A 135,874-nucleotide genomic window follows, 5' to 3' on the forward strand; every position below is an offset into this window, starting at 1 on the left:
GCATTCACTGGGAAAGCCACCCTTTCTCTGGCCTGCCCAGGACTTCTGTAGAGCAGGGCATTGCTGGGTATCCCTATTTGCCATGTAGCATTTTGAAAGGGTTGTGTGGGTCTGAAGTGCATCTGAGGTCTTAGTTCCTATACATTTTTTAAGGGGTGTTTTACAATCCTCCTCAGTGAAACAGAGCCAAAAGGTGCATTTTACTGTTGCAGGTCCTCTCACTGTCCTCCTTTGTGGGTTTGTTCTGGTGTTTCCAGTGGAGCAGAGCATGGTGGCTGTTATGCTAGCTATGTGCCATCTAATACTGGATAACGTTGGTAGATCCAAAACTAAAAAGTGTGCAGAGATGCAAAAAGTACAAAAAATATGCAGACAGAGGAAATAAGGCACAGTTTAACCCCTTGGGCAGAGCAACCCCATTCCTCCTTCCTGGCACAGCTTCATCCCCCTGAGTCTCAAAAGACAGATAACTGTTGGGTTTTTACCACCCACTCTGTCTTTCCACGCTGAGTTTTAATCCTTGGATCCCTTCGAGATCTTACGCTGTTGCACTGCTATTACAGATCTTTTGCTTCTCTCTTCCTCCCCAGCCTTTTGGAGCTGCACATTGCTTTGCTTGAGAAAAAACACCTCAAATCATTCCCAGCCTCATTGAAGAAGCAGAGAAGAGAGCAGTTTGTCATGCTTATTTAATCTGATCTCTCTTAAAATACAGTCACCTGGTATCTGCCTTCATATCTTCCAGAGAATTAAAACCTTCTCTCCTATTGTGGGACAATACTCTCTTGCTTCTCTTTTTCCTCTAGTGCACCTGTGACCTTGGGTTATGAGCTGCTACCTGCATGGCTTAGCTTCTCACTGCAGTATAGGACACATTGATTCCTAAGGATGTGGCAGATGGGTGCCATAGATGGCAAAGGCCACATCAGACCTGCAAGTGTTACTTATCTGTTTGCTTGTATGTTTAAAGCTACTTAGTGCTTTGGGAAAAAACTAGTGCAATTGTACAGTCTATTGACATAGCTCAGTTGCATCTCACACCAGATGGAAGTCTATTGAGAGAGCTCTGATTATGATCAAAAAAGCATCTAGATCACCAACTTTGACATCCTTGAGGAATATGGATTCTAACTTAAAACAAATATGCTGTTTGGCTGTGATTTCATCTTAGTTTTCTCAAAAAAAGAAAAAAATTACTGTGAAGTGTCTCATGTTCTGTAACAGCCTTTGCCCCTATTCCCAGTGAAACCTGGCATTTTTTCTTCCAGCAAAGTTGGCTTGGAAAATTATTTTGCCAGAGTAGGGTCCATTCAAATGCAAACACACTACGGAGGAGCTGAGCAGGAAATGTTCCAGCAAGGTTCCTATCTATATGACCATTCTCTTCATAGACATGGAAAGCAGAGATGCTCAGCTTCCTAGGGCATAAATATCTCATGTTTAGCCCAGTCCAGTAGACCAAAGGAGACCTCAGTGTAATGTCCTTAATCACATTCTCTGTTCTTCTGATTCCACACTCTCCCTGCAATCAGAAATTCAGCTGTTACTATAGGAATTTGCATCAGCATCCCAACGCTCACGAACCACACTTGCTATTTTTACCTGTTCATTGGAGGGTGGGGGTTTTTTTAAGCAAAATGCTAAAGACAAGTGAAAGAAACAAGTCAATAAGCAAAACATTTAAATGAATGTGCAGCCATTATGACAGATACCAGGGCAAAGGAATGCAAACAGGCCAGTCCATGCTTGATGCCTTTAGCTCTTGCCCCTGTGTTTTGCTTTTTATGAGCACAGGAAGTGGGCAGAATATGACCACATGCTTACCAAAATGCTGGTTACACATCTTCCAAACAATGCTGTCATAGTAATTATATGTCAGGTACGTGTCACATTTTGTCATTGTGACACCAAATGTCCTTTTCCTGCTCTTCATCACCTGCAATAACGATTATTTCCAGTCAACTTCTGTATCCATTCTGAATAAATGGGAAGTGTAATTTCAGTGCCAGTGTAAATAAATTCTGAATAAATGGGAAGTGTAATTCAGTGCCAGTGGGAAATGCATACTCTGGAAAATTTATAAGGGTATGGCAGAGAAAATGTTAAGTATGTGTTTAAGCATCATTGATGTTGATCAAATTAAGTGTGCTTTTAAGCCCTAGGAACTATTGCCTCTTTCCAAGCACTGGTCTTAATGGAGGGTTCTGAAGGAATAGGAACTGATCTTTACATACAAGGCCCTGAAGATAGAATTTTACTTTGTGGGAAGGAACAACGAACAGAAGCTGATATTGCTGTGAATGTTACTTTGGTCACACCTTTTCATTGTGATCATAGAATCATAGAATCAAACAGGTTGGAAGAGACCTCCAAGATCATCCAGTCCAACATAAAAGGAGATCAGTTTGGTCAGGCAGGACCTGCATTTCCTAAACCCATGCTGGCTGGGCCTGATCCCTTGGCCATCCTCTAGGTGCTTTGTGATGGCACTCAAGACGACCTGTTCCATGACCTTGCTTGGCACTCAGGTCAGGCTGACAGGTCTGTAATTTTCCAATTCCTCCCTCTGGCCCTTCTTGTGGATGGGCATCACATTGTTCAGCTTCCAGTCTTTGGGGACCTCTCCAGTGATCTAAATGGTCTAAACATTCCTTCAATTTTTCAAGAGTCAGGATTTCTTTTGTGATTCGTTTTTCCTTATTTTTCTTGCCATGTAGTCACCTTTGCAGTTTTAACAAGGTAGTTAACACTACTTTGAGGCAGTGATATCTAGGCCAAAGAGGTTTGCACCTTGCTGGTGTGAGCAACCTCTTGTGATTTTTGGGGAAGTAAGCCTTGTGATGAGAATGTGGAGGAGCAGGGAATCCAGGCTCCTAGGTCCAGATTCAGTCTCTGTGGCTTTGCCTCCTGTGAGCCTTTGGCAAATAAGAGATGAATGCAGATTCCATATAACCATCTTTAAAGTAGATCTCCCTTGGGGAGAATATGGATTAATTAACATTTCAGAGGCACTCTGAGTTCCTTTGATAGGTGTTGCAGAAATGCAAAAGGGTCGTTGCTTTTTTTTTTTCTTTCTTCTAGACTGAAGCTGTCTAAAGAACAGATTTTAATGATGTTGGTTTACCTCTTAAGAGCTCTTTTTCAAATGGAAGACTGTTGAACTTACCTATGTACCAGTATGGTACTTTGGTGCCAAATTAAGCCAAACAAAATACACAATATCTGGACCAAGACTGGATTTGGTACCTACACATCATGAAAGCCCATGGTGATAATTTGCCAGTAGCCTCAGGGCTCTGATAGTAATTTGCCAGATGCTATACTGGACCTAATTTACATCAGTATTTACATAAATGGTTTAATTAAAATTATATGCACCAACCTGAGAAAGATGAGCAGCATTCCCTGCTAGTTGTTTACATTCCCTGACAACAAAACCCTGTTTTGGCTGCTTCTTGCCAATTGTACGACTTGACAAGGCTATTTGAGGTGCACACTGAAAACTTGACAAATTTCTAGCTAGGCTCTGCTGCAAAATGAGATATGTCCTTAAGCTTCCAGGACCAAATTCTGCCTTTATTTTAGCAGCAGAGGAGATTTGATCATCTTGATTCTAGGGGTCAAATTTGTTCTGTGGCTGCTCTAGATTTAGGGTGGTTTTGTGCAGTCAGGTTTTGTAGCTTTTTGCAGATGAGGTCGCACATGCAAAATGTGAAAACCCACTGAAGATGGTAGAAAAATAGTTTAAGTGCAGCTTCCATAAAAAAGCACATTCACATTTCTGAGCACTGTTCGTCTTTGAACATGGCACTACAGTGCTCCTTGAAGGGCAAAGTGCTCCAAATAAAAGGGATTTCAGGGCCCAAGTGGAGTCCTGATTGTTTCAGTGGGACATATGAGAGCTTATGGCCAAGTTTGACTTAAGGCAGTGGAGACTCTGGTTGAAGTGTCCTCTTAGGTTGCACATTTAATTTGGAAAACACAGGCATACAAACACAAATTAAAGCCAAGCTGTGCAGTTTGCCTTTGGACAATGGAAAATGTTCTGTGGATTCAGAAGTTGTCATAAAGTGTTGCAAGGGAAAGAAATAGAGTGGCAAAGTTACAAATTATTTCAGAGACAACTTTGAAGATAAGCAAAGGATAAGCTTGGCTGAAGAGCCATATCTACCCTGCTTGGATTTGGAGGGTTGCTGAGCTCTGTTTAAAGGTGTTTGCTTAACTCCAGCCCATCATCTGGTTGTCCCTGCTCAACTCTCCTTTTTGTCTCTGCCCTTCACACCTCTTAGCAAGGCCTGCCTGTGGGACAGCCTGGTCCCTGAGGAAGGAGCAAAATGGTGGCTGATGTGCAGGAGCCCTGGAAAGTTGAGGTTTGCAACTCCGGTTTGGTGCTGAAACAGCTCATAGAATCATAGAATCATAGAATCAACCAGGTTGGAAGAGACCACCAAGATCATCCAGTCCAACCTAGCACCCAGCCCTATCCAGTCATCTAGACCATGGCACTAAGTGCCTCATCCAGTCTTTTCTTGAACACCTCCAGGGACGGTGACTCCACCATCTCCCCGGGCAGCCCTGCTGCTCTGAACTGGGACTAACATCCAAGGTGTCATTATCTCTGTTGGTACCGTTTGGTACCACTTGGCAAGGCTCAGTGTGTTTGGATGTGGGAGGGGGATTCAGTCAGCAGCAGTGCATTTGAAGAAGGCTCCTTTCAAAAACCGTTGTGTCTGCCTGATTTTAAAATCCACCTGTAATAGCCTGAGCATAGCAAGCACTGTGTGCCAGCTTGCAGTCATCCTGTGAGTATTTTAAGGCTTGTGCCAACTGTTCCTGCCTCAGAGATACCTGGAGATTTGGGCGAGAGAAGCCTGGCCTAGTTTTCCAGGGCAGCTAGCAGTGTGGGTTTGTTTCCCTATTTAACGTGAGCTTCCCCACTCATATTTTCCCAGGCATTATCTTTGAAAGGCCTCAAAGCTCCGAGCAGCAGTTAATGCATGGGCAAGAGAGAGGTCAGGCTGGGATATATAGGTCATTCTTGCAATCAGGAGTGTATTAAGAACCGCACTTCAGCCGTGGATGGAGAATGGTATCACAGTATCATCAGGGTTGGAAGAGACCACACAGATCATCAAGTCCAACCCTTTACCACAGAGCTCAAGGCTAGACCATGGCACCAAGTGCCATGTCCAATCTTGCCTTGAACAGCCCCAGGGACGGCGACTCCACCACCTCCCTGGGCAGCCCATTCCAGTGTCCAATGACTCTCTCAGTGAAGAACTTTCTCCTCCTCCTGGTGTGGTGGAGTACTGGAAGGAGGGTCCTTCCTGGGCAAGGGGACCTCCAGCCTTGCTGCTGTGAGGACAGCTCACTTGTCTGTAGCTCTTTGGCTGTGGTTGTGCAGCACTGGAGGCAACATCCAGCAGCCTCATACAGGTCTGGCATGGTGTCCCTAAAGAAGGCAAGGTGAAATCACAGTGAGAAAAATGCCAGGACTTAATCATTTCCTTATCAGAAATCATTAAGCTGTTAGTCTGGGGGTTTTGTTTGTATTATACAACTGGTGTGGTGTAAACAATTACTCATCTTCTCATCCCAGCTCTCCAGACTGGGAAAATGGAATATAAAAATGGAATATAAGAAGGCTGAAGGATTCATCTTGTCAATCTTCTCAATATTAAGCATCCCAAAGCCAGGAAACAAATCCTCAGCTTAGTCGTCAAACCCCTTGAGCTCTGACTTGGAAGTACACATGCAAATGGCCCTACACACCATATGCCCAGGTCCCTGTGAAGTGAAGTCTTGCTGGAGTGGGCACACACTTGCTACTACTCAGGCTCTTGGGCAGTGTGTTGTTATTCTCAGCATGAGACCACCACCAAAAGGTGCATAAACATCTCTCAAAAGTAAGAAGACTTCATCCTGGGAAAATCACTTGAGAGCCAATTCGTTAGATATTTCACCATAAGTTAATTAGAATTCCCAATTACTTTATATATTTTTTTCCTGCTGTCATCTGGAGTTGCAAGCAAATTTTCTGAGTCTTTCGTACTACAAACCATCACCTGTTGGTAGGCACTCACCTAGAAGTGTCTTTTCTCCATTTCCTACATGTGGGTATAGATGAAGTCAATATGAGACCTTCAGGATGTCTGCAGCAAGCCACTTCTCCTAAAACAGGCTCCAGCCTGTTGTCACCTGAGGCCAGTTCTAATCATTTCTATTCTACAGCACTTCAGTGGAAAGATTGAGGTTGACAAAACAACCTAAATCAAAGCTGGGGGTTGTGCCAAGTAGTTCAGAAACGTGGAGGAAAACTTGACAGAGGGGCAAAGAAATAGAAGGCTGAATTAATGTTAAAACTTGTGTGTGAGTGTTTTCAATGTGTATGTCTCACATTAGCTCTCCTAGATGTTCTCAGCTCTCTTAAATTCTGTACCCCTCACAGCAAAGACATGAAATACTATTTAACAAAAACAGAAGCAGTGTGGCAAGAGGGAGGGCATTCACTGACTTTATAAATCAATCTAGATGCTCTTTCACTGCTATACTTTATTATAGAAAAAAAATCTTGCCTTTTTGATTTGGAGTCATCCAACAAAACTAATCCTCGTCTTGGATGTTTGACTTAAGTTCTGATGTTCTCTTTTTTTTCTTCTTTTTAAACTGGGAAAAAAAAAAAAGCCCTTAGCTTTAAAAAAAGTGGTCTGATATTTGCAGAATCAATAGAAAAGCTGACCCAGATAAAAGTGCACAAAAATTGGTTTCATGCCCTAGAACTTTTCCTGCATGCTTTTTGATGCAATATATCTGATCCTTCAAAAAGGAGGTAACATACAGTGATCTCTGCAGCTTTGAAGAATTGTTCTGGTAGAATAACAAGGAGCACTGGAGAAAGAGGTGTGCACGTGTACCTTTATTTTCCTCCTCATTAAATTGATTGTGAGACAGAAGAAATTAAGGTCATATTGCTGGTTACGTGGAAGGATAGGATAAATATTGTATGAAATCTGATTTTTGTCTGATTTTTAAAGAGTGAAAGTGCATTTCTCCTGAGCAGCTCATCACAGTGGCGTGTGAATTGCACTTTATCTTCCATGGGTCAAACCTGCAAAGTGGCAAAGGTGTATCCAAGTCATAGCAGGATTCACTCTTGGAAATGTGATTATGCTTTGGATCCTGAATCAGGTAAAAAGCTATAAAAAGTATCTGTTGCTACAGATGCATTCCAGTGTAAATAGAATCCAAATCTAAATTTTACTCAGTGTCCAAACCTGTCTTAGTTTTGCTTCCAAAAGCATCCCAGGCTGTTTAGGGCTGTGGACCCAGAGGCAGAACAAACCAGCACTCAGTGCAGGTGCTGCAGTAAAGGTGATAAACTGATTGTACAAATCTGTGGGACCAAGAGACTAGCAGGCTGCAAGGAGAACTTTTCATTCCATCCCTTTGTATCCGCTGTCTTTAAATAAATAAAGAAATAGTTAAAATCTTGCCAGAGGGAAAGGATGGACCCAAAGTTACTGGTTCTTAACAGAATAAGCAGAGTCAGTGCCCAGGCTGTGCTGGCTATCCCCAGGGTAGAGTGAAAAGGCCACAAAACAACAATTCCATGGGAATTTCCCCAAGCCCTGGGGTTGGACACTGGTTTTGAGTGCTCGGTGTATACAGACTTGCCCTTTTCAGCTTCATTTGTGTGAGCCATCAGTGCTGGAGCACAGTGGGGACTGAAATGCAAGCGCAGGGGTTGAGAGGCCAGGGAGAAGGTGCAGCAGACAGGCACATGTCCTGGCAGATGCTTGCCTCAAACGAGCTGCTCCAGGAGCTTGTAGTGAGGAGAGCAGCTGAAGCTCATCACTGAGCAGGACCATATAGCAACATGTAGGGCACTCTGGGCAACCTTTCCTGCCCTGTCTTTGTGGCTCCCTGATTACTGGTAGCTGAAAATAGGTCACCTGGCATGAGCATAAAGTCTACTGACCCAGGTGCATCTTGCTCAGATTTTCAGATTAGACAGATGGACACTCTTACTGAAAAGAGTAACACCTAGCTGTGCTAATTTGCACCAGTAAATGCAGCACAAACACCATTATTGAAAAGACCAAAGTGATTTCTTGCTTCATATTTGCACTTTGTACTGATTTCTTTTATTGTACCACTTTTGCACCCATAGCTGCTGTGTTTGGCAAGAATTTGCAAAGACACCAGTGCTTACAGACTGGGAATGGTCTAAACTGCTGGAGAAGGGAAACTCCTTCCTCTTGTGTTTATTTTTATAACAGAAAAAATATAGTTGCTGGCTGGCTGTGATCAGTTCTTTGGATTTTGGTTCTTTTTTTCCAAGTTGTGTGAGTTTGTTGGTTTTGGTTTTTTTTTTTCTTTTCAGCTTGAGGATTGAGAGAAACAAAAGAAGGAATAAATTAAGAGCAGGAGAAAAGAATGTCTGCTGTTGGGCTGTGTCATGTGGTGAAGAAATCAGGCTGAAACTGGAGAGACCAGGCCAAACCTAACAGCAGTACAGGGAAGCTTTAAACTGTGTCACTCTAACAGTGGATCTAAGCAGCAAACAGCCTATGGTGTTTCTGGCTGCAGTCTAGGTTAAATAGCATTATGCACACGTGCAATTGGGCTGATGGACTGCTGCTCACATCACTTGCCCTACCTGCCCCTGTTCTCTCCAAATTGGCACGTGCATTTAGACCATGGGAGCTGGTGTGGGTTAGCATGTGTTTGTGGTGTGTTTGCCTCAGTTCTCTCTCTGTTGGTCTTTTGCTCTACATGCTGCTGTTGTTACAAGCTTGGATATTTAGCAGGGAGAAGGAGGAGTGTGTGATTTTAGGGCATGTCCCCTGGGTACAGCATACACTGTGTCTCTTCAGCCAGCTTACCTGATGGCATCTGGATAAACCTGAACACAGGGACTGCAGTGCTGAAGGCTTGGGGGAAACTGGTTGGAAGCTGTCTGACAGAAAATGACCTGTAGATGTTGTTTCACAGACCTGAATATGAGCCAGGTGTGTGCCCAGGTGTCCCAGAAGGTCAGCAGCATCCTGTCTCGAATCAGAAATAGTGTGGCCAGCAGGACTAGAGAAGTGATTGTCCCCCTCTACTTGGCACTGGTGAAGCTGCACCTCAAATACAGTGTACAGTTTTGGCCTCCTTGCTACAAGACCTTAAGGTGCTGCAGTGGGTCCAAAGAAGGGCAATGAAGGTAATGAAGGCTTTAGAGAACAAGTTTAATGATGAGGAACTGAGGGAGCTGGAGTTGCTCAGCAAGGAGGAAAGGAGGCTCAAGGAAGACATTATTGATCTCTGCAACTACCAGAAAAGAGGTTGTAGCAAGGTGAGGGGTCAGTCTCTTCTCAAAAGTAGAAAGAGATAGAAGACAAAACAACTTCATGTTGTTCCAAAGGAGGTTTAGATTGGATATTAGGAAAAAATTCTTCCCCAAAAAGGTTGTCAAGCATTGGAAATGGCTGTCCTGGAAGTGATGGAGTCACCATCCTTGAAGTATTTAAAAGATGTAAATGTGGCACTTAGGACACAGTTTAGTGGTGGACTTCCTAGTATTAAGTTAATGACTGATCTCAATGATCCTAAAGGTACTTTCCAACATAAATTGTACTATGATTCTATGACTAGACATCCTATGGAGTTGAAAATTAATGGATGAGTGAGCAGTTCACAGCTTGGTTGCTTAAAAATAAAACAAAAGTGATTGCTGTACATACGTTGGGCAGCAGAAGTATCCTACCACAGTGCTTTTACAGCAACTGCTGGGTTGGAAAAGTTAGCAATCATGGTTCTGGCAGAGTAGGGTCTGACAGCTTTTTTCCAACATGTTTATTGCAGTAGGCAGGTAGGTAAATAACCTTTTTAAACCTGAAATGTAAGGCTGGAAAGGAATAATGTGAAATAGGATAACTTAACTAAAAGTCAAACAAATTGATGAACTTTCTGCTGGCCAGAACCCTACCGGACATTACACTCTCTCTCTGGTTGAATTTTCTTATGTGATCAAACGTTCTTCTTGCTTTAAAACCCCTGCTGCCAATATAAAATAGGGTATGACACAGATTTGTCACCCTTCAAGAAAACACTTTGATTTGTTGAAGGAAGCTAGGAACAGTTAAGGAGATAGGAAAGAAAGTAATATGCCTTCCTCTGTGCTGACACCTGCAGCTGGGGAGTGCGTTGGAATGTAAATATAATCCACTTTGAGCAGTGCTTTCCCATTCTCTTTCATTTCGGTTCAGTGCTGTGTTCCCCATGAGCAAGACTTAACGATGGAAAGCGAGGTGCACAAAGGCTGTGTATGACCTCAGCAGAGACACACAGGATCACCCCTCAGTGCTGAGCTCAGGAGGTTGATGTTGGTTGTTTGCATCATTTTAAAGAAAGCACTGATATGAGAAGCAGCAGAGAGTTGCTGTCTGTTTGTCTGTCCAGTGCCAAGGAAGCCAGGTCAGGGCTCTCACCAGTCCCTGCCTCACCCTCCAGCTGAGGCCAACTCCGGCTGCTGCTGGCAGACAAACCACATCATCTTACTGGCTTCAAGTAAAACTATGGCTAGGCATGCCTCAACCCCAGGCAGCCTTCCCCTGGGAGCAGCAAAGATGGCTTGGTGGCTGCCTGAGCTGCCTGGCTCAGCTGTCTGCTGGCTTAGGGCATCACTTTCATGCTTCTCCCTGGCAGGATGTAAGATCAGCTTCATCCTGATAGAGAGCATGCTCTCTGAAATCTTATAAAGCTCGAAGAGAGGGGGAATAGTTTCTGTGAGAGTGCTGCAGTAACAGTGGAAATCTGCCAAACTCTACAAAACTTCTCTTTTTATGGGTTTTTTTCCAAGACAGCTTATTTGATTTTTGCTCTTTTCCACTCTTTCTTTTCTGTTATTTGCACTTTGCTTATTATTCTGCTTCTGGGTATTCCTAAAAGCAGCTGGTAATGTTAAGAAGGCATCGCAAAGAGAGGTTTGTTCCCTGCCTGGGGCAGCAAATGCTGGAGACACAAGGTGTCGTGGTGTTGGAGTGGCACTGAACCAGCTTCTGCTCACGGGTACCTACCTGCTAATGGCACAGTGTGGATTGAGACCTTGTATGAGTAGTTGTCACACTGCTGAGGTGGAGAAGATGACCCTTGGCAGGAGCCTCCTAGTCTGTGTTTTCCAGGTTGCCGCTGGTGGTTTTCCCAGGGACTGCAAGCAGCAGCTGCTGCGGGGTGGAATTATCCATCTCCATTTCAGCTTTGTTCAAAAAGCTGCAGAAAGGCAGCTGAGTGCTGAGTGGGGCAAGGGTAAGACCATGGTGGGTGGAGGGGCATGAGAGATGTCCCTGAGCCTCTCTGAGCATCACTGTTAGCACAGGCTGTGTGTGCTTACACAGACCTCAAAGCACTTTGGACCTTTTTAATGGCTGGCTCTTTGACTGCCTATTTAGGTATTTGATGGAAACTGGGCATTTGTCTTGGGGATGGGGGCAGGGATGGGTTAATTTTACCAGCTTTATAAAAGGTGCCCAAGTGAATGAAGAAGGATGCCCATGAGCATGTTACTCCCTGTGCTGAAGTCAGCCAGGTTTGGTGAATGTTTAACGAGGACCAGTGCAGCAGCTGGGAGCTGCTTGAGCACTCAGGATCTGTCAGGATAGCTGAGATTTTCAGCGTGTGGAGACAGCCGACTTTTAGGCATGCTTGTATCTGCTAATCACCCTGTAATAACAGTTTGCAAGCCATGGCTGCAATCCCCCCACCCCCACTTCCAACACAGCTGTGCATATTTAATTCAATAGAAAGCATTTCTAGTCTGGTGTTAGAAGTAATTCAGATCATGAAGATGGTAATTTTGATCATGGTAGCTTTTAGGGAAATCTAAGTGTAAGCTAGACTGAAAAGTTAATAGAGACCTAGCATGATACAAATGCTGTGGGGTGATGAGTGGGACATCCTGTGGGGTGCCTGTGCCCCAGCCTCAGCATGTTCTGGCCTCACTGAGCCAGCGTCAGGGGAAAGCAGCATCCTGGGGCTCATTAGCTTGGTGGAGAAGTTCACAGAATCACAGAATGTCAGGGTCTGGAAGGGACCTGGAAAGATCATCCAGCCCAATCTCCCCGACAGAGCAGGACTGCCTGTACCAGACATTTGTCCTGCCCTATTGCCTGTGCCACTGAGTTTTAGCGTTTGGGCAGGTGAGCCGCGGGGCTGAGAAGGATGCACCAAAGCCTCTCAGAGCTGCAGAGGGTTGGCATGACCTGCTCCACAGGTTGACCCCGGGGTTTAAACCACCAAGCTGGTGTCTTTCAGCAAAACAGGTCAGGAGGAGTTTGGGGGATTATTTTACTTTGCCTTAAGTGCAGCTGGGGAAAACAAGTGTTTTCAGAGCTCCCGACTCCATTTCTGTCTGCAAAATGTTCTTTTGTAAAATTGATCATTTCTGTAGGTTGAGAGAGTCTCAAAGGAACTTTCCTGTCAAGCATCTAAAAGGTACCATTATTTCTCTTCCCTGCCCTAACAGCAGCTTGGGATTTACATTTTAGCACACTAAAGATACCGAGACAATCTGGGGTTTGTGAGAAATTTCATGGTGAACAAAGCAAACTAATCCCATTTCCAGGTGGTTAGTAGTGCTTGGGGTTGCAGAAACCATGTGGAGGGCTGGTGTTTTCTCTAGTTACATGCTTTTAAAAGACATTTAAAAAACCTTTTTGTTGATCTTGTTTTGTTTTGCCATGAGATGTGTTGTTTTTTAAAGCATGCAGCATAATGAAGCAGCTGGTGGCTGAATCTCCTGCTTGGTGTGTGAAGAGTGGATAGCTGGGGTGATTGGAGCTATACCCTCTGCAGGCTGCTTACACATACACAGAGACAAGTAGAATCATAGAATCAATCTGATAAACTAGGCAGTGTGTGGTAACTCATAAACCACCCTCACCTCATGTGTGCTCACTGGGACACCACTGTGCTGCAGTCAACAGATACAGATCTCCCCCAGCACTTCTCAGTGTGGGTGTTTATATGGCATGGCTTATGTGTGTGCACGAATGCCCTCCTCCTGAGTGGGGAGGTCTGGTCTGAATTCACTTGATCCTGGAGTTGTGATGCTAATCAAAGAAGTGGTGCTTGCATGCCAAGGAGAGATACTTCCCTTGCCTTGTGCTGGCTTGGAGTAAGCATGCCCCCACAGGAGGCTGCTCAAGAGCTGCCCACGCAGGGATGCTCAGGACAAACAAATGCGGGCAAGATTTTTCATCTTATTAGTAATTACCTACCTGTGTCTGTTTGAAATATCATTATGACACTCTTATTTTCACTGCTGTCTAAATCCCAGCTTTCAAAAGCAGTATCTGATCCCCCAGAACCATGGAAGATCTCAAATATGTATGCATATATATGTACATACACGTGTTACCAACTCGATTCTGAGTTGTTATGTCAAACTCAAATCCTATTCTCCTAGCCACAAGGGTTAGAAACTTTTTGCATACTTTCTGAAGAGAATTGTGTGGTACAACAGCAAGGGACTAGATTTAATAACTCTGGAGATTTCCTGCTGCTCAACGTGTCTGAAAGTGGGATACTTCACTAGCTGGGTCTTTAGGAAAAGCACCAAAAATTGTTAAGCTCCTTATAGAGTCCTAAGAAGTGACAGCACCATGCATATGTATTTATTTGAATTAACTTTCTAAGCAGAGGTTAGAGATCCGGGGAAAGTTTGGGCTGTGTTGCACTATAGACAATTCTGCTGTTCTTTTAAAGTGTTTTATTTATAGGGGTAGTTTTAGTCCCGTTGGCAAGGTGGAGGGGCAGGCACTGAAGAGGCAGGAGTTCATACAGCAGTTCTGTGTAAGGTAACTGGACTAAACTCATTAAACACAAAGACATTTGGCCTGAGGATGGAGGATTTGATCCCAAAGAGGGAGGAAGAGCAGCAGAACGTAGCCTGCTGAGTGCATAAGGGGGTGGAGGTGTAAACAGCATGAGCTCTGTAGCCAGCAGTTTAAACTAGCTAATTCGTTTGCCTTACTCTGAGATGGAATAAAACAAGAAGCAGCTTACATTTTATCTATGAGTAAACATGGAGATTTCTCTAGAATGAGAGGAAATGGCCTCAAGTTGCACCAGAGCAGGTTTAGACTGGATATTAGGAAAAATTTCTTCATTCTAAGAGGCTGCCCAGAGAGGTGGTGAAGTCATCATCCCTGGAGGTGCTCAGAAAATGGGTAAATGTAGTTCTTCAAGACATAGTTTACTGAACATGGTGGTGTTGGTTTAATGGTTGAACTTTATGGTCTTAGAGTTCTTTCCCAGCCTTATTTAACTCTATGATTCTATTCTAAGCTCTTAAAGAATGAATGTAGTTGTGTAACAGCTCCTGGATCCTCAAGTAGCCATTATACTCTTTCAGGAAATCTAGTCATATCTTCCTCTGAAGTGAGCCAAAAAATTATCTTCTTAATCTGCTGGGAAGGAGCCAAAGACTCAGTGATTTCTTTCAGGTTTGCCAGTTGACCTTCTTCTGGTCAGTTAACAAGAGCCTGAAGTTTCAGATAACTTCATCTTGAGCTGAAAATGCAGGTTGTGCTCTTGGTGCTGCTGAAGCAATCGATAAGTTTCTGCCTCTTTTCTTGAGGTACTAGCAGGGTGTTTTGCTCTGTGTGTTTCTTTCACTTGGAGTGGTCCCCTGACCATTTATTTTGTCTTTTCCTATTCTTTGCAGACCTGGAGGCATGATGTTTCTCAGGTGTTTATACAGCCACTGCCAAATGGGAAATTCTGTATATCAATTCTGCTGCAGCTGCTGAAAATAAACCTTCTTTAGGGAAAAAAAAGGAGGCAAAAGTTAGGAAAGCCCACCTTAGCTTTAGGATGCAGCAGGTGTTAGGAGAGCCCACCTTAGCTTTAGGATGCAGCAGGTGTTAGGAAAGCCCACCTTAGCTTTAGGATGCAGCAGGTGTTAGGAAAGCCCACCTTAGCTTTAGGATGCAGCAGGTGTTAGGAAAGCCCACCTTAGCTTTAGGATGCAGCAGGTGTTAGGAGAGCCCACCTTAGCTTTAGGATGCAGCAGGTGTTAGGAGAGCCCACCTTAGCTTTAGGATGCAGCAGGTGTTAGGAGAGCCCACCTTAGCTTTAGGATGCAGCAGGTGTTAGGAAAGCCCACCTTAGCTTTAGGATGCAGCAGGTGTTAGGAGAGCCCACCTTAGCTTTAGGATGCAGCAGGTGTTAGGAGAGCCCACCTTAGCTTTAGGATGCAGCAGGTGTTAGGAGAGCCCACCTTAGCTTTAGGATGCAGCAGGTGTTAGCAAAGCCCACCTTAGCTTTAGGATGCAGCAGGTGAGTGAGTCCCTTTAAGGAGGAGAAAGGCAATTTTGATGGCATTTTGTTGACATTCCCAGTAACCAGAGCTTGTTGTGGTACTTGTATGCTGCAGCAGATGTTTTGTGGGTATTTTCAGTCTGAACCACAGCAGCAGTATCTTAGGACATCAGTATTTGAGTGCTCTCCACTGTCTGCTTGGCCTAAGAAATGTGGATGTTTTTTTTCCCCAAGAGGCCCTCAACGTTCATTGTGTTACTGTAACAGGGCTGGAGGACCAAATCTTTTTAATTCTGCTTCTGTTAGTGGTCAGTGGGAAAGGCAATTGTTGCAATTCCTGTGTGCTAGCAAAAACACTATAAACTGTCAGAGATTGGAAGACATGGCAGCTATTTTCTCCCCTCCCCTTTTTTTCACCCCTGACTTACACAGCTTTTCCCTCTTTTGTAGGTATCAGTTCTGCTCACCTTCAGAGAGGCACAAGTAATGAGATCCCCAAGATGTGAGACATACAGTGCTGTGAGTAGCTTTTTTGAATTATCATTTATTCTGCTTTAAATGAGAACCCCACACTTGCTCCAACAGAAGGAATATTGTTGGTTTTTGAAAAGACACTTTGAGAACAACAAGCAAATCCAGGCTTTTGGGAGCAGTTGTGTGCCTTTGGCACCTCTTTGCAACCCACAACAAAAAAAAGTCAGCATTGTATTACAGCATAGACTGAACAATTATCTCACTGCAGATACAAACCACATGAATGCATTTAACTGAGAATATGGTCAGCAGGATGGACAACTAGCACCATCTGAAGCTCGTTTGTTGTGTCCAAGCTTTACCAGCCATTCAAAGACAAAATCTTGCTGGAGAGTTGAGGTGCTCCTCAGGGAGAAAGTCTGTGTCTTTTGAAAGGGGAGAAGAGCACAGACTGGTTGTGAGGTTGGTTTTGTGTGCGTGCATTGCACCCCAACTCCATCATCAGTACCCAACTCTTCCCTGACAGGATAAAGTAACTGGGGAGGAACTTTTATACTGTAAGAAACACCTCTGCGCTTGACTCCCTCCCTTGCTCCAAAGCAACTCAGACATAAGGGTTTGTTTTTTTAATATATACATATATTGGACAGGGCTGGGTGCTAGGTTGGACTGGATGATCTTGGAGGTCTCTTCCAACCTGGTTGATTCTATGATTTCAGGATCTGTTTTAAAATACATATATGAAAGTGTGTACTAAGGAGCAGCTGCACTATGGCCTTTTCCTATGCATTGTTACAAGGTCTGAGCTGTAATTTCCCAGCAGCTGTGGCTTGTTTGCAGCTTTCCAGGTGCACCAGCCAGGGCTTGCAAAGGTCAGCCCAGCGCGGTGAAGGCTGGAGCCCCTGGCCAGGTGCCTGGTGCAGTGTGGGCTCCTGTGGGCTTGTGCAAGGCTGGATAACAGAGCTAAAGTTTGGACTGTGGATGTGGACGCTGTTGCTCTAAGCTTTGCTGCTTTCTGTAAGTAAATGTTTATAGCAGGGGTGTTGATTGAGGGGGGTTTTGAGGGTTTTTTAAAAGTCAGCCCAGCTCCCACTTTCATCCTGTTTTGTGTTGATGGAAATCTGTGGTTACAGGGAAATTAGCAGAGTTTTGTCTCCGTTTTTGTGTGAGTGGCTTACAGCCTTTTATCTTTTGCAGCACCACAAATCTATTTTGTTATCAGGAGGGAAACTGAGTCCCTCAGGGTTTGGTAAAGATGAGGTCAAAAATCCTTAAGAAATAACCTAATAAAGCATTCAGAAACTGGTGAGCAAAAGTGACCAGAATAGAGACTCCTAGTTTCAGCCTTTTGTGAATGATGCCACCGATGAGTGCAGCTACTAGGAGAAGTGCAATGTGAGACTGGTAGTGTTTTGTGTTGGTCTTCCCTCAGTGAGGTCCAGAGTTCATTGTCTCCCTCTGAATTGCAAACGTTTTCTCATAGCTCCTTGGTGTTTAAACTCTCACATAATGCCTGTTAATCAAGCTGTGAGGTTTAGTGTTTGTCAGTCACTTACAAAACATTGCACAGGATGGGTTCTGGCTTCTTTCTTTACAGCTATGTTTGCTGTAAAAGTGATAGGAACATGTAGGCCACGTGTGTGTGTGTTGTGTCTCTCAAAGTATATCCATATATCAGAAATGCTCTTGCTCATCAGAAAAGCAAAGTTTGTTTCCTTTTCTGTTAAGCAGGCAGTGTTGAAACTTGGGAAGTGTTTCAGGGGTTCTAAGGAATCTGTGTCCTAATGCACCCCTGTAGTGGGTGCTTCCATAAAAGGAATAAACCAGAGAACCTGCCTCTGCTCCTCAAAGTTAGTCCCGGGTAGATATTGCCTGTTGAAGTAAAGCAGTGATACTGAGGGCAGCAGTCAGCCCACCAGTGCCTCTGATATATCATAGCAGTGTTAAAAGGGCAAGGGAGAAAACAAGAGCAGGCTCTTGGAAGCTGCACAGTTAATTCATGTATGGTCTCAGATGGCTCTGGAATTACTGCAGCAAGGTGTAGTCATTGCTCAGCAGTGAAAGTAGACTGTAAATTCCCATTTACCTGTCTCCTACTGCTCTGGCTGTGTGACATAAACTTGATTGAGGAACTGAAGGAAGCAAGATGGCTGCAGTGGGGCAATGCTGACTGAGGAACTATGTTCTGCTCAGGAGGTCAAGGAGAAACCAGAGCTGAAAAAGCTCAATTCCTGTATATCCCCTTCCAGTACATGTTTCAAGAGAGATTTGATGGAGAGAGGGGAAAGGAGGATTCTTTGCTGTTTCCTTTTTTCCATTTTCCTCTCCAGCATCCAGAGATGAAACTTGGCTGTGGCTGTTCCCAGAGGTGTTGTCCTCTGAAAGAAGTAGCAATGTGAGATGCAACCAGTTTGAGGTGGCTCTGGCTGATGCCTACACAGACAGAACCCAGACTAAGTGCTGCTGTGCCGTTTTATGGGCAGTCAAGGATAGTGCTGGTTTGGGAAGCACATGTCACTGAAAGTGGACACAGTGATGAGTGAAAAGAGGCAGGACAAGTAGCTGCAAGAGGTGACTACTTCACCTGTTAGGCTTTAATCCAGCTCTCCTTTGTAAGGCAGCATCTCTTTTCTGCTATTTAAAAGCAATACCCACTGTTTTTTCCCATGGGCAAGATTCCCCTGGGGAATCTGGCTTTGTTCTCTGGGGGCAGAGCTATCACTTAATGGGGAACCAAGCCCTGGGAGAACACAGGGAGAGTTTCCTTCAGGTTGCACATGCTCAAAACGCATCATCAGCGGTAGCAGTGCTGCATGGGCTGCTCTCCCACCCCAGGATGCTGTGTGTGAGGACAGGTTGGTGGACTGGCTGCACATCAGGTGGGGCCTCAGTGATGCCCAGGGTAGGCTGCAGCATTGGACTGCACCGGAACAGCAGTTCTGGTGGAAGAGAAGGGAAGGCAGAGAAGAACTTGTGTGTTGGAAAAACCTGGGGAAAAGTAACTTGGAGAAACGCTTGGTTTCTCTCAAGGCTTCTGAGTGTGTAACTGTAAAGGAGATACTTGTTGTGATGGACTGTTTTCTACCAGATTAAGACGGGTATGGGGACTTCAGAGTTTTCTTGTTACTTAGAATGTGAGCAGTGAGTTTGCAAACACTTTCTGTCAATGCAAATAAGGACTCTGACAGCAGCGTGTCCTATGATAATGGCTTCGTGAAAGGCAGTGCTGCTGCCGCCTCACTTCCAAGCAGGGTGAGGGATTGGGCTCCAGCTAGAGGAGCCCTCAAAGGCTGAAACCCTCACTTGTGCTTGTCAGTGTAAAAGGCACCTCTCTAAAGGGCACACTTCTCACAGAATCAGTGCACTTCCCCCCCGTGCTCGGGCAGGGAAGTGTCCGAAAGTGTTGGACAGGCTGTGCTCAGAGAGAGGGGGAAATGCTGCTCTGACTGAAGAATAGAGACATGGGAGAAAGAAGCTGGTTGGAGAGCAGGAGAAACTTGCTCAGGAGAGATGATGCTTAGCCAAAAGCCTTCATTGCTCTCTTCATCTCAGTCTTGGAAGCCAGAATTAAGCCAGTGGTTCCCAGCTGGGGAAGAATGACATTTCTTCCTTATGACTGCAGACTTGCAATTCAGCCCACAGCTGAGGGGAGGGAAGAGGGCAGGTTTTCCTGAGTGGTAAGGGTTAGGGTTGCTGCTGCCAGACTCTCCAGCAGCAGCAACTCCAGTGTGGTGGTCCTTCAGGGTCTTATTCTGTAGACAGAAGTTGATCATGTTTGAAAGGCAAAGAGGAGGGGGGAGAGGAGAAGGTTTTGTTCCAATCTTATTTTTGGTAGTGTCTCTTCTTCTTTTTCCATTAAGCATGATGTCACAAATGACATCAGTGCAATAACTGCTTGTGGTTGTCATAGTCACAGCCTGTGACACCCAAACAAAGCAGCAGGAAACTGAAGCTGGCATACAAATGCTGTAATATTCATCACATTCAGTTAATAACTACATAGGTATTTATTTTCCACTGGAAGAAAAAGAGGAAGGGAGGTTAAAAGCACAGAATCAAATCACTGAGGGAGAGGAAGCTTGTCCCCAGCTCTGAGCAACGCAGCTGCACTTCTTCACAGTCCTTTCTCCCCAAGACCATGTTGCTCTGGACCTCAATTATTTGAATCCCTCCTGCAGCCGTTCTCATCATTGCTGACCTCGTGATGATGCCATGCCACAACATGAAGACAACGAGAGAAGTCCTCTCACTTCTAACATAAACTGTGTCCCAGAGCTCAGCCAGCTTTCACTGCTGGATTGCTGAGGCTGCCTTTCTCGCTGTGTGTGGACAATTCAACAAGACCCAGTGCCAGGTCCTGCATTTTGGTCACAACAACCCCAAGCAATACTACAGGCTTGGAGAAGCGTGGCTGGAATGCAGCCTGGTGGAAAAGGATCTGGGAGTGCTGGCTGACAGCTGGCTGAACAGTGTGCCCAGGTGGACAAGAAAGTCAACAGCATCCTGGCCTGTGTCAAGAACAGTGTCCCCAGCAGCAGCAGGGATGTGATCATGTCCCTGTACTTGGCCCTGGTGAGGCCAAGTGCAACCTTGACGACTTTGTTCAGTTTTGAGTGCCACGGTATAGGAAAGACACTGAGGTCCTGGAGAATGTTCAGAGCAGAGCAGCAAGGCTGGTGAGGGGCTTGGGGGGCATGTCATAGGTTTTGCAGATGAGGGAGCTGGAGTTGTTTCATCTGGAGAAGAGAAGGCTAAGGGGAGATCATCTTCCTCTCTACAGTTACCTGAAAGGAGGTTGTAGTGAGGCTGGTGTTGGCTGCTTCTCCCAAGTAACTAGCAATAGGACAGGAGGACATGAGTTTAAGTTGTGCCAGGGGAGGTTTAGATTGGACATTAGGAAAAGCTTTACCAAGAGAATGGTGAGGCATTGGAACAGGCTGCCCAGGAGGGTGGTGGAGTCACTATCCCCGGAGGTGTTCAAGAAGCATGCATATGTGGTGCTTCAGGATACAGTTTAGTGGTCATGGTGGTTGGGTTACAGTTGGACTCAATGACCTTAAAGGTCTTTTCCAACCTTAATGATTCTATGACAGAGAGTGTAGAAGGTTTTTGCAGCTTGGTTGGTAGGAGTGAGGTGTGATGGGGAGGAGAGGGGTTGTTGGAGAGTTTGGAGGTTTTTTTGTTGGTTTGGGTTTGTTTGGCCTTTTTTAATTGTAAGATAAGCTATTCTGGTTGAGTGACAGAGGTGATTTGCTCTTGCAAGGTTTAATCTCTGCTCTTTTGGAGCTCTGCACAGTTGGCCTGACGGTAGGAAGGCACCTGCTGCAAGAAATCATTCCAGTAATTCCAAATAATGTGTTTTCACAAGAACAGCTCTGGTGCAATCGCTGCATTTGCGAGGTGAGTGCTAGAAGCAAGTGGTTGGGGCTTGCTGGGAAGGAGCCACCTAAGCCATTCCGCTGCTGTGGGTACGTGGGGAGATGCCTTCCTCACACCCCTCGCCAGAACTCCCCCTTGCCCAGAATGTATTGACCTGGAGCACTCCAGCACAGCTGCCACAAAATATTTGGGCACATGATGCCTGGGCTGAGCCTGGATGACTGCTGGGGACAGGCAGTGGGTACGCAGAGGGCAGAGTCCAGCAGCAAGCGCTGCCCAGCTTGGAGGCCACGGGTTCAGGCATTTGGTGCCATGGCCCCCACAGGCACTTGCAGGGAGGGCTGCTCATTATATAATAGCTGGTGGTTGATTAATATGCTGTGAGTCAGAAACGCCAGGGTATTTTAGCTTTCTCTAGTTGCTATGGCAACATTATTTTAACAAATAGCTTTTTAATATTTAATTAAAACTCAGCTTTTGGCAAGCTGGAGTAAGAACTGTTGCAATTGCTACTACAAAGGGTTAGCAGTGAAGTGTATTTTAGAGCCATAGTTTTTATGGTTGGGTTTTGTCTTCCCTCCCTGGCAAAAACTGTCAGCTTAAACCTTAAAAAAACAACAACAACCAACCAAACAAAAGACAGCCAACCGAAACCTCACCACTTAATTCATTAGTAGTGGGAAATGTATGCATGTTCCCAAGAGACAAAGCAAATGCAGTGCAAATCTGCAGTTGCTCTTCACAACTGAAGGTTGTCACTTCCTTAAGGTATGGTGCCAAGCCAGCACCCTAAGGACAGAGCAGTATGATAGTGTTGATTAATCGCTGCTTTGTTGCTGGCGTTCCCTCTTCTACCTTTGCCTGATGGATGAGATCATTCCCATTTTGTTTGCCTCATGTTCCCTCTGTGTCAGGTTGGATGCTTTTGCCTTGCCAGCATGTAAACGAGGCTGGTGCTGTGTCCGGATCAGGCTCTGGACTGGTTCCTAGTCTTTTTTTAGGTGAGCTCCTCTGCTTCCTGATACCAAACGGTTCTGCAACAGAGACAAATGAACAGAGAACTCAGTCTCCAGAGAAAAATAAATATTTAACAGCTCTCTTTGTAAATACCCTTTATTTATAGAACAGTTGCAGGTTCTATTGTGCCTGGTAAATGGGAATGCTTTTCATGCAAGAATTCTGCCTTGAGGGACTTGGTGGATACTTAATGTCATCTGTGATATAATAATGAAATAAATGTGTTGCTCTCGTGGGATTCCCTCCCAGCCCTTATTTTCTGTGATTAACTCCAGTATCACACACTTTGTATCTATTCACATCACACTGCTTAACACTGTACTGAAAACTGATTTGGAAGGTAACCCTTTTATTTCCTGAGGAGAAGAGAAGGCTGTTGTGTTTTGATTTACGCAGTCTGATATGCCTCCATCACATATTGCTGTGGTGTCTGTTAGGCCCCTGGCTTGGATGTGCGTGGCCTCTCACTCTCCCATAGGCTGGGATTGCAGTATTACCCCATCTTATAAATGGGAGAAGACAGACCTGGAGAGACAGGCTAGTATATATTTCATCCCAGTCGTCTAAGCCAAACAGTTGCTCTACAGCAGCTGTCTAACCACTTCTGGGCTATCTGCTGGGATGTAAGAGTAATATCCCCAGATTACAAGAGTGAGAGGTGTGGCTCATAGTCAAAATAAGGACAGTAGAGCAGATGGGAGAACAGGGACTGTCCCGAGCACTGCTGTCCCTGAGCAGAGGTGGCACAGAAGTGAGCTGTTGGCCTTGCCAGGAGCCTGTGTCGTGGAGCAGACCTAACAGTGAGTGATTTGGGGAATCCCTGATGTGTGTCATTCCTGAATGCTGTGAAGAGTGTCAGGTCTGGATGTCTGGATCTGCCCTGAAAAACAATTCCCTAGGAGAGAAATCAAGTCAGGCTGGAGTGGGGAAAATGTACTAGAGAAGAGTGTATATTTTTCAGTAGACGTGCAGAGGAGTCGTGCTGGAAAAGCTCAGATGTGATTGGCAAGAGGAGTTGTCCTGCCAGATCCCCAGTTCAGCCTCCACTACTCAGCCTTTCTGTATGACTGTAATGTGCTAAATACATTTTCAATCTACAGTAATTTGGGGCTGGCACATCATCTGAAGAAGCAGGACATGTTCTCTGGCAGGTCTAATTTTCGCATCCCTGAGGATAAGGGTGGATCCAAGCTGGCAAAAAGCCCTGTGTGAGGGTGAAGGGCATATCTCTCCTGAGCGAGTGCTTGCAGATACTGCACCTAACTTGGGCTTAAAGTGAAGCCCAAGGACCTGCCCTTTTTTATTTTCCTTTTTTTTTTAATGGTGGTTTGTTATCCATGGACATATCTTGTATCCCAGATCCCCATGTAACCAACTGCAGGGCCTCTTCTTTTGCCCAAATCCTCGCTTGCTACACTTAAAGCTAACCCAGGCTTTGCTAGCTTTCCTCTTTACTTGTTCCATATCTACCTGGAAGTAACAACAACTGCAGTGAACTTTCCTGGATCTTCCTGTCTCCACCTGTCTCAGACTTTTCTTTTATTATCTGCTGATGTTGGGTAGCTTTCAGTGCTGTTGTCTTCTCAGTTACTGCTTGTTCACTATGAGGGTGTCTTTGGGGAATCAGAAGGTTGATATCTTGAAAGAGGGAGCACTTGAACCTCTGAGTCTGCTCCTTTCCTGGAGAACATACTTCTGTCTTCTAGCCCAGCAAATGCAGTTGGGGATCAGTACCATGTGCTTTACATTATGAATAGTTTCACACAAGGCAGTTGTGGTGTCTGCACAGATGATGTGTGCTTAGTCCAAATTTTGCTGTTCTTGGAATTAGGGTAGAGCATCAGACAGGCACTGAAGCACTGTAGAGGTCTCTGAGCTGTCTCAGTTTTCAGCATTAGTCATGACTCAGGTGTAAACAATCTGGCATGTTTTCTGTCTGCAGTTCTCCAAGCAGTCTTCTGCTTGCATGCCTCAGACTTTAACTGTGTTTGCCACCCTGAAGTCCAGCCAGGGTTGCTGTGGATGGATCAAACCCCATAGCACTCGGGTGCCTGGGTTTCAGATGCTGCTGTGAGTGTGTGTAGGAAGGCCAGAGAGCCAGTGGTGATGCTCAGAATCTACTACAGGAGGGGTATTGAGCTCCACTGGGGTGGGGAATGGTCTTGAATTTCTTCTTATTATATATTTTTGATGAAGCTGTATTTGTACAATCATATCTAGTGTTATATATTAACTACTATACACTACGTAAATATGAAGAGGAGCTGCAGGGTTTTTTCTAGCTTTGTTGCAAAGCACTCAGTGGATCCTCATCTTGATGTGACCTTGCTCTCTGACAGTTTTCTTTTAAGTAGAAGTGCCCACTGAGTGGCCATGGACAGGCCATCCCTCTGATACTGGAGGAGTGCAGAGAAGGAGCATCTTTCTTCTTTGATCTTGCTTCTGCCAGAGTCAGTAGCAAAATTTCAGAGGACTTCAAGGAGCCATGATCAGCCCCTCTAAAAATACTCCTTAGGCACTTTGAGAAAGCACTTGTGAGTAGATGAGAAGCAGCCCTTATGTAGCTGCAGGAAGGATGGGAGCACACCTTAACAGGTGCTAGTTAATTATGAGCCTCTTCCTTTTGGTGCAGGCTATCAAAAGGAAAGAAACTTCTGCAGCAGAAACATAATGTGTAGTGTTGCCTGTTGCAGCATTAAGGTTTGTCTGTTACTATAGAAATGGTGCCATTTTTGTAAGAGAAGATGCAGAAGCACCTCACTTTGCTGTTTGTGAAAACCTGAAGGGTGCAGTTTGTATGTCATGAGGGCCTCTGAGTATCTTTTTCCAGCTGAGTCTGAGTAATTGTGTCTTTGGGGTGAACTCCTGAGTGCATACCTTAGCCTCACAGGAGCCCTGCCTGCCACAGGTGGCAGTGAGATTGGAGGTACACTCTGCATGTTAAAAGTAGTGTAAAGCTTCCAGAGCCTGCAGTAATAACCTTCAGAGCCTGCCTGTGCATCACCTTCAAGCATCTGGAGAGGATTTTTTAGTATAGGAAGCAGGCAAGACAGGCTGGGGTTTGGGGGTTACATCCCCTAGCTTGTGGTGCGTACCCATGATGGTGACGTGGACAGGCACAAGGGGCTGATGGTGCCTATCTCGCTTCCCGGCAGAGTACAGTCTAATGTGTCCTCAAGCCTGAAGCCAACCAAGCACACCAAAAAATTCCTGTGCTCAGCCCTTGAGACAGCTCTAGCACCACTCTGCAGTCATAAGGTATTACTGTGTACAGTTCTGGAGCACTCAACAAAAGAAGGACATTGAACTGTTGGAGGAGGGCCACAAAGATGATCAGAGGGCTAGAGCAGCTCTCCTATGAGGACAGGCTATGAGAGTTAGGGTTCTTCAGCCTGGAAAAGAGAAGGCTTTGAGGAGACCTTCCAGTATCTGAAAGGGACTTATAGGAGGGCTGGGGAGAGACTATTTACAAAGTCTTGTAATGACAGGACAAGGGGTAATGGGTTTAAACTGGCAGAGAGGAGATTTAAACTAGATGTTAGGAAGAAAGTTCTTTACAGTGAGGGTGGTGCAACACTGGCACAGGTTGCCCAGGGAGGTTGTGGATGCTCCCTCCTTGGAGGTGTTAAAGGCCAGGTTGGATGAGGCCTTGAGCAACCTGTTCTATTTGGAGGTGTCCCTGCCTATGGCAGGGCATTGGAATAAGATGGTCCCTTCCAACCTAAACTGTTCTATGATCTGGTCCTCATAAAGCTGTGCACTCAGGAACACAATCAATGGAGAGAAGATAGTGACACCTTTTTAATGTGCTCTTGTCTTTGACAGAGGGGTGGGTGACTCCAAAAGAGCATTTGAATGGCAAAAGAAGTGCCAAGGAATTTTGCAAGTTTGTTTAATTGCAAAAGGAATAAACATGAAAAAAAATAGTAATTTATAAGAGCGAGGAGTTTATAGGCTGCAGCTCCAAGCAGCTTGCCCAGGAGGGGAAGCTGCACAGGTCAGGAGCGTTGTCTAGCGAGGCACTTAGAGGCAGTGGAGCTGTGTGATGGTTCCAGCTCCACTGTTTCAGGCTCATGGGGACCAGCTCTGTACCTGCCTAGTAACCCTCTCTGCTCATCTATCTATGCTCTCCTCACCCAAAGGCACTGGGTCTGCAGGAGGGGCCTCACTATGCCACTGGCAGTGGCTGGAGTTTCCCACTTAGCAAGTATTAAAACCCAAAAACTGATGAGTAGTTTTAGCTGGTGAATTACCACTGCAAATTGCAGTCACTGATGCTGACACCTGGCCCCTGCAACATGCTGCTTGTCTCCCAGCGAATGCACAGCTGGCCAGTGACAGATAGATGAAACTGTTGCTTCTCCTCCTAAAACCCTCAGTCTATTTACTGTTCACTGGGGTATGTCAGCAGGACAAAGTGCTAGGCTCAGGTGTCCTGTGGTCTTCTGCAGCTGCCTGAAACATGCCTGTAAATCTAATGGCAGTAACAGCAACATAACGAGCTCTGAGTGGTGTAAGGCATCGATAGCATGACAGCTGCTGGAAAATGTCCTTTCCCAGCACCCTGAGCACTGAGGTGGTGCCATACAAACAGCCTGCTGCTTATTGAAAGCCCTCTATAAAACATGCTGCTTTTGTGCTGCTTTCAAACCCCAGAATTTTGCAGTGTGCCCCCTGCAATGTATGTCTGTGGCCTCCTCTGATCCACTCAAATGCAGGCTCCCGGGGCATGTGGAGAGTTATAGTGTGCTCACCTTTTGTGTCATCCCCACAGCTATTCAGCACCAAGTCTGTTTTGGAGGAGAAGCCACCCTTGCTATTAATCAGCTCACTTTGCTTTTCAGGAAGCTGTAGCAGGGTTAATCTTGCTGGCACTGTCCAACACTGCTCTGCGCTTCTGCTCTTCCTCAAACAGCCTTGAGATCTCTAACTGAGGGACAATCCCTGGTGTCACCTCTCACAAAACACTGACATTGAAAGAGTTCATGTGTGCTTTCCTTTTTAGATGGCTCCTAATCTTACATGAGCAAAGGAATCAGCCTTTGCAAGACTGGCCGGGTCATTATGCAAAGACCTCTCTGTGTGTCCTGCTGCTTTTCCTACCTCTTCCCACTGGTGGGATGGCAGCACAGACCCAGATAACATCACAGCTGGCCTATTTGCTGGGATTTAAGCACCACTGCTGTGTCAAACATCTGTACAAAATGCATAGAGTTTCCATTTTTTCCCAAGACATTGAATTCCTGGGACTGCCTTTAAATTGTTTGGGAATTTGGGTACTAGACACTTGTGAAAATTAGTTTGCAGCTGCTTTCCAAAGGTTGAACTTTACTCCAGACAATTAGAATGTCAAGGAGGGGGGCTTTGTATTCCTGTGGTGAATTTAGTGAAATTCTCTCTGACTTGATGAAAAAGATGACTGGTAGTGTGGCTAGATACATGCCAGACTTCCCTGTGTGGAGGTGGTTGATATTCCTCTGTTGCTCCTTATCTGAGACCCTCCTCAGCAGAGACTGGGTGCTAAATGGCTCTGTGCACCTTTAGCATAGCAGAATTAACCAGAGGTGAGCTGTGTGTCATAGTCCAAGAGGGTGGTCCCCTCTTTGCAAAGGCATCATTCTGGTGGACACCACTTGATCTTTGCTCTCTGCAGGGTAGAAGCACACTCAGCTCTTTGCCTGAAGGGATTGAACAGCATTTGACTGCATGAGTTGAAATATTGAACTGAAATATGTTTGAGCTTAAAGCAGGTTTGCTTGCAAGGGGCTCTTGTCAGAGGCAAAATGCTTGGTGTTGCTTGTTGTTCCAGTTGAGGAGCAACCAGCTTATTGCTCAAAATCACTAGTTTTATCACAGTGTAAGTGGGTAGTAGAGAGTTGTGAAGAGTATGGGTTGACTTCATGGAGGCAGTAGTATTTAGCACCTTTTTTTTTACCTTGAAAGCAATTTGCAACTAATAATCCTCCTAACTCCCCTTTGAGCAGAGAAATAGCATACAAAGTCTTTGGGACAGAGACTGGGGCTTGTTTGGGTTTGTACTGCAGGAGTCACAACTGGGGGAAAGGTATTGATCTGGAAAAAAAACTTTCTACTACAGAAATCCTGCCCAGTAATTTTGCAGAGAAACCATTTCACATGAATAGCTCAAAGGTGGAAGAGAAGGTATTAGGACTGGGATGTTTCTAGTGCTAACAGTTGAAATGTATCCTGTCTTTCTCAAACTGAAGACAAAAGGCTTTATCTGTCTCGGGAGATTTTCTTTTGTTGTTTAAAGTTCAATAAATCTACATGGGAGATCTTCAGATTGAATGAGGACTGTGTGGCTGAGGCATTTCTAATTAAAGTTGTAACTTGAAGCATAAGAAAACAAAGGTTCTCTTGGCTTGTTTCATTAGTAGGATGTAGTTGAGCTAGTGTGTCTCATGTCATTAAACATATGGTGACTCATATCTGACACACATGCCAAAAAGATAATGGGACCAAAATGTCAGGCAGTAACAATATTCACATAGCAGAGTCATTTTTTTTGGAATATAATCCTCAGGGAATGTAAAAATAATTTCTTTTAGTGTATCCCCATTTCTAACTTGTCCCTTATAAAGTCAACCCATGGAAATTGTTAACTCCTTGTTTGTTCTTAGAGCAGCTTGTGAATATTAAGCTTCTTGTTGGGTCTTGAGTGCCTTTTTCTACCCCAATTTCACCTGCCCAAGGGCCAAGTGAATCTGTGCACCATTCATTTGTAGCATTGCTATGTCCTGCCTATGCTGGAGGTTCCCCTAGAGATGTGGATGTCTTCTGCTTCTTCATCTGCCAGCTGTTCTTCAAGCCTTCAGGTGTCCTGAAGCAGTGACCATTTTGGTAATGTCACCCCTGTATATAATGTACTGTGCAGAAAAAGATTCCCTGGGCTTGTTTTGGGTTTATAGGATATAGTCAACTAAAAGGCATTGTGTGTAATTAAGCTCATTACATGCAATTAAGTGTATAGCAAATCTGTGCTGGCACAAAAGGTGTTGTCCTCCAGAGATCTTTAACACCTTTAGAGAAACTATAGTCTAATTATGGTAAGCTATCCTAAAACTGCAGTAATTAAATTAAGAGATCACTGAGCTTCTAGGGTAGGGTTTTCTGAAAGCTCTCTTTCAAAGCTGCCCCTAGTCTGTGTTTTAAACATGGACTTCACCTTCTAGGCTAGTCTTCTTTAACTTCCACTACATCAGTGGCTGATTCACTGGGAGCTCTTTCAGGCTCCAGTTGCTTTACACAGTCCTTATTGAATTAGATTGAAAAAGCACTGTGGGATTCAAAAGAAAAACCGAATATGGATTCATTGTCTTTCCTTTTTTGTAGTCTTTTTGAAGGAGAAAGCCTGGGGTGTCTTCCTCTATATATAGACAGAAATCACAAGCAAAAAAGTATAGGGGGAAAAAAGTGTTTTATCGTTGCTGTCTTGGCCAGTGTGTTGTGTTGCAATGGGCATGCCTGTAGGTTGCACTGAAAGTCGGGCAGAAGTGAGAGGATGTAGCAGTTCCTGTGCATTTCACATGGGAGAACAAAGCCTGAAGCCCTGACCAGGGTTCTGCTGGTACAGAGAAGGTTCCCCTGCCAGGCGGGATTCAGCAGCAGCAAGACTGTGCCTTTTGACCATTTGAGCTGAATTCAGGAGGACTGTAGGAGACTGAGGGCAAAGCTGTTTCTTATCCTCCTCTTCCCTTCTCTCCAAGCCCTTGTAGCCTTTACTGTGTGGCTTGTTCCTTTCTCTCCCCACTCGCTTTGTCTGCAACCCAAAACATAGTTGAGGTGCAACCTGACAGCTGCTTTTCTCATCCTATGCCTGCAGATCACCCTTCCTCCCCTCAGGAAAACCCTGAGCTGTCCTGTGCATAATCTCGCACACACAGACAAAATAAACTTATGGTCCCACCAGGATAAATGTATTAAAATCACATGTGTAACATCATCAAAGCTGTGGTTTAAGCAGGGCAGGTGGAAAATGCCCTGCTGACCTAATGCCCATTAAAAAAATATATCTGTAGCTGGTGTCAATGGGCTGCTTTCTTCTTTCCCTTTCTTCCCTTTTCTTATCGTTGCTGTGCTTTCTCTTCAGAAGAACTTCAGTGCTGCATTAAAGAGATTATAGGTGCCTTTCATCTTTACCTTTATTTCCCCCCAATTTTACTTCTTCCCAGCAAGCCTCAGGGGGTTTTGTTGGGTTTTTTTTTTGCTTTGTGGTTTAGAGCAATTGATTTTTAGCTGCTAGGAAAGATTGACGTGCTGCCGAGCATCTTCAGACAGCCCTTCTTTTGAGTCACTCGGGACTGGAAGCAAACAGGGGCCCAGGTTGAAAGCTGTTTCTTTCCTGGTGCTATTTACACTCTAAGGAGGCAGCAATGGCATATGCTGCTTTTGTATAGCTTGATCTACCTTGTGTGTAGACATCTTGACATGGAGGTGTCCAAGGAGGAAAGACTACTTTTTTTTTTCCCCCCTTTTTAACTTTTCCCACTGATCCCCTCTCAATGTAAGAAATCAGAACCAAGTGATATGCAGTTGCAATCTTTTTTTCACAGCCCTTCTCTCATAGTATGCTTTTGGTGGGGTTTTGCTGTGTGGTTTGGGGAGTGGTGATGGTGGTTTTGTTTTTGCAAGCCTCAAGCAATACAGTGGTTCCTCTGAAACATGAGGCACAAATCCCATCTGGAGCCTCTTTTAGTGGGTTAAATAATTTGTTGCTCTCCTCTCACTTTGCTGCCATGGTCTCTCTCTGCATGTCTTGAACTGGAGATACAGGGTGAGAAGCAGGGCTGAGCCATTGTGCCAAGAAGTGATCGTGTGAGAATGCCTTTTACATTGCTTTAGTGCAAGCTTGATGGGCCACAGGGTTGCTCAGGGGTGACCTTATTGCTGTCTACAACTACCTGAGGGGTGGTTGTGGCCAGGAGGAGGTTGCTCTCTTCTCTCAGGTGGCCAGCACCAGAACAAGAGGACACAGCCTCAGGCTGCACCAGGGGAGATTTAGGCTGGAGGTGAGGAGAAAGTTCTTCACTGAGAGAGTCATTGGACACTGGAATGGGCTGCCCGGGGAGGTGGCGGAGTCGCCGTCCCTGGGGCTGTTCAAGGCAGGATTGGACGTGGCACTTGGTGCCATGGTCTAGCCTTGAGCTCTGTGGTAAAGAGTTGGACTTGATGATCTGTGAGGTCTCTTCCAACCCTGATGATACTGTGGTTGTCCCATTGTTCAGCATTTGAAGCCCTGAGAAGACAGCATGGGATACTCTGGAAAAGGTGTGGTTTTCATTTCCTACCACTTGATACCAACACTAAATTGTTTCACCTTCAAAGAAATAAATTTGATCTGCCAGGATGGCTCTTCTTCATCCTTCTTAAAAGATGAATCAGCCAGTGCTGAATTTCCTCAGCCAGGTCTTCTGTTTCTGTGTGTTGGCCTGACCTTGCTGTTAGGTTGATTTATTCCACAAAAGGAGTAGAATCTGTCTATTCTTCTTTAAAGGCAGTTTTTAAACAATAACATCTAGAATTAAAAGCAAATTATAACAAAACAGAGAGGCCATTTCTCACTTGCTTTCCTAGACTTCTGATATTAGTGTTAGGCTCCTCAATTCAAGAGAGATGTTGAGCTACTGGAAGGTGTCCAGAGAAGGGCAGTGAAGCTGGTGAGAGGCCTGGAGCACAGCCCTGTGAGGAGAGGCTGAGAGAGTTTGAGGTGTTTAGCCTGGAGAAGAGGAGGCTCAGGGGTGATCTCATTGCTGTCTATAACTACCTGAAGGGAGGCTGTAGCCAGGTGGGGTTGGTCTCTTCTGCCAGGCAACCAGCAATAGAACAAGGGGACGCAGTCTCAAGTTGTGCCAGGGGAGGTCTAGGCTGGATGTTAGGAGGAAGTTGTTGGCAGAGAGAGTGATTGGCATTGGAATGGGCTGCCCAGGGAGGTGGTGGAGTCACCATGCCTGGAGGTGTTCAAGCAAAGCCTGGATGAGGCACTTAGTGCCACGATCTGGTTGATTGGCCAGGGCTGGGTGCTAGGTTGGGCTGGATGATCTTGGAAGTCTCTTCCAGCCTGGCTGATTCTATTCAGTCTAGGTAATCACAGTGCTTCAGGCAAACTCTTGCAGGTGGTAAGGCCAGACAGGAATGCTGCTGGGAAGGGGCATTGTGGGGGATTCTTGGGAATTGCCTTGTGTGTCAGCTTTGGATCCTGAGTAGCTACACAAAGGGTAGTTACACAAACATAAATAGCTATGTTGAAGAATAGTCAAAGGCAAGGTGTACCTGGAGGTCTTAGTTCCCACATGTCTGAGGATGCTGAATTTATAAAGTATTCATCAAAGAGCATGGGGAGATGTTTTAGAGAAAGCCTTGTGGTTGCAGAGACAAGCTTGAGAGCCTGCCTGACTTGGTTCTGAAGTAATGGCAAGTTGGTCTAGCAGAACCTTAGCTGCAGCATCCAGCAATGACAATCAGAGGCAGCAAAGAAGCTTGCCAGCAATCTGCCTGCCCTCCACACTGACCAAGCTACTTGCAGCAATGGTGAGCCCAGGGTGTTTGTCCTATCAGTGCTAGAAGTTACACAAGCTTCTGCCTGTTCTCTGAAAGAAGACCCCCCACAATGAGCACCTTGATGTGGCACATGGAGGTCATCTGAGAGCAGGTCCCAGTTGCTTTAATTCCACTTCCACTCTGGAGAGCATTTTGGTGGCTACAAAGACAATTTCATAGGCTACTTAGGAAACAAGGTGACTGCTTCACAATGCAAGCAAACCAACCAACCTGCAAATGACTGAGCAGCTGGTTAGCAGTTGGAGCTAAGAAGCATTTCAGCAGGAAGGTCGTAGAAGTGCTGCCTTTCCCCAGTGTATTCGGTTTCCCAGGGTGGCAGGACTGCCAGGCTGGAGTTGACAGCCAGAGCTTTTCAGCAGGCACTTTCCTGCCCTCCTTAGCTGTGCAGAAAAGCAGGCTTGGTGCTGGTGGGTTGCTATGGAAAGAGCTGCCACATCTCACTGAGTTCATAGTAGGGTGTTAGGTGGTTGTTTCATTTTGAGAGAGACATTTTCACAAACATTATAAAACCAAGAGACCAAACTAAATTAATGCAAGCTGGTCACAAAATAGCTGGCTCTGGAAATTAAATCATTAAGGATGCTTTTGTTATGGTGATTATTCTTTTCTTCTTTCCTCAGAAGAAGCACGCTCATGTTTTGGCAAATAAATGTTGGACATTAGTGCTGCACTGGATTTTGATGACTGTTTTGTTGGAGCCTGTTTTGCAGTGCAGAGGAGAGTAGGGAGGAGGAAGGTTTGCTGGAGCGGGGTGGGAGTGAGGATAAACTCTGGGTGAGCTTGTGCCTACTCGCTGCTGTCCTCCCAGAAACAGGAGGAGAAAAAACACATTGAGGGGAAAAAATAAATTAAAAAATTAAACAAATACTCTTCAGTGAGAAACTTTTAAGGAGCAGTTCTCTGCTTTTTCTGCATTTGTTAAGTATTGCTCAAGCATCATTGTTACAGTTTGTTCATCTGGACATGCTATGAAGTAGCCTCGGGTGGTGGTGGGGAATTCCAGACACCAGGGAGACAAAGAGGACGATGCCTGCGATGACTCCAGATCTACACTGGGAATATTGAGTGTGCCTGGATTAAAACACGTGGGAGGAGACAGGAGGAGGCAACTGCCAAGTGTACTTTGTCATGCTCCTAAGGTGTTCTGATGCAAACACTTCCGCTGGTAAGAAATGAGTGGGAGGTTTTGCCAGTTCCTTTTCGTTTTCCTTGAGAGTTTACTCTTCAGTATAGTAGTAATCTGTCTGAGTGAAACATGGCCTGGGGTTTGGGAATGTAAAGGACATTTCAGGAGGGTGCCAAAGCATGGAAGCTTTGCATAGTCCAGCTCCAACTCAGTTTTGAAAGTATGAACTGGTTTGTGCTGCATCCCTTGGTGTTTAAAATGAAAAGTGAAAGAAACAAAATGTGTCCATCAATGTGGTGCACTCAGTGACCAGTCTGCAAAAGGTTATGCTGGGCTGATTGTCTTCACAGGTGTGTCACTGTATTTCTTAATGCATAATCAAGTCTTAACAAAGCTTCATTTACTTCCAAGCATCCTTTCCATTTTCTTCCACTGCATATTTCCAAAAGAAGCACTGCTTCTTTTGAGCTAAAATATGAAATAATATGTGAATGATTTGTATTTCCTGGGTGAAATGAAAACACTGAGACACATCCTGCTAAATCCCATCCTTTCCCAGCACTACCATGTCAGGCTGTGCTAGCCCTCTGTCCCCAGCCTCTTATACTGGCATCCTTTCCCAGAGTTCCTCTGTACTGGAAGCTTCTATCCTGGCCTGGGGACCCTCCTTCTAAGGGCCAGTTGAGTGAAAGGTAGGACAGGCTGGATTCAGAGCAGCTCCCCAGAGCTGCCACCCTGGGATAAATAAACTTCTGTGTACATACACACACATGTATGTACCTGTGCATGCATAAACACACACAGAGGCTGGCAGATTAAACACAAGTGGGAAACGTGACACAGAAGAATTGCTTGATATTTGGCCAGATCTATCTGCCAAGTTTCAGGCCTTTTGAGGACAAGAATGTACCTGGAAATTGGAGAGCCTTGTTTTGAAGGGGTCTCACAGTATCCAGGTAACAAAAGCCCTGCAAAGAGACCAAGGGCAGAGCTCCAGCAGTCCTTCAGACCCATCCTTGCTGCAAGTCTGGTGAGGAGTTTGCAGGAATTGGTCTTCAAAGCACAGCAACCGCTCCCCTCTGTCTCCTCTGCCCTGCAGGACTTGCCAGGGGAAAAGGCATCCCGTGTTGAGGAGGGGGACGATGTTTGGGCTTGTGAGTTGTGGTTGTCGAGGAGTGTTTCTAACTCAGCTATGGAAACTCACTCAACTCTGTGTGACAAGGGGGAAGGATTGCATTGTGTGCCCAACTTCTGGCATGAACAAAGGTCCTTTGTGGCCGTGCCAAATTCTCCCAGCAGCAAAACTCTTACTGTGCACAGAGGGCAGTGGCTTTGCCCTGTGACAAATGGGAGCAACAAGGAGTGCTGCAGAGAGGAAGAGGAAGCTTGTTCAGTCCCATGATCCTTAGGGACAACATGGATTTGTTTGTCTGCTTAGTAGACAGCTCTAGGGACACTTCATAAACTGTACACAGCCACCTGAAACCTCAGTGTACTGCACAGCAAGAGAAGCCTTTGCCTATAAGCAAGCAGAGTTTTGGAAAGCTTTCTAACTCTCCTTTTATTTTTCATTTAAGAATTGAATGTATCATCTGTGATTTTTTTTTTTCCAAAGGAAGACAAATATTTGATTGGGAGCCTGTTTGTTGGATGACAGAGTAAATTAGAACAGTGTTACTTCATGAAAACTTCAGCTGCAAACATCTATTAATTTCAAGCTTCAGATGGTTTAGGCATCTGGAACATCAGTGATACTTAAGCTGGCTGCTGTTTTCTGAAGATGGACAGTGGCTTCTGGCCCTGTATTAAGTGCTTTAAATGCACAGTAAGCTGGGGGATGTGTTTTGTGACCTGCAGTGAGGGGAGAGCATGCAGATGTGTCAAAGGATCTTCCTGGACTTGCTATATATTGTCTCTTCTGGTGAATGATGCTGAGGGAGCTGGGGTTGTTTAGCCTGGAGGAGGCTCAGGGGTGACCTCATTGCTGTCTACAACTATCTGAAGGGACATTGTAGCCAGGTGGGGGGTGGCCTCTTCTCCCAGGCACCCAGCAATAGAACAAGGGGACACAGTCTCAAGTTGTGCTGGGGTAGGTCTAGGCTGTATGTTAGGAGGAAGTTCTTCACACAGAGAGAGTGATTGGCATTGGAATGGGCTGCCCAGGGAGGTGGTGGAGGCACTGTCCCTGGAGGTGTTCAAGAAAAGCCTGGATGAGGCATTTAGTGCCATGGTCTAGTTGACTGGATAGGGCTGGGTGCTAGGTTGGCCTGGATGATCTTGGAGGTCTCTTCCAACCTGGTGGTTTCTATGATAAGTTGTAAGACACTGACTCAAGCTGTGCCAGGGGAGGTTTAGGTTGCATGTTAGGAAAAATATCTTCACAGAAGGAGTGGGAGTGACTGACCATTGGGAGGCAGTGGAGTCACCATCCCTGGAAGTGCAAAGAGAATGAATGTGGCACTTAGTGCCATGATTTAGTTGATTAGATGGTGTTATGTAATAGGTTGGACTTGATGATCTCAAAGGTCTGTTCCAGTCCAGCTGATTCTGTAAAGAAATGAAATGGGCTTCTGTAATAGCCCATCTTCTTTCTTCTTTGGAGGCATTTGACGGATAGTGCCCATACAGCAATAAATCCTAAGAATGGCAATAGGTAATAATACAAAAAAATACATGATAATGTAGGAAATGTCAGCAGCTGCACCCAATCTGGGTAGCAGTGTCATGAAGTGATGGCTGACGTGAAGGAGAAAGGAGATCAGGCATTGCTGTTAAGATGCTAAAGCTTAAAAAATGGGAAAGGATTACTGGAAGTGGTATAAACAAAGAATACTTATTTTAACACACATCCCCTTTCCCAGAGGGGGAAAAAAATATATACTCTTTAAAAGCATTCCTGGGGGAAAAAATTAAGGTGAACTTTCAGAATAAGGTGGGGCTTTTTTCTGTGTAAAATCAGAGATGGATACATCCAGGCTTTAGCCACATAGCTGAAGATAGTGTCTGCAGATGATTTTTGTTTTGTTTTGTGTCTCTGAGTCTCTTGTCCTCCCACCACATGGTGCTGGATAAAAACTCAACGCGAGGAATTACTTCAATCCAGTGACTTTAATCTAGCCCGGTGATGAGGATTCAGTGAGCTGCACAGACAAGTAATTAAACTAATTAGAATGAATGTTTTTATAGTGTTTCTATTTCTCTCTTAAGAAATCTGTTGGTCTTTATTTCTCTCTGATGAGCATGCAAGTACACACCCTAGGAGTAAACACACCACTGATTAAAGGAGATAATTTTGACAGGGTACCAGGGTCCGTGACTGATCTTTGGAGCTTGCTTACCCTGAAAGCCACCAATGTAGGGCACTGGACAGAGATTCAGGCCCCCTGAGGGTGTCAAGAGCATCTCCTGATGTATCTGGCTGTATCTTACATTGGTGGTTTATAAATCTTCCTGCTTGGAAGAGGTTAGTTCATATTTTCCCTTCCCAAAGGAGAGGGCAAGGCCCCAGGAGTGCGCCTCTTGAGTGCGAACAGCCATAGGTACCGCTAGAACTTCGGGTCTGTTTCTGTCCCTGAGCATCTGTGACTCCACTGGAGGACACCAGCTAGGCACATGCTCAGCAGGACAGCAAAACAGATGCCTCTGGCAGAAGCAGAACCCCATGCTACAGGGGAAAAAGCCTTCCCCAGGCTGTGTCAACTTCAGAAAAGAGTGGGATCTGCAGCCCTTGTGTGTTGTTCATGGCTGTCCATGTGCCCCATGTTGTGTGCCAACTGTGGGTTCTCAGCCCTTTCTCTGGAGGGGACAACAGTATCTGGGAAGTGAAGAAATGTAGATTTTGGTGCCAACCTCAGCACTCTACTGCTATTTGTCCTGCTTTTACTTGCCTCATCTCTTCCAGTGTGTGCTCCCTTGGTGCAGCACCATCTCCTGTTTAGGCTGAGATTAGGGCCACTATGTTTGGTGGAACAAGTGGCCATTGATACCATATCTATGTTGTTTCAGGGCATGAACCAGTTTGTAAGCTGTGAAATTTTCATCCTGAGTAGTAGCTGTGAAGTTTTCATCCTGTACTCAGAGCTGGTTAGGCCACACATTGAGTACTGTATCCAGAGAAGGGTCCCTCAATTTAAGAAAGATATTGAGGTGCTTGAATGTGTCCAGAGAGGGATACCAGGGCTGGTGAGGGGGCTGGAGCACAGCCCTGTGAGGAGAGGCTGAGGGAGCTGGGGGTGTGCAGCCTGGAGAAGAGGAGGCTCAGGGGGGACCTCATTGCTGTCTACAACTACCTGAAGGGAGGCTGTAGCCAGGTGAGGGTTGGTCTCTTCTCCCAGGCAACCAGCAACAGAACAAGGGGACACAGTCTCAAGTTGTGCCAGGGGAGGTCTAGGCTGGATGTGAGGAGGAAGTTGTTGCCAGAGAGAGTGATTGGCATTGGAATGGGCTGCCCAGGGAGGTGGTGGAGTCACCATCCCTGGAAGTGTTAAGAAGGAGGCTGGGTGAGGCACTTAGTTAATTAGAAGGGTTAAGTGATAGGTTGGACTGGATGATCTTGGAGGTCTTTTCCAACCTGGATAATTCTGTGATTCTGAGTAGACGGTGTCATTTTCCCAGAGAACAAAAGAACTAAAATCAGGCCTGATCCAGTTTTTAACAACTTCAGCCTGCATTTTAAACAACAACAACAAAACCCTAAACCAGAAAAAAACCCCACCAGGCCAGCATTTGCAGATGAGTACTTAGAAAATCCACAGCACACCATGTCCAGCTCCCTCTTTCCTGGGTTGGCCATTTGCTTTTGCACAGCAGCCCTACCGTTCCACCCCTGCCTTTGGCTCTGCAGCAGTACGGGTGAGAACATTTTAGCTCCAAAGGCTCTGAGTGGTGCACTCTGAAACACACCTGTTGCATACTGCTGTCTGACACAACCTATTCTGGTGAGGCCTGCAGAGAGGCTTTTTACTTTTTTCCCCAGAATATCAGTGTTTTCCAGAATAAGTTTCTTTATCTCTACACGGTGGCCACGTCAGAGCTGAGCTGTTAATGTAAAGACACAGCTTTCACATGGATTTGGCTTAGGTACGCAGTTCTCTGGGGTTGTCTGCTGCTGTCCAGGCCTTTTTGAGACCTTGTTTCATCCTACCCTCAGCCTTTCTCCACCAAACCCCCTTCATTTCCGTGTCATCCACGGATTTTTAGAGTCTCTCAGTGACTGTGTTGCAGGGGTGCAAGGCAGAGGTGGGATGTGCACTGGATTTGCTTCTGCCCTCGTTGGCAGGTGTGTTGACACCCAGTTTCAGACCGTGTTGCTGAGGGAGTCAGGAGTCCTGGAGGCAGTTTGGTTTGCTGATTGCATTGAAAGGTGTGAGCCTCTGGTCCTTAAAAGACAGAAAAATCATCAATTGCCATTTCTCTGTAGGTGAAAATTCATGTCTGTGGCACCCTGCTACAATCATCTACATAGGGGGTTTTCTAATTGGAAATACCTGCACTGACACATGTGAGTTGAAAATACACAGCACTTCCCAATTGAATGTCTGCAAAAATTATTGTTGTGCCCATGTGCATACCTCCTCATTAGTTGTGTTTGATCCAGCTTACAAAGAGCTGCAGAAGTGACAGAGCTCTAGGCTGCTTTGACTTAAGGGCTCTGGTTCACAAAACCTGCCTTCCTTCCTCTGGCTTTCTTTTGTAAATCATTGCCATCCCACTCCATCATGCAGGAGCTATTTGCCCTGGTTTGCTTCTGCTTATTCTCCTGCATATAATTAAGCAATGTTTTTAAGTGTTTTATCACAGTGGAGAGCAAAAAAACCTTTTTTTTTTGCTGTGCTAGCTGATGTGCTTTTTGATATTACTGTAGCAGCTGCATGCTAAAAGCGGTTGTAAGGAAGGGAAAACATCACTCTAGGCATGTGCCTTTTTTAACACTGTGAAATGTGTATCTCACCTCTCATCCTTGGGTTTCGAGGAGAATAATCTTACTGCAACATCAATTAGCATAGGTTCAGTGTTTCTGACACGGAACACGGTGATAGCTCTGCCCTATGCTACTTTTGTTTGTGCTGCTGCAGCCATCATGGGCAAAGAGTTGGTAGTGGTGGGGAGATTGTGATGCTGTCAAGTAATAGAAATTAACTTCTGCTCTGCTTTAAACATTACGAGCCTGACTTCTGGCCACACAGTAGGAATCGAGTGTTAAAAGCAGGGATGCTCACAGGGACATGTGCTTTTGAGTACTGATGGACCCAGGGACCTAACATAGCATCTTGTCAAACAGGAGAGTGACGTGTCCTTTCTTTGCTTTTTTTAATGAATGAAGCTGGTTTTACAACTAAATTCCCTTCCTCTCCACCCGCCCTGATGAGTGCAACTGGATCCCTAATAGAGCTAGTGTAGATCTCCTTTGTGGTTGCTGCGACGGATGTTGACCTCACATCCCTTTTAAAATGCTTTACAGAATTCTGGCATTTGGGAGCTTCCAAGTCAGCTCTGACTTACCCATTTTTAACCGTGACTCACGGTTGGTTGGTTGTTTTTTAGTTCTGTGGGATATAAAGTGAAGTTCTTTACTGTGGAGGGTGATGAAACACTGGATCAGGTTGTCCAAGGAGGTAGTGGAGGCCCCATCCTTGAAGATATTGAAGGTCAGGCTTCCTGGGACTCTAAGCAGCATGATCCAGTTGGGGATCATGCTTCCTGCAAAGGGGTTGGATTGGATCACAGGATGTTAGGGGTTGGAAGGGACCCACAGAGATCCTAGAGTCCAACCCCCTGCTAGAGCAGCACCATACAGTCTAGCTCAGATCACAGAGGAATGCATCCAGATGGGCCTGGAAAGTCTCCAGGGAAGGAGACTCCACAGCCTCTCTGAGGAGCCTGTTCCAGTGCTCTGTGACCTTTACAGTAAAGAAGCTCCCCCTTGCGTTCAGGTGGAACCTCCTATGCTGCAGCTTATATTGCTCCTTGTCCTATCACATGGAGCAAGTGAGATGAGCCTGTCCCTCCCCTCCTGATCCCCAGCCCTCAGATGTGTATTAAATCCCCTCTTAGTCTTCTCCAGACTAAAAAGCTCCAGGTCCCTCAGCCCGTCCTCATAGATGGCTTCTAAAGGTCCCTCTCAACCTAGTGCAATCTGACTCTATGATAGAGTGCACAGATCAGGGCTTGATGAGAATATCAGCAGCACTGCAGGAAGGGACCATGCTACAATATATCTAAGGGCTTCTGTGACCTTTACTAGCTGCTTCTGTCAATATTGTTTGAAAACTGGTGTTTTAAGGAAAATTCTGTTCCAGGAAAGATTTGATAGGCCTCCAAGGATCTACTGCAGTTTCTTTCAACTCACCTCTCATAAAGACATAGACTTTTGAAAGTGTTGCTTTGCATTCAATCTTCTTTCAGCCTTTACTTTTACAACCAAGGCAGGCCCTATATCTTAAACTTAGAAATCACCCATCATTAGTAACCACACTTAATAAGACATATTTACAAGGTAAGTGACAGTGGGAAGTAATTAAGTGTAATATAAATCACACTCTGCTTCAGATCTGTAGGCTTCAAAATAATAATTAATAGAAGCTTCAGCTTCTATAAAAAGTTGCAGTATTTATATCAGTATCTTCTTTCTTTTCCAGCTAAACACACTTGAGTCTAGCAGAGATTAAAGTCCCCTGTCTGTTCATCTTACTTGTTTCAAAGCCATTTTCTTCCTATGGTGCACTTCATTGCAAATCACTTACTGCTTTTATTCTTCATGAGGAGATTTTTGATTCTGAAGTTTACGATAGGGGAAGGAAGAGTTTTGTCCAAAACAGCCTTGTAAATGCACATATCTTGAGCTGTGGCTTGCTGCTAAGTCTGTGATTAATAGATCAGCCCCTAAGGATGTGTGCTTTGTTTCACAGGTGTCATGCAGCTGATAGATCTACCGGTGGAGTTGATGGTGCAGCTGGGCCAGAAAGTCTTCATTAAACAGAACAGAGTAAAATAATCAAGATAGGTTGGAGCTCTTTGGAAGATCTATCGAGTTGATTTCTCAGAAGAACTCACCGTTTGGGACAGCCCCTTGCCATGGCTAGCAAAAGAAAGTCAACGACTCCCTGTATGGTGCGCACTTCTGAAGTCACAGAGCAGGAAGGCGCGGAGGGCGCAGAGGCTTCTAAAGAAAAGGGGCCTGGCACGCTGCAGCAGGACTCTAAAAAGAAATGGCCTTCAGAAAGCTCAGTCAAAGACTGTGAAGCAGTTGAGGCAAAGCCCCCAGCTGAAAACCAGTCTAAGAAACCCCAAGGTGGTTATGAGTGTAAATACTGCCCTTACTCAACGCAAAATTTAAATGAATTTACAGAGCACGTCGACACCCAGCATCCGAATGTCATTCTCAACCCCCTCTACGTCTGTGCTGAGTGCAACTTCACAACCAAAAAATACGACTCTTTATCTGACCACAACACAAAATACCACCCAGGAGAGACAAACTTTAAACTGAAACTAATCAAACGTAATAATCAGACCGTTTTAGAGCAGTCCATTGAGGTCACTGCTAACGATGCCACTGTCTCAAGCGGTGGGCTAGAAAACACAGAGTGTGATGATTCACTTCACGGGGGAATTAGCGCAAGTAAAACACCGGCGGTGAAACCGGGAAAGCCTAAAGGGGAAACCAAGAAAGGCTCCAAAAAGCCAGAAGAGGGAGTTGCAGAAAATCACATGGATGGCAGTCTGCCCCGCATCCTAACTGAAGCCACCGAGGCTATTGCTTGCATAAATGGAGACCTTCTTCATGATGTGTTGGCCCACGTTATGCCCTCTGTACAGCTGCCGCCAAACATTAACCTTGTCCCCAAGGTCCCGGTACCTCTGAACAGTACCAAGTACAACTCTGCACTGGACACTAATGCGACCATGATCAACTCTTTTAATAAATTTCCTTACCCAACACAGGCAGAGTTGTCGTGGTTGACAGCAGCATCAAAACACCCAGAAGAGCAAATCCGAATCTGGTTTGCTACACAGCGCTTGAAGCATGGTATAAGTTGGTCTCCTGAAGAAGTGGAGGAGGCAAGAAAGAAGATGTTCAATGGTACTATCCAGGCAGTTCCCCAAACCATCACTGTCCTACCAGCTCCTTTGACAACTGCGAAAATGCCTCAGCCTATTATCCAGACAGCTTTGCCTTGTCAGATACTGGGCCAGACAGGTCTGGTGTTGACTCCTGTATCAAACGGTTCAACTGTTTCCTGTTCACCAATTACGCTTGCTGTTGCCCCAAACCAGGGGCAAAAGAGGACAATACAGAACTTATCAAGTGCCCCAGAGGCCAAGCGTCCTCACGTAGTTCAGGTGCCTGAGGTTCCTGCTAAGTTGACTGCTGTACCACTAACGCCAGCCAGTGAGCGAAAAAAGACAAAGGAGCAGATAGCAGAGCTGAAGGCCAGTTTCACGGCAAGCCAGTTTCCCAATGACGCAGAAGTCTACCGGCTGATAGAGGCAACAGGTCTCTCCAGGAGTGAGATCAAGAAGTGGTTCAGTGACCACAGGTATAGAAGTCAAAGGGGCATTGTGCACATCCCTGGCGATGCTTTAGGGAAAGACCAAATAGCACCTTCAGCCGGCCGACATGGCCGATCCTTTCACCCATACACAGAACTTACTCCCCAGAGATTCAAAGAGAAAACCCAAGAGCAGCTTAGGGCCCTTGAGGAAAGCTTCCTAAGATGCTCTTTTCCTACCCAAGGAGAATTAGACAGGCTCCGAGTGGAGACTAAGCTGAGTAGGAGGGAGATAGATTCATGGTTCTCTGAGCGAAGAAAGATAAGGGACAGCATGGAGCAAGCTGTCTTGGACTCGATGGGATCATACAGAAAAACTAAAGAACAAGAAACTCCCAATGGTGCAATAAACCAGGCAGAACTACTGAGTAGCTCTCAGCTCCCTGGTGCTTTATCTGGGTCCTCCACCACATTTAAGAAAACCCAAGAGCAAATTCACCTACTAAAAAGCACATTTGCAAGGACCCAGTGGCCATCACCCCAGGAGTATGACCAGTTAGCATCTCAGACTGGGCTCACAAGAACTGAAATCGTTCGCTGGTTCAAGGAAAACCGCTCATCACTTAGAACAGGGTCACTGAAATGGATTGACCAGTACCAGCAGCAGTATGTTGTTGATGGTCATAATGAGCAAAGCCAGAAAAAGGGATCAAAACACACTGAGAGTCCAAAGAATGGTAGCGAGGTGTCTAGGCAGCATCACCAGGAGCATAAAAAAGTTAATGAAGAGAATGGGGAGAAAGTACCGGTCAGAGTGAAAAGAGACTGTGAACCACTGAAAGACTCTTTGTTGGCAAATCAAGCAGAGGGTACAGACAGGTTGGAGTGCAACAGCCACGATGGCCACGGCAGTGAGGAGAACGAGGAGCCAGCAGAGGTCAACTGGGTGGAAGTGACGGTGGGCGAGGAGGATGTTGCATCAGACTGTACAGACAGCTGGAGCCACACAGCACCCGAAGGCCAGGCAGAGCTGGCAGACTTTGACTCTGAAAGTATATCTGGAGAAAATCCCCACGTGTAGACAGGTAATGCTGATGGTGTCCTGTTTCTCTGAGCTTCTCTCTGGCTGTGCTTCCAGCATCCTGTAGGTCTTCATCAGCATAAATCCTTGGAGCCCATCCCTGCCGGATCATTGCGCCTGCTGGATGCCTGAACAAAAGGGAGACCCATCCTGCTTGTAGTTTAAAGCAACTGCACGGTAGGGGAGGGGTTAGTGCCGTTTGCCTTGTTTCTTGTCTCCTTGTGGGTCAAATCCTGGATAAGGGAGATTTTATTTTCTAATTGTTTGGGGTTTTTTTTGGCAATAAGTGATTAAACCTAAAATTTTCTGCCTTTGAACAACCTATCTAACCTCTGCAGCACTTGATGTAAAACACACCAGCTGAGCCACGCAAAGAAATAGTGACACTAGCTGCTAATATTCCCTGTTGTAACAACAGGTCATTGATCTCCTGTGAATAGAGGCTGTGCCTGTTTTTGCACCTCGAGCCTTTCCTTTGCAGTATCCTCCGCAGCTCAGAATAAAAGGTCACTGGGGGAAGGGCCCAGGACAGAGGTGCTTCTTTGTGCAACAGCAAAAAGAAAAAAAAAGGGGGGAAAAAACCCCAAACAACAATAACCTTGTAAGGACTGAAGTGGCTAATGCAAATGTGCTCTCTTCCTCTTGCAGGTGAGAACTGCTTCCAACCTTGTTTTGTTCTGCTTGCTCACACTAGAGGCTTAGGAAATGCCCCAGACTAAGCTATGTGGGTGTTTTAGCAGCTCTTTTTCACAGGATCTTGAATTTAAAAGCAAGCTGCCAGGCCTTTCTTTAAGGGGGTTTTATACAACCATTCACAATGTGTTATTTGGAGACCTGAAGCCTGTTTCCAGTCACAGTTGCACAGGTATAAATCTGGAGCAAGCACCGTCAGCATTTCTTGACTCGTGCATTGAATCGAGTTCACTGGAGCCTGTAACATTTTGTGCTCTGTATAACTGAGCCAGTCTCTCCCAGGCTGGAGTCTCCTTAATCTGGAATGTATCCCACAGAATGCTCAGCACCACAGTGAGAGAGCACCTATTTTAGAAAGTCAGTGCTTTTCCAGTGTCTAATAAGTATAATGTACTGCAGTATTTCTTTAAAGAGAAAAAAAACAACCAACCAAAATTCAACCCCCAGGGCTGCGAGACACCCCTTCACATTTGCACTTCTACTATTACAGCTGGCAGTACTTGAACTGAACTGCTGCTCTCCTTTGCAGAAGGATAGTTTTTCTTAGCCAGCCCTGCTGTATAGCTTGAGGCTCTTCACTTTCTCCTTGTGCAGTGCAATACTTGTCCAAAAGTCTCCTGGACGTTCTCTCGAGATGAAAAAGGAAACTCTGCATTGGTTTTATTTTGAGCTATGATTTGTGTCAGCTAATTGTGACAAATGTTGATACAGGATCTGTAATGCAAAGCATTTTAAAGCTCCAGCCTGCCATGCAGTGCACTGTCCTGTGTTATGTTCACAGAAGTTGGTGATTAGGGATGTGAAGAGCAGGTTGTGTTGCCTGTGTGGCAAAGGCAGAGATTAAAGGAGGAGGGACATGGGAACATCAGCTGGAGGCATGCTGGGGTGCCACTGTTGTGCTACCACATCAGAAAGGAGAGCCAGAGTCTGATCTGCCTTCTAAAATCAATTGTGTGCTGAATAAACACATTGTGGGATTACCTTTTTTCCTCCCAGGGGCATTACTCTAGATCATCTACCCCTTCCAGCCGAGGAGAGGCTGCAGACTACAGGCTAGGAGAGGAAATGGGGAGAAGGGCAGGAGAGGGGAGTTGCCTGACACTGCTATCTCTTATAGACCTTCTGCATCATGAGACCAAGCTTTGCAACAACCTTCTTCCAGCAGCATAGTTTTGGTGCCCAGAGTTTTCTGCTTGCAAACAGTGTAGGATATGTTCAGGTGAACTTCCTGCCTTTGTGCCCTGGCACAGCTGTTGACCATCTGTGGAGATGCTTGAGTGCTGTCAGAAAGGAAATGTAGTAAGAACTTTGATCTCAGTTAAACTTTCACTGAGTTATGCTTTTGACAAGGAGCTTTGTGGTGGCTGGCTGTAAAAATGCACCCATTGCAAAGAGATGCACTGGAGCAGGTCTTCCTCTGCAAAGAACATGCAGGAACATCAGAGGCCTGTTTTGTCCTTTGCGCTTTGCTTGCTTCTCAGCATGCTGGCCTGGTGACTTGACAAAAACCCAAAGCCTTTTCCATTTTCCTTTATTTTCTCTGTAAGTCTCAGCCCAGAAACACAAGTACCTGCTCTTCAGTGCTTGCATGGAGGCAGTGTCACAGGCATTGTGACACCAAAGCTGGAGGCTTCATACTCTACACTGATGAGACCCATGGGACAATCCGATCTATGGCTCCTTTTTCCTTCTGCACAAGCTTTCACTCTTATTTTCATGAAGCCTATCTTACATCATTCTTACCTAAAGCTTTGGTGCTTTAGATAAAAATCATTTGGTACTACCTTAGCAACAGCCAGGGTATGACTCAAAAACAGACTTCATTAAGAGCTGATGGAGACCTTGTGTCTGCCTGTTGTCATGTGAAAGTCTGATTTTTCTCTCAGCACTTTAAAGGGTTGTGGCACTGTCATGGCTGCCCATAAGAGGTGGACTGAAGAGCTGACAAGGCATTTCTCCTCCTCTTGGCTCTCACACAGACACAGTCATTACATGAAACTTCCACTGCTGAAGCCTAGGTTGAGCAGAAAGACACCCCTTTGATATTCATGGTGCTGCTACTTTCTCAGCTTGACATACATAGTTAGAGTGAACATTTTTCAGTGATCAGCCTGCATATTTCTGAAGCTTCTGACAAATTTGGATTTATTCCACAGAGCACATCAGGTTTCCTGAGTAGTGAGGCTAGGAGACTTGTCACTGCAGGGTGCCAAGGTCTTCGAGATGTTGAATGGCTGCTGTAGGGTTTGCTAAAGCCATCACTGAAGTGCTCCAGGCTGTGTAATAAAGCCTCATATCCCTCTTGTTAGGAAGCCCAACTGCTTTATCATGAGGAATGTTCTGGCTCCCTTTCCATCAATATATTCCTGCCTTCTAACAAAATTAGGTCTGTTGCCCCAAACAGAAACTGGTCCAAAATTAAATGCAGTAAGTTGCAGCTCAGACACTAGAACAGGACCAGAGCAGGCAGAGTGGTTAGCAGCTATCGCTGGCTTTCTTCACTGCATGGTCTCCCTGTGGGGTTTTGCCCAAGATCAGTACTTCCTTAGCCCACATATTTTGCTTTTTCTTTCTCAGAAGCATACTTTTTTTTCCCCCCCTAGAGTCACCTTCTCCGCTGTAAACTTTCTTCCTGTTAGTGGTGTTGAGCTCCAAGGCACCATCATGAAGTCAGTGTGGAATTGATCAGTGTTTTTGCAGACTGATGATCACTCTAAAGCTTTTCCAAGGAGTGAGGCTGAAGTACCTATAATCTGCCATTTCACCTGAAACCCATGAGGTGCACTGGAGACCCAAGGTGCAACACAATGAAAGGCTGCACAGATGCAAACCCTAATGAACTTCCAGCGAGGTAGGAGGAGCAGGTCACAAGGATGGTGGAGACCACAAGGGGAGGACTTCTGCCTTCAGTGTTGGAGTGCCTTTTTATCAGACTCAATCACATTGCTTTCTGCCTTGCAGATGCCAGACAAAGCTCACTACCTCTGTAGGAAATAAAAGACCTGGTAACAACATTCACAAAGAGTGTGAAATAATGGGCCAGCCCAGGCTGTGGCAAGCACTGCCACTGGATGGGTGAGGAGGCTGGTGCAAGAAAGCTGCCTTGTGCTGCTGCATGCAGCTCCAGCCGGAGTGGGTGCTGGCACTTCTTGCCTTCATCATGCCTTCAAAAATAATACATTGCTTTTATAATTTTGCAGGGATACTCCTCAGCTGCACTGTCCTCATATTGAAGAGGAAATGCTGTCTGAAAATAGAAGAAAAGTTGTTCTCCTGTCTGGGATGAGATAGTGTGCTGTGACTCCCAGGTCTCAAACCACACTTCAGAGGCACAGCGAGAAATACTATCGTGGAGCACCATCATGGGATCGTTTATAGTGCCAAAGTCCTACTACTGCATCAAAAAAAGAGAAGAAAGAAAGAGAAAAGGGTCCTTGTACATAGGTTTCTCCTTAGCTTCTCTCCCACCCACTTTCCTGCCCAGCCTCTTCCTCTACTGGAACAGATTTGTACAACATGGAAATTTTGTTAACTTTTTACTACATGCAAGTTACTCTTGCATAGAATGCCACTGCAAAATTTGGGGAGTAGCTTGGGGGAGGGAAGTTTCTTTTGTGAGGGAGGGAGAGGAGATCTGGTTTTGGTTTTTTTGTATTTTCTAAAGCATTTTAAGACAGATTTGCAGTCTTTGGAGTCTTAGTGCAGATCAACATCTGAGCCCAGATCCCCACCTCGGTTTACATTTCAGCCCACTTAAACACGTTGCGAGGTTGGGGAGGGTTGTTCTGGAGTGGTTGGGGTTTGGGTTTTTTTTCCTCATTTTGACTTTGTTTTATGGCCACCTGCTACTGCCTTTTTTTTTTAATTTTGTGCTCTTGCAAGGCAAGTCTTCTCCAGCTCCTGTATTTCACGAGCCAACCTCAGCTGTGGGTTTCCAGTGATCTGGCTAGAATGCCTTTTTTTGTTTGGTTTGTTTTAGCACTTTTTGTTTAAACATGCAGTACAACCCCCAGAGAGGTTGGAGCACAGAAATTAAGATGCTTCATTATCTGAACTTGTTTGTGTTTCTTCAGCTGATACAAGAACGGACACCATAACCAACAGGCTGCCCTTCAGCTTTAGAAGTTGTAGCGCACAACAGATTTCTGATTAACCCTTGCCACTAAATTTGTAGATCAATCCTAGGTTACCGAGTGCACTTTCTTTTTAAAATACTGCTAATTTGGACTTGGAGGGAGGTGTCTGTCCATGCACGTGTGAGGAGGAGGAGGAGGAGGGAGAGTGGGTGTGTGGGCGAGTGGGTGCAAGAGCTGTCCGGTGTGTTCCTCTGCTGAGCTGGGTGGGGAAAGCTTGCCCACCTTTCAGTACGCTGCACAAATAGGATGCTAGGGCATTTGAATAAATCCAACTTTTCTAACTTGTTGCTCATTTGTTGTAACTCAATAAAACAAAGGCTAAACGTTTTGGTAACCTTTTTCTCACTCTTCTTTTTTTCCCCCCCTCTTTCTTTTTTTCTTTTTTATGTTACTTAAAACCCAAACTCAGCTCCCAGCTGCTCTCCTTGGTGTACAAGAGCTTAGTGTCTCTAGAGCCATGATTAAGATTTTAACTAGTTTTGAAATAATCAGATTGGCAAACGCTAACCAAAGTGAACCTGGTCAACTACTGATTCTTTCCCAAGTGTGAGATGGCTCTTCCATATGCAAACGGTGTCAGAGAGCACCTGGGAATGGGGATTTGGGGGGCAGCTTTATTTTGGTTGCTGTCACAACCTGAATGAATGAAAGAAAGCACTCCTATGACTCACAGCATCAGCACAGCGTTTCTGCGTTGAGGAAGGGATGCAGTGGGCAGGGGCAAGTGTTCAGCAACTGTCCTTAGAAGCAAGTTATCTAGTCCCTTTGTCATAGAGGAGTGTCTGGATCAGGCAGTGCATGTCACATGCTAACAGCAGGAGATGGGGAAGCAACCTCCTCTCCTCCAGGGCCAGAGGCAGCCTGACAGTAGGTAAGCACTTGTCCCATCACACACGGCACCGTGCATTCTACTCCTGTGCGTGTGTGGAGGCAGACGCCTGCGCAGTCACATCCCTACCTCCCGCGTGAGCTGTCAGATCGATGGATCCAAGTGTCTGGTGGCCAAACCAGAATCTGCCTCTGAGGACACTCCTCCAGGACTCCAAAGCTGTAAGTGAAACTAATTGCCAGTTCTGTCTGCTTTGCTTACATAAAAGGATGCTAATGTTTTAATTGCCCTTGTGCACAGTTTTTAACAGCTACTTGGTGGCTCAATATTCCAGATTGCATCTCCTGCCTGATGTGCGCATACCTCTGCCTGTCTGGAGTGCTGACCTACTTTGCTTAACCAGCACCACTCCCAGAGAGCTCAGCAGGAGGTTTAGGAAGAACAAGACCCACCTGGGTTTTCTGCATTTGTACAGCCCCAGTCACGGTAGGATTCCCGGCCAGGATCCTGTCTCTCTAAGATCCCTGCAATTCAAATAAAACAATAGCAGTGGCCCTGAAGTCTGTCATCACACAGATAATAAAGCTGAAGCTCTCCCACAGGAAACAAAACGGGCTTGCAAAAGACTGGCGTGGCCTTTGCCAGCTTTGGCAAAACAGCAGCACCAGGTAGGTTTGTGCAGGCGTGTGCTGGTGGGATACCAAACCTCCAGGTGCCAGAGTTCAGCCAGAAAGCTGTTCTGGTGGCCCCTTTTCAGTTTTGGGGTTGGTTTTGGTGGGTTAGTTTTTTTTTGCTTAAAGTAACCCAGGTCCCCACAAAGATTGCTTCATTGTGGCTGCCAGAATGAGTTCACAAACTGAGCATTGCAAGCAGGCTTTGTTTTTAATTAATACAGACGCAGTGACTGCGTTTCTAGGAGAGTCCAAGCAGGGAGGCACAATCAGGACATTGTTTGCACACTGCAGCCATTAGGGACAGCTTTGGCCATGGGATTTCATTGCACACGGATGAAAATAGGCTGCTGACACCGAGTTTCCTCCTGCATAGCCTTGCTTCCCTGGTGCTTGCACCACCCTGGGTGGCTGAGAACAGGGCCCTGCCCCTTGTCAAGATCCACAGCAAGGAAAAAGCTCAGGAGCACAGCCCCAAGCCCAGCAGTCCCTGTTGTTCAGGTTCTGACTGAAGGCTTTCACAATGTGTTTGACCCTAAGTGTCTTGAAAGGGTCTCATCAGAAGAAACCCAGTTAACACAAAAACACACGTGAAAAAAATTAGTTTGGGTGGGAAGGAACTTTCAAAGAGCATCTGACCCAGTGGGAAGGACCATCTTTGACTGGATCTGGATGCTCAAAACTTGATTTAATCTGACTGAGTTTTGGGGTAGAAATCCCAAACCAACCTCCTTGCAGGCTAAATGATTCATTTGTCACTACTATTTTTTTTAACACCCCCCCCCCAAACTTCACTTTCAACTAAGTCCCTACAGTGGCACCATTTCTAATCACAAATACCCAATATTAAGCTTCGGGGAGTTCATTTTATGCATTGATTTGCAAGTCAGCCACTGAGTGGTGCAAGGAGGCTGCAGCTGCAGAGTGAAGGCCAGCAGTTACAGGGATCAGTCTCAGAGGGTGTCCAGCACCATGTGGACCATCAGAGACTGGAGGAGAAGTTCTAGGTTATAAGAGAAATCTTTTTGATTACAATGTAATTACGTGTTAAGAACTTAAAATCTAGAGAAACACACAAGCAAGCTATAAATAGCAACCAAGCTACCAAATAAATATGCACTCTATTTGCCATTAGCAGAGCTCTAATCACTGAAACTTTGCCTGTCATCCTCTTGTGGCCCTCAGATATTGTTAGGTAGCAAAAAGACATCACCTGGAATCACACCAGTTCACAGAAGGGGAAAAACTAATTACAGAGGCACACAAAGCAACATTGTAGGGAGTGCTATACTCATTTGGTCAGAGTTATGACTCTTGAGCGTAATTCTGAAGCTATTCACGGTACAGCAGGAAAAGTGAATGTATGAAGAGCAAGAGAATGTGAGACATGCAGTGAAGGAATGGAAAAGCAGCATAAAACCCTAGGCAGGGCTTCTCAAGTGTTACACAGCTGAACTGTATCCCAATCAGATTATTGCAAGCTCTGGTGAGGATGGAGCTAAGAGCCGAGTGACCCGGTAATTGTCAGACCTAATCACACAGCACACATCTAGAGTGCAGTAAGCAAAAGCAGAGGTTTGCCATTGCTTTCTCATTTCCAGCAGACAGGATACTCCAAAAGGGTTGGTCTAATTATAAGACAATTTGAGTCTACTTCAAGAGCCACGCAGCCAGCAAATTGACTCGGGTACAGTAAATAGGACATCTGTGAAGCTTCTTCAGTACACAAACTTGTCCTCTCCTTGCTCTTATTTTCATTTTTAGAAGTCTTGATCACACCAGTGCAATGTATCATACACTGTGTATCAACCTCAGTCTACAAAGTCACTGGGTTTGCAACGTGTATGAGATAAAGAAACAATAATGTTAACCCAAGTTTGTGGCTTGAGAAGCTGAGGGATGTTATGTAGTTATTCACAAGACTGCAGAATAAATGTGCTAAAGGCAAGAGCTGGAATTCAGCTTGGCCTTGTCTTGACTTCCAGTAAGGAAGCTTCATTTTATAATTGTATCAAATCATTGCCATTTCATCTGTTTTTCTTATGCTTTCACCCCAAGCCTTTCCCTTTCCAAGAGGCAAAGATACAAGGGCAGAAATGAGCCAGGACTGGGGCTCCTCAGGACCTGCATCCCACACGATTCCACGGAGACACCCCTCTGCCTCAGTGCAGTTATCTGGGCAAAGCTTTCATGTTCCTGCCTTAATTGCCTCCACCTTTATGGCTCTCCCTAATCAACTTTTCTGCCTCCCATTTTCAGGGAACTTTGTTTTGGAGAGTCCCACAGAAAATACCAGCTGCTCCTCCCAGCCTGGTTAGCAATTCTGGCCACAGCTGCAGCTGTTCTCATGGAGGGGGCATTTCTCCTTCCTTTAAAGCAAGAGCTCCTGGTATATCCTGGGATGCTTTGTAACACATCAACACGTGACAAAATCCCCCTTAAGAGCATAGATATCCCCCCAGCTTGAGAGCAATGGAATTTTTCAGCCTCTGTGGTCTCCCTACACTGCACATGAAGTCACTGATAACAAAAGGTGTTTTGCTATGCAGTATCATTTAACGTTAAATCTGTACCTGAATGTTTAAAACCAACAGATTTTGCCTTGTCATCCTCTAACCCCAGCTGTCCCTCTCATCTCAGTACTGGGGCCATCAGCTTGTGAATGATGATGTAGTTCTTCAGTAAAAATACTTTGCTTCCTGCCTTGATGCACTCCCAAGACACATAAACAGCAACATCGTATCTTAACACCCAACTGTTAAAGCTCTTCACGAAGGGATCATCCCAGTACTTACCTGTTCAATGTAGCCAGGGTCTCACAGAAATTCAGGCTGCTCACTGATGAGGTGTTGCCTACAACCCTGCTCCAGGTTCTCCCAGGCCACTTTTGAACACTTCAGTTGGGTTGGCCACAGCTTCTATCATCAAGCCCTATCAGCTGCTGCTGAAGTGCCATGTTCCTCCATGGTGTCCCACAAAACAACCTCCAGGTGATGGGAGGATGCTGAGAAGGGGACCTGCACCTGGAAAGCCATGGAGACTCCCTGCAAAGAGGACATTACATCAGCACTGAATGTGATCAACTGATGTTTGTCATTACCACTTGTGACACGTATGGAAATACTGTCACTGCACATGCTAAGCATGAGGGACATACCTGGAGCAACTGTGAAAGAAATAGGATGCCAGTGGATTTGGCATCATTTGCCCCATTATGAAGAGCAGAAGTACCTCAAACTGGGAGGCACAGCTCCAAACCTTTTTCTCCAGCCCAAATTCAGTTACCATCAGGCTTCAAACATAGTGCCATGGAGGTTATTCTTCTGTACTCAACACTGGTCAGCCCACATCTTGAGTATTGTGTCCAGTTCTGGGCTCCTCAATTCAAGAGAGATGTTGAGCTACTGGAACGTGTCCAGAGAAGGGCAATGAAGCTGGTGAGAAGCTTGGAACACAGCCCTGTGAGGAGAGGCTGAGGGAGCTGGGGGTGTGCAGCCTGCAGAAGAGGACAGTCAGGGGGGACCTCATTGCTGTCTACAACTACCTGAAGGGTGGCTGTAGCCAGTTGGAGTTGGTCTCTTCTCTCAGGCAACCAGCAACAGAATGAGGGGGCACAGTCTCAAGTTGTGCCAGAGAAGGTCTAGGCTGGATGTTAGGAGGAAGTTGTTGGCAGAGAGAGCGATTGGCATTGGAATGGGCTGCCCATGGAGGTGGTGGAGTCGCCATCTCTGGAGGTGTTGAAGAAAAGCCTGGATGAGGCACTTAGTGCCATGGTCTGGTTGATTGGACAGGACTGGATGATAGGTTGGACTGGATGGTGTCTTCCAACCTGGATGATTCTATGATTCTGTAGCTAAGCAAACAGGAGGCAAAAATCACCTGGATCAGGGTGGGAGATGGATGAATATTACCCACTCTCTGTATTGCTGACAAAGCCCAGGTGAACCCAGTGCCAGGAGCACAAGCCAAACCCTATCACCACCTCTGCAGGGCTGCAGCTCTAGGGCTCACTATTAGGGATTTAAACAAAAGGAATTTTAATCTTTCTTTTTTTCTGTAAGTGCCATCATTTGAATGTGGGAGGATGGAAATTTTAACATGAATCCAGACACTGAAGGTCACACAAAAGGCAAGGCAGACATTGTCTTCCGTAATATTAAAAGGAAGACCAACTCTGCTGTGTCAGAGCAAAAAAAAGCACCACCAAATGCTTCTTTGGATTGCAAAGAAAGTTTCTCCGTGCCTGGTTGTGGTGCAGCATTGCACAACAGAGACTGCTGCGGCTGGGAGCAAGGAGAATTAATTACTTTGCTTTTTGAAGCATGGGCTGCTCTGCTCTGCTGTGCCAGCTTCAAGAACGATAAGCGCTTATCCAAAGAGAGCAGTTTTGTCCTCCAGCATGGGAGTTTTGCCTGCCTGAATCACAAGAGGCCACTGAGGTTTGTTTTCTGCATTCTTGGCCTATGCCTGAGCCTGGGCAGCACCTCTCCTCTTGCACTCACAGACAGCAGTTCTATGCCAAGGGAAGGACATTGGCCCAAGCATCGGTGCTGGCCACAAAGTGCGGCAGTGTAATTGCGTTAAGCACCATCCTAGAGGGCTGGCTACCATCACCGGGGCACATTACAGCCCTGCAGCATAAACAGTGTTTTGCCAAGCACAAACTTATCTCCAAACCACCTCCTCTCGAGGGATTTTGCTTTCAAGGGCGTTTCAGCATGTAAACAAAGGTGAAGTGCTCCTCTCCCTGAGCAAGCAGGCAGTGGGATGGTGGCACTGAAGGATGCCTTCAGTGCATTGTCCTCGGCTAGGCAGCAGCAAGTCATGCTGCAGAGCAGGTTTACTCATGATGTATTTGGCTTTTCAGGGGGTTGAATTGTTTCTTGAGTCTCTTACACCCCACTTACTCTATTGGAAGGATTTCACCCACTCCCCTCCTTACAAGCGACTTGAGAACTGAAGTCATACTGGTTGCTGAAGCTTTCCTCTCCTGCTCACAAATAACTTCCAGGTGGCCCCTGTCAGCAGAGAAATGGTTTCACTCAGTAGAAGCACCACCCACCAATTCAGGATGGCTGCAGATGCTGCTGCACTGACCTTCAACAGGCAAAAATCACCCTGTGTTTAAATTTTCACTGTAGTGTTGACACCTCTTCTGAAAAAGAGCAATTCCCACCTCTCCCAGAGCCACTGTTTGTGGCCATCTGCAGTTTCAGCCTGCCAGAGTTGTAACTCCTAGATTTCTGCCTAATCCCACCTTTTGGCAGAAGCTGCTGATTTACCTAGACAGCTGCAAAAGAACTGAAGGGCACAGGCATGGAGCAAACTTCACAAGAAAAACTTCTAGTGGTCTATTGCTAACAGACTCAGCAAGCCTTATCCCAAATCTCTTGATAGCAGAGCCAAAACTAATATCTCCTCAGAATCCTGCACACTGAAGTTCTTCATTCGTCTTCACAGCTTCAATAGTATTTTCCTCTTTTTCTGCTTATTTTTAATGTAATAAACATAAGACTAAATATAAGAGCTACTCAGAGCTTATCAGGCTTTTAGCATCCCCTCCTTAATGCAAGCTGGAACAGCCCTGCTTCCCATGCCTTGCATAAGTGATTTTAATTTGCTATTCCTGAACCATAGCCACCAGTAGCTAAGCCAAGAAACGAACTCACAGACAGGAAAGATCAGCACTTCTCTGGAATGATGTACTTCCTGAATTATCATGTGCAGAGAGCAATTTCTTAATTGACACTTATGCTTGTTCAACACTAGATCAATGCTTCAAATCTGACCCAAACTACCAGCTTCTTAAAACCATCACTGTTCCAGTCACAAGACAAATGTACAGGGTGGGTTAACAAAACCAAATAAATTATGCCCACATCCTATCTGTGGCAGCTGCTACTTAGAAAGAGGGCTTGCAAATCCAGGGCACAAATACGTTTCTTTCTTCCATGCCCCTTCTCACCCGTGCTCACCAGCTGTACACTGGGGCTGCAGTACCAGCTGTAGGCTGTTTCCTGACAAACAGGTAGCAAAGCTGAAGCCTGACACACAGTGGCCTACTCAGAAATAAGTGCCAGTCCAAAGAATTGCAGCAACTCACAGTTTATGATTGCTCCCTGCCCACCAAGGATCCTCTATGGCCAAGTAATCTTCCCTTTTAACATTTACTTTAACACAGCTTGTGATTTTAAGATGTTCCTCTGAAAGCAAAAAGATGAAACTTTACAGGCCAGTGATTTAGCCCACAGATTAATTTACACCCTGGGTCAAAGGAGCAGCAGCAATATAGTGAGATACATAGCCAGTGTAGAATTTATAGAATGGTTTAGGTTGGAAGGGACCTCAAAGATCATCTAGTTCCAACACCCCACCATAGGCAGTGTGAGCCATCCTGGCAGTGATAACAGCACCAAGTGAAAGATCACACAAAGAAGACATCCGTACTGTCCTGTCCCTTGCTTTGGCTGGAGAGGGATGCACAGCCCTGTCCTGCTGCTTCAGCCCTCCAGGGCTCATCCAGGGTTCATCCAGTGCCCAAGCCCCTCACATTCCACCAAGGCCCTCACAGAACAAGCAAGAGCAAGCCCATCTCTGCACATTAAAAGAACAAATCAACTATACAAGTGGGACTGTATTCCCTCTGGCCTTTCAGCTATGGAGGCACCAAGACTGACCTATTCTTAAGACAGCCTTCCCCAGAGTCAAGGTGCTGTCTTCACAGTCACAGAGCCTCTGCCTGCTCTTTTCCCTAGATTCCTCCCCTTCAGTAACATGCTCACACATCCTCTTCTGAGTGTTTTTTTATCTTTGAACAATGCAGCCAGGGGTCACAATTAATCACAGAGCTTTCCATACTCTATTTCCCTGCTCACTGTCCCGTGCCACTTGTTGAGAACCTTATCTTTATTAGCTGGTCTTATCATGACTTGATTACACATTAACAGAAACTACCCTTACTCAGCAGGATTTCCTTCGGATTGCATTGCTTTCAGCTTCAGAGAGCTGCTCCACTAGAGCCAGTCTAGGAAGTCACTGATCTCATTTAAGATGCATGAGGGGACATGGAAAGCTGTAGGATGACTTTGAGGAACTGGCAGGAACAGATTTAGAGGACAAATCGTTTCTTTAGGGGAGCAAATGCATTAGCTTATGCTGTTTGTATTGGCATTAAATTATACAGCAATTATTCGGCCCTGGTGAGCTGTGCTCTAAGAGCAGCTAACAGAGCTATCTGAGATCCTTCAGCACAGGGACTGCAGCCAGCTAAACATCCCCCTATCCACTTAGCTACTCAACCGAGTAATGCAGCTGTAGGGCCTATTGTTATCTGCTTTCAAGGCATTAGACTGATACAGTTCTTGGAGATTTACTAGACCTTCAAGTGCAGTATCACCACACCATGAACACTTCTAATAGAGGATTTTTATCCTTCAATGCTCCTATCACCTTGTCCAGGAAGGTTAAATAGCATCAACTTGTATCAGTTGCTCTTGCTTTTTCCTCTTTTCTTAAAAAATACATTACACAGAAGAATTCATTCTTTGAAAAGGACAGAGTGATGGATGCAAGAGAAAGGCAAAAATCCCCTCAGGCATGAGAAAAGCTGTTTCTGAGCAGGTCACTCTGTGAACTCCCAAAAATCCATCTGTTATGAAAGCTGTTGGTCTGCCCCAGTACTCCACAGCGTGGTGCGACCTCCCAGTGCCAGACAGCCCAGGTAAGAAGCAAGTAGAGCTCACCAGTTGGCAAAGGATAGCTTTCCCTGTGCTTGGGAAGTGCGGTGTCTCTGCAGCTACCTGCCACTGCCACAGCCCTTCACACTCACATCTGCTCCTAATGGCCTGTGCATGTTCACCACCTGGCTCCAAGGATCAGAAACAAAGAGAAAGTTTGGAGAAATCATTAGACAGTTAATGCAGCTAGGAAAAAAAAAACTGAGAAGACCAAAAGCACAAAATCTCTTCTGCAGAAGTAGCAGCAGCAGGCTCCAAAAATACCTACGGCATTTGAGCGCAATTACTTTAACTGGTTAAATTCAAACCTGGAAAACAGAGACAGATATAAGCAAGGGAAGAGGTATTGTACACTGGTTATTACCTTTGGAGAAGTAAGGGGAGAAAAAAGGAGAGACTGGTAACTTAGTGCCTGCATGACAGTCAATGGAGGAGGAAAGAACAGATCAGACAATGCTGTAAATCCAGTACTGCTACTGGGCACATGACACAAGACTCAACTTCTGCAAATGGTCTGGAGCTCTTTGCTGGCTGTCACAGCAGGCAATGCATGAAGACTCCCTGTTGCAGCCTGCTCAGGCTTTCTAAATTGACCAGGACTTACATTTTGCAGGTGCATCTGATGATTCCTGCTATGTCTTCCCTGCCTCTGCAGAACACTGTCAGTGGGCACAAGTACAAAGCTCTAGAGCTGAAAATGTCCTTCTTCTCTTGTGCTAATGTGCAACAGCTCTTGATACCATCAGCTTTAGGATGTTTAAACTTCTTTGCTGTAGTTTTTCAACATTAATTATATTATCTTAAACTGCCATACCTTGGGGAAGAAGGACAAGACAGAGACAGAACAAGACCAACTTTCCTACTTGTTTATAAATTAAAATACCCAAACCTTGTAGCATTCAGGCCTTCAATCAGCTCTTAAGAAAATTAATCTGTACATGAAAGCTCCTGAGTGAAAATATTGAAGCATCAGTTACAGTTAACCCCTTGAGCCCCTAAAACAAACAAGGTCAATGCCCAAGGCCTACACATTGCCATTTTCTTTTTGCAACTGATTCAATTTGTAGCAGGCAGTTGAGAATCAACAAAAAATGCTTAAAAAGAGAGTGCACGTGATCAAGGTTTATCCACCAAGTACAGTTGTGGGTACAAATGCAAACCAGTGTCCCATCTTGCTCCTCTACCTGGTGTGGAGTTAAGGTTCAGTACACCTGAGCAGAGAAAGGAGCTGCTTTCCTTTGCAGCCTGAGACTGCCATTTTCTAAGCCCATACTGGGGAAAAAAGGCACTTTGAAAAACACTCTTTCATCAGACAATTAATACAGTTCTTGATAAATTTTCTTCTTCCCATTCTCAAGTCTAGTTAAAAAAACAACTCCTCAGCATCTTCAGATACCTTCCTAACTGATTTTAAGTATGTTTTATTCCAGAAAAAGAATCCCATCCAACAACAACCTAACCCAAGTTGCATGCCTCTGTCAGAGTTTTTGCTTCCCACAGCTTGGGGCTATGAGCATGCTGCTGTCCAAGCATCAGGCAAGCTAAATGTTTTCAGCTGCACTGATCTTGGATCCTCTCCTATGTATAGGAACAGCACTGCACAGGAGAGGAACTCTATGGAATGCAAAAGAGGGCAGTAGCAATACAGGAGAAGCACACTGTGCCTCTGCAAGGAGAGACAAATGGTTGGCAGGAAGACCCCTCAGGCTTCTTCACTCTCGTGTCTGTGAATGAACTTCGTACCCAACTGCCTGCTGGAGTTATCCCAGTACTAACAGTGCTTCAGGAAGCCCTAATGAAACAGGTGCTACAAAAAGCCTTTCCAGTTTGGGATAGGTGAGAATGTTTTGATTTTAAAACAGGCTGAGGGGCCTGTTAGGGTTAGCTACAGCTAACTGTCACTAACATGACAGCAAAAGGAAACATTACTGCAAAGAAACTTTCTACACTTACCTGGTGACCAGAAGGCAACCTGAGCTCTGTACTGTGGATTTACCAAGCAATTCAGCAAGCCCAAGGGTTGGCATAGGCAGCATTCTCACACCTCCAGTCACAATGGCAAGTCACTTGAAACCATTAATACAAGGATCCACCTTATATAAGGTCCTTTAACCATGGTCAGTTCATGCACTAGATTTAAACATCCCATTCAGGATATAAATGTGAAAACTCAGATGCAAAGAAGACTACTTGTGATAGTTTTGGTTTTAAAACACTGCCTCCAGCTGTTATGATTTTCATCACATGAGGCTTATGGCTGGTTAGCAGTCCAGAGAAATTTGGTCTTCATAACTGACTGGAGTTTTAGTGGCATTTCACAAAGGCTTTGTCCTTTAGGGAGTGGGAGGGCACAGAAAAGAAATAAACCACCTCCAGGCACCAAAATTAAGGTTTCATCATCACTTTTTTTCACCTCTTGAGAGCAACAAGATTCTGCATTTTATGCAACTTTTGCTCACAAGTGTTGCAATCACTATCTAGATCACGTTCTAGATGGTAAAAGGAGCTGCCACTGCTGTGAACAGCAAAAAGCTGTGCTTGAAAAACACCAGCAGCTGAAGTGGTTTAATTTTTTTCAATCCTAGAAAAAAGCACATAATCACCTTTCAGACAAGAGCACTTCTGCTTAATCAACATATATTTAACTTAAATCACATTCAATTCTGAATTTCAAATCACACTCTTAGTGTCATTCATGGCATTAAAGAACCTAGGAAGGCACAAACCAAGAAGAGCCATTTACTAATGCAGGCAATGACCTTCACTAAAACTGGTGCTCTGCCACACTACAGCAAATACAAACTGACCTAAACTTTGCGTAGAAAAGCAAGAATATGAATCATCTGCATTTCATGGATGCAGAACAGGATTACAAAGCTGTTAGGTGACTTGTTACATCAGAAGCTCAGATGTGGGAGTTAGTGGTATCTCCAGCTTCCTACCTTAACCATCAAGCCTTCTTTCCCTGATAAAAGTACACAGTGACACATAAACACAGAAGGATCTGATGTTCCATTGCAAACAATATGCTACTCTGAAAATGGAAGCCTCTCAGGTTTCCTAATGCAACAATTAGATGACAGAATCAGCAATAGGTCCAGCTTCTCATGAAGTCACTGGTAACACATTACTGTGTTGAGAGAGGAGCTGTTGCCAAGACAAAGCAACAGGAAGGAAAGGTGAAGCATTTCAGAAGTGCTGATTTCATATTCCTGGCTCTTCCACCAACTCCTTATGCAGCCAAAGCAAGACTGAAAGGAACACCCTTGCCTCACCACATTCAGTATGGACCAGGACCTTCAGTTCAAGGAGCACAACAAACTCTTACAGTGCCTTGTGTGCCAAGTCCATGATCTCCTTTGGAGTCTCTATGGCAACAAACAGAAAAAGTGCTGTCAGATGAGTAATGAGGACCAGAAGAGTCATTATGAGGATGTCCCATGTGTCTCCAGATCAGTTGAGATAAAAGCTTCATAAGGAATTCTGGCAGCTGTGCACATCTGGAGGGACAGAAAGAAGGTATTGCAGAACACCAAACTTACTCCAGGAAAAAATAAGTGATCTCTATCAATCCCACAAAGTCCCATGTGAAAAGAAGGATACTCGTTCCCAGAGGACAACACAGAATAAATAATCAACTATGTAACCAAAAAAAAGCTGTACAATGTTAATGGCCCAGGAAGGATACAGACTGTCAAAACTCGTGGTGATAAACAAAGAAAATGCCTTTACAATTTTGCAACCTGCCAGAGAAGACAAGATCCCACCCAAAAGCAGGGCTTTTTCTTGAGTACTTTTATCAACAGCAGGAGGTGGTGTAACAATGCAGCTGTCATCCCCCAGAGGTATGCAGATGACAAGGCTCACCTCAAGCTGAAACATGATTTATCAAAACAGAGACAAGAACAGAGATTAAAACTTTAATTTAAAACTTTTCCAACAAAAATTGATTACAAAAAGGGAAGTTATCTGTACAAAGTAAGAAAGGAGGTACTCATTTAACGAGAGACTGCCATTGTCAACGTATGCTGAAAGACAAACACTGCTTCAGGTCAAGTGGCAAGTGAGAAACGAACAACTGAGCTCCTAAAATGGAATTCTGAAGTGAATTTTCAAACCACAGTAAATAGACCTGAAGCAGCTCAAAAATGAATCAAGACTTATCAGAAGTCTACTTGCCTTGCAAATCTTTTCCTCTTAATTTAGAGAAGAAGGATCTGTACGAAGATTTCCTGTATTTGAGTGTGCAAGGGTATTGGCTGAGTGACATCTTCGCTTAAAAGTTCTGCCTCAAAATGAAGACAAATGCTTTGGAGAGACATGATTAGAAGACCAGCTGCATCATGACTCCTATAAAAATGACAGTTTTCAGACTTTTTCAAGTTAACATCAAAGAGCAGCTGTTGGTCAATGACAGATTACTATTTACAACACTGCCGTTCTCATTGCTACCTACTGTTCTATAGAGAGACAAAAGCATCTTTAAAACTCATCACTGAATAGATAAAAAAGGCAGGTGATGTTTGAATTCCAGGTTTCTGTAAAACCTAAGCACACAATATGACCATTACCAGTTTTCTACATTTTTCCACAAGCCAAATTGAGTTGCAGTGAAGAAATGGATCGTGCACTTTTTTCAAGCAAGCCAACTGAGAACTTTCAGTCCGACTGCTTATTTTCCACTCACTTTCACATCATGTAGCATTTACATGTTTTCAAACCTTCAGAATCTGGGTTTAGTGAAGAAAAAAGAGAAATAAAAATGTTTTGGCCCAGATTCACTTTACCTACTTATAGATACCTGAGATACCCAAGCTGGGCCAGAACGGCTTTCTGTGCACTACCTACCCAGCAGAAAGACAGACAAATGCTACAGGAGAATTTAGTCAGAGACTTGAATCTTGTCCTAGTGACAATGTTCTTCTTCCAACTACAAAACAAAAAGTGAGCAACTATAGTTTAGACTAGACATAAGGACGGATTTTTCTTATGAAGAGGGTGGTGAAACATTGGCACAGGTTGCCCAGACAGGTGATAGAAGCCACATCCCTGGAAATGTTCAAGGTAAAGCTGGACAGGGCTCTGAGCAACTTTTTGAAGATGTATGTGCCTACTGCAGGAGCGTTGGACTAGATGACCTTCAAAGGTCCCTTCCAACACAAAACATTCCACAATTCTGTGATACTCCAGCATACAAGTCTTAGTTAAGCTTAGAGTAATTGCATTCCCAGCTTAAGTGTTGTCATTAATGTGAACCTACATCCTACCTTGCTCACTAGCAGCTCCCACCTAGGGGAGTGAGGGAAGTTACCTTTTAAGAATGAAGAGACATGCATGAGTCCTCCTTACAGCTGGGAAAACTGAGACAGTAAGAAGTTTGCTCAAGCCCATGTGGTGAGTCAGTAACAAGCTAGAAACAGCTTCCTAGATCTTTGCCCTGTGCTCTGCCCACAGGAACCCGTATGAGGAAAACTACTGTACAGAATCATTCCCTTTCCATGTAAAAAAAAAAAGTTTTACCAAACAAGTACAGATACTAAGAAACAGTGAACATGATATCTTATTTGACAATTAAAGTTCTGTAGCAAAGCAATCTTCTCTATTATATCTTGACCCTGGAAGAGTTTCTTTCCAGCTTTGATTCTTTTGATGTCTTAAAGCTTTTAAGAGGAAGTTTAAGATTCAGTTAAATATAATGCTGCAGTCAGTACCCTTTACATTAACCATGATGATATGTTACATTCTCTAGTTTAAGTAGTATTTGTGCTACTCAATTTTGAAATCAAAAGACAAAACCTTGAAGCCAAGAGAATTCACACATCTCAGGGGGAAAAAAGCCATATTATTTCAGTTTAAAAGAGCAAGCCTCATATCATGCCATTTACAGAGATTTCAATTCTGTGAGTATCTGTTATTGCCATTTCAAACAAAAACCCTCTTACCTTTAGTCTTGCCCAACCCATGCTGTAGCAGGTAGGACAAATGCTGCATGGCAAGAAAAAACTCTCCTCAAAACACAGTGTAATAACGGAAATTAAAATGTTTGCACTTTGATGAATGCAGCAGAGATCACTTAATGCTTCCAAAGACCTTGAGACTAAAGCACAGCTACAGAAAAAGTTGTCTTCAAGTCTCTGGGATTAGTTTGATCCATTTGCCTTACACTGGATTCTTACCTTACCACAGTTAATGAAGCTTTTAACATACCAGGCAAGACAGAACACCATTAGCTTGCTCCACCACATCAGGGAACAAGAGGGCATAATGAATGCCTGTTGTGACAGACAATACTGTGTAAAGAAGGCTTTTTTTAATGGCAGAATCAAATTGGACACTACTGGCTAACCTGGAGCAAGACCTACATTTTTCCCTTCTGGAGTTCTTAACTTTCTCTTGGACCAGAAACATTCTTTCTAATCAGTTAAATCCAACAGAGAGTTCAGTTCTTAAGCATGCTCTGCACCAGGAAGGGTCAGTCCTACGCCCAATTAAAACCAAAGTTGCTGTTTTCCAAGTGCAGGAGTTCTTCACTGGTCACCTAGCCGGAAACCTTGACCCCAGTTGTGTCTTCCACCACCCTGCTGATCTTCTGCAGCTCTTCTCATGCTAGCAGGTGGAATACCAAACCCTGACACTCCTCCTCTCCTATTTGGCAGCCAGCGGTACCTAAGAGAAGCCAGAAGAGAGGAAAAGTTTGAGAAACAGCTGTACCTTGGGAGTAAACACCAGACAAATTTTTTATACACTACCTTTAGTTGTTAAACTCTGCAAAACAAGTGGCCTTTCACAGCAGTATTTCAGCATTCCTCCCAAAGCTAAGCACACAGAGAAACAGGAACGTTGGGGAGCTTCCACCTCTGAGATATGGTTAAATACAATAATCCAAACAAAGGAGAAAAAGCCACACTATAAAAAGAGGCTCATTGTTGAGAATAAATGATGTGGTACAGACTTAAGTCCCCTAAGCTATGTCACTTACATTCAGAGGAAATAATGAAAACATCCAAATAACTTCCGAGTATATCTTTCTCTCTCTTCAGTAGCTGCAGAACTCCTGTGATCACAGCATATAACCATCTCACTGCTCGCCAAGTAAACATTACTGAGGACCAAAGAGACTAACGGAGGCAGGCTCAAGTACCTAACTTGTCTGAAAACAAAGCTCAGATGACCAGGACAGAGCAAATAGGAGCAGTAAGATTTTACCATCCAACTTAAACTATCACCTAAACAGAGTCATTCAAACTACAGCTTTAGCATTTTGCAGGAGATGCCACCCATGCAGAGTCATTTCAGCTCTACAATAGCTACAATGAGCTTCTGCAAACACTGAATTTGACCACTAAAATCTGAGACTCAGATATAAAATCCACATTCCTTTCTTCAGGAAAAACAATCCTGTGTAGAAAAAAGTTCTTACTGTATTAAGGGTAACTGTAGTCATCACAATGTATTTTTTTACACAAAACATTATAGTGCAAATGCAGAATTTATCTCTTTGTGAAGATGATTTGCTGCACTTGTGTCCCTCATTCTCACATATAACTTAAAAACACAGAATCAAGAGAATTGCACATAATTGACAAGACTGATGGCAGTTTCAGAGACATTATGATATTGAAAGGCACTTCTAAAAAACATTCCATTCTAATCTTTATAGGAAAGTTTACCATAAGGGCTTGCAAACACAAAGGTAGAATATAAAGCTTCCTTGCTGATTAAAAGTTGCACAGGCAGTGCTACTGTAACTCAGCTCTGCATCTTCTAATTAACATTTTATGCTACAAAAAGGGTTGACTGAGTTGCTAAAATGATGAGGAGAAGGGAAATTGAAGCTAGCAACTTTGGCTGCTAATCATTATAATTCAGTGTCAAAACAATGAACAGATCACAAGTAAAAGCTTTTCAGAAACCATGTCTCAATCAAGGTGATTGGTACAGACTGCAAAGCAGAATATGCATTGTAGTCTTGAACAAGTATACAACTGACTGCTATTACTGCTACAGGTTGTTGAACTGGTAGCTACTGCAATAATACATGGAAATACAGACAAAAAGATAATTTACAGGCAAAAACAGTTCTTGTTTTTGGTGATAATTGTTACAAGTTCTCTTTACTACAGCTCAACTGATTAGCACAGCTCTCATAAGTAAGCAAAGGACACAAGCCACCCATAGGGGTAACAAAGGACCCTCACACAGGCCACTTAGAAGAAACTCTACATTTCTGAGAGCTCAGCAGCATGGTAAATATGAGAGTCTGAAGCACGTTGATTTAGCAAAGCATTTGACATTTCATGACTCCAGCAAATACACGTCTGAGGAACAACACAGAAAACTGGACCAAAGAAACAGTAAGCTAAACGATCAAAAGCCAGCTTACAGGAACTGAGGTGTGGACAGAAAATTCCTCCCTCCCAAATCCATTGGATATTTAAACATCAAGAAGAAATACAGATGTCCAACCAGATTTCCTATTAGCTCATTGATGACTCTGTAAGGCAAAAGAAAAAAAACTGTTTCACATTCTGTCTTCTCTGAAAATAAATAAATTATCATCTTCTACCAGCTACTACTGTTCACCTGTCATCAGCATTGACAGGACTGTGAACCACAAAAAATTTTCTTTCCCCCAGCATCTTGCAACCACTTCTTCAAAAGGGGCCAGCCTTCAGTGCCAACACATCAACAGGCTGTTCCACACTCCCTTCCAAGCCTTCTCTACAGTCTGGACTGAAAATGCAATTAAATACTTGTTTACATCAGGGAATTGGACCGTACAGCTATTAGGGTCTAAAATAACAGTTTGTGAAGCTTGAGAAGTTACTGCTGTTTTCACTGGACAACCTGGCTCCTGCTGTACTCAGCTGTTTTGTTCCCAGTTTTGCAAAAACCACTGCTGAATGGAGCCTCTTAAGTATCTTCTGTCATGCATAGAAACAGCAGGTATCTAACAGCACACAGCTCTCAAGTGACAGATGAGTCAGTAGGAGGCACAGCCAGAAGAGGGAATTTGGGTTTGCTGTACTAGCTCCTCCTTTCATAAATCAACCACAATTGTTATGGTCACTGACTGTGTTACAGCGGCACCAAGAGGCCCCAACGAGAAAGACCACGTGCAGAAGGAATCTCTGCATCATGGAGTTTAGTCAGAGAAACCCAGAACAGACCAACAAATTGAGCAAGTGCTAATGCGGTACTCTGTGGACTTGCTGCTGACAGTTTTCCTTGTTGCACAAGCTCAAAAACATTCATTTTGGGCAAGGCTGAGAGGGTAAGAAGTAAAACCACTATCAAGCTAAATTTGTTTCTAAACTCAGTAATAAGAACTAGGATGACTCCTTTCTTTACTGTGCCATATTCTTTTAGTAAGGGAAAGGCCTAATACATAGATCACTAGAAAAGAAACTGAATTCTTACTACTTTCCCCCCACCTCCATTCTCTAGTCCTCACATGCACATCTCTTCACTGTTACCTTAAGTGACCACCCTGTGACACTGAACATTATCAGTCAGATTACACAGCTTTAAGCATCTTATTTTACTATTTTTTCTAAATTCAGTGCTAAGTCTGACAGCTGTAAAAGCATTTATAACTTCAAATTTGCCATGTAAGTAAATACATACGATCCACCAATGATGTAGTTGAAACCCAGAATAACCCATGGAAGGTAACAAGCCTGAAAAAGAATGCAGTGGAGACAGAAGTTGTAAGTACAAGTTCAGAATATAAACCTGCTCAACTTGTCACTGCATTAATAAGCATGATTATAATCTCAGTGTTTTAGGCACTATACCAAATAACTTAAGCAGACTCTACCCACCAAGGTAGAATACCCCAAACTGAGTGATCACTAACATTTTTAGACAAATCACACTCATTTAAGCATTATAAATAATTGTATCTTTTACACTCTGCTCTACAGCAAGCTTACATCTCAAACAAAGTCCTAGTTTTCCTGATTTTGAGAAGGTCTGGAAACAGTGATCAAGAGTTTTCACTACAAGATCAGGCAGAAACAGATGAGGCTGCACAAGAAAGAATGATATAAAATATCAACGTTTTGTCACTGTGGGGTCACTACATTCAGCTTTTTAAAGTGTCAATCTATCAGGACTTTTCTGCTCTTTTCAGACCAATGGATCTCAGCTGCCAAGAACATCTTTTCTGTAAAGCCACACTGGGTGACACTATGGAAGATTATTAAAAAATTCTGTCTTTGCTGCATCTCAAGGAGTATATAGCTACATGAAAGCATGGGACATTTAACAGGCTAAAATACTTATACTTCACCCCTCAACCCTTCACATGCATCTTCCGAGCAGAAACCTTTCACATATCCTGTGTGACATACCTTAAATCTTGTTCCAAACCAAAATGACACAATCATGTCTCTGTTCAGCTGGGCCCACACATAAAGTACTGACATGATGAGTGGAATCATCAGCAACTGCAATGTTAAAAAAAGGCAAAACGTTACCAGCACTTTCACAGAGAAACTCAAACAGGCAGCAGGAGCTGCAAGTTTCAAAAATGGCTGTAAGCATGATACATCAGCAAAATCTTTACAGGATGTCCCAGAATCTTTGCCATCTTGTGGCATGGATCTGCTTAAAATCTACTAAGAAAGGTAAGCAGCAGTATCATCTATTTGGTTATACTCTTCTGCAAGCAAAAGGCTCCAACTTGCACTAAGTGAAAGAGCAGCTGTCTCAAACTCCTCTGCTCCCAGTTTGGTTGGTAAGCATATCTACAGCAGATCTGAGCAACATACTTGTGCCACAATCATTTCCATTCATAACCCAGGGCACTAACCCAAACACACTCAGACCTAAGCAAACCAACAGAGTCTCAAAATTCACACAATAGGTAAGTGGCTTCAACCTACTTTTGAATAATGCTGTGACATCTTCACGGCAAAAAAGGACTCGAAATTCAAAGTTATGGGCAGCCCTTAACAGAACTCGATCCTGACTGCAGATGCGTGATCACTGTCTTTGTCTACCAGGGGAGCCTGATAAGTGATATACTAAATGCCTAGATAAGATTGTACAGAATAGTGGTACATGCTTTGGGTGATAGGGACAGAATGAGATAAGGAAAGAAGAGCAGAGGCAGCCTGATGACATGCAGTTATCTTGTATTCTGCTGTATCCAAAACACATTCTCCTATTCCCCTCTGTAATACTTGGGGGAGATAAGAACTACCTCATTGAAACTGGTTCTTTAGACCACTATTTTGATCATCCTTCTGAGAACTTTTCCACTCTACAGTTCTGATCTGAATGTGAAGCTACATTTTTCACAAAAAAAGATCTTCTGCTGGCAAGTAATTTGAGAAGACCAAGAATTGTTTTTAGATACAGACTGCAGAACCACATTAATCAGAAGAAACGGTACACAGGTGACATCTTGTGTCCATTTTAGTAAAAGGCTGGACACTTCCTGACTGCACAGAGTCAGTTTTCATTCCCTGACACCCTAACTGGCTTACAAGCGACAAAGTCAGATCCAGGCTTGTTAGCTCAGACTAACCCAAACTGGAAAACTAACACACAGCAGTCCATTTTGGTACAAACTAAATAAGCCTATGTTAACTATGTTGTCAGCTATGATGATAATACACTCAATAAAATCATTAAACAGCCAGAAAGTTCCACAAGTTTATTACCTAAGAAATTGCTCTGCACTTACCTGCATATCCATTGCCAAGCCAGTTATCTGTCATTGACCCATTAAGGAAAATGCAGCAGAACTTGATAGACTGGAACAATAAAAAGAAGCTACACACACACACCAAATACACCTGCAAAGGTCTTTAATGTTTAAAATTAAAGCAATGTTCCTGGGTAGTACTAAGTTAACCAGGGAAAATTAAAAACTTAAAGTGATCTAGAGACTTAAACACTTGGTTTCAATAACTGCTTTTCAGTAACTTTTCAAGCTACCACCTGAAGGCATAACCCTGAGGGCTGACAGAAGCACTGGTCTTCCCTCCATAACAAAATCACCAGTCCTTGCATAAAAGCATGGTACAAGTTTAACAGCTGGATTCTTCTATTAGTTTTTTTAAGACTAAAATAGCAGATCACCCAAAAAAAAAAAAAGTACTAATTTTTTGAAGGGCATCAATGCAGGCTTTTAATACTGCTCTACTTTGGAACCTGAATGATCTACTTGCTATAGTAACTGTTGACTAGAAACAATTGCTGAAGAATTCTGCTGTGATCAGAATGCTTTTGACAGTTCATGATTGCCACCAAGCATTTTTCCAGATCGTGTATCCCAGTTGCTGCTTACATCATAGAGGGAAGAAGCAACTGGAATTTTTTAAACCACCCGTTTGATAGCCAAATCACAATCACAGCCATCTAATAGCTCATAGCCAACAACCTGCAACTACAATCAAGCTGATGGATTTCTCAACAACATAAGTAAATCACACTGCTTTTCTAGTTAACTGCTGTGGCTCAAAAGCTAGGAGGGATAGCCTGGAATGTGACTAGAGATAAATGAATCTACTGTTAAGGGTGACAGCATTTACACTAGCTTTCTTGGCTGTATCTACCTCGTGCTGATGTCACCACTCTCTGTTTCCCACATGCCATTAAAAAGGTCTTTCTTACGTTTAAACTGAATGTTCTGTACTTCATTTAGTTTCTGTTCTCCCTTATCATGCCACTAAGCATCACTAAGAGAAGTCTCAATTTGCTTTACTCCCTCCCCTCCCAGCTACTGATCCACATTGATAAGACACTTCTGTTCTTCATGCTGCACACTCTCAGCTTTATCAGAGCTGACAGATGCTCCAACCCTTTAATCATCTTCATGACTGGACTTACTCCTATATGTCCATGTCTCTTGTACTTGGTACCCTGAAACTGGATGCAGCCCAACCCCTATTTCTCACAAGGGCTGAGCAGACAGAAGTAATCACCTCCCTCAATCTGCTGGCAATGTTCTGCCTAATGCACCCCAGGAGAGTGCTGGCCACTTTTCGCATAGGTACAGCACTGACTTGTAGACAACTTGGTTTCTGAAAGGACCCCCAAGACTATTTCTGTCAAGGTGCTTTGCAAACAGTCCTGGTGCCTGAGGCTGATCTTCCTCAGGGGCAAGGTTTCTGCACTTCGCTTTGTTGAGTGCCCTAAGATTTTTCGCCAGCACATTTCTCCAGCCTCTTAAGATCCCTCTGAATGACAGTACAACCATCTACTCCTAGTTTTGCATCCAAGATCTGAAGGACATTCAGGTAGAACACCATAGATAATGGAAAAACTGTTTCCCAACATTGCCAAAACAAAAAACCTTGCTTCTTCAGGAAGATAGCTTTGTGCAGATATGATAATACTGCTTTCATAGACTCATCTGACTTACACTCAGCAGGCAGAAAATCTATGAGATATCCCAGAATTTCCAGCTCCAAGAATGGCAGAGATCAGACAGAACGGCAGCTTAACAACACTAAATTCACTTGTGCTAGTTTGAAGCAGGCTAGAATGTTTTGGTGAGAGAAAGTAGAAAATTGGCTGTGAAAGGAAAACACTGGTGATGTCTCCTTCCCTCAGAGTCTCGCTGAAGAAGAATGTAAACATTAGATAACACTTTTGCCATTTTGCTCTCTTTCTGGCTGGCTTCGGACTCAGCTGCAGCTCCCTAACCTCACTGCCACTAACCTTGCTTCTTAACCTCTTGGCTGAACCTCTTTTCTTCCTTAAGACTGGGGTAAGGTTGAGAGGGGCAGGGGGAAGGTGCAGGGGTGGTTGAGAGCCTCTCCTGGGGACTCAGGTTTCTGGGAGGGGAGTTGTGTTTCTGTATTACCTTTTCATTTGTATAGTTCTGTATATAACTGCATATATTGTAAATATCTGCTTGTATATTGTGCTAGCTGTAAATAAATAGCTTCATTTATATTCTCAGAGTCCAACTGAGTTAGCTGGGGTACCTTCTAGAGTGTAGGGGGACGGGTAACAGCCAAACCACCACATCACTCTAAGCATATGCAGCAATCCATAGAAGAGGTTAAGTGAAGCAATCCAGGAAACCCCATGGAAGCTCACGGAGCATGAGCTGAGCTTCACATAAGCAGAACTCTAGTCCCTTGTGCTAGCACGTTTATTAGTGTTCTCCCTGTAAGCCACTGACTGTATTTCCAGGAAAATCAACAGTTCACCTGTGCACATCTGCTGCATTTTAAAATAGCTAGTTGCTAAAATCTAGTCTTTGAATATATTTCAGGCAGAAACAGGAGAATCAAAATATTGTGAGAGTTTGGTGATGAGCAAAAGGATACAACAATGCAGATCCAGTTAAACAGGAGCATAAACATGTAATCTGCTGGCCTTCCATCAAAAGCCCCTATAAATAAAAAGAATTGTTAGGAATAGTACTGAAATCTTGGTAAGAAATTAAGACTTTTTTTTAGGAGTCTAAGAAAAGCTTAATTATTAACAATTACCCCACATGCTGTCTGCAGTTCATGATTTTTAAGTGGCCTTACAAGTGGACCAAAAATAAGATATTCAGCCTACTGCATTAAGTGCTCACACAGCAGCTCTACTTAAAAAAGAATGCACTAACTCTGGAGATAAGTGGGTTTAGCGTCACAAGACTTAATTGGAATTGGACCCCAACCTTGATAAGAAGCTGCCAGTAAGAAGCACACATTAAGAAAATGCACTTGCACAGCAAAAGCAACATCAAGTTTAATGATTAAGTCATGTGAAAACCAGACACTGCTTAGGCAAATTGCATCCTTTTTGCATCATATACTCAGCCTCAAGAGATACAAAACTTTTTACACTCCAGAAAAATTAATATACACGACAAGGAGGGTACAGACAGACAGGACATTCTGTTCCTTCTCCTAAGCTGAACTGCTTGCCTCAATTCCCATTTCAAACATCGATTTCTTTCAGGACATAGTGAGTGAAATCATCTTCAGATGCCTAGAGGAGTTTGTGACTTGGCAGAGAGGAGGGGTTAAAAACCTAAACCTCCTATGCAAATATGAAGGTCGCAAGCTCTCACTCTCACAAACTGCAATAAAAGGTTGGCAAGAACCTCAGCACCTGAGCAAGACTCCTCTCAACTACTGTGCTGTCCCAAACAGGCAAGGAAAGCCTGAGAATACTGCTGAAATAGACCCAAACCACGCAGGAACAAACAGTGCACCATGAACAAGCTGAATTATGTGCTAAAAATTAAACATCTAATTCTCTAGAAAGAAGGCCATGTTAGCACTATTTGGCTTCCTACAACTGCTTTATATGTCTCCAAAAAACTAAAGAAAGAAAACCTACTTTTAAGCATTTGCTTTTTAGACTAACTGAAGTTAATTCACCCTATGCAAAATAAAATTGATGTTTTAAATAATAAATGTAAAATTACCAAGTTCAGCTATGCAAGTTACCCAAAGTTTTGAAGTTGGAGAACTACATAAACTAGACTTATCTCCTTATTGTTGCCACACAACAAATAGAAACAAACAAATGAAGCTGACTAACCTTGTGTAAACATCAACACATTAATTCCTCCAGAATAGGAATAAATCAATGCAAGAATTATTCCCTTGAAGTTTTTCATCTCCCATTAGCTAGGAGATTACTAACAGGAATATTAGATAAACTATTTAAATTGACTTTCCAATGAGTAGCTAAGAAAACTGAACTAGGTTGCCAAAAAGCTCAGCACAGGACTAAGGTGAACTCTAACTCACTGAGTCCTTTAGTAGGGTGCTGGGTCTAATCCAGTCATCAGGGATGAGCTGCAGACTCATCAACCCATCATTTGTACTGCTGGGGAGTGAACTCTGCATTCTGGTTTCTCTGTTTATATTTGTTATGTTCTTTTCCAACAGAAACAAAACAAAATCGCGGCTTCCTTTGACAGCTGAATTTGAAGCTAGCATGCAACACCAGTGTGCATACATCAGCATATGCTCAAACTCATACACAACCCTAAAAATAGAAGTTTCACTTCTTCAGTTTCACAGACAAAAAGGAAGCATAGTCATACACTGACTTCCACCTGTAAACAGCAACTTCTACACCTCCCACTTCCAGAAGGATTCAAAACTTCTCTCTAGACAGGAAGCATCAACCTAGCCAAGAACTTAATTTGTAGCCATTAAAATGACTGTAAAATGGAAAAAATACAGGGATTCAAACAACACAGTTCACTTCTCAGTTAAATCATCCCAATGTGTTGTACAATAGAAATGTATATTTACTATTGAAAGAACTGAATTTCTCCCATGGGACTTTTGCCACTGCACAGACAACTAGAGCATTTGGTAACAGAGATGTTTTATAATTTGCATTTATCAACCTCACTACATATAGATTCACACAGTAGAATGTCATAACTGCCAGTACTCTCATGCTCATAAGCTACTGCAGGATGGCTCAAGGAGGAGGAGGAACCACTTCTAGCTATTAAACTACTATTTACTTTCACTTAGAAAGCAATCTGACAAACTGGCACCACTCCTCTCTTTCCCTGCTACTCTTCTTACAATTCAAAAATGTTACCACAATTTTCTCTGGATGACATGTTCACCAGGGAACTCTTCTCTGCCATGAGACTTCTTAACATCCAATCTAAATCTACTCTTCTCTAAAGTAAAACCATTGCCTCTCATCCTATCATTACAAGCTTCTGAAAACAGTCCCTCTCCAGCCTTATTGTAGCCCCACTTAACATACTGGAAGGCTGCTAGTAAGTCTGCCTGGAGCCTGCTCTTCTCCAAGTTGACCAACCCCAGTTCACTCAGCCTGTCCTCATCTTTCCATGCTAAAAGACATCACATACAAGAAAACAGAGGGTAACATCATCTTTTAATTTCTATCCCTCATTTCCTGAAATCAAACAATTAAAAGCACCAGACCCTCTCACTGAAAGAAATATCAAGTTCAGATTTCACGTGAACAAGCTCACGGCCAAATAGAAGAAGCCAGCCACTGAAAAACAGTTTTCAGAGCAATTTCCCAGTGATCAACATAGGTGAGCAGAGGTGAGTGTCTTTCTCACAACTATGTATGAATCAGCCACAACTTCAACACTGCAAACATTCCCAAGAGAAGCTCTATCAGCTCCAGGCAGAGCTCAGTATGCACACACAACTTAGTGGATAACATACCTGTTTCTAATCGCGATGAATATTGATACAAGAAATACAAATTCACCAAGTAGAGAAATCCTGTTCCAGGTCCCACTGGGAAGAAGAAAGTTGCGGTTATGGGCCGCCAGATCTGTCCACATCAAAAGAGAAAGATACATTTATATAGTGAAGAAGGAACTCATATGCACATGTTTTCTTTCCATTCAACAGCTTTTACTCTGGTATTTTAATCTGATAAGAAAAGCTGTTAAGATTACAAGAAAATCACATACAACTTCCCAGATCAATTCCATTTCATCTCTGCAGTAATGAGTCTCTATCATAGAGCCAAAGAGATATGCTTGCAATGACACTACTCTGTTTTAAGATCTTCCATACAGAACCCATTCTTAACTAATGCACAGAGGCCAAGGAATTTAAACAGCCTTTAGTGTACAGTTCCAGACAGCATGCACAGCTTTGAGCACCTGCTTTAGAGTCTCCCAGCTATCGATATGGCGCACAGACAACTCCATGGTAGAATATAGCAAGGATGTAAAATGCCTGGCCATGTATGAACAAGCTCTCTAAACAGCAACACTCCAAATAAGGGCACTAGGAACCTGAATATCACAAAATCAGAATGACTAACAACTAGAGGAAAACAGTGGTTTAAGCTACCAAACTTCAGGGACAAGACATGAAATGAACTACAGAAAAAACTATCTTTTAAAAGACTGAGATCTTTTCCTTCACTTTCATTTTCAGTTCATCCAGTGGGTGATCACCCAATACAGACATGCATACCAAAACACTGTAACCTCCCAATGGATGGGAAAGACTGCCAAATTTGTGACCCCCTTTGGTTTTGCTAATGTGCCCAAAACACTGTACATCTGAAACCTCAGGAATTCAGTTGTGAGTTTATGTCAACCACACCTAGGCACATTAGCTGACAATACCAAACACAAGCTTTGTCAAATTCCAAGCAAGAATGTGGAAGAAATGTACTAACTATCTTATCTCCAGAGTAGTTCAGGGTTGTTACACACCTGCCTGTACGCCCTGTTGCCAAAGTCACGCCCGCACAAATGCACAACGGAGGCCGGGCAAGTCACCCCAAGTCACAGCCACAGGTTTCATGACTACAGAGTGCCTTGCCTTAACAACCGGTGCCAGCCAGAATAACTCCTAAAAATCGCTTAGACCAAAAAAAGCAACAGAAGTAGACAAAAAACAAACTAGAGGGCCTATCAGGGGCCACAGTCCTCCCTACTTCAGCCAGGGGCCCTGGCATGGCCAGGCACGCAGCCTGTGTCACTCTGGTGGGAAGCTCGGGGCCTGCGGAGGCAGAGCTCTAGCTAAATCCGGGACCCAGATCGCAGGCCTTTTACAGGCTAAGCACGAAGGTAGGCCCGACTTCCTGCTGGAGGTGACCTGGGCCACTCCTACGGGCTACCTGGGTGCGCGATGCCCTCCTAATGCAGCTACGGAGGGCAGGGGAGGGGACCGGGCCCCGCCGCGGCCCCTCGCCCCGAAACACTGCCGGCCGCTCACTACAGCTCCCAGCATGCCGAGCGCACCCCGAGGTGCGGGCTCCTATGCCCGGCCACCGCAGGGCACGCCGGGATCGGTAGTGCGGCCCCTACCTGGAAGCGATTGATGAAGGCGTCGGGCCAGAGGAAGAGGTAGACGGGGCTGACGAGGCCCAGCTTGCCGATCAACGGCACCGCGATGGAACCGGCGAACCAGTAACGGGTGATCAACGGGATGCTCCGGAACCAGTCCCCAAGGTCCGACATGTCGCCGCTGCCGCGCTCGGTCACCGCCGAAGCCTCGCTACGAACCAGACGCTGAGAGACTAACAAATATCCGTCCGCTCTGCTCCCGCCGCCACCGCCCCGGGCAGGGAGAGGAGCCCCAAGCCAGACGTGGCGCCGCCGAATTCGGCCGAGCCGCCACTACTTCCGGCCCCACCCCCCGCTACCGGAGCGGCAAGAGCGCCGGAAGTGCTGTCCGCGAGGGCGGGGACACCGAGCCGCTGTTGCTGGGTGACGGCGCTGCCGCTCCCGCCGCTGCTGCTGTCCTCCAAACTGTGCCTGCAGCGGGCCCCTTCCCCGCAGCTCTATGCACTGCTCTATGTAACGCGAGTGCGTTGAAAAGAAGAGTGAAGCGGCAGTAACTCTCTCACGCGTGAAAGTCCCCCCAAAAGTACCGAATGTCCTATTGCTGTCTAGCATTAAGTTGCAGAAATATTTCGTAGAGTGCCAGGCTGGAAGGGACCTCAAGGCTCATGTGGTCCAACCATTCTTGACCAGAGCAGCATCCAGGTCCAGCACCCTGTCCAGCTGAATCTGAGCAGTGCCCAGTGTCAGGAAATACCCCACTTCCCTGATTGTCCTCACTGAAAAATCCTCCTGTGTCCAACAGGAACCTCCTCAGGTGTAACCCATATCCCTTACCCCTCACTTTTCCTATATGACTCCTTGTAGAAAGGCAGCCTCCATCTTATCTGTAACTACCGTCTAAATACTGGAACGTGGTAAGAAAGTCATGCCCGAGCTGTTCTTTCTCCAGGCTGAACAAACGCGGTTCTCTCATCCTCTCCACGTACAGCAGCTTCTCGGTCCTTTGTGGCCCTTCTCTGGATCCTCTCCCACCTATCCACATCATTTTTGCACAGCAGGGATGAAAACTGAACACAGCATTCCAGGTGTGGCCTCACGAGTGTTGGGCAGGATGATGACTGTTTGATCTCTGCTGGTGATGCCTGGCTGGTGCAAGCCAGCATTTTGTTGGCTTGCTCTGCAACCACTCACTCATATTGAGCTGCTTGTTCACCAGGACCCCCAGGTCTCGTTTCACAGAACTGCCTCCCAGCTGGGTGGATCCCAGCCTGGGCTGCACTCCCAGATCATGTTTTGCCAAGCGCAAGGCCTTACATTTGTCATGTTGAACCCCACAGGGTTCGTTTAGCCTGCTCTTCCAGCCTATCCTGCTCTTTTTGCAGGGTAGCTCTCCCTTCCACAGCGTCCACTCCCTCACTCGGTTCAGTATCACCTGCAAACTTCAAGAGGATACACTCGATCCCCTAATTCAGATCACTTACAAAGACATTCAAGAGCATCGCACCCAACACTGATCCCTGGGGAACGCCACTTGTGACAGACACGTTGGCAGTCTGAAAAGGAGCCATTTATCACCCTCCTCTGTCACTTTACTGCGCGTCACTAGCCGCGCTCCACTCCCCGGTTCCCGCCCCAGCCCGGCGTGACGCCCCACAGGAAAACTACAACTCCCGGCAGGCGCAGGGGTGCCGGGAGGTTCAACTTCTCGGCACGCTGGGGAGGTTGTGTCTGTTTCCGTTCTCCTGCTCCCCGTGGCTGAAGGGGGAGCGGGTCGTACCATGTGTGCGGCGTTCCCTACCGCGGCGGCCGTTGGAGGAGTCTCGAAGAGAGGCGGCGAGCGCGGGAGCATCACGCCGAGGATGGAGAGTTCCGACGTGGGCGGCCGCCAGCAGGGTCCCATCTGGCACCGCAAGCCCGGCCCGGCGGCACCGCGGGGGTAACGGGCAGGGGCAGGGGACGGCCGGGAGCAGCCAGGGCGCAGTGCCGAGCCGGCGGCAACTGTGACCGTTCCAAACGTTGCGCCGCGGAGGAGGCCAAGGCAGTGGGCATCCCGTGGGAAGGGGGCGGCGTGGGCAGGACCAGCCAAAGCCCACCTGCCAGCTTCTGCGGGCTGGAAGCACAGCCCGGAATTGCCCGGTTAGATAACAGGGAGGAACATTCCCACTGACGGTGGAGCAGGTCCCCAAGGAGGCTGTGAAACCTCGGTGCTCAGAGGTGTTCACAGCATAGCTGGACGGATAATGTAGTTTTGGAGGTTTAAATGTACTGAGCAAACTGCCATGAGTGACCTCCCAGAGTTTAATTACAATGTGAAATACTGCGAAAATGCTGTCGGTGCCAAGACGGAGAGCAGCAGTACGAATGCTGCTTTGCAGTGTCTGTATGGCGTTCCACCTGGAGAATCTAGATGTAGTTGTATTAAATCCTGTTTTTACTCTGCGGAGTTAGTTTAGGGGCAAAGGAACTCCTGAAGGGCAGGGAGCAGTGTTGAGGAAGTCCTGGAAAACACTGTGTCTACACTGACAAATACACTTCAGGCTGTGTTCAGAATCAGAAGCAATACTTTGCTTGTGGGTTTTCTTAATGACATTGAAGGCTCTAACATCTCTGAATTTTAATTACAATGTACCATAGCTTAGCATCTTTTAATTTTCATTTTTATGGCACTTCCTTTTTATTACAGATAAGAACAAGCTTAACAGAATCAGGTGCAAATAGTTTTGTCTCTAGCCTGTGTCACAGCTGCATAGCCCTTCCTTGTCTTCCAATCACTGAATGTTAGGGGTTGGAAGAGACCTTCAGAGATCATTGAGTCCATCCCCCATGGCCAAGCCTAGGGCAGGCTGCACAGGAGTTTTGAAAGTCTCCAGAGGAGACTCCACAACTTCTCTGGACAGCCTGTTCTAGTACTCTGATACCCTCACCATAAATGTCTCCTCATGCTGAGGTGGAACCTCCTGGGTTCTGGCTTGCATCCATTGTTCCTTGCCCTATCATTGGGCACGACCGAAAAGAGGCTGGCACCTTCATCTTGCCATCCACCCCTCAGATATTTATAGACATTTATAAGATCCCTTCTCCAGCCTGAACAGCCACAGGTCTCTCAGTCTTTCTTCATAGGAGAGATGTTCAAGTCTCAACAATCATCTGCGTAGCTTTCTGCTGAACTATCTCCAGCAGATCCCTGTCTGTCTTCAATCAGGGAGCCCATAAGCGAGCACAGTATTCCAGGTGTGGTCTCACCAGGGTGTAGCAGAGGGGGAGGGGAACTTTCCTGGACCTGATGGACTCGTACTTTTGTAACGTACACCTAAAACTGCATGCAAGTTCAGGGCTGCATGTTCTGCTCCCTTAGAAACTGGTGTCTTGAGTAGCTATCAGCATGTAATGTAGCCATGATCATAGCAGTCTGCAAGTGCCCTGCAGTCTTTAATCAGCCTGGTAATATTCTATCCACTTTTAGATGTGACTCTGAATTTACATCTAAATGATGGTAAAAAATAATTGATTCGCTCAGCATGTTCCAATGTATTGCATGTTCCTGTGTGGCCTGTGCTAAGTGGTTCTTTGCAGGTGTCGATGATCTCTGGAGGTCCCCTCCGATCCCTCACGTTCTATGGTTCTATGATTCAGTGTTAGCCAAAAGGTCCAGGGATAGCAGATCCCTCAAAGCTTAATGTCTTGCCTCCTGAAAAAGCTTTTCTCTTAAAACATAGCCTGCACGTGGGTTTTAGTTTTGCATCTGGCTCCATTTTATGCTCACAGCACACTACAAAGATAGAATGTGAAAAAAACAGTCACTTTTGTTCCATACTATCTCAGTGAATAATGGTAAAAATAGCTTTCTTTATGCTTCTGAAGATGGTGGAAAGAAGCAGTATTAAAAGTGATTTCCCTTCACCTCTAATTTGGTTCCTTACACTAATTCATAGCTTCACCATTTTCTAGCGTGTTTCTTAATGGGAATAATGAAGAGCAAAGTTGCATCCTGAGTGCTGAATTGGGCTTTCAGACACATTGGTAGATGAAACACCAGCATACACGTTAGTGTTATGCATTAATAACATCAATGAAAAGCCACATAAAAGGATTGTGAATGGTGGATTTCCCCTGTCTGCTTTACACTCCCCTAACTACCTTCCGAGACGGTAAATTGCTTCCTTTGTTTTATTACATTAGAAATAGATGGGGTTTATGGAAGAAGTTTTTTTTTCATAGTACACTATGAATGATTAGAATTGTAAAACCAGAAGCTAAGAGCATTTTCATTCTAGGAGTTGGAGAAACACATGATGATAATAACATTATTCTAAGCATGCCTGTTTTGCTTGTTTTTTTACAGAGTTATAGTAAACATAATTCATAGTGTCAAAGGATACCATTCAAAGACCATACATTTTCTGAATGTGGCTTTTGACAGCTCTGGAGATTCTCTACTCGCTGGAGACCACCAAGGCAATATTTATGTTTTTGACTTGAATAGAAACAGGTAAGAATATTTGTATCAAGGCATTGTCTTGACATCCATAACATTCAGGAGCATGGAACTTGCCTGGACAGCATGCCACAGGTCTGGATTTAACCCTCAGTTTTCCATGAATGTAGTTTGCTGAGAGATGAAGCTACAGTGTGGCTCCTTAAGTATTGTTTTATTAGTTCAGCTGCTTCGAAAGATCAGAAGTTTGTAGCTCAAAACCAAACAGACAGCAATTTAATAGAAATTAAATACTACCACAGTTGATTATTCTTTGGGCAGTACCAATCACTTAATATGAGCCATGTTATTCCAATAAATTAGAGCTGGTATTGTCACTTGTAGAGATGCATTCATCTGTCTTTTTACACACCTGAGTCTTAAAATATGAGTGCTCTTTTTTATATATGGGATCAAAGAAATGATGAGAAATCTATTTGCTCTCTTCTGCTGAGTTATTTTTTTCTCAGTGAAATATACTGAAACCTATTGAAGTTACCACTTTGCTTGACATGAGGAACCAAAGTTTCTTAACACAAGGTGAATGTGTATTTTTAAATAGGTTCAACCTCGTCCAGCGCACAATGCAGGCTTGCACTGCTTTGGCATTTAATCTCCGCAGAAGGACAGAATTCCTTGTGGCTTTAGCAGATTATTCCATTAAGTGCTTTGATACAGGTAAGGAGAAATTTAAAGGCTTACTTTCTGGATTGCAATGAAAAGCTATACAACTTTTCACTTCTTTTGTATTTTCTTTGTAATGGAAATCTTGTTGTGTATTTCATGGCATCTGGCCATAAGAGTTTGTGCCCAAGTGGGTTGCAGTCCTGTGGGCAGGTGAAACTTTGTTGCAGATTCTTGCCCCCACTAAGTCATGCAGGCATCTACTTCAGTGAAGTCTAGCACAGAATCACAATTATATATATATTACCTTTTTTTAAAGCAGTTCTGTACATGTTTGCTTAGAGTGAGGTGCCCTATGCAAAATCAAACCAAAATCAGTTCTCAGTATGTTGGTTTGCAACTCAAACAGTTATTAACTGTTGATAGTGAAATATTTAAGCCAAATGCCAATATGCACTAAAAGGATTGTCAGTACTTCTGAGCAAGCAAATAAATTTTTATCATTGTTCAAAAGTAATATTTAAAATTGATTTCACAGGCCAACTGTGTGTCTCTGTCTTGATCAGAAGTTAAATGGTGAAAAGCATTGACAGTTCATTGACCTATCAGAAAGTGCAGTTGTGACATTTCACATCATCTGGATTTAAATCTTTTTTTTAAAAGCCATAGGAATCACCTGCAGTTTTAGAGTTTGAGTTTGATATTATTAGTGAAGATTGTAATGTAACACACTCTTTTGAAAAATAGAGGTGTCAGGGTTGAGATCTGGAATCCTCTATGCTCTTTCTTCTCCTTTCAACTGAGGTAAGACCAAACAGATTTTGGTTGCACTTGTCAAAATCCTAATTGTTCTGTGGAGTCTTTATGTGGTGCTATTTCCAGATGCCAAGCTATCAATACTGAAGAATGTTTTAAAATATAGATGTCATTCGTGTAAGTCAGTACTGGATGAACTATCCTTAGAGGTTTGTTAGGTAATGTTGCATCCTCTCCTTTAGAAGCCACACTCTCGAATTCTGTGTCATCCTCCCAAGTGACAGCAGCTTTTGCACTCAGCTGTCTGTAAGCACAGCAGAAATTTTGACTTTATGAGCTGCTTTATAGCCATTTCTCATATTCGATGCCACAGCAGTAGGTCAGCTGGAACCACCCCATGGGCTGTCAGGCAAATGACCCAATGTAAATAGTGTAATTGCCACAAATAGAGTTTGGTTACTGAGGGATTAGTGGTAGTGCAGTCATAAGGGAGACAATGTAGTCAGAGGATCCACTTCTTTGGCATGCAATACACAGCATAAAAATGTTTTGGACTCTACAAAAAATAATGAGGTGTGCTTTCTGACTGTGCCTTTCTATAGTCATAGCCTAGTGTCATTCAACCTTTCTTCCTTACACCTGTAAATAGGTATTGCCCCCAAGTAAAAACAAGTGGAGAATTCTAACTGGAACATTTAATCTCAGCTTCTAGCGATTGCTGCAGATGTTCACATCAGTTAATTCATTAGTCTGTGAGGTGTGCTGAACTTAATTGATCACAATGTTCATGACTTTTGAAAACTAATTCTTAGGTTAGATTAAGCAAGTCTGTACAAACTGACTTTCTGTGTAGAGCCAAGAAGAGCCTAGGAAATTTGTTACTTAGAGATGAGGAGCTGCTTATGTTTCTTTAAGGTATAATAACTATATAAAGACAGCTAACTTTGTTTCATGTTTGTTGGGATAAATGGTGATATACTGGGTATGTTTAAAAGTCTCTTTCACAGCATCCTTTTCAATCTTTTCATCATCTCCTGCAGAAACCAAAGAGCTAGTTAGTTGGATGAGGGGACATGATTCTTCAGTGTCATCCATCTCTGTCCATGGCTCGGGCAGGTATGCCATCACTACATCTGCTGATACAGCACAACTGTGGGACCTGGACACCTTTCAAAGAAAAAGAAAGCTGAATGTTCGCCAGTCTGTGGGCATACAGAAGGTGAGTAAAGAGCAGTTAGTGAAGGGCAAGCAAGAGTACATCAACAGGAGTAATGCCACAAGTACTTCAAAGTATTTCTTTAAATACAGATTAATCTTTTTGGTGTTCTTTGGACATTTCTGCTTAATTGTCATCCTGTCACATCATCCACGCCACTGGAATCATGACTCAATAGTTGCAGAGAGCTGCTGGGCATTTTTTAAGGAGCTTTCATATATAAAGATACTCAAAACTTAGTTAGATATGACCTTTACTAAGCAAATTTTTTCCTACCAGTCAGAGCCATCTTCTAGACTGACCTTTGTTTAACCTGAAGGTGGGCTCAGAGGAACTCTAGAGATCAATTTAAATGTGGATGATAGTTCAAGTTTAGGGTGTTGTTAGAAAAACAGTTTTGTTGTCATAATGGTAGCTTCAGACAGTCACCACCTACCCTGTTCAGCTGCCTGTTCCAAAGCTGCTTCTCCTATACACAGTAAGCTGAGAAGTAACTCAGCAAAATGAAATTGCTGCTTTTCAGCCTAGTGGTTTCTTTGCTCTGGTTTGCTCCACAGGCACTTATACTGGAACAACACAGGAGATGAGAAGGATGACACGTTTGTGTCAGGGAGTGGTTTAAATAGGTGTTACATGGTTTGAAACAAATCTGCCTGCGCCACCAAATGTCAAATTTTGGCATAAGTACTACAGAATGTATTGATGCAGTGCCTGGGCATAACTTGCATGTGTGCTGCCCTGCAGTGAATAGCCTTAGAAACACCACTTCAAGTTTTCATCAGGATGGTCACTAGAAAGTCATGCTGATTTTGCAAAGAATAAGGCCACTCCTTTGGGTGTCTTCACCGTGGTCTAGGTCAGGCAGAAATTTTGTCAGCTTGAAATAGTCACCTAGCAATTACTTTGGAAGATGATGCATAAATGTTTGTTTGTTTTATTAAAACTGCTGTGTAGTGCATGTTGCTAGAATAATTATCATGTTTTCCTTCCAGAGATGGCTGCATTTCTTTACTGAATAAGATATGTCAGCTGCTCAGCATCTTGCTTTGTGTAGACTATGTGTTAATGGCTTCGTATTAATAGGTGGAATTTGGTAGGATCAGGATGTTACAGTATGGAAGCAACCTTTAAATCCAAATAGTAGTGACTATGGTTGCATGAATAAATCACTGTTTGGAAATCAAGAGCCTGCACTGTTGGTTTGGCTGTGCCATTCCTGATAGGATTTTATGCAACTAATCAAATCTATCTGGATTTCACTTTCCTGTCTTTAGAACAGAGAGAATGCCATGATTTAAGATGTACAGACAAGTGCTTTATTAAACTACAGCCCTGACATTCACTGTCCAAGGCTGGATTCTTGCTTGCTGTCTTGAGCCATTGTAGTAGTGTCACACCAATCTCTGTGATGTATTTTTTGTTGCCTCTTAAGCCCATTTGCACTCCAACATACACTGTCTTTTAAGTTGGTATGGAGCAAAGCTAGTTAAAAAGACAGACTGAGCTGCACACTGTAAGACTAGCAGATGAAAAATGAGAAAAGAACTAAGAGAAGACATCTATAATGACTCTTTTCAAAGCATCACTGCTTATTCAACAGCTGCTTGTGACCACTGGTATTTTTCTGGGGCAAAGCAGAAAATGAGGAACTGTTCAGTGCTCCAGTTTACTAAAATTTACACTTCATCTCTCTGCATGATAGGCATCTGCTCTCAATTCATTGTCTAGATTTCCTCAGGGTTCCTGAATGAGGAAAACCATCTCAGTCTGTCTGAAGATAAATGACTTCAGTAAATGAGGTGCCTCTTTCCCCAGAGGTAACTTTTGCTCTCTATCAAGTGAATAAATTGGTCTGAACATCCAACTTTCATCCACTAATATTCAGCAAGGAGAATCCCATCCCATGTACCCAGACTTACAGATTTTCAAGGCCCCATGAGACCTTTCAGACTGAAACTCTGAACTTTGTAACACTGACTGTTAATCTCAGCCTGTGAGTACTTCAGGTAGTCCCTCCAATGTTCAGCTACTAGAAGACATTTTCAGTTTAAGCTTCAAAATTACAGGTACAGGCAATTTGCTGAACCTTCGTATGCTGTTGCCAAAATAGAACCTCTGATCTAAACCAATGATTTATCATTAAACAAGGATGCATCTAAAGACATCCAAAAATGTAAATAATCCAAATATTTTCCTTAGTGAAAAAGATTACAGATGCTCAGAATAATTGAAAAAATACATTTACATGCTTTTTGCTTTTATCTTTATTCACCCTCAGAGTAGAATCTGCATTTCATAGTTGGAGAATACATTGGAGAATACATTGCTAAACTTTATATTTACTTGGTTTTTAAGTCTAAAGGTGCTTCCTAGAGTGCCTTTGGAGGCTCTTGGTACTGTTTGAATGCTGGAATTAGTTTTTAGAAGATGAGACAAGCAGTTGCTGACTGAGCAGCTCTAGGTCATGTCTTCCATCCCTTCCTCCTCCTAGGTTCATGTTCCCCCTGTGTATGTCATGTTCTCTCTGACACTCATCAGAAACCTTCACAAGGTGGTTTAGCAGTCATAGAAATAACACAGATAATGACTTGTGTCATTTCAGTGAGGTAAACCAGCTTAGCAGAGAGGACAAGTTCTGAACTAGCACAAGGGGGAGTGAGCCTGCTTGGGCTGTAACAGGAAGGAGTCCTGCTGCTTGTGGGATGTAAGCCTTGCAGTGCAGCTGCATGGCATAGTTGCAGTAATAGCTATGCTGTCATGGTTCCTTGCTGTGTTTTATTTTGCCAGGCACTGTGGCCCAATTTAAGGCCACCCTTGACAACACAGTCCATCATTTTTCTTTTCCATATTCTTTCAGGTTTTTTTTCTTCCATTGAGTAACACCATCATCAGCTGTTTCAAAGATAATTCTGTTTTTGCATGGGAATTTGATACTCTTCACTGTAAATACCAGTTGCCAACTCCTGTAGAAGGTTCTGTATTACTTTATAAAGTCTTTGCAGTGACCAGGTAAATTTGTATTTTTTAACCATTCTGAAGGCAGACCACAAAGAATGTAGCTTTAAAGCAGTTTTTCTTTCTTTATTTGTAATGTATTGTGGATGTACTGAGCTGTATAGTATGATGGCTTTTGAACTCTGTTGCAACTGATACTTTCAGCAAGGATCAATTGCAGGATTTATTACAGTCCCATAGCAGTTGAAACAAAGTAAGTTGATTGTTAATGACCCCCAAAATAAGGTTTAATTATGTCCTTTACAGAAGCAAATATTATTATTTAGAAGCTATTTTGTTCATTCAGGAGAGTGTGACAAGAATAATGGCAGATTCCAGTTATTTGAGGGCATAGAAGTAAATGTACAATCTCTCCCTATTTAGCTAATACTCCCTTAAATTATAGTATTCTGATGAGAACTTTACCTCATCTGTGATCCAGAGATGGCCGGATTTTTGTAGCTGGTGGAAAATCAAATCATCTTCACTTATGGTGTTTGGAATCAAAGCAGTTGGTAAGAATAATCCAGATGCCTGCAAAAGTACGAGCTGTCCGTCATCTGGAATTCCTCCCTGACAGCTTTGATGGAGGCTCCAATCAGGTCAGTTTTTAACAGAGCTTAAGGCTGGAGTGGTTGGTTGATTCAACACATACGCTTGAAGGCTTTTATGTGACACTGGGGATATGGGCCCATTCCACTCGAAAGGAATGTTGCCATGCAAAATGTTTGTTTAATTGCTCTTTTGGCTCATTGGCATGTCATTGCTGAATTGGGTATTCCTCTTTGGTTTACACTGACGGTATTAACTGATGCATCCTTTTAACTCCTAGGTTCTTGGAGTGTTAAGTCAAGATAATATTATGAGATTTATCAACATAGAAACGTGCAAACTTCTTTTTGACATTGGTAGTCATGAAGAGGGAATTAGTACAGCAGCAATTAGCCCCAATGGACGATATATTGCATCAGTAATGGAAAATGGTAGCCTTAATTTATACAGTGTCCAAGCTTTGACTCAAGAAGGAAATAAGGTAGAGTATTTTACATTTCCAAAACCTGCAATAAATCCCATTAAAGTTGATACTTGTCTACATAACTTTTGTATCAGCAGTAGTTTGCAGACATCTGTTGGAGTGCCATATTTAACATTACAAGTAAAGAAAATATGCTTCATATAGTTCTCTTCATAGTTACTTCAGCCTGTCAGGTAATGTGATGGGTATTAGATATATTTATCACTGTGTTTCTGGTGTTGGGAGGAGCAGGAGATGGTATTTGTTTTATAGCAGTGTGTATAGAGCAGCTTATTTTTGTAATGAGATTTGAGGGAGATGGAAACAGCCTAATTTCACTGATTCTGTCCCATTTCCTACAGGAAATATTTTGTAACTAATGGTCTCTTAAACTGCAGGAATGAATGATGTTTTTGTAATTGTGATTTTATTCATCTTACTGTGTTATTGGGTGCCAGCATCCATCATTATGGCACAATCATACTCCTAATCCTTCCTGAAAAAACAAGCATTCTAAATACTAGTTCTTATTTTATTAATTTATTAATGGGAGTCAGATTTCTAAATCCAGAATTCCAGGTATCTTTAATCACCATGTCTTTGAAGTAAGCAGTAACCAGATAATGACTGAGTTGGAGCTGAGGAAGGATGTGTAAAGGTGTCACACATACATTCCATCTGCACTTTTGTTGCCGGTTTGACTTGAACTGGGTTGTCCACTTAGTTACTTGCTTTCCCAATCTCCACCGAGTTAATACCTCCCTGACACTGAAGACTAATTAAAGTTTGTAAAGGTCTTTTGTCTTCTTTTTAACTGGTGCTGTAGAAATGCAAAATATTTTACTGACATTGTGAGACATGCTGAAGTAAATAATCTGGACAGTACATTATACACATGTATACTGTGCCAAGTATATTTTAGTGTCTGCTAAACAAGGAAAGAACATGGTGTTTGAGTTGGTTTGGAACCTTCTTACAGCCTTTCTAGTTTATTTCAGCAGTTTTATTCACTGGCATAATTATTTAGGAGTATGCAGTCTATATATATTTATATCATAAATGTTTCTACTTGCTATGGATATCAAGCTCAGAAATATGGCATATAAAATAAATTTCAAATTATAGTGTTATTTAATCTCCTACAAGATGCTAACTGCGTTCTTTTCACTTAATATTAGCTTCTGCCACCCACATTCAAAGTAGTAGAAGATTGGTCCAAGTGCACACCAGAGGCAAACAAACTGGCAATGAGAGTGACTTCAGGAAGGCCAGAGCAGCCTTGGAAATCCAAAGGAACCAAAATTCAAACCAGATTGATAAAAGTGCAAGCAACCACATCACTTGAAAATAAAGAGGTAGAAAGAAGTTGCAAATATTTTGTTCCCCAGTCTTTCAAATTCAGATTTCTTTGCAAAAAAATTATTTGGGCACTTTTAAGGTCAGGCACTGATTCACTTTGATGTTTGAGCAGGAAAGGGATTGAGACAGTTTAGTGCTATTTCCTCTCTCTGTTTGGTTCATTCTCCTGGAACAGGCTTCCCAGAGAGGTTGTGGAGTCTCCTTCTCTGGAGACTTTCAAGGCCTGTCTGGATGCATTCCTCTGTGACCTGAGCTAGATTATGGTCCTGCTCTGGCAGGGGGGTTGGATTCATTAATCTCTTTGGGTCCCTTCTAACCCCCGACATCCTGTGATCTTGTATTACATGACACAGGCAGAGCTGCTTACAGCTTGGGGTACCTCTGAATTTGTTCAGGCAATTCATCACATGTTTGGATGTTGCTAGATCAGATCTACTTCCCTGCTACCAAACTGGGACATGAAATGTCTGTCTAAAAGGGGCTTGCTTTTTCTATTTCAATTATTTATAAGCTGCATTAATGTGATATTTATTTCTTTACTGTCATCACTATGCCTTCTTCTCTCTCTTATCTTGCATCTTACACATATCTGTGTGTACAGACATGTGTATGCACACATCTTTATCTATGCCTGTGTTTATTATCCTGTAACACTGATGACAACACGATCTGTCATCATCCTTTATGCTTTGACCATACCCATGATTTAATAGTATATGGTTATCGTCAGTTATGGTCTGCTCTGCTTCTGACTGAAAGCAGCAGCAGCTGTTCTTTGAGTTCAGTAGAAGATGAATGAGCTTTTGAATTGTCTTTTTTATTGTTGAAATACCGAGGATTATGTAACAGCACTACACATTATTTTACTGTTTTCAGATGTTAGTAACTTCAGTATTTAGCTACTATCAGCAGTCGAAGTGCAAAGAAAGAGATTGTGAGAGATAAATGCTTACATTAGTTGTTGGTCCCCTGTTCTATAGAACGAATTGCCAGGCGGATTGAACAAGGAACGTCTGCAGGCCTTGTTGAAAGGATTTGGAGAATATCCAGCAAAGTACAGGTGTGTTTGTGTGCATGTTCATGCTTGCACTAAATGAAATTGTTTGTGTTTACTGGCCGGTGAAAGAGAAGTTGCTTGACTAAGTCTGCATTTTAATTGCAGGATGTTTGTTTGGCGTTCCTTATTACAGCTTCCTGAAAACCACTTAGCCTTCAGCAGCTTAATAGATAAAGGTACACACAGTGCATATGTGAACATTCAAAAAGAGTATCCCATCAAAAGTAGGAAACTGCTGAGAGTTTTACAGAGGTAAAACATATATATTGATATTTATTTTCTATTTTTTAAATTTTCATATAGTAATATGAAATTTATCCAATAGCTGGAATCAGCTGCAAGAAAAATTCTAAAATGAAATAGTGGTGCCCTCATGCAGTTCTGCTTTTGTAACTGTTATAATCCTGCAGCTATTTTGAAGTTTACAAACTTTTTCTGTTGTGGTTCTAAAATGCATATTATGTTTTTCTTTGGTATTGGATCGATGTTGTCTACTTACTCGTTTGTCTTTGCATACAGGACGTTATCAGCTCTAGCTCACTGGTCTTCTATCTTTGCTGAGACACCTTATATTCCTTTGCTAGCATTCCCATTTGTAAAATTATTCCAGAACAACCAGCTCATCTGCTTTGAAGTTGTTGCTACAGTAGTAGGTAAGCAACGATTTAAAAAAACTTGGATCTGCTGCAACTTGTTTCAGCTTTCCCATGCAAAAGAGCTTTTCCTGTTGAAATGAATGAGGTATTTCCTAAGAGGTCACCAGGCTCCCTGTTAGAGGTGTTGCTGGGAATTAATATATAGCAACTGTATGCTTAAAACAAAATCTTACTCATAAGTAAAACAAGATATTCGACTTCCTTTTGCAGTGTTTTTAGCAAAGAGTTTGCAGTTTATCTGTAAAGCTTAATCAGCAAAACTAAATTATAACTACCGAAGTCTGAGACTGGGGGAAAATAGTCACAGACACATGCATCCTCAGCCACTACAAGTCAAAAAGGAACGATCTCTTTCAAGGTTTTACTGTGTTTAGTTTTCCTAAGCATGTGGTGACTCAGAATTAGACATTTGGCTGGAAGCTGCCTATGGCTGTCTTCTGAAGAAACATTCTGAATTGAAGTGCTTTACACTTAAATTAATTGTTACAGCTGCTGCTAAGTCTGTAGACGATACGTGCTGCCAAGCATACATGCCCATTTCACAAACACATGCTGTTAGTAAATAAGTATCCAAGTTTGCAGAACTTACTCTTGCTGTGTTAAAAATTACTTGATACAGGCTGCAGTTTTCAAGAGACAGAAATACCGGGTTAAGTGTTCCCATCTGTCTCCAACCACTTAGTCCTACAGCACACAGGCTTATTTTATTTTTGAGCTAGATTAGTTCCCTACTCTGGTTCACAGTGTACTGACACAAACACTTACGCCAGTGCTGCTGGAGGAGCAGTGGACTGTGGGAATGGCTTAGGAATAAGTGTTAAGAAGGAGGACAGATAGGAATGTCTAAAATAGATTTTGCTGCCTAAGGCCACTTGTTAAAATCATAGCCTTTATAACCAAACCTTAAGGTTGTCAAGAGTCTGTCACTGGATTGCAGTGGATTTTGTTGTGGTTTGTTGTTTTTTTCTCTTTCAGTAAATTTTTGTCAGCACTGGTTTGAGTATTTTCCAAATCCTCCAGTTAACATTCTTAGTATGATGGAAAATGTTTTGGCACATCATGACAAAGAACTACTTGAGCATTTAATAAAACACAGTGTGACTTCACAGGTAATGTTCTATCCACCTTTTGTATATAAAATGTCACTGCAGTGAATGATAGTGCACTAGTCTTTTATTTTGACATAATTCTTCTTGGAGGGAGTTTTCATTAAATAGCAGTGAATGATATGGGAGTGTAAAGAATGTATCATTGCCTCTCTGCAGCTTTTCCCTCTCCATAATCATAAATCTTACATACATGCTGCTGTAGTTCTTAAAAGTCCTTTGCTTTCAAGTCCATGTTGCTTGAAAATCCATTAATCAAATTATAAATGTACTGTTTGGGGGGGGAGGGGTTTGAACATAGGTGTGATGACTTCATTTTGTAACCCTTGTTTATCTTTAAGGATAATTTTAGTTTCACAAGTCTAACCAGAAGGTTTAGACATCCATATAATCACCCCATATCAATTTTGTATATTAATATGAAATAAAATATGAATGTTGTATGTTAATAGCGATTGATTAAACTTATTCCATTTTGTTCTTTATTCCTTCATAAATCAATAGATTCTTGGTATAAAGCAAGAAATTTTTGTCTTATTTCTTTAAAAGGCATGGTAAAATTGTACTAATGGATTATATTTTGTCAATTTTCCTAAACAATGTAGGTTTATGCATGGCCTCTTCTAGAAACATTGTTCTCTGAGGTTCTAACAAGAGAGGAATGGCTGAAAGTCTTTGACAATATCTTTTCCAACCACCCTTCATACTTTCTGATGATTGTTGTTGCCTATATTATATGTTCCAGAGCTTCTTTGCTTCGCTGTAATAAAACAGTGGATTTTGAGGTAAACACCTTCAGACTGAACACAGTCATGTGAAAATGTGTCTACAGAGAAGTATAAAACATTGTATCTGTTGTTAGGGGGGTTAGAAGATGTTTCCACATTTCTGTATTATTGCATATTTCTGAACATCATCTAGTACCTGGCAAATACACAATAGATAAGTAAAATATTGAGCAGTTCCCTGCAGTTTCATATAGCAAGATGTTTAAAAGCTTTCATAAGCTTTCTCATGCCTCCAAAATAATTTTGTAAATGTCAATAGTTCATCAACCACAGAATAGTTCTGCCTCTGTTCTGGGGATCTAACAGGTACTTCTGCCTGTGGAGACAAGATCCAGTCATTCTGCCATATTGTTTCATTATTTTGCTTTCAGATTCACAAAGTGAGGCATGATTATTTGATGTTCTCTGCAGCTAGATTCAAATATTTCCTTATGTTTAACTTCCCATGGGAGAAAGAGTTTTTCTTACATGAAAACATCTCTGTAGGCAAATAAATAGTTCCACATTGAAAATGTGTTTGTAAGCAGTCAGTCTGGCAGCTAACATTATTGCTACATTTAATAATAACCAATGTAAAGAGTTTCTTGGTGAATAAGATACTTAACAGAAAGAATGGTCTTTCAAGAAGAGGAAACTCCAAGCTTGATGTTTGCACATGAGAAGTTTATCCAGTGGTAGGAGTGTCTGTGCAGGAAGTTGAACACTAAATTCACACCTAGCTTTCTAGGTCCCTTACACAACTGCCATTTGAAGAGAAGGAAGCAGAACACACTTGTGTAAGTCGAAGACATTTGGATCAAGTCATTTGATTTGGTAATATTTTAATACCTGTAGGGCTAATTTAGTAATCCCTTTTAAAATCCACTTTTGGAATATAGAGTTGGTAATTTCCCTAACTATTCCCAAATAAGTATATTAAAAACTTGCTTAATCTTTTGTGGAATGTAAATGGAAGCATGTCTCTTACAGTATTTCTTCCACCATCGTAACAACCTGGCCATTGACGTTATGATTAAGAAAGCTTATCATCTCATGGAGGCTACACCACTAGATATCCATCCACAACATATGCTTGATGACTTCATACCACTTACAAAAGGACAGTACCCTGTATTTAACAAATATCCCAAGTTCATTGTGGATTATCAAACTCGGGAACGGGAAAGGATCAGACAGGATGAAATTGAATACTTACGAGAGAGGTATTGATGGGGAAGGTGAAGTCAGTATCAAACTGGGAAGGACAGGTTGACACAGTTGTTATTTCCTGCTCAAACGTGTAAGATGGAGAAGAGACACGAGAAAATTCAGGAAGATGGTTTTTAAATGGCTGCTGAAGTTTAAACGTTACTTGGTTTGACACACTTTTAAGTTAAATTGGTCATTTTGTCTCAAATAAAAAAAGCTTGTTAATTTGCAGAAAATATTGGGCCACAAGTCTTCAAACCTGAAAGCCAAAACCAAACTGAAGTTGGGCCTTCTAGTGTCCAACTTTGTGACAGACCAGGAGCTCTCAGCTCATTGAAATCAGATGTACCCTGATGCTGAGACCCTTCTATAAACAAGTTTTTTTCCAAGAATATGAGGAGGAAGATGCCTGCACTCATCTGAAATGCCCTGTTGCCTGTGCTAGCACTGCAACTCTTTCTCATGTACTTTATCAGTACATAAAGGGGGTGCCGTACTCTTTCCTGTCAGTGCATTTTGGAAGGTCTTTGCTAGTATAGTCATCAGTTTCTAAGTAACCAAGTTGTGTCTTGATGCTTGGCTTCAATTATTAACATGTTTTCCTTCCACTTAGACAAATAGCACATGAACTGGAAGCTAAAGCACAGGAACGGAAAGCAGAAGATGAAGCCTGGTATCGGAAGCAGGAATTACTTCAAGAAGCTGAAGAACAGAGGCGGAAAATGCTGTTAGAAGAAGAAGAGAAGCTGACAGAACAGAGGCAGAGGTATTACAACATAAGAAGCATTAGAGGCCTGACTGCTGCATCCCACTGTTACATTTTTAACCATGAGTAAAGGAGCAATGACCACTAATTTGTATAAATTGTAATGTGGGGACCACAGTTTGGTGGGTCAGAGTTTGGTGTTGGAATGAAGTGATCTGGGTTGTGTTACTCCTTGTCTGAGGGAATACAGCAGATTACAGGCCAAGTCACTTCATAGTTTTGTCTCAGCTCCCAGTTATTTGTCTGATCTCTTCAGACTGTGAAGGCTCTTAAGCAGTCAATTGCTGTGTGTTTGCATGCTAAGACTTCAGAATTGTACTGCAGGCAGACCCACACTACCAATACAAGATTCACTTACAGTATCAGTGACTGCACATTCCTGTATTTCTAGTGGTATTACAAAAAAAAACAACAAACTGCTTTGTCTATCAGTTGCTGAGCAACGAGTTGTGATAGCACTGAAGCTGAATTGTCGCTTTGTGGATTTTGGAGCCATGGAAATTTAAGAGAATTTCAACATCTCCTTAGGTTTCACATCACCTACAAGTAATTCCAGAATCATTTAAGTTGGAAAAGATCCTTAGAATCATCAAGTCAGCAGTTAATGCTATCAACTCCACCACTGAACCACATGCCACATCTTCTCATGCATCTCTCTAACCCCCAGAGCAATCTGTCTTTTAAGAAAGAGAGCCGTAAGCCTTTCTTTGCAAACTAGTTCTTGAGTTTGTGGGTTTGTTCATTGAAAGAGTTTGTTATTTTCCAAATACACTTAGGACTGATTTTGTGCAGAAAGAGGTTCCAGGGCACTGACAGTAGTTCTAAGGAACAGTTTCCAGTTCTGAATGATTGAAATAGTAAACTAATAAATTAAAATAGTAAACTATTAAAGTAGAACAGGAACAGAGCACAGGACTTCAAAGATTCCTTGGGTTCGTTGCCATGAGAGGATGTTTATGTGTCTGAATATAATGCAAACCATACAAGAATGAAAGCAACTGCCCTAAAGTTTTTGAGTTAGAGATTAGATTGTAATAGTTAATGGATAACTGCAGTTCAAGTTTGTGCTCTTTGGTATCAGTCTCTTGTATATACAAGTCCCCTTCTTTCTGTTTGTCTTGACTTTGAAGATTGGCTGCTGCAAGAAGAGAATTGAAAGTGAAAGAACTACAATTTCTCGAGGCTTCAAGGCGGCGTTTTCTGAAATACCAGCAAGATCAGCGTCAAATGCAACTGAAACGCCTTGATGATGAAATTGCAAGAAAGGCTGAGTATTGATCAAGCAATTTTCCCCCTTGAAGGTTTATTAGTGAAAACAAACAAGGAAACAATGTATAAGTAAAATTTCAGCTGATGTACTGCAGCTTGAGAGCCCAGAGGTGTATTTATCATTAGATGAACTGTTCTAAGTGGTGAATGCATAATTTAACAGATTTATTTGATACTTACTATCTTCCACTGACTAGCTTCAACTGCTGAAATTCCTGAGAAAAGCCAGATTAATCTGTGTATTGGCAGTGTTGAAAAATGCTTCTCAGAGCATTGTGAATTCTCAGCTGCCTGAGAGCTGGATGTCCAGGTTGCAAATTAACTCTTCCATTGATTGAGAGGCTCTGCAGCAGCCTCTGGGCAGGCCTGGCTCTGCTCCCTTGTTACTACCCTAGCTCTGCTTCCTTGTTACTACCTTAGGCACTGTGCCATGCAGTTACTGAGAATGGAAGCTTTTGAAGCTCATAGGCACAAATTTAGTCTTGGCTAAGCTATTTCTCATGTCTCAGCACCACACTTTGCAGACTGCAGTACAACTGTATGTTTGTTTCTACAATCAAGGCACTGTATAATTCCTTAGCTCCAGCTCAGCACAGGATCTGCCAAGTGCAAAGTGGCAACTTCCCTAGCTGTGTACCATTGTCCACAGCACTCTGGATTCAATTCAGAGCTGCATCTGATAGGTTATTGGTGCTAGATCAAGCCTGAGATTTCCCTAACATGCTTAGTTAGATGCAAAACAATTCCTGTGTCTTTTCTCCACCTTGCCTGTACTTTTGAGATGTAATGCTTTCTGTCATTCATGGTATGACAAAAAGTTAACTAGAATTCAGAAGCAGGGTGTGGCTTGGAGTTTTGAACATTCTTCTTGGGGGTTTTTGGGAATTTTTAATGGTTTAGGGCAGAAGAATTTCTCCTTTATGTTCATATGTTTCTCTTCTCCTGAAGGCATCTATGAGAGAGCAGGAAGCAGCTGCTACTCTTCAAGATGTAGAAGTACAATGGATGGAACTTGAATCGCAAAGGCAGCTTTTTGAACAGGTAATTACTAGGGGGGAACAGCAGAGCTGTTTATATTTAATGATTCTCAGATTTGGTTATGTTCATTCAACCATACTTTGTGAGGAAAACATGTGTGTCCCTTTTTCTCCCTTCTCCAATACTTCTTTTTCAAATAAACCCTTGTTACTAGAAGCATTAGAAGAACTCACTGCTTGCTGGAAGAAAATACATCCCCTGCATTTCATTCTTCTCATTTGCAAAGGTATCATGTGATTGCTGTACAGTTTAGCTGTGTGCTCCACTGGTTGAGAGAAGGCAAAGAATATGTAAATAAGAAATAAGTCTTTAACAAGATGTTACTCATCCCAGAAACTCCCACCTTTTCCTTTGTGATACCAGATAGATCTATGTTTTCTGGTGAGAACAGTATAGCAGATTAATACAGTTGATGAAAAGAATGTCTAATTGCCAACAACATCATTAAGCAAGGAGTGGATGCTTCATGGGGAATTCCCAGTTCTTTTCTCAAATGGCCAACTTAGAAGGCTCACTATTCAGTAATAAACTTTGAATCAAAAATACTATTTAAAGTTAAATATTATTATACATTACTGAAAAGCAAGGCTGCCAACAGAAGGCTTTTGTAATGTCCAGTTTGGATAGAAATTGTAAGGTGTTTAGAAATCTTGGCTACGTGTTCCCATCTTGCCTAAGTGCAAACCTGATGGAATGCAAGCAGCAGTAGGCATCCAGATAGCTAACCCGTACTTGGAAGCATGTGTCTGCCTATGTTTGGCTTGCTAAAGCTTTTGGCTGTATGCTTTCTTTTAGCATTTATTTATTAATTACACAGCCAAATGTATTGTGGCCACATAACACAAATCAGGCTAAGCTCATTTTGGTACACATGAAAACAGTTGTTGAAGGGAAGTAACTCTGCAGTGACCATCCTCTTTAGGCTAGAAAGGTAGCAATTTTTTCTTTACCTAAGCATATATGGCTGCTCCCAAGAGTCTGTGCAGACAACTTTCCCTGCCATGCCCTGAACTGACTGTTGCACTGCCCTCAGTGAGGGGCTATATTCAAGCTCAGAAGGCTGTGTATGTTAACTTTCCTTCAGTACCCTGCTGATACAGCTCAATAGATTCCCACAGGCCTGGCAAAGAGTTATGTCTCCTCTGGAAGTGTGTAGATATGCCTTGATGAATGTGGAAAAAAAGATGGTGAGAGTTAAAATTCCATTTCTAGATCCACTGCTGATTCCTGCAACTTTTGCAAATCACCTGTGCATTCAAGCTGCAGATGTGTTCATTACAAGTCCCTGTACCATGCAACATGATTTATATTTGTGAAACGTTTTGAGATTTCGGCTAAAATATGCCATAAAAGTGCAGAATATTTTCATGATTAATCAGTTTAAGTTGGAATTCTGCTTTTATGCTCCACTATAACCCAGGGAATGGAATTACATCAGTGTCAACCTCCAAGACTACTGTAATGACTCAAGTGGGAGATATGTGGATATATTCAAATACTAGTTTAATTAAATTTTAATAAATGTTAAGGAGAAAATTACAAATGTGGGTTAGTAGCTTAGCAACAAGAATTTGTTTGTATGTTGGGCAGCGTCTAATCAAAGATCAAGAGGCAGTCACAAAGGAAATCAAAGAAGAGGTGGATGCCCATCAAAGAAGGGTGGATCTGGAAGACCATCTGGTTCAACGATTGATGGACATAGAGAGAGAAGAAAAACAGAAAGCTCAGATAGTAAGATGATTGGATCTTAATGTGTTTTGGGGAGTTAGTATACTAACTAGTACACGTAATACTAGTTATTAGTATTTTAACTGCAGTTAACTACATCAAGTTAATATTTTCCAAGGAAGTCTAATTTATATGTACTTCTCTGAATAGAGTAAAATGGTATGTTTGAAGTCTGGAGGCTTTAAAAAAATCTGACTAAAGTGTCCAAACAGCTGTGTAACACTGAAATTCTCTGGGCCTGCCACAGGTATCAATTCTGCTTCTCAGAATTTAGACTCAAAAATGCTTTTCAGAATAAGTCATCCTTATGTGAAGGAATATGTTTTATTTGTAAGCATAATAAAATAGAAAGTAAGCCTCAAAGGAACTTTCAGTTGGTAGTACTTGGCAGGAAATTCTGCTGTAGAAACTGCCTTCTAGATCACAGTAATGAATGTGTGTAGCTTCGCAGTAGGAATTGTTCAGATTTTCAAACCCAGAACGTGTAACTGCACAGTTGGAAAAATAGTTGCAGCTAACCCACTGTCCATATGCTTGGCATCTGCATTTATATTTTGTCTAGAAATAAACATATGGGTCTGGATTTTTGTAAACAGCCTTGGATTTTTAGAAGCAGATGGATGTGGGTGGAAGTATTGGCTTCCAGGTATCAATCTTATGTTAATTGCACCTGTATTAAATCCTCAAAATCACAGAGAGGGTTGAGGTTGATGCTTCTTCATTCCAAAAGATTAAAAAAAAAAACAAACAACAAACAAACCCACAAACCAAAAAATAAAACAAAATAAAAGACCCTCAGTAAGGGAAAGAGTAAGAAGGATGAAGAAGCAGCAGAAAAAAGCCCTGAAAGATGAGGCAGCCTGCCGTAATGAATGGAGTGGCAGCGCAGGTAGAGTTCCCCAGCAGGGACATGTAATAGTGCTACTGGAGAACACTTTGGTTCATCTTACCTTATCTGTACGTAAGGCTGTGTACTTGAAATAGAGCAAATGGATTTCTGCTAAGAAAGGTATTTCATTAGGTGGCTGAAGAAAATTTAGCCAAAGCAGAGCAGAAATGCATTGACGCTGACTGGAGGTTGCAAGCGTTGCGTAAGCTAAGAAGTGATGATCAGGATCGTGAGAAGCGTTATGAAGAGATAGCCAAGGTTCTGCATGACAACAGGGTGAAAGAGGCTGGACTGCTGAATGCTATGAGAGAAGCAGAAGAAAAGAAGGTATTTGCATGATTTCTTTTTCTAAGGGAGACTGACACAAGCGTATCTTTTGCCCATAATGTGATAGAACATGAAACTGAAAGGTACTGAAGAAAGAAATAGGTTGTTAGAAATCACCATTCCTGTTTTGTCTGGAAGTTTCCAGAAGCACTAGAACAATGTGGTGAGGATAATTTAGGTCTAGGAAAGCATATTCCCAGATCTGTGTCTTTTTTAACTCTGATTCAAGACTTTTACCTTTCTCCAGGTGTATTAAGGAGAAGCTTTTCTAAAAGAAACATTCACTCAGCTTATTAACATCTATTTTGATTGAAGGGTAAAGTGCAATCTGTAATAATCCAGGTAGTTTTACTGGTTGCTTTTTTCCTTGCAACACATTTGTTGAAGACACATTTGATATCTCTGTTGCACAGTGGGAAGGAGTTACACAGAAAAAAACTCAACTGGAGGAAGAGCAGAAGGCTGCTGCTGCTGCAGATGAGCACCGGAAGCAGTTTTTAGAAGACACAATGTGGGACACATTAGAACTGGCTGAAAAGCTGCAAAGAAAAGAAGCCTATTTTGGTGAGCATGTAGATAATGCAGTTCTCTCGTAAGGATGTCAACATGGATTTTGGCATGAAGCATTCTACAACTGAATGCAAAGTGTCCTATATTAGGGATAAACTTAAGCTCAACTCCTTTATGTAAGTACTTTTGGACAATACTGGTTCATGAAACTAATCAGTATCTCAGGCTGGGTTTGGAAAAGAATCTTGGTTTGATGTCTATCAGATGCAGCAATAAAAATGGCATTTTTTGTAATGCTCTGTGTATGTTTTTACAGATTTCCCCTTTTCCCCCATCTCTGCATGACCCACACAAGATTAGAGATTAGTTACTAAGATTAGGCGATTAGTATTGCTTTGGGCAAACATTTTCAGTCCGTGTCCTTATTTACCTAATGTTTTTAATAAGGACTAATTTGCAACTGCAAATTATTAAAATGGTTGTCTATTTCTAAAACTGCAAGTATGAGTAGTGATATTCCACATGATCTTAGTGGCCCGTTTGTCAGAAGATTAATTATATAGGAAGAAGGAGCACATGGGGAGCTGTAATTTCTTAAAATTAAATGCAGTGATGCATAGCTTTGACCCAGAGAGTAGAAACATTGACCTCTAATTCTGAGCAAATTGTACTTGCCATTAGATGGAGTGAGTGATTGTTCCAGTTTTGCTTCATGGGGAAAAACTGTTTCATCTCAAGCTAGAAAAAATCACTAGAAATCAAACCACTTTCAGTTTACAAAGAATTGTTCTCTCCATTTTCAGCAGAGAGACTGTGTGATGTAAAGGCCAGACGTGCACAGAGCAGGGTAGAACCGCAGCAGGTGCCAAGGTCTGGAAACGTCTGCTTCAATGATTTGTCTGCATCAGAGTCATCATCACACGGTAAACTTCTAAGTTAGGACCATCCTTTCTTTCACATTTCATTTCAGAAGCGTTACTGGAACACCTCATTGTGCAACTGAGTTGCAACCTACCAGTTGTGTAGGTGTTTAGTGGATAGTAAACCAGTTTACTGTTGTATTCTATTTCACCCCTGCAAAAATGTCTTCACTACCAGTGGCAGCACAGGTAGGAAGCGCCTAAAGCATCACATTATTGGCACAGTCATATTAAACCTTAGCCTAGTTTAATCCAATTTTGACCTGCCTGGCCTGGATCAGCAATAGTGTGGCCAGCAGGACAAGGGAGGTTATTCCTCCCCTGTACTCAACGCTGGCCAGGCCACACCTTGAGTGTCCAGTTCTGGGCCACTCAATTCAAGAGAGATGTTGAGATACTGGAAAATGTCCAGAGGAAGGGCAACGAAGCTGGTGAGAGGCCTGAAGCACAGCCCTATGAGGAGAGGCTGAGGGAGCTGGGGATGTTTAGTCTGGAGAAGAGGAGGCTCAGGGCTGACCTCATTGCTCTCTACAGCTACCTGAAGGGAGGTTGTAGTCAGGTGGGGGTTAGTCTCTTCTCCCAGGCAACCAGCAACAGAACAAGGGGGCACAGCCTCAAGTTGTACCAGGGGAGGTATAGGCTGGATGTCAGGAGGAAGTTCTTGCCATAGAGAGTGATTGGCATTGGAATGGGCTGCCCCGGGAGGTAGTGGAGTCGCCGTCCCTGGAGGTGTTCAAGAAAAGACTGGATGGGGCACTTACTGCCATGGTCTAGTTTAGCTATGCTTTTTCTGTTTTCATAATTATGGATGATTGGAATGGGTTAAGATGTAAAACTGTCTTTCACCAAAATCTTACTGAGAGTTAGAGTCAGGAGATAGTCTGCAGTCCTGGGCTGTCCTGGCCCTTACATCCAGCAAAAGCATATTTTAAAATCATCAGTGCTTAATGCATTTTAAGTACAAAACCCTGCACACAAGGGGGAAACACCTAGCTATGGACCTGCTGTAGGAGTTTGTCAGTATCTGACCTTTTCATAACAAAGCATGGGCACCGCTTTCCAAGAACTTGTGTTTACAGGTCTTAGGGCTGCCTTATGTACACTGGTACTGGTAACATATCTCATTTCTATGCCAGAGAGCTGTTTTCCAGTAGGCATTCATAGTGTTTGTTTATGGAAAACCATAACGGCCCAGTTTCTTGCTTTTAAGTGTCTTTAGGCAGAAGAAGAGAAGAACTGGCATGCCAAGAGCGGGAGCTGATGGCAGAAGTCAGACGGCTCAGACAAAAACTTACCTCACAGGCTCGAACTAAACATCCTCCCTTCCCAGCTACAAAGTGGACACCTTGAGATGATTTGCTCTGGACCTCAGTTATACTTTCAAATTACGGATCAGTGAAATGTTAAACATGTACAGTGTGATAGAGGACTGATCACAGATTGTTTATTATATTACTCTGAAAGTGATTTTCTAATAATACCAAAATGCTAGCTAGAAAAATGTGTTTGTAACCCTCTCATTGTTTTGTTAGGAACTATAATGCTATTTTTACTTGTAAAATAAACTCACTTTTTACCATTAAGCGATTACACTTGAAATATTTGTGTGCTTTATTTGTTTAGGTGGATGTCGTTACCTGCAGAAACAAACTGCTGTGAAAATATTGGTTTGTCAGTGATGTATAAGTGGATTCTACAAGTTGCAGCAGGGAAATTTGCAGTTGGAGGGGAAAAAAACCTTTCCATTCTGAGCCAGACCCTGAAAACAAGGCCCAGAGGGACTGTGGAACCTCTGTTGCTGGAGATATATATTATTGTTAAACATATTAGCAAGTTATTTTACTTTCCCTTACTTTAACACCACATCATCTTGTAGCCAGTATAAAGCAGCCTATCAGCATGAAAAACAAAAGTGTAGCATTCATAGTGATTACACACAATACCTAGGCAGGAGTATGTTTGGCTGTGTAAAAGTATGAGGACCTGGAACTTAATTTGCTTGGTTTCCCAAGGCATTCTGCTGATGCTTTTTGGGGCAGCAGTATTGGAGCAGGGCTGCTCATGGTGCCGTGTCGGTGCCAAAGCACCTTGCAGGGGGCAGACCTAGGCAATAACGCTAAACAACAACTCCTTGTCACCTGGGGCTAAAAGCAGCCTCCCTCTTTCTCATTAAATTATTCAGCGACCTCAGTGTGCAGCAGTACTTTGTGTCCTCGCATTAGCATTTTCTGCATCTGAACCAGAAACAGACACACTAGTAGCGAGTGGGGATCCACTGAAATCTTATTGCAGCCCTCAGCAGAGTGCAGGGAAGAAGCATTGTTCCTTTTAAAAGGGAGAAAAACACAGCAGGCAAAGATCGTCTCTGGTAGGCAGAAGGAGTAGATGAGAAAATTGCCTTTTCCTGACGATTGGCTTGGAGTTTGTATGTGATTATATCTATATTTGAAAGGAAAATAACAAACCCAGAATGCTTTTGGCTAGCACCTTGGGCCATATGTGCGCACACATAACACTACAGCTTTAAATGTGCATAAACCGGGAGCGTTTCCAGCAGACAGGTACCAGCGCCCTCTCAATCCTCCACAGCCGCTCCTCCCTGCCCCCGCTCCCAGCAGACAGGTACCAGCGCCCTCTCAATCCTCCACAGCCGCTCCTCCCTGCCCCCGCTCCCAGCAGACAGGTACCAGCGCCCTCTCATTCCTCCACAGCCGCTCCTCCCTGCCCACCGCCGGGGGCCGCGGGACGTCTTGTCCAGCCTGTGCTCTGCGTGCACCCCGCAGCCCACCCTTAGGAGAGGACTCATTTCCCCCTTACCCAGTACCGAAGTGGGCTTGCGACAGCTGGGATGCGGAGGCCTCTCTGTTGAAGGGCATTATTTAGCGAAATACTTTGATAAAATAGTTTGGGTAAGACCCACACCCAGGAGCAGCAGGCCCAAGTGCTGCAACTACAGCTTTTTGAACCACGATAGGAACGACAATGCCATGGGTTTTGAGGGCGGTTTTGGAGTGGTTGGTCGCAGCTAAAAGCGCTGTGGGTCGCACCCACAGCTGTCCGGAGGAATTCGCGGGCTCGGAGCGCACAGGGGAGCGCAGCGACTTGTTCGGCCGCAGGAAGAAAAGAAGCGCCCGCCTTTGCCCCGTGTGAGGATCGAACTCACGACCTTCAGATTATGAGACTGACGCGCTACCTACTGCGCTAACGAGGCGGCTGAGTAGCACCTTCCCTCGCTACCTCTCGATGCCGCCGCTCGTCCCCTACTGGGTGGCTTCTCTTCTCGCCAGATTTGTCGATGGTTCGGCCGCCGCTTCGGCCCGGCAGCAGCTTCATCCGGCGCCGCTGTAGACTAAGCGGTGCGAAGGAAGGAATGGCGCGGCACGGCCCTTGCTCCAGCTACTCTAGAGGGTACCATACGAGGGGCCTGTGGTGACCACGTGGGACCTCAGAATGAACATGCGAGGCCCGGTGGAAATGGTGTTGGGCTTTGCAGTGGCTGTGGAGCAACAAGGTGACCATGTGGGTCCAGCTAGTTAGAGTGTGGAATTCTGTAGTGGCTGTGTGGGACGTGGGACTGACCATATGGGACCTCAGGGTGACAGTGGCAGTTCCCTGGTGTGACACTGTGAAGCCCCATGATGACAACCTTGGGTGACCTGCATGTGGCACTGCCGTGACCATGTGGGGACCAGGGTGACTGTATGGAGCACTGGGGTAACCATGTGTGACCTGAAATGAAACCACAGCTCCCGATCGGGACAGGGGGTGATGGCCCTCATGAGCACAGAGAAGCCCTGATTGGCCTTGACAGGGCGCGATCTGGCACGGCAGGTTAATTAGGCAGCATCATTTTCTGCATAATTGCCCAGCACAGGTCAGTAGATAATTAGTGACTTTTGGCCGTGTCTGACAGCTGCGAGCGGATGTCAGGGTAGGGACAGGATAGTTTTTAAAGTCACACCACGAGCTGAGCAGCAGGCCTCACCACCACCTCTGTGTGCTTCCCGTCCTGTCACACTGGCATTAAGATCAGAACCATTTCATACCCTCTTCTCTTTTCATATATATGTATATATGATCCATATATATATATGGTTTTTGGGGCTTTACCCCTATAAAGCATCTAGCATACAGAGAGATCCGGAATCTAGAAAGCTACCTGTGCCTGTGTCACTCTGGGCAGCGTTGAAGACGTCTGTCTCCTGAGCGTGCTGGTCCGGGGCCCCTCCTGGTTCAGACGTTCAGACAAACGCAGCCCACACCTCGGCGCAAGAGCCCAGCACGGCACGTTCCGCAGCCCTGCACTCCCCTCCAGAGCCATGGCACCAGAGCTGCGCAAGGAAACCGTGTCACGCGTGCCTGTGTGTAGAAGCACGCAGGCAGGTATTCACGGCGCGCCCCAGGCGGGCTGCCTGCCTGCCCACCCACCCTCCCTCTCCTCCTCACCCAAGCGCAGTCATGCCAGTCCGCCTGGCTCCCCGCAGGCGCTGCGCCTCTCGCCCCGCTGCGAACCTGCAGCGCCGTCCTGCTAATGACACAGCAGCCGAGCTGCAACGTGACTCCAGAAGCTGCAGCCTGGGAAGAAAAAAAAAAGAAACAAAAACAAACCCAACCAAACCAACCAACCGGCCCTGAATGCGCACAATCAAGGGATGAGTGTTTGTATTTCTGATGCTTTGAGGCCAGCTCACAACCCTCCCTCCACATAATAGTCAGGATGTTTGGGAAGGGGTGTTTTAATAGGGCGGCGTAGTCACAAAGCTTTAAAGAAATAACTGAGTGAATCGTCCGTGGTAATAGCACCATACTACGAACGGAGCACAAAGTTCAAGTCTATTTTTAAGCCTGCCTGGCAGCATGTAGGTGCAGACGAGTGTGTCCGCGACCCTTTCTGCTGTTCTGAAAGCTATGGACATGGCTGATGCCTCTGTCCCAGTTCAACATCAGACTTGTTTTTGCTCCCTAACGAATACTATGGGAAGACTGAGAAGCCTCAAGCTGTTTTGAAGATTGTGCAACGATGCTCAGGAGCCTACCAGCTTCTGCTTGAGTGCGTTCCTCACTCACACTTCACAGGATGCGACAGCGAGGGAAATGCAACCAAATCGGAGGGCCCTGGTAATTGGACTTGAATCCTTCGTATGCCCTAGGGGTGAGGTGGGTGCCTCTCAGATAAGCAATCTAATCAGCTTGGCATTTGCATCCCATCTGGAGACCAGTCATTGCCGAAGTACACCTGAGAAGCAATGGGTTTTTTAAGGTAAGTGTACCATCGAAATCAGGGAGTGTGAATTTGCCTCAGGTAATAAGGTCTCTTTATTTTTATTCATAGTTAATTCATTCATCTGAGGCAATTTCACGCCAGAATGCAGTCTCCAAACAAGAAGGATGAGTGCACTGCCAGTGCCTCGCATATGCATGGTGCCTGCCCGGCAGAACGACTCTTGCGACCAAGAGCCATGAGCCACTCCAGACACATGGGAAAGATAAGGAAAAGGCTGGAGGACATCAAGAACCACTCCTCGAAGTTGACAAAGGCAGATTTCAGCCACAATGAAAGCATAAGGTTGGCCACCGACGCCTTCCTGGATGGTGGAACAGACTCTTACCTTGAAACTTTAAGCAAAGAAGGCGAAGTGGATTTCCTCTCCTCGGTGGAAGCTCAGTACATCAAGGACAACGCCAGAGAGTCCTACTATGCACAGGATGGGGCTGCCGATGGGGCGGTTGCACCAAAGCAGAACGATGCCATGTCACTCCCTTCAGGGACCTACTTCCCCACCATATCTGATAGCAGTGAGCCAGCTCTACTGCACACCTGGATTGCAGCAGAGAAGCCCTATTTAAAGGAAAAATCCACTGCTACTGTGTATTTTCAAACAGAGAAGAACAGCAACATTAGAGACATCATACGCCGCTACATCAACAAGACCACTCAGGTATGGGGAGAGAATTGCTGCACTTGCTTGTCTTCCTACTAAGGCCAGGTAAATGTGTGTGATCCAAGCCAGCACTCTGCATAGCAGTGTAGCTCGGCTCTAGAAGGGGGCTGTAAAGAGCCCGTCAGTGAACACAAGGAGTGCTTTATTTTTCCTTTTTTTTACTCACAGCAACACTGTTTTATGTCAGTGACTTAACAAGGAAAGCGTTCCCTCTTCTGTTTAACTCCCATTAACCCAGTGGAGCAGGTGTGTGGCAGGAAGGACAGCTGGGCTCCCTTCTCCTGCATCACCAGCAGGATGATTTGCTCTGGTCACATCGTTGCACCAGGAACCAGAACTAACTTGTAAAGTTAGCTCTGACCCCTTAGTGATTATTTTAGGGCATTGGTGGGAGATGTGGGCGATAGGGCAGCCCAGAGAAGAGCATATGTGTCTGGTGTGCCAGCAGCCATCCCCAGAGGAAGGAAATTATTCAGGAAAAAAAAAAAGATCTTTCATCCCTAACACATTGTTAGCATCGCTAAAAGTGCCATGTGGGCTCCATATGGAGACTTTGTAACCTGGCATGTGGGAAAGGTGCAGATGATGTCTGTGACAACAAAGTGACAGGGGGGCTGCAGTGAGATGCCAGCTGCAAGTCAGGCTGGCTGCGCACTGGGAAACCAGAAGCTGAGCAGCTAGAATGGAACGAAAATCCTCTATCATGTTATGGCAGCTATCCTGTTTTCCTGAGGAAATAATATCTGACATTTGAGGGCTGTGTTAACCATTATCTGGGATTCTTCCCCTTGCACAAACTTAAGATGCCACAAGCAGTTTCACAGGGGAATGGTCAGAAACAAAACCAGGCTGCAGCGCCTGCTGTTTGGCACAGCCTGCAGAGCCCAGTGGAGTTACAGACTTTATTATTCTCCTGCAAGGACAAGTGCTGGGTCTGACAACACTTGAGTGTCATGGCAAGCAAGAAGAATCCCTGTAGGCAGCTGCTCTGGCAAACACTGCAAGTGCTCAGCATATCAGAGGAATGAAGAGTTCAGTCATTATAAGTTGGCAGCACCAGAAAGGTACAATAACAGAAGAAATGTCTCTAGAACAGTAAAACAGGCATCACTAAACTATCAACACAGGCTAATTTACTGTCCCAAGAGGAGAAAACTTGTAGGAGATAAAGTGGGAATTGTAGTATAAATCCATGGTTCACATGACCTTCTTAACCATCTAATTTATGTTACAAGAGGGTGCTGGATCTACACTTACTCACAGTATAAATTTGGCAACTTCTTTTTGAGTACAGTTTTCCAGTGGCAGCATTTATTAATTAGTACCTGCTAAGAAGCCATCCTGCATAGCCTAGTATTTGATATATTCATTAGCAACTTAACAATAAAGACTTAGTGGATGATACTGAACTGCAAAAGACTGGTGAGTGGTTCTATAACATTCACACATTTGTAGAGTAGATGTGAATCATAAAATGAAATTTGGTCAAAAGAAGTGAGAAGTACTGCAAAGTTAAGAGAAAAGTCAGGTGCAGAAATACAGATTTGGAATGGATGGTGAAAAAGTAGTGCCAGAAGGAGTGGTCTGGAGCTATGGTGAGGCTGGACACATATTATGCCGTTTAAAAAGGCAATGTGGATTAACAGTAAGTACAGAAGTAAGATACTGGATGTAACTGTGCCATTTACCTATGACTGGCAAGGCCCTTTCTGAAGCACTGCTTTGCTAGTGGAAGGAAGGTGTGGGATCCTCACTGCTCTGCAAATAATTTGGCTTGCCTGAACAGAATACTGGCTGCGCAGGGTGTGACTGGTCTTGTAGGAGTGCCTTGTGGTGGCAAAGGGAGTAAGTTTTGCAGGCAGGTGTGGGCATAAGCTTTGGAGTAAGGTTTGGTGCAAGTCGGAAGCAATTAGTAAGATCTGCAGAGATTTCTATAAAGTTTGAGTGAGGATGATATCCCAGGATGCAATTACCAAGGGTTCCAAGGCATCAGTAGAGGAATAGGCACTTCATGAAGATAAGTCAGATATTAGCTGAGCTAAATTGTCCTAGGCAGATGACCCTTTCCATGGTCACTAGCAGACATCAGCGAAGACCAACACCTTCACAGGGCCATGCCTAACACTGAGTGTAGGTGCTAATAGTATGGAAGTGGTTTTATATCACATTTGCAGTTCCCTCAAACACAGGAGGCTGCACATTTAACTAGCTGTCAGCACTTTTACGCCCAGTTCTGAGACTTTTGCACCACATGAATTAGGAGACATGGATGTGTGATTAAATGGAAACAGCTTCTAAATCAGTGTTAAAAGAAACACCAAGGAGATGGAGCTGTTGCAGTCTATCACTTCAACAACACCACAGTAAAGATTTACCATTCTAGGTGTAAGTCATAACAGAGAAAGCATCATCCAGTGGTTCCTGCTAAATGTGTGTGACTTAGGATAGCCAGTCAGCTCTTTGGCATGGGCAGTGGTCTCTTATTATTCTCTGATTACCATTTCAGTGCTGAAAACTCACCGACAAATCCAGGGATAATCTTGTGTTTTATGGTTAATAGAGCTTAACCGAAGTGCATGTTGTGTGTTACATGGGCTTTACATGAACCATAAAGCAATGACGCAACGTGCCTCACCAGAGGCTGATCCAGCCACCTACAGAGAAGTCTAGAAGAAATATCCACATACATCTCTGAAGATCTGTGTTTGTTGGATTTTGTTTTTAACAAATAAACTAGATTTCAGTGGCCTGACAGGCAGCCTTCAGTTAGGTACACTGACTCTGTTAATGCCTCTGCTTTTCTTCCCCTAGGTGCTAGCTATCGTGATGGATGTGTTCACAGACACTGAGATTCTGTGTGACCTCCTGGAGGCAGCTAACAAGCGTATGGTGTTTGTCTACTTGTTGCTTGATCATGGCAATATAAATCTCTTCTCAGAAATGTGTGACAAGTTGCAAATTGCTGAGGATCTCTTCAAGGTACTGAGGCTCTGAAGCTCTTAGGCTCAGATTCATCTGCCTGACTTTAAGCACTCTGGGCTAGAAGCATGGCTATGCTAGGGTCACTCCACCTTGTAATTAAAAGGGGGCAGGAGATTTCCAGAGGTAGCATTAGCACATCTAATTTCTTTCTTTGAAGCTGCCTACATTTTCCCAGGGGTGTTACAGGAAGTTAAGGCATTTCCATTAAGTCCTTAGATGAAACCAATCTGGACCCTGAAGTCTTACAAGAAAGCTTAAGTCTTCTAGTAGAATTGTCTAGCACAAACATTAAATATAGCACCCATGGTCTGGTAGCCATGGTGCACAAAACTCTTGTGTTTGCACTAGGGAGTTTCTGTATTAAAGCTCTGTTTTAAAGATAACACTGCAGATTTAGCTGGCTGTTAGCTTAGTCTGCCTTCATCTCTGCCAGAGGGAACTGACCTTAAAAACAACCTCCTAGGGACCTGACATGGTTGTTGCATGAGATACTGTAGGACACTTGTGGCATCTTTGTGGGGATGGCTGATTCTGCAGTGGCAACAGCCTTCTGGAATGGCAGGTGGAGAGCATGCAGGAGACCTGAGGGCATCTTACATGCCCCATACACCTGTGTTTCAGTAGCTGAATTCCACTCTAAATGTATAAAGAAACTGAAATGAGTGCTCATAACAGTGATTTCATGTCTGTAAACCCCCACTCCTTAGGAAGATGAAGCATGTGTCATTTATTGTAGGTACACTGATACAATGCACAGGCTTTAACAATGCCATTTACTTTGATTCTGCAAAGTGTGCCTACGGAGAGCAGCCAGGCCTCAGGGCCTGGCTTGCCCTGAATGCACTTGCTCAGGTACAAGGACAGTGTACAGCACTGCACGGGCCAAAGTGAGCAGCTTCTGCACTCAAGTGTACTTGCAGCTGATCCCGCAGGATGGCACTCGTCTGGGCTGCACCAGAGAGCAGCACATGTGCTGGCCCAGATGGACTGGAAGATCACAGGTTTTGCCCTGCTGCATTGTGCCATAGCCCATATCAAACACGAGCTTACAGCTGGAGCAAATTGTTGCTGGGGTGTCAGAGTGGCTAACAGTCTGCTCTCAGCTAGGGACACATCTCATTCACGTTTTGGCTGGGGTAGCATCAGTAGTAATTACACAGCACAGCTCCAGCTGTGTGACTTTAAATGCAAGTTTATGTACCCACTGAAACAAGTAACCCTGTGGCATCTGGCACTTAACCAGCTTCCCTGTAGCCCCAAACCTTCAAGTGTAATGCTAGACAGTCTGTGAAGAAACCATAACAGACAGAGGGGAAGTGAAGAGCTAGAGGCAGTGGGGGGTGAAGGGTCCTTTTCAAATGAAAAAAAAACCACTACCTTTTTGTTTTCTTCTCTTCCTTACAGAATATTTCGGTCCGCAGCGTTTGTGGGGAGGTTTACTGTGCCAAATCGGGCAGGAAATTTTCAGGACAAATACAAGAAAAATTTCTTATCTCTGACTGGAGATATGTGCTGTCTGGATCTTACAGGTGAGACAAGCCACTGCAGTTCATGTCTAGGTGATCTTTTATGATTTTTTTTAATGTTACTTCACCAAAAAAGTGCCATGAATACTTTTTGTATGTGTGAGAAGGTTTTTTTTAAACAACCTCCTCTCATATTTTCAAATGTACCATTTTCCAATAACCTGTTTAGCTTACAGATGATGTTAAGTCTCTATAAAGCATGGTATTTAATATTTTTGGAAACTAACATAGCCAACTTTGGCAGTGCAGCCCTGGGACAGAGCTACAAATACCTATAGCTTTAATATTATGCTTTCCTCATTGTTTGGATCTTCAGATGCTGTGATCATGAGATGTGATACATTTCCATCTCCCTTGGGATGCCTTAATGTAGCGTATGTCACTCAGCTTATCTGAGGATTTGTTCTTTATATGACAAGTTTAGTGATTAAAGGTAAAACAGAAATACTTGAGAGACTTACTGTTTTCTCTTGTGTTTCATTAACAGCCAGGCAGTGTGTGTGGATGCAACTCTTGTACCTTTCCTTTTTTTATCCTTTTTTCCATTGTGGAGCTATGTCTGCAACTCTGCACTTCTGTGCACCTTTAATTCTTTTAGGTAGAGGATGTAGCATCTCAACAACTGGGCTTTTAATTAAGATCCAAGATCCTCTAGTCAGGGAATTTCAAGGAGATTCTGATCTTGTATCAAATAAATTAAGCCACTGAGCCTCATGGCTACATAGATGAATTTCACAAATGACCAAGTGTATCCTAGAAATCCAGATACAAGAAGACAAGAGATGATTATTTAAGGAAAATAAAGAGATTGTTTTTCTTAATCCTAGTTTACAATTTGGAAGCTAAAATGCCTCTGGTTTGATAAAACTGAGACACCAGGAAGTTTACATAACTATAGTAACAAAGGTAAAGCTGAATACCTGGGGTTGGTATAGGCTGCAGGAGCTCAGCTGTCCACAGAAGCCTACATCCGGTTTTCGTTCAGTTTCCAAATGAACCATCAGCCATCAACAAGTGACTATTCAGTGTTCATTTTGTCTTACTGGTTGCACTGTACTTTTCTGCTTCTTCCAGGGTTGGGTTTTTTCCCATCTCCCACCAAAGATGTGTAGAAACACAACAACAGATTTATACAGTTAGATAGAAGTGAAGGGTGTAGGAGAAGAGGGACAGAATGAGATCTGGGTTTTTTTATAGCCAGGAGACTTCCTTTTGGCTCCTCTTTTCAATCCCAAAACAACCAAACCCAAACCAAAACACCAAAAAACCCTCAAAGTCCTCTGCAGAGTAATTTCTGTCTTGTGCTCTGCTGTTGCAGTATTTTCTAACCTAAAGATCCTTGTCAAACGGCGTAATCCCCTGTCCAGCAATCAAGCAGAGAGGGTGGTGAGAAACAAATCTATGTACTATTTAACTTCTGCTTGCTCAGCATCAGTTTGCAGATTCACATGGGATGCAGCTGGCTGTCAATACAATGCACTGCTTTAGGCTTGCTAGCTCTCACTTTATTAAATAATATGAAAGTTTTCTGTTTTCTCCAAACCTCTACAGGTTTAAATAAGAATAATGGTGAGTAAAACAGACTCAAACAGCAATGCATTTGCTGGAAATCAAATTGGAATAGATCTTAAAACTAATACAAAACAATTTTATAAACCAACGCAACAGCAAATTTCACCTAAATGCTGTGCTCTGCATAACTTTGTAACAGTGGTAGGGAAATAAAGTAGCCCTTCAGGGCATACTCCTCTAAAAGGGACCCTGACCCAAGAGTATTTGGAGACAAAATGCATTTGCCTAAAGGACAACAAAGAGGGCTGAAGCTGGCAACTAGTTAGAGGCAAAAGAACCACCACTGAGTCTGTGGCCTTTCTTGCCCTGGAGTAGTTTCTAAAACCACGTTGAAAAGCCATTGCTTGGATCAGTGTGGATAAGCATGGTCCTGCCACATAGGGCAGCCAGAAGCTGAGAAGCTTCTGAAGGCTGTTCCACTCTAGTCTGCACAAGTGCAGGCATGCTTTAGTTAAAGTTTTCTTCTCAATTTTTATTGCCAGTGTCTGTAGTGGGGGGGTTAGGATGCTGTACTTCTTTTTGCTGTCTCTGTGTATACTGGCCCATCCTATGAGAATTATGTTAGGTAATAGTTTGTAGTTAGGTAGTGCATGAACTCAGTGTTCCTAAAGAAGCCAAAATTAAGACGGTGGAAAGCACAGACCTTGATTCTCAGGGTCAGCTCCCAGCTGCCACTCTGAAAGCCACCAGCCTCCACAGAGCCATCTAACACTGGGGTCCTTTGGCAGGAGCATTGGTTCAGGTGAGGCAGGTTTCTCATGCGGAGGTTATCCCACCAGCAGGCAGCACTAACAGATGGGTCAATTCAGGGCTGAGCTCAGCTAAGAACCGAGTCCTTCTGTTCCAGATTAAACGTTTGCAATATAACTGTAGTGCCGTAGACATACGGGGTGGGAATATCCCTGAACTGCAGCTACAGCAATGCAGGGGGTACACTGGAAAAAAAACAGCAACAAAATAAGCAGTCCAGTGCAAACAGAGAGTGCACACAGAAGGTGAGATGTGAGTTAGACTGTTACAAATGAGAGGATCTAGAACAGGATTTATGTTTGGAGACAAATCCCTGGAAAGACAGCTGAGAAGTATTTATTAATGACTGAATTTGTGACCCAGCTTTATCCCCAAGCTAGGCAGTAATTCCTTGTGCTTTTTCTTTCTGATGTGCTTCACCAGAAAAATGATCCTCCTGGGCAGACAGTGAAAGAGCAACTGGAATCGAAATCCAAGAAACAAAACTGGGTCTAAACCCTAAACAATGAATTTCATCTTAGAATTAAGGCAATGTTAAGTCTTTGAATCCTCCTTTGTTCTTCAGCAAAGTGCAAAGAATGTAAATTGCTGCAACTTGCTGCATTAAGTCCACAAACGCTTGTCTGAAACCAGGCAGCTCTCACCTTGTTACTTTGCAGCTGACTCAATTGCCATCAGTCTGTGGAGAATGGATATTAACTGGATCCAAGTTCCTCTGCTCACAAGGGATACCAATAAGATTGATGAGTTACATGTGGGAGTAAATGATCAACATTGGGTGCAACTGGTTTTTTCTTTTGCTTTTGTTGATTTTTTTAAGAGCCTTTTATAAGTGTAATCCTTTCTTTTATAAATTAGCTATATCTCTAGCACATAAAGCAGAAACATGCTACTCCACACCTAATTGCATGTTTCTGTATCTGTACCTGGCTTATCATTGCCTTCACAGTTAGACAAAGGCCATGCAAAGGTTTGGAGAGTGGTTCTAGTTAGCCTAGCAGAGCAGAAGTTACCCACACAGCAGGGAATCAGCTTGCTGTGCTGTTTAGCTGGACTCCCCAGGTTCTGTTCATGTTTAGAATGATTTGAACAAAGTGGCTGAGAAGTATTGTAGTTGACTGCTGCAAGGGGGAACTTCTTTACTATAAGGGTCACAGAACACTGGAACAGGCTCTCTGCAGAGGCTGTGGAGTCTCCTTCTCTGGAGACTTTCAAGGCCTGTCTGGATGCATTCCTCTATGACTTGAGCTAGGTTGTATGGTCCTGCTCTGACAGGGGGTTTGGACTCGATCTCTTTGGGTCCCTTCCAACCCCTGACACCCTGTGACCCTGTGACTGTGTATTTTCATGTCCAATCACACAACATACAGTAATGCACTGCCAGGTTGCCCGGTGGCATTGAACTAGTGATTTCTTCATTGCTCCTGAAGCAATGATATAAACCCACTGTATGCCCCAAACCCAACCCTCCGCAAGAATGCTCTGAGCAGGCAGATGTAAACCATCTGTCTTTATTCCCTGAGAATCAGCTCAGGCTGTCAGCCCCACTGAGTTTCTCGGGAGTTTTGTCAAAACATGCCACGGCTGGAAGCGCACACACCTACAGCCAGACTGGCCCTCGGCCATCCTCACGCAAACCCTGCGTAGCTAATACAGCCACGCAGGTATAACCCGGGCAGAGCTCTGCCGACACGCAGTAACCTTGCGTTCAAATCCAACGCTGCTCTCTACCCTCTGCTGCACAGCTCAAGCCTCTGTCAGCTCAGGGAGTAATTATATTTCATTCTCTCAGCTATGCTTATTTTATTGCTGCTGCTGCTGCTGCTCAGAAAAGGCAGCCTGGCTCCTGGTTTTGTCAAAGAGTACAGATTTATGCCAAGTGGATTAGGGAAGCACAGAAAAGAAAAGCTTTGGGGTATACAAAGGCATCCTTGGACTACCAGAATAAGAAATATCATGGTGTTTTATAGCAAACTGGCATTTTTATATTTTGAAAAGGAAACAGGAAATATTTACCATTGTATTTTCTCTGTAGCATGGAAAAGTCTGTATGGTGGTGTGTTTTGTGGAGAGCGATGTGATAAGGTGGTTGGAGGTTTATGTGCTTCTCTTGTCCAACACTGAAGTATGATAAAATGAAAACAAAGGATGTTTATTTTTCACTGGTCTTTCTAATGTCAGTTTTGAGTCAGCAGGAGTTAGCAACTCACATGGCATTCAGCAGGGAAGGTACAATTTACGTGTGTGCAGACGGCACGTGGTAATAGCTGAATTTAACCACTCTGCATGAAAGACAGGTACCCAAGAGAGGTCTAAGCTTCTTTCCATGGAGCACATAAACCTGAGGTACTGTATCTGACAGAGCAGTGGATCTAGATCACCACCCCCTTTAGGAGGTTGTATAACTTTACAAAGTTTCTTGGAGATTTTAGAAGCAGCTGCAATAACAAAGCTTGATACAAGTCACAGAGCACTGATGTGAACTGACCTGAAATTCAACTGTGACACCAGCTTCATCCTGTGTTTAGACAAGAAGCTTCAGCAGTGAAACACATTTGCCTTTGGCACCACCTCTGTGGGAATCTCCAGTTCCTAATGGCTGATGTTAACAATAATTCTTACCTTGTCTTCCTCCTAGCTTCACGTGGTTATGTGGCCAGGTTCACCGCAACCTCCTCTCCAAGTTCACAGGTCAAGTTGTGGAGCTGTTTGATGAAGAGTTCCGACATCTTTATGCGCTGTCCAAGCCAGTGAGGGGACCAAAGTCTCCACCACGCACCATGCCCTTCCTGTTCAGCAAGAGCTGGGCCCCTCAGCGCAGCCTCCCCGACAGCAATGAGGAAAGTGCTAACACTCTTTCTGATCCCTTCAGCAGCCTCTCAACTGGTAGCACCCACCAGACTAAGCAAACCCCAAGAACTCTCATGTTCAGCAGCAACTTCAGCCCTCAGTCACCTCTTCACAGAGTTAATTCCTTCCACAGCTATGTCTCATTCACACCTCCTCCACCACAGGCAGCCATCCAGGCTAACTACTACCAGCCACACCATGTGGCCGATAACTCTGCAGTTCTGTACAACAACATGAACGTTTACAGGCCTATCAGACTTAGACAAGAGGAGCCAAACAGGACAGGGTTAAGCTCACCCTGGAGATGCCTCCACAAAGCTAATCTGTTTACATAATAACCACCTTGTTTTGAATTGCAAGTAAATGCAGTGAGGAGCTGTTTAGCAATGCTCCTGTGCTGATGAATGTAGACATTCTGTGTAACACAAACCAAAGGTGGTTTCAAGCCTCTTGTTCTGTTTTGCTGCCTATGGATGCTTTGTTTCCCCAGATAAAAAAACCCAAGCCCACTGACATGTAAACTTACCTTGGGTGCCTCAGGATCCCAGGAAGAACACATCTACATCATGTGCAACACAGTGCAACACTGCTGCTGCCTGTCACCTGCCCTCGGTAGCACCTTTGTGTAGCAGTAGATTGAGGTGGCAGTTTTTTCATATGGCTGGGCACCTGAAACTGGGGAAACTCAAGAGTTTACTGTGCATTTTATGCACTAGCACAAGGAGACTGAAGGCTGCTAATTGCATACCCACCTGAAGTGACGCTGGCAGCAGCTGACTGTGCCTGCCATTGCACCTTGCTCTTGATTTAGGACTTCTCTAGGCCTAAGGGGGAAGCAGGTTTCTAGGAAGGGGCCCACTAGCCATGACATGGTCCAAGACTGAGAGTTCAGGTTACGTCTTGAAGCCACTGTATGCTCACTTCCACTCATTAGCAACAGGAGTCTGCTCCAGCAGCCTTTGTTACAAACCTCCAATGCCACCAACAACTTGCCTTATTGCAGAGTGGCTGTGTAGATTCAAACTGGAAAAGGAAGCTGAGTATAGAAACAAAATCCTATTAGTAACACACCAGAACCGAGTTCCATCTCCTCTGAGTGGTCACTTGATTGAAGGTTAATTTATTGATATTTTTAATTTCAGAGTCTTTCTTTAAGGTTTCTAATTTTTAAAGAGAAAATGGGTGTTAGCAGTGCCCATTGAGCACAGTACAGAGGGAATTACAGAAGTTCACAAGCTTGAACCAAACCAGAAAAACTTTCTGACAAGCCATGGAAGCTTCTGTAAGTGAAGGCAAATAATAAAGTTAATGAAACAAAGGATTTTCATCCAAATCCAGATATTTCTAGGTGCTTAACATCTATGGATTTATCAGTAGACTTTTTTTTACACTAGCTTTATATTATCTTTCACCCTGCTCCAACAGAAAACAGAAACCTGTATGTCTGGCCCATTTTGCCTGACTTCTCACCTGCACAGGAAGGAATAGAGTTTAATTATTTAGGCTGCAGATGATGAAACCGGTACGTAAGAGATCTCAGGTGAGGAAAGCTTCTCATCCTTGGAAGAGCCATCACTCTGAAAGTATACTGATGAAGTTTACAGAACATTCTGAAAGGTTGTGAAACTATGACAAAGGTACAGGATGGACTCATCCTGCTGTAGCTCCAGTGTGGATGTTTTTACCTGCGTTACCAAAGGAATAAGAATTACCTATTGCATATAGTTGTAAATTCTGTATATAGCAACATTTTGCAGATTTCTTGGGAAGAAGGGAAAGTTGATTTTCGTTCTTATGACAATTCTACTTAATTATATAAATATAGAAACCATTCAAAATAAAGAGAAGACTTTCATTAAAATCCCTCTGAGAATAATTCTGTTTCTTCATTCTCTTGCACACTGATCTCTGCCAAAAGCTAAGCGACTTATATATGGTCAGAGCCCAGGAGAAGAGGAAGCACAGTTTATTACTCCTGAAATCAAGAGGAGCTGAATTGAACATACACATCCACTCCATCCTCATCAAGATTTTTACTTCTAAATTTGGCTTAGCAACCTGATCCTGTTGTGGTGCAACTGGCAGCAGCACACAGGAGCATACATGGAGAAGTTTTTAGACCACTACCTATGCAGCCTTCATTTCCTCAGCTCATGATCCATAAAATCCATGTGTGAGCTTCTCTTCATGTCTATGGGGCAAGACAGCTTGTCTATGGAAGCTATGGAGAATGCAGCTAATGAAAAGTAGGTAAGGGACAAGTAACCGAGAAGGAGCACTGTGAGTTTACAAGAGCTGGCTGCAGCCCTATATCAGGGATACAGCTTGTGTTAGTTAGATGACTACTGAAAATGAATATCAAACTAATGGCATTTCAGATCTGATGGAAAACAATCAGAGGTTACAATTTCAGCAATGAGTTATGCCAAAAATCCTAACAGGTTCCCACAGGCATGATCACTCAGAGAGGAGATGAACGTGTTAAGATGCTGACAAACCTCACCTCTCTGCAGCAAGGGAAGGGCTCAGATAAACACTGCTGGCATACAACATACCCTCAGCAAGTTTGCAGATGACACCAAGCTGAGTGGTGCAGGTGATTCACCTGAGGGAAGGGAAGCTGTCAAGAGGGACTGGCAGAAGCTGGAGGCCCATAGAACTCCGTGAAGTTCAACAAGGCCAAGTGTAAGGTTCTGCACCTGAGCTGGGACAACCCCCAGTATCAGTACAGACTAGGGGATTGAGACTAGCCTGCAGAGAGACATCTGGGCATACTGGTGGATAAAACACTGAATAGGAGATGGCAGTGTGCATTTGCAGCTCAGAAAGCCAACCATTACCACGGGCTGCACCAAAAGAAGCATGCTAGTGGGCCAAGTGCTGCTCTGCTATGCTCTAGTGAGACCCCATCTGCAGTACTGTGTCCAGCGCTGGGGACAAGCTCTACAAAGGCTCCTAATTACTATCCAGAGCACCCCAGTGCCTCATCCAGGCTTTGCTGGGCACCTGCTGCTCTCCAGAAATCCCTTCATTCTACACAAAATCTACAAGTCTAGGTAAAAAAACCCCAAAAAGTCACTCTTAAGTACACATTCACTTCTGTAAATATTCTGGATTTGTGTGGGCTGTGCTTGTTTATGCTTTTTAGCTCCCCTTCACCCACATCTAGAGCCAATTCATCTTTCTCCAAAATAGGTGAGAGACCAAAAATGTAGTAACAAGCATCACTCCAGCTCTTGCTTTCCAGGTCACCATCTGAATCATCTTCAGCAAATTAGAGATGAATCCTCTCATGCTGTCTGCCAGCTCTCCTACAGACCAGCTGCCTTCCTCCACCTGCCCAAAGATATAAGCAGACTGTCCAGCAGTTAGAAGGTTTATCAGGCTGCTCGCTGGGAACATCACAAGGATCACAGCTGCATTGAGCCTTCTCAGATGATGTTCCAGAGCCTGCAGGATGACAATTTGCCTGCTGCTCGTTCTTCTGTCTCTCTTGCAAGGTCCTTCTCTGAAAGAAGGCAGGACCCAGGACTGTCCTCTGCCCAAAATGACTCTGAGGAGGTCTGAAACTAATTTTCTGGTTCGCTCACCTGGGCTTTGAACAGTTTCCTGGCTTCTCTGTGGTCTGTTTTTACTTATCCTTGAGAACTTTCTGCCATGTCTCTCGCAGCTTTCAGTCTACACTCTTCAACTTCCACTCAGGTTTGAAGATAGCTGATGGCTTAGATGGTAGACTTTTGTTCCTCTGCTACTTGCATCTGTTGCCTCTTCAGGTCAGTGTTTTCAGCTTGAACCTTTTCTACCCAGCATATCTGCCTATGGAGGCAAAAATTTCTTCAGCTAGTCTGGCATTTTCATGCTTCATCTCCAGAAGCTGCTTCTCTAACTCCTCACACCTTTGTCTGAGGCTTCTCACGTACAAGTTTTGGATAGGCTGTGGCACTGGACTATTTGTCTGGTGCCTGATGGTCTTCTGCAGATGCCTTCATATTTCATGTCGCTGCTCAGTAAGAACAACTAGCTGGGCATTTTTCTGCAGGAGCCTCTCTGCCAGAATGCTTCTGGAGAGATTCTCCTCCTCAGGAGGCAGCGCTCCATCTCCAGGGCACCACATTGCCTCTCCAGGTCTTGCAGAGCCCACTATAGGCAAGTGTTCTGCTCCAGAACACTGGCCATGGAACACTGCTGCTAACAGTCACCACTGCCAACAGCCACCACTGCCACCTGCCCTATATCTGCGAGGGGCTACAAAGCCCCAAGCTGTGTCAGCTGTTGTCTTCCTTCACCACGCAAGAGACAGCGTCTGCTATGGGGCAGGGCTGGGGCAGTATAGCCTTGTATAGTGTGTCCTGGTCCTCTGCATGTTGTGCAGGGTGAGCTGGGTGGGCATCTGGTGGCCAGCCAAGGTCAACTCACCACAAAAGCCATACACAATTTTATTGCAACTTTGTCACTTTTAGAGTGCTTGGTTTGCTTTCCTCTAGCAACAAGCAGTTGTTTAAGTGAGGTAACAACCATGCAAGTTCTACTGCAGGTCTTGGGAGACATCTTTGTATTTCAGGTTTTTCTTCTGTAGGTGCAAGGGGGCCAGGACAGACCATGTAAGTACTGGGTCTGCCTGAGATGGAGTTAGCTTTCCTCATAGCAGCCATCTTCATGGTAAAGAATGCCTTGCAAGATGGAAAACCAAAGCCCTCATGAGATATGATCAGAAGCAGGAAACTGGAGTTAAAAGTGGCACATCAAAGAAGTGAGGATCAAGCTAAAAGAAGAGTTGAAGTAGCTGAACTGAGGGATAGCCAGGCAAAAGTGGGACAAAGGACTATTTCATAGCCCCAGTGCAATGAACACTGGTTATTTGGGGCAGTAACTATGTGACACATTCAGAACAACATGCATGTTATTTTCTTTGCAGTAGTTAAACCCAACATTTTTGCTTTCTCATTATGTTGGAGAAAATACTTCCTGTCCTTAAGAACAGCCACTTGCCTTCCACTCTTAGAGCCACTGGGGAGGTAACCATTTTGTTCCCGGTCTAAGAGACAACCTCAAGTCAAACAATCTGAACCTACACCAAAGTTTCCAAGTCACCTTGGCTAGCTACTGTATACTTTGGACATCTGTCACAAAATGACAACATTTGGCAAGTATTTAATTTGCTTCTAAACCAGCTCAAATGCTATTTCCACCTTCTAAACTGTGAAGCCAATCTGGCAAGTTCCCACTAAATATCTCTACAGACTTGGTTCCACAAAAGCTGTGTTCTGGTGTCCTAGTCAAGAACTGTGACAAAACAAATTACAGCCTTTTTATGTGGCTACTCTTGACCTTAAGTTTAAGAAGAAACTGGGAGAAGTCCCTTGTTACAGTTTCTTACTGACTTATGTGGCATTAAGCTCTCTATATTTGCTAGTTATTTGTGTTGATTTCAACACTGTAATTAATTTACAGCACACTATGGACAGTCTCTACTGAAAACTTATGACACCAGTTAGACTTAAAAGTATGCCTAGCCCTTCAGGCAGGCTTTGCTTCCATCTGAATACAGAATACAGATGCACACAAAAAATTCCACCTAGCAAAGCACACGGGTGACTGAACCAAATATTCTGTAATACATTGTGAGTGCATTAATGCTTGCCCAAGTATACTTGCCAAATCATCATCTTTCGTAACAAGCTGACCAGGATGTGGTTTAATTGCATTGAGTCATCAAACTAGAAAAGATCATTTGACATGGCTGAAGGTGATACTCCATTTTTCCAGAGAGCTTTCAGAGTCAGCTTAGCAGAGGACTTTACCATACCAAGGCTCAGTGACAGGTTCCTAACCAGCATCTTAAAACTCTAAAATTCACCTCAAAGTAGCAAAGGCAAAGTGTGTTTATATATAGTGAATTATCAATCAGTTTTGACTTAAAGTTTCAGGACTCTTTAGTACTTCAAAAAGAGAAACATGGGGAAACATTAACAAGTTATGTCTAAAGGATACCAGGATTTAAAACTACATCATTACAGAGCACAGTTACAAAAAGCTGCAAAGAATTTAAGGCTCACCTTTAAGAGAAGATGAGAGAAGAGCACAACTTGTTTGTCTCAAATGTAAATTACTTAAAGCAAGGTAATCTCTTTTTTTCCCGTAGAAGCCCAAAGCATGTAGCATCCATACTTCAGAAAGTAAAGCACAGTGGTGTCATTATCATCTGAAAGGGTAACATAAGGAGCTGCACGATGCAGAAACACTGCCAGTTTTCACAGCAAAGATCTTCTTCCTTGCAGTATTACGAAGGATACGATCTGACTAAACACTCTTCACCACATTTAAACAACCTTGACAGATTTTCTCCTCCCTCATCTAAGCACACTGAAGACATGACTACAGCTAATTCTTTGTCTGCAAAACCCCCTTAGCTTTGAAGAAAGAAAAATCTTCTAGTTCCAAGTTAAATATTTATCACTTAGATTTTTTTTCCCTGAAGCACTTGCAATTATTCTTATTGGCAATTCCTCAGCATAAATATATTTCAGATTTCTAGCTATTCGTTGCTGAATAGGAAATCACTACAATGTCAATTAATCAAGAAATATTAGGAAATTAATTAAGAAAATGGCTAATTCCATGGCTTTAAATGCAACAACATAGAATCTGATACCAAGAAACTTTCAAACTGGACATCATAAAGGAAGCCTCACAGTATACCAGCATCACAGGCCCCAAAAACTCATTACAGGTTCTCCACACACAACACTGTGGAAATGGAAAGCTACCTCTGAAAGCTGAATTGGAAAGCTTGATATTATACCAGCTTCTTTGTTATCTTACACACAGGCAAATCAGTGAAGAATGACAAAATGTTAGAAGTTTAAGTGCAATGATTTTTATATATTCTTAAAAGCTATATAATAACAACTCTTTAAAAATGTAATATGAACTTTATTGTGTATACCATTCTGTAATCATTTGGAGGTACAAGATGAAATACAAGACCTTTAAGTTACTGAAGGTGGGGGATACATGTCTGGATAGAATTGCCTGTCAAAATGATATAAATCATCTTGGAGATTACCAAACCATTTGATTTCAAATTCTGTGGCCGATGCAGTTACCAATGATGACAGAGCTGAAGGGCCTATGCATTTTACCTCACCCTGAAATTCCTCTTTTAGTTTTTCTGGTATCAGATCCTGCCCCATAACCTGCAGAGTAAGAAAGAAGACAGGAAGAGAGAAAATAACTTGCAAATAAAACAAAAAAATATTACATTAATAATAGACCTTTACAAGAAAAGTCCCAGACGCATGAACCAAGTGCCATCTGAGAAGTTTCCAAGTCACAATCAAGCTGCATTCTGAAACAAACGGGAAGAACCGAGAGCCCAACCTTCACAACTGCACAACCCCATCCAGCTTCAGGCTATGCTTTTATTTTTACTCTCTGACAAGCAGCAGAAACCTCAATGTTAACTCTCTGTTCTATGCTCACCTTACAAGTGCACCGACACCCTGATCTTCTCCTGGGGGTTGCTGAACCAAGGGAAGCAAGAAGGGAAGTTTTTTCCCCCCCAGCCTTTCCAAACCCTGAAATGGTCTGCACACTATTGCCCTCTTATGGATGAAATCCCACAAGACTGACTGCCGACTGAATTGCCTCTCACGAACTGAAGGCTGCAATACCGACAGCAAAGTTAGAATCTTGCTGGCGTCCTTCTGTTCCTTAAGATAAAAGCGAGAAACACTATAAATAGCTCCAAAAAATAAAGTTTAATCTCTATTTCATACTTGTGATTCGCTTCATGGCACCTAGAATTCCTGAGATAAAATCTGCATCCTAAGAAACACACAACAATGATGCATCTGCAAATACAGGAAAAGGAACTTAACAGCTCTGACCATTCCCAAAAGGAAAATCTCAGCAGAACAGAGACACGCCTGCATGACACAAGCCAGCACTATACGAATATTGCTGCGTTCCAGATAACACACTACCAAGGCAACCCACCCCAGCTAATTTACCTTGCTTCCTGCCACAGTTAATTAGCTCAGGGGAGCGCCACACTGACAGTCAGTCGTTGTGCCTGAACTGGCTAGGGTACTGCAACCAGCCTACACATAGCTGGGAGCTTGCACACAATGAAACAACATCTTACCTTGGTCATCAACAGCAAGGACTTTTCATCAAAACCAAGTTGTGCCACTTTGTCGTCCACTTCTTTTTGACCTTTTGCATTATTCTCTAGTACAAAGGACGACTGCTGCAACTGAGTAAGCTGAAGTAAAAGTCTGAAATGTAAAAAAGCACAGCTGTCAAAAGAGTTAAGTCAGCAAACCTAAGCCAAATCGAAATAAAGTACTTCAAAGCAGCTCTTTTTCCTGACTTTTGCTGACTGCAAAGAAACGTGTACATCCTTATCGGTCTGCTATGGCTGTGGTACACTCATGCTATGACAGAAGCACCGAGATGTACTTTTGAGGAGTGACATGCCAAGAGTCCCTGGTTTGCCTGTGCAAACATTTTTCTCTCCACATATTCGTCACACAATTTAAAAGCACAGCTCAGACCTGCCAGCATTAACTGCGGCACATCAGGTGGTCCACAGCCTTATTAACACCTAACATGACACAGCTCATTTTTGCCTAAAGTAGTGCTTATCTTTGTAACCTGAAAAGCCAGAAATTAGGAGGTTTAGATAAATATCAATCAGCCTGCCCACACAGGCCAGCTCTGGAATAGTTTCTAAAATCTTTCACCATAGTTTTATGTTCAAGGCAGTGCCTGAGAAGTCACCACCAGGATTTGGTGAAGGCTAGACATCATGCTCATAGTGTGACTTCAGGTCACAGAGGGACTCCATCGCCAGCTGCTTGGCCAGAGGGAGCAAGGCAGTTTCCAGAGTCCTCCTCAGCCAAGGACTGTAAAACACATCAGCAGAGGAAATATCTAAGTATGTGGAACCAAGGGACTACTGGGACTTAGCAATATGGTTACTGAAACTATATTTAATTCCAGCTTTATGCATAAAGAACAATAACATCTTTAAAAATCACATTTACCAAAGTTAAATGAAGCAGGGATTATAAAAAAGGTGTTTATTTTTATGAAGAAAAGACTTCAGATTTTAGATCATAATTTTCACATAAGCATTACAAACATCAACAGTAACAAGTCTGAGCCAACAAACCATTTGTAAAGTCCTGGCTGGGAAATGAAAAGGAAAAATGGAAAATACTTTTATTTCTAAGCTCTCATCATTATAATGTAAGAAAGAATTAAATCAGAGTGAAAATTAAACAAAACCATTTATTAATTTTCAGTTTTCTTTGGCAAAACTAGAAGTGTCAGTTATTCATGCTACAAAATTCATTACCTACAAAAAGCAATACCAACATCCCTCTAGCAGGTGCACGTCACCCTGCATATACATTTATGCAACATCCACATTTCACTTAAAGTCCAACAGACCTGAAATCATTAGAAAATCTATTTAATGCATAAGCTCTGAGCAGGGGAGAAACTTACCCTGGACAAGTGTATCTGCAAATATAAGCCACAATAAGACTTTGTGAAACTGTGTCGACAAGGAAATCCCACAATTTTTAACTGTCTGAATTTGGAGCCACACATACCAAAACGAGCACCACAGGTTATTTTACTATGAATGTGGCTTTAATTTTCAGCATCAGTACTAAACTGTTCATTTCTCCCGAGTACCATTAAAATCACTCTTAGTCTGAGTAGGGTTAAAAGCTACCATTTCCTTTCTTACATTTCTTAAGCTTGCCCTAAGAAGGTAGTTATAAAGTGGTCTCTGTAAACATTTGTAGAAGTTCATTAAATGGGTTTGGTGACTAATTTAACACTGAGAGGCAAAAGGGAGGGGAAAAAAATCCCAAGACTATTTTAACAAAACCAGTTTCTAATTATCTCTTTGAAAGATTATGTTTTGGGGATTTTTGTTGTGTGCAAGACTTTTAGGAAGAGAGGGAAGAAAAAGAAAAGAGCATTTTAATGCAGTCCTGTCAATCAGCTGTCACAGAGTTCATTTTCCAACCTCATCCATTATGCAGATTGGGGTATTATTATAAACTACACTTTCACTCAAGCATGAGGCTTCAAGCAAATAAGTCAGGTGGCACATGCAGAAGGAAGACTGGCTGGCCCTCCCTTTGAGGCACTTCTGCTGCTGCAGCTCTAGCACCAAACCAGGGAACAGCCATGTTCTATCAGGAGCATTTGTTGAAGACTAAGCTCTTTTGCACCATTACTTGAAAAGATTCATATAACAGCATCACTGAAAGATGCTGTATTTCTTCATAGTGCATGACACTGGTTTACTCTTTCCACTCAGATTTAGGTTGTTCACAGCTACCATGCTAGTGGATTTTTCTTTTTAAGTATGAAGCAAAAGCAGGATGCTTCTAAGCTTATCATTGCCAACACCAAAACAAATATTTCAATCAAAAATGTAAACTGAAAAGATTAAGGCTGGAGAAAATACACTTTAATTGATTAGGGTAAGTTAACATTATTCTAACATTTAGTTACCTTGCTCTAATAAATGAGGCACAGGCCTTTATTCCAACTCTCTTCAATACATTCTCCTCCCAGGACTTGGAGGCTGTGCCTTCCCCTTCATCTGTCCTTTCCAGTTCTTCCGAAGTGTAGAAGACTTCTTTTACAGTTTGACTGCTGCTAGAAGCCACTGTATTCTCTCTCTTTGTTTCTGTATTAAGACTGGACCAAGGACCTTCTTTCTGGCTGTCTGGTCTGTGAGGCTGCAAGTCAATCTCTACTCTGGTTGATGTTTTGAAACTAGTGTCACTTACATTAACCTCTTCACACTGATTTAGATTTGTTTCTGGAATGACTAATGGAGACAAACTCTGCAGAAGGCTCATATAAGCTTCAGCAAGTAACTTCCAGTACCAGGGGTTGAAGGGATGTAAACAGATCAGTTGCTGCAGATATGTGATCTTTTTTTCTACATTTCCCAGACTCTGGTAAATGGCAAACTGCAGGTTGAGAACCGTGGTTAAGTGATCCGTGTTAGTAGCGCTTTTTCTCTAGAAACAAGAGAGAGCAGATAAAAACCAGGAGTAGAACAGGGTCACCTTTCAGAGCCTAAGAAAATGTCTCCCTGGATAATGACAAACAAGTATCACTAAAGGTAATTTTTAAGTTGTACAAAACTGTACTCTTAATTTTAGATGACACAGCTTGATATACAATCAAGCTCTAGCTGCTATGTCCCACTCTGCACAACAAAAAGGCCCCTAACGCTGTAACTTGCTTATGCACCTTCAGAGTTTTATACAGCTGCTCTTTATAGTGTAAACACCTTTTATGCAAAATAAACAGCAGCAGTAAAATTCTAGCAGACTTCAGAGCCTTTGGACTTCTTAATGGAAAAAAAAATGACAAACAATTTGTGGTTACTCTTCTTGGTGGCAGGTTGGCAGCAAATGGAAATAACAGGGAGGACTGAACAGTCATTTTTACAGTGGAAAGATTTAAGCACTCATTTATCCCCTTTTTTATAATTCCTATTACATTACATTAATTCTGCCTGGCAGAGCATGATATTTAGTCCCTTCCACAACTACCAGCCTCCCTACACAGGGAACTCGTTGTGGTACATGGTGTTCTGATTTCCAAAGAGTGATTATATCTGCAGTGACAGTTACCCTCTGTTTACCAAATACTCTGAGCACTGAACATCCTGAAGGATTACACACTTGAAGATTATTTTTTCAGAAAATGGTCCATATAAAAGATCTACTGGAAATATTTTTACATTCAAAGGCTAGAAGAAAGATTGAATTATATACCATTTTTTCTGCAATATCCAGAGCTTCCTTGTGCCTTCCTAGATAAGATAAGCATCGAGCCTGGCCCTCTTGGACATCTCGTCTCATTGCAATGTTATTGGGAGGTAGAAGTAGCAAGCAGTCAGAGTATTCACCCAGGGCTTTCTGGCAGTGGTAACAAAGAGAAAAGCCAAATGAAATAGTGAGAGATTTTAATCTAAAAGCAAGCCTGACAATATGTTTTATATGTAATTGCAGTGACAAAGGGAACACAGGAGCTGAAATCCACATTTTCCTATCTTTGGACTCAGCTACTACCTATCTCAGCAACAGACAAGGACTTTAATACTACACAGCCAAGTCTTGACAGTGATGAGCAACTTCACTCATGTTTAAGTTCTGGCTGGAGTGCTCACCTCTCCCCCACCAAGCATGAGCTAGGAAGGATCATCTACCTACCTGGGCAATATGTGACACAATGCATCTTTCCATCAGCTGCTAACTATTACAACCAGAGCATTCATCCTCAATTTCAGGGACCTTGTTTCAGACCCATTACATTCTCCATGGGAAGGTCTGAACCTGCAAGTACCTCACCTCACATGAATAATCATCACACTGGAGAATAGAGCAAGGAAGGTGAATCTCCATTATTCCTGCACAGTGGTTCTAATTTGCATTAAATAATTAAATATTCATTTGGCTAAGGAAAAAGACAAGGATGAATAATACTTGTGTAGCTTAATGCTCAGGGCACTCACTAGGACTCCAATTAACATTTAGATACATCAAGTATTCAGTGAAGCTAGGACTGGAATCTCAGCTTCTCTCCCTTTGTGTAAGTGCTCAGACCAATGAGAGCAGTGCTCATTCTCTCATTTCCCAAAGGGAGCATTTAATTATTTCTTGCAAACTTCTAACAGAAAGAGCTTTCAGGCAACATATTCTAAATACTTCCTAACAAAATGGCTGAAATATTTTTCTTTGCTGGTATTAAGCTCACATTTCTTCTCAAGCAAAAGAGGGAGCTCTTCTCTGTCCAGTGAGTGCTGCAGCAACTGGCAAAAAAGGGATCAGAGGGTTGCAGAACACACCTGTTTGCCTTTTGATGAGACTAAGACACATAACCTGGCAAAGATCGAGTAGATTCTACAGTTATCCATACTCTGAAAATCAGCATGGCTTAGATCACCGCTGTCTCTTGCATTTCCAATCAAGCAGCCTAGACTGCTGTAAAAAAGTATTCACAAGTAAATAGAGTACTACTCCCATTTACTTATTTCCATCCCCCTTTCTAAGGTCGGTGCTCTCAAATATGTAACTTAACCTGCAGTCTAGTTGTAGTTCTGTCACTGATCCAGGTTAGTAAGGACACTGAAGACTAGACGTTTTTTAAAATGCATCACTGCAACAAAAAGGGTTAGAAAGCAACTGTCTGTTCTGCTAGCAGACCTGAGGGGGTGTCATTCTCTCCTCAGAGGGCACCACAGCACACAGCAAGAAGCAATCTGCACTTCCTAAGGGTCAGCAGACATGTCTGACTGCAGCCTGAGGCATCTTTCTTCTCGGCATACTGTTATGAACCCCTTCAGGGCAACTCAGCAGAGACTCGAAAGCATCTGTCGGGTACAGACAAGGCAGAAGTAGCACTGGAAGAACATAAAAAAGCCTAAGTCAATGCCAACTGAGGTACAAAGCGATCCACAGATCTAATGGGCAAGGTGAAAGGAGCGGAGTCAGCAGCCGGTCTGAGGGCTTTGAAAACAGAGTGCCTGTAATGCAAGCCATCACCTGGAACAAGAACCTCTTGTAACTGAAACAAAGGCAGAAGTGGCTGAATTCAACTGGGAAACAAAGTAACACAAAGCCAGACCCAGCAACTAGGACTACAAAGGCAGGAAGACACAGATGTAAGCAGCAGGACAGAGTCTAGGACTACAGCAGGTCGGAATAGAAAAGGGGAACATAGGCGCACCCCAGAGGCACAATCAGGCGTCCAAAGCAAGGGGAGGCAGCAGAGTGCTGGGACAATTATGAGCCAAACAACTACAGTCACTTTTCCTCTGAGAAAGGTGAGTAGCAGCCAGGTGGTTGCCAGCGATTTGACAGCCTTTGTGGTACATGACATTACCCACACAAGAGAAAACCTCATGCTTCTCTCTGGCTGACCATAGCCTCCATGACCAGAAAGACCAACTCTGCTCACTATTAAACTGCTTGGACGTGCAAGCCTGATTTGTAGCAGCTTTGGGTGTAAAGCAGCATCTCTGGCCAGTTTACAGACTTCATGATGACTACTGAAAAGACGTGTGGCTGAGGGCAGCATGCCAGAATAGTTATCCATCGTGGCTTGACCACAAGTCAGCCAGAAGGACAGCTCCTCATCACTGTCTGTGGGGCTGTCACGCCTTCAGCACCAACGAGGAACCATCAAGCAGGATGTAACCACGCCACAGACCCCTGCACCTCCAAGGCCGTGGCTCATACACACACAGTCTGCATGCACACCGGGACTGCAGAATCACCCCAGCTTGTATCCCCATAATTTCCACCGAGGCAGCTCAGGCTCCACGCCGTGCGAGAGCCCTGGAAATACCTCGAAGTCCCGCTGCCGGTATGCCCAGTCCGCCCGGAACTTGCTGGCCGTCAGCCTGCCGGCGCCCTCCTCGCTGTCCGCCTCGCTGCTAAACCACTGCGGGCACAGCACAAACCAGTCAGGGGCAGCTGAGGCCGCCCTCGCCGCACCCAGCCCGCCCGCCTGGCCGCTCCCGCCACCCCCCGCCACCCCCCGCTCCTCACGAGGGGCTCGCAGAGCTTGGCGCCGCAGGACGACACGGGCTGCCCGCCCGCGCCCCGCTCTCGGCTCGGGGCGAAGAGAGAGTCCTCGAACTCCCAGCCCAGCAGCGACTCCATCCCGATGCTCCGCTCCAGCTGGTGTCTGCTGTATGGCATCAGCGCGGCCCTATAGCACCGCCGCTCCAGGAGGTCCGCCGAGGGCGGCGGCGTGGCGGAGAGGAGCCACCAAGGGAACCGAGCTAAGGGCGGCTTGTGTGAGAGGGGACGCAGCGGCCAGCTGCCATCTTGGGCAGAGCACGATGAAGAGCTGCGCCGCGCTGCCCGTCGGGAGCTGTAGTCCCGACCGCCGCGCCCCCAGTCCTGCTGCTGCTGAGGCAGGCGCCCTCTAAATGCTTCGTGTGCTCCGCCGCTGCGGCGGCTGAAAGCGGAGAACCAGCTACGGCAGAGCAGGCCCCCACCAAACGGGGAGCTCCGCTAGGCCGGGACACCGCCTGGCCAGAAACAGGGCCACGGCAGCCCAGGTGCCATCGGCCTTGCCAAAAGCGAGCAGAGGAATGCGCTGCTGTAGCGCAGGTTGTGACTCCTCGTGTCTGGCCTTTGCCTTGTTTTTAAGGGTGAGTGGTAAATGGAGGCAGCAGGGCCGAGGCACCCACCTGCCTCTGGCGAAGAGCTCGGTCACAAGTCACTGTAATGGAAGTGTATGATCTTGAAATAAATAAATACTCGAACCAAAGTGTTCCCAGCTTTGATAAATGCATAAAGTTAGAGTTGTTCTGTTGGTATCTTGGCCCGGTGCCTGCATGGGGGTGGGTGGGAGTGCACTTCGGTAACTTTCCATTTGAGTTTTGCCCCAAAGCAGATGGGGAAACTCGTGAAACCTCAGGCTTTTTGAGACTTGGATTTCCTAGTCTTCTGTGCTAGGAGAAACGAGGACATGACAAAGTGAAGACTGATGCTAGAGCTTCCTCAAGATGTAAAGACTCCCAGGCATGCTGCTGCTCATTAACAGCACCTAGATGAAGTTGCAGCTACCCCAGCTTCCTGCCCTGCCTCATGGTACTACCATGCATAGTGTGCTGCGTTTTAAGTGCGCTGCAATGCTGCTTCCTTTCTCTTCACCTTTGCCAGTCTGTTGGCAGCCAGTCTGTTCAGGAAGGTTCTCACACAAATTTGGAACAGGTGAGCTGAAAAGTTGTCTTTGGTCATCTTCAACTTCAAAATGGACTGATGAACCTGTCTACACCAGAACAGCTTTCAAGACCAAAGCACAGCTCATAGGAATAATCCTAAAGGTTTCCTTCTAGTAGATATGTGAAATACAGGTTCTAGGTTTGGGTTTTCTTGTCCTTTATAAGTGGATACATGGTCAAAATATCCTTCCATACTGGCATAGCTAGGACTGGATGTAGCATCAGCTGGTGTAAATTCCTGAGTAGAAATTCAACTTTGGAAGGTAAATTGGATCCAAAAAATAAAAGGAAATGAAGGTTTTACATGTGCTGTTTGACAAACAAGTCCTTGTGAACACTGAAAACTGCTTAGCAAATATGTCTGGAGAAAATCAGGAGTTTGCTTGACATCATTTTGGGTACAAATATCAAGGTAGGCCAGGACAGTTAGAGCTGCTTGTATGTACACATCAAAACCACCTGGCTTCATCCTGCCTACAGGCCATTGTGATGAGCAGCTGCAGGACAGGCAGAGCACAGAAAGTCAGCCCACGGAGGTTAGCATTAGTGTCTAAACAGTTACAGCATCTGCAGCTCTCCTCACATACACTGGACACACACATTCCTTTCCCACTCCAGTGCTTCTGGTCACACAGCAACACACCAGTCTAATATGCAAAACATGAAAATCCAGCAAGATGATTTAGAACAAATTGAAAACAAAACAAAACAAAACCCAAGAAAACCCCAAGAGCAATCAAAACGAAATATGGCCCTAGTTCAAAATAAAACACAAAGAGCAATGCACTCCCAGGGGCAAATCCCAGAGCAGCCGCTTGGCTACCAGCTTGGATTTTGGAGTCCTCCAGGGCTGGCAGTTTCAGCCATCGTTGCCTCTGAGGATACCAACATGGCCTGCAAAGGGTCTCTGTTGCAATGCAGAGAATGCCTTTGTCTGGTAAATCAGCGATAGGAGGCAGTGATTCCTGAGCACCACACAGGGGCGGCTAGTAGCTGAGTACATGGTTTGTCGTAAGTCACAGGCATAACACTGCCTCTCCCTTCCTCCCTTGCCTGCATCTTCCCATTTCCTTCACATTTAGAGGGTCCTTGTGTATTAGTTACAGAAATAACAAAATGCAACTTTAGGAAAATCTTGTGCTGTGTCAGCACTGGGTATTTGCTCAATTTCTCCCTGAAGGTCCGAGTCATCAGTGCAGCTTGCCAGAATACAAATTCCCCCTGCACTTAAATAAAGCTGTTAGTCTGAGTTTGCACGGCATGATTTGCCATAGTGCAGTCAGCCTGGCTTCACACAGGAGAAAATCATGTCTCTGAAAGAGGCAGCTTTGAGGGGGCTCAGAAATGCACGAGCTCTATGAGTGCCAGTGGCTGCTGAGGCAGCTCTGTGCAGGCAGCTTCAGGGATAAAAAGAAGCCACAGATAAATCTCTTCCTAAAGGCAGCCAAGGTCTTACTCCACCAGCAGCCTAAACCACAGGCTCAGCACTTGAACATCAGACCAATAAAATAAATGGGCTCCAGCACGTTGTGGTTGCCAAGCAAGTTCCTGTGCATCAGCAAAGCTATTGTAGCTGTTCAGATGAGCAGGTCTCATTATGCCAGTGGTGAGGTGAAGCTGTGACCCAGCTTCAACCTCGGTGAACAGGGTGGTGGGCAGGCAGTGTGCTTCATCTTGCAGTCAAGACTTCATCTTGTGGTCAAGAAAGCCTGGGTGGTCAAGACAGCTCAAGCCATAGGCAGGAATATGTCATGCTGCCCTGTTGTCTGAGGCATTTGGCCAAGAGAAGAAAACACAGTGTGGCAGATAGAACTTATCTAGAACCTGACAGCCTTTCTTCTCCCAGCTTCCCAGTCTACTCTGAGACAAAAATAATTCAGAACTCTCCCCAGGTGATTCTTTAATTATTTGTATTGTGATAAGCCTCCATAGGCCCTTGTCTCAGCCTTGCCACTTTTGTGCCAGGAGAATGCACACCACAAAGGTTTGAGAGACCACTGAGCACATGCGGTAGGAACAAGAAATCTCAGTTGACAACTAGGGCCCTGTCTTGGTAGGTGCTTCCCACACATCAGCCAAGGAATAATGCAGCTTTCACGTGGTTCATAGCTTTAATAAAACATGCTGAAAAGGAGTTGGCCTTAGAAGAAATCAAGAGACTAGTTCCCTCCTCAGAGAGCTGCCTGCAATGAAGAGGGCAGTGAGGCCCACAGGCAGCATTCCTCAAAGGATGGGTGGCTTCTGAATTGTCAAGTGCATTCTTCCAGACGTTGTGAAATATTTATACCTTGAGGGAAGATTAGCTTTCTGACAGTCATAAGCTCTTCCCTAAACATGTTCATGAAAAGACCAGCAGCTGACAGTGTCTCACCATGTCCTTGTCTCTTGTCTTTTATTTAGATTGCAAGTTCTTTACAGCAGAGATCCTTTTTCCATGGTGTCACATGTGAAAGGATATTGTTCATGACTAATGTGAGAGGCTAATATCAATAACATTTTATGGCTGGGGGCATGTAGAGGTCGTAAGTACTACAA

The 135,874-nt window shown here is 43.9% G+C and overlaps 5 protein-coding genes, 2 long non-coding RNA genes and 1 other non-coding gene across 13 annotated transcripts; 3 read left to right on the plus strand and 5 right to left on the minus strand.

Moving 5' to 3' along the window:
- Positions 1–41,867: 41,867 nt before the first annotated feature.
- ZHX2 (zinc fingers and homeoboxes 2) lies at positions 41,868–49,615 on the plus strand. Of its 2 annotated transcripts, none has more exons than XR_010304779.1 (2): positions 41,868–45,100; positions 48,346–49,615. XR_010304779.1 is itself a non-coding variant. In XM_064154224.1 (2 exons), exon 1 carries the CDS (start codon positions 41,954–41,956, stop codon positions 44,450–44,452), a length of 2,499 nt encoding a protein of 832 aa, XP_064010294.1. In that variant the 5' UTR covers positions 41,868–41,953; the 3' UTR covers positions 44,453–44,456; positions 48,346–49,615. The 2 variants fall into 2 exon arrangements, 1 of the variants encoding a protein (XP_064010294.1); XM_064154224.1 differs by having other exon boundaries at positions 41,868–44,456.
- A 493-nt stretch (positions 49,616–50,108) lies between these two features.
- Positions 50,109–54,210, minus strand: LOC135181232 (uncharacterized). The gene is made up of 2 exons (XR_010304781.1): positions 53,577–54,210; positions 50,109–50,634 (listed from the first exon to the last, which is right to left on the minus strand). It is a non-coding gene; the product is annotated as an uncharacterized LOC135181232 (long non-coding RNA).
- Positions 54,211–62,423: 8,213 nt separating this feature from the next.
- On the minus strand, positions 62,424–77,599 carry DERL1 (derlin 1). Its single transcript, XM_064154225.1, has 8 exons — positions 77,269–77,599; positions 75,659–75,770; positions 72,812–72,876; positions 70,213–70,239; positions 68,873–68,968; positions 68,145–68,197; positions 66,901–67,011; positions 62,424–65,183 (listed from the first exon to the last, which is right to left on the minus strand). The coding sequence occupies exons 1-8, from the start codon at positions 77,419–77,421 to the stop codon at positions 65,045–65,047; spliced, it is 756 nt and encodes a 251-aa protein (XP_064010295.1). The 5' UTR covers positions 77,422–77,599; the 3' UTR covers positions 62,424–65,044.
- Positions 77,600–78,959: 1,360 nt separating this feature from the next.
- On the plus strand, positions 78,960–103,526 carry TBC1D31 (TBC1 domain family member 31). 2 transcript variants are annotated; one of them, XM_064154228.1, is made up of 22 exons: positions 78,960–79,183; positions 81,590–81,736; positions 82,284–82,399; positions 84,142–84,320; positions 87,175–87,326; positions 87,754–87,913; positions 88,144–88,344; positions 89,505–89,681; positions 90,666–90,745; positions 90,848–90,994; positions 91,262–91,395; positions 92,374–92,507; positions 93,110–93,289; positions 94,262–94,494; positions 95,094–95,246; positions 96,377–96,512; positions 97,464–97,556; positions 99,144–99,284; positions 100,303–100,497; positions 100,911–101,061; positions 101,811–101,930; positions 103,147–103,526. In XM_064154228.1, exons 1-22 carry the CDS (start codon positions 79,026–79,028, stop codon positions 103,275–103,277), a joined length of 3,318 nt encoding a protein of 1,105 aa, XP_064010298.1. In that variant the 5' UTR covers positions 78,960–79,025; the 3' UTR covers positions 103,278–103,526. The 2 variants fall into 2 exon arrangements, with proteins under 2 accessions (XP_064010298.1, XP_064010297.1); XM_064154227.1 differs by having other exon boundaries at positions 78,962–79,183; positions 103,138–103,526.
- Positions 103,527–105,065: 1,539 nt separating this feature from the next.
- Positions 105,066–105,138, minus strand: TRNAM-CAU (transfer RNA methionine (anticodon CAU)). The gene has a single exon. It is a non-coding gene; the product is annotated as a tRNA-Met (tRNA).
- A 79-nt stretch (positions 105,139–105,217) lies between these two features.
- Positions 105,218–118,205, minus strand: LOC135181236 (uncharacterized). 2 transcript variants are annotated; one of them, XR_010304783.1, is made up of 9 exons: positions 118,076–118,200; positions 117,322–117,404; positions 113,298–114,884; positions 112,839–113,130; positions 107,537–107,745; positions 106,964–107,163; positions 106,374–106,502; positions 106,087–106,258; positions 105,218–105,423 (listed from the first exon to the last, which is right to left on the minus strand). It is a non-coding gene; the product is annotated as an uncharacterized LOC135181236 (long non-coding RNA). The 2 variants fall into 2 exon arrangements; XR_010304782.1 differs by lacking the exon at positions 105,218–105,423 and having other exon boundaries at positions 105,446–106,258; positions 118,076–118,205.
- On the plus strand, positions 107,127–118,117 carry FAM83A (family with sequence similarity 83 member A). The gene is made up of 5 exons (XM_064154229.1): positions 107,127–107,187; positions 107,260–107,866; positions 110,681–110,848; positions 112,256–112,380; positions 117,338–118,117. Exons 2-5 carry the CDS (start codon positions 107,294–107,296, stop codon positions 117,882–117,884), a joined length of 1,413 nt encoding a protein of 470 aa, XP_064010299.1. The 5' UTR covers positions 107,127–107,187; positions 107,260–107,293; the 3' UTR covers positions 117,885–118,117.
- A 6,256-nt stretch (positions 118,206–124,461) lies between the features above and the next one.
- Positions 124,462–132,459, minus strand: C14H8orf76 (chromosome 14 C8orf76 homolog). Of its 3 annotated transcripts, XM_064154234.1 has the most exons (6): positions 132,153–132,459; positions 131,950–132,045; positions 129,375–129,518; positions 128,092–128,609; positions 125,696–125,828; positions 124,462–124,745 (listed from the first exon to the last, which is right to left on the minus strand). In XM_064154234.1, the coding sequence occupies exons 1-6, from the start codon at positions 132,303–132,305 to the stop codon at positions 124,539–124,541; spliced, it is 1,251 nt and encodes a 416-aa protein (XP_064010304.1). In that variant the 5' UTR covers positions 132,306–132,459; the 3' UTR covers positions 124,462–124,538. The 3 variants fall into 3 exon arrangements, with proteins under 3 accessions (XP_064010304.1, XP_064010305.1, XP_064010306.1); XM_064154235.1 differs by lacking the exon at positions 132,153–132,459 and having other exon boundaries at positions 131,879–131,980; XM_064154236.1 differs by lacking the exons at positions 131,950–132,045; positions 132,153–132,459 and adding an exon at positions 130,806–130,945.
- Between the last annotated feature and the right edge of the window lie 3,415 nt (positions 132,460–135,874).

Source organism: Pogoniulus pusillus, chromosome 14, assembly GCF_015220805.1.
Source record: "Pogoniulus pusillus isolate bPogPus1 chromosome 14, bPogPus1.pri, whole genome shotgun sequence".
NCBI lineage: Eukaryota > Metazoa > Chordata > Aves > Piciformes > Lybiidae > Pogoniulus > Pogoniulus pusillus.

Coding starts and splice junctions, on each gene's coding strand:
- FAM83A (XM_064154229.1), top strand. CDS start 107,294: ATGCAGTCTCCAAACAAGAAGGATGAGTGCACTGCCAGTGCCTCGCAT. Junction 107,867..110,680: donor ACATCAACAAGACCACTCAG/GTATGGGGAGAG, acceptor TTCTTCCCCTAG/GTGCTAGCTATCGTGATGGA. Junction 112,381..117,337: donor GTGCTGTCTGGATCTTACAG/GTGAGACAAGCC, acceptor TCTTCCTCCTAG/CTTCACGTGGTTATGTGGCC.
- ZHX2 (XM_064154224.1), top strand. CDS start 41,954: ATGGCTAGCAAAAGAAAGTCAACGACTCCCTGTATGGTGCGCACTTCT.
- DERL1 (XM_064154225.1), bottom strand. CDS start 77,421: ATGTCGGACCTTGGGGACTGGTTCCGGAGCATCCCGTTGATCACCCGT. Junction 70,240..72,811: donor TTAACTGGATCTGCATTGTT/GTATCCTTTTGC, acceptor GGTCAATGACAG/ATAACTGGCTTGGCAATGGA. Junction 65,184..66,900: donor CTGTCCACACCTCAGTTCCT/GTAAGCTGGCTT, acceptor GGCTTCTCTTAG/GTACCGCTGGCTGCCAAATA.
- C14H8orf76 (XM_064154234.1), bottom strand. CDS start 132,305: ATGCCATACAGCAGACACCAGCTGGAGCGGAGCATCGGGATGGAGTCG. Junction 132,046..132,152: donor CCAAGCTCTGCGAGCCCCTC/GTGAGGAGCGGG, acceptor CTGTGCCCGCAG/TGGTTTAGCAGCGAGGCGGA. Junction 129,519..131,949: donor ACCGGCAGCGGGACTTCGAG/GTATTTCCAGGG, acceptor TACCACTGCCAG/AAAGCCCTGGGTGAATACTC.
- TBC1D31 (XM_064154227.1), top strand. CDS start 79,026: ATGTGTGCGGCGTTCCCTACCGCGGCGGCCGTTGGAGGAGTCTCGAAG. Junction 81,737..82,283: donor TTTGACTTGAATAGAAACAG/GTAAGAATATTT, acceptor ATTTTTAAATAG/GTTCAACCTCGTCCAGCGCA. Junction 101,062..101,810: donor AAGAAAAGAAGCCTATTTTG/GTGAGCATGTAG, acceptor CTCCATTTTCAG/CAGAGAGACTGTGTGATGTA.